Source organism: Tasmannia lanceolata, unplaced genomic scaffold (genome assembly GCF_043159265.1).
Source record: "Tasmannia lanceolata isolate RefF3 unplaced genomic scaffold, GAP_Taslan_0.1 ptg000005l, whole genome shotgun sequence".
Lineage (NCBI taxonomy): Eukaryota > Viridiplantae > Streptophyta > Magnoliopsida > Canellales > Winteraceae > Tasmannia > Tasmannia lanceolata.
In genome coordinates, this window is record NW_027518682.1 from 12,826,503 (window position 1) to 12,969,567 (window position 143,065).

Genomic DNA, 143,065 nt, shown 5'->3' on the forward strand with positions numbered 1-143,065 from the left:
TCATTCTAATGGTCCAAAATGTGTCTTGTTACTTCATAACAAAAAACAAATGACATATACGAAGGAGTCCTATGGTGCGAATGATAACTTTGACGAACCATTCCTGTAAAAGAAATCAAGAGAAGCAAATCAATATCTTATGAAGAATAGGGCTTGAGAAGAATTGGAAATAAAACTCGATGAAAGTTCACGATAACAAATTCTTACCTTTCACAACTATACTAGCTGGAAACATCATAAAGAACACCATATAACAAAAATTTAGGAGGATATCAAAAGTGTCAGAAGTCTCACTTTCCTTCTATACCAACAAAAAGTCATATCAGAAGTCTCACTTGCCACCTATACTTGCAAAAAATTATGTCAGCCACAAACAATGCACATCAGTGTTTTGCTAGCTCTACCAAAAGCTATTAGCACCATTACGATAAACATATAAGTCTGAAATGTCAATTTCATCACTAACACCAGTGGGGATGAGAGGAGAAATTTGAGATGTTGACATGGTGTCAACATCTTTTCGTGGACAAGTTCGCCTATTGTGGCCGACGCCATTGCATGTACTACACCTTCTTGTTGCTTCCACAATCTCAAATTCTGAAGGTTCTCTTGATGTGCTACTCTTTGATTTTTTATTCTTGGATGTTGGTGGACGTCCTCTAGGATTTTGAACACTAGGTTCACGAAGCATAGGCGTCGAAGTTCCCACTAGATGAGAAAGTTGATTTAAAGCAACTTCTTGTTGAGAAGGAGGCCATTTTGTATATTCCTTATGAAAGTCACCAAGTATCTCTTTCATTTTATCTTGATTGTTTTTCACAATTCCAATATCACCAATCATTCGATCATCGATCCTCCATTGTGAGTGAACATCACCTAAATGCAACACCTTGCCTTCATCCAACAAACATCTCATCTTGTGTGCACACGGAAGTCCCATAGTTGCAGTAAAGTGACTCTTGCAAGTAGTTAAATTTGGATTGCTTGTGGCCAAGTTATATTGCTTGAAAAGCTCTTTTAATGTAAAAACTGATATGCGATTAATAAGTTTATCAAATAAGGAGATACGCAAGTCGGAAGGAACCTTGATTTTTTCAGCAGAAAGCTTGGTCTTGATTTCTTCAAATTGGTTTTCAATTGCCAGGCATATTTTGTTTTTAACCAAATAAAAATCACCAGTTAAAAGTTGCAAGTATATTTTAAGATTGGAATGCGCACCTTCTGCTCTTGATGTAACACGATTCCCAAAGTGAAGATACTTCTCTGTCCATGCCTTTATGAAGCGTTCTTTAAAAGAAAGCCAAGTATTGAAGATGTAATTAAGAGCAATCCCCTTCTCTTCAAACTCATCATTGAAATCTTGCCAAGCTTTATGATATGCCATTTCAGTTGGAGATTCTATCAAAGTACTCCAAGCAGAAAAGAATCTATGCCAATCGTCCTCATCTTGAAAATGACATTTGCATTTGGATAAAATATTCTTCTCAATATGCCATACACACAAAAGATTCATGGCCCCTGGAAAGACAATCTTTATAGCTCCCATTAGGGCCAGCTCTCTGTCAGTTACGATTACTGTAGGTCTGGAAACATTGTCCAACATGTCATTGAACATTGTCAAGGCCCATACATAATCTTCTCTTTCCTCTTTTTGTAAAAAAGCAAAGCATGAATAGAAAGAAGAGTTAAAGCTTGTCACTCCAACAATATCAAGTAATGGGATCTTGTACTTATTAGTCTTATAAGTGCAATCCATCACAAAAACATTCGAATAGTTCTTGCTTAATGTGATCGACTTAGGATGAGCGAAGAATAGATGTGTCAAACGACCTTCTTCATCATTTTTAGCATTATAGTGGAATCCACCATCAGCAAGTTCATCTAATAAAGCTTGGATTGCGGTGCGACCTGCAAGGATGTCTCTACGAATCTTGGATATGCAATTGTAGACATCTCTCGATATAGCTAAAAGTTGAGGGTTGCCTTGCCTCAGAGAAGTAAGAATTTGATGTGGTTGTATACCAGCAATAGTCATTTCTTTAATCCGTAAAATGTCTTCCTTTGAAAAACGGCGACTAGAGGGATGACCAGATATGTCTTCGGAAGCTTTATGATTGTGGTCTAGATTTTTTATCTTCAATATCCATGAACCACTAACTTTCATTTTACCGTCAATTCTAAATGGACAATTTATAAGACGTGAGCATGTTTCCTTCTTACCATGACTGGTGGTGGCCTTACGAGTATCTTTGTAAACACCTCCCCTGTCACACTTAAGGATAACTTTCCTGTCTTTTTCTGATTTCCTAATATTTATTATGTATCCTTGGGACCTTGCAAAGCCACTAACCTGCTCAATAAGCTCTTCTCGACTTTGAAAATGAGTAATTGGCGGTGGAAGCATTTTCTCGTGCTCAAGGAATTCTTCTTGACTTTGGATGTCCATTAGAGGTGTAAAACTGCATGACCCATCGAAAGACACAAAAATGTCAGATTATAATTGTTAACCAAGAATCCATCAAGAAATTGTGAACACAAAGTTCAAACTAATATATTCCCTGAAAGATGTTCCTCAAAGATCCATATTAGATACATAAATGTGAATTGTTTAACAAACCAAAACAAGAAATACGATCATCATGACTAGTCAAAAGATCTACTAGAGCATTTCCTACAAATGAAATGTATTTCACTTGAAACAAAAGAACAAAAGGAATTTTAGTAACTTTCCTGCAAGAAAAATGACAGCCCATCTAGCTTCCCATCTTCCTATAGTTCTCAAATGTATAAAAACAATCAAATTTGCATACCATAAGATCCTTCCTAGAGGATTTATTGCATTTGTCTAATGTTTTCTGTAAGATAAAATTCTGCAGCACCTAATATTTTCAAAGCCAACTAACATCTTTCGGTTAAGTCTAATACACTTGGTGTGGTATAAATTATTGAAGGAAGTTACATAGGTTGATACACTTAGTGTGGCATTCATTTATTTCACCAATCTAAAGCATTTCCTATGTTTATTACAGATCTGTAAGTGAACTCACATTCTTATTATGTAATATGCTTCTTACAATTTAATTCAGTAAGTGGAGAATATAAATGTCAGCCTCCTTTTTGTGATCGATTAAATACTCATGCTTTCATGAATTGAAAAAATAGCAAAAGAATGCCAGATGAGATAAATACCATGAATGCTATATAAGAATACAAATTAGAGCTAGCAGACCTTATTAGAAATTAAGAAATCAGAAAGAAGGAAACAAACCCTAACGAGTCGGCAACAATAGCTAGCAAAGGAATATTAAGTCTTGCGGCGACCTTCTTCTAGGAGGGATTTAGATGCAAATCCAGCACAGGAACAAATCCAGAAGAGTCTCTTCACAAGGGACCAAACAATTTCTTCTCCTTTCCTTTTCCCCCTTTTTCCAGGCTCTTTCTTTTCCAAAACCCAAACAACCCTAACAAATCTCTTAAAATCCCTAAATCTGCCAGTAGGTGATAAAAGAAGAGAAAGCTGCTATCTATGGCGGGGAAAAGAGAGAGAGAGCAGGAGGGCGAGAGAGAGAGAGAGAGAGAGAGAGGCTATTTAGGGCATTAGGTAAAATAGAGAGAGAGAGAGAGAGAGAGAGGCCATTTAGGGCATTAGGTAAAATACCAAGAGAGATGCCTGTTAAAAGGAATGGAAACGTGCTATCTACTGTACTCTTTAACGTTTTACGTTAAAGCAGCGTCAAGGGGAGCGAATAGCGACTGTAGGGGGAGCGAGAATATCAGCGCCCTATAGTTAATCTAATCTAACTACTATATATAAAGGCTAAATGATGAGTTAAGTTCTTCCACCCTCTGCCGTTATTTCCGCATGATGAGTTAAGTTCTTCCACCCTTTGCCGTTATTTCCGCTTGTATCCCACTGCCATAATCCCAATTGTATCCCACATGTAAGGGCATTTGTGTCATTTGCCGTTATTTCCGCTTGTGTCCCACATTTTGATTCACACGTCAGCAGTACTCTTTTACCAGTAACGCCTTTGCTAATATCTAACATCTGTCTCTATGACAATTACGGAAACAACTACCGAGAAGAGGTAAAGAAATTATTTGAGGGTAAAATCATAATCTACATACGAAAAGTGCCGACACGGGTGCCTGTCTATGACAATTACGGCAAAAAACTACCAAGAAGAGGTAAAGACATATGACAATAACGAAAGAACTACTTTATATTACTCATGAAGGATACTTGCAAAATATTGATGGATTCCGAGCTCCCGAAGAGGAACAACAATTATGCAAACCCCTATCGATTGGAAGGCTATGATCAACTTATGAAAATGGTTTCACAGGCACAACCGATTGATGTTGTATTCCATCACATGGACAGTTCAGATCAACCTATAACCCTCTATAGATCAGAGGGTTCGGATCAACCTTTGAAAATTATTTTTGGGGCACAACCTATGTAGGAAGTGGCCCATCCAAAAGAAATTTCTTTTCTTTTTGTCTGGGTTTTACACGTTAGCATTACTCTATTACCATTAACTCATCTGTTGATATTTAACATCTATCTCTGTGAGAAATTATTACAGGGTAAAATCGTAATCTACATACGAAAAGTACAGACACAGGGTACGGGCCATACCGTACATCAAGTGAGGAGTGCGATCATCAAAATACAGTGAGTAGTGCCATTATAAAATATGGTAGTGAGAACATTAACACTATATATAATTTCAAACCGTCGTTGTTACTTGGATGTTCCCACACAGGTCGGGTTCAACTCGATTTTGGGTTGGGTCGGATTAAGCTTTTTCGCAAATCGGGTTAGGTTGGGAAAAATCAACCCCAATTGGAAATCGGGTTGGGTCGGGTCGGGTTGTTGGGCAACCGAACCGGACCGGACCCATCTAACCCGAAACCCAAATTTGGATTCCATCTGAAAAAGTTATGTATATGTGTGTTTTTCTTTTTCAACATTGAAATAGTCTCTGTAGTCCACAATGGACGGTTTGGATAATCCTATGGTGCGGGCCATACCGTACTTGAATAAAGTGAGGAGCGTGATCATCAAAATATAGTAGTGCGGATAATATTTTCCTTTGTTAATTGTTAGTCCCTGTTTGGTTTGGATTTTGAGAACCGATTATGAGTTAAAAACTGATTATTGGTGACTCACTATTGGTTCTCAGAATCCAAAACAACCCGGCTTGAGTTGAGGTGGTCAACAATTGGTACCATATCAAACCGGGTCAGCCCAACACAACCTGAATTGGGTCGGGTTGACACCCAAGTTGCACCCCTAACGACGACGAAAAAAATACTTTTCCTTATTCACTGTGTGCGGGTCAAATTACAGAAATGTTGATATTATGAATGTAGGACACCTGTAAAAATAATGACGAATTATGGGCACCTTAAGAGGAACAACAATCATGGAAACCTCTATAGATTGGAGGGCTAGGATCAGCCTATGGAAATGATTTTACGGGCACAACCTATTGATGTTGTGTTCCATCACATGAACGGTTTAGATCAACCTATGATGTAGTATGTACAATTATAAATGGATAATTTAAATGGATAGCACGTGCGCTTTTTACTAGTTTATAAGAATATCATATCATGTCCCTCTGGATTAAAAATGAATAGGGTTGGTTCATGTTATATTTTTCTTGTCCATAAAAGGTAGGAAATTTTTTAAATATTTTTCCCCTTTTCCAACCTTATTCAGAAAATTCCTGCAATCCAATCCAAACAGGGGTCAAGGGGAAAGAAAAAGTGGTGAATACATCATTTGACTTCTGAAATTCATAGCATGGGTTGTTTTATGAAATTGCTTTATTTGCTGAAAGAAAAAGAAAAAAAGAAAAAGAAAAACAGCCTTCTAGATTGACAATTTACAAATAAAGCTTCAACATTTGACTGAATTTTGCCAATCCTGTCATGCCATCAACTTGAGACCAAAATACCCATGGTAGATTTTTTTTTACTCAAAAGACCAAAATGTCCATATATGTAAAACTATGGAAATTACCTTGCAGAATATATTAAATGAAGACCGAGGAAGTCCTCCTTACAGAAACAGAAAAACATAACACTCCCACGGAACTGAAACTGCCCCGGGAGATACAATTAAGGAGGGAGAAAATCATAAAGTTCTAAATCCTGCTTCGATACTCCATCTTTTGCCAACTTATCAGCCACTTCGTTAGCAGATCAAAACATCAAAACATGAGATGTAAAATGATGGACCCCACCTTATACACGAGCTCAGGTGGAGATCATGGGACCTATCCCATTAAAAGTTAAAACTTAAGTTAAAATGATACGTCCTGCATGAGTTTGAGTTGAGTTGGTGGACCCACCCGATCATCTTCACGTATCAATGGTTATCTTTGGTCTGTTTACGAGGTAATTTTCGTCCATTTCACATGTTATGACATTTTGATCTTTCTATGAGTGAAAAAATAGAAGAAAGATGGCATGACACGAATTGCAATATTCATTCAAATTTGAATATTCGATGAGGGCCCGTTTGAACACCTCATATTTTGTATTTGGATTTGGAATTGAGTTTTGAGTCCGAATACAAAATGAATAGCTCCGCCCGCTCATGTTGAGGGAGACAGAGAGGGAAAAAGGGTACTTCCTACTGGAGGAGAGAGGTTGAGGAGCAGAGCGGGTGAAGGAAACTACAAGATCTGTGGATTTCCAATTACTTATTTCCATAGCATATTTGGAAATCTGATTTTTTTCACTGTAAGTCGCTGATTTGGAAATCAAAGGATTTGATCTGGATCCAAATCACAACACAAAAAGGGCTGCAAATGTGAGAAATCCAAATCAAAATCTTCTCATCATCCAAACATGCCTGATTGTATTTGTAAATTGTCAAACTAGAACAGTGCCTTTTTGTAAACAATGCCGAGGAAAGGACTTTATTTGCAAAAAAAAAAGAAAAAAGAAGAAGGGCCAATGATATATTCGCACCCCCTGCAGGATTATGCGCACCACTTTTAATTGACATTAAAAAGCGTAAAAGTTTGCCTGAATTCACGTTAAAAGAGGGTTGTGAATCATTCTACAGGGGGTGCGATTTTACCAATGTCCAAAAAATACTCCTTTTTTTTTTTTTTTTTGGTAACCCAGCCCCTGGCGCACTATAGCAAGAACCCTCGACGCCACCAAGAAGCAAAAGAGAAACGTGGACGGAACTCCAACGCGAAGCAGAAGAAAAAAGAACGAAGAGTAGTAATCCCATTTCCAAGGCAGGCGAGGCTGCTAAGATGCGCTGAGAAGGGAGCAATGTCCCAACCTATCCTTCATCGCCTCACCCGCTTCATCTCTACTCGCCTCCGCCACAATCAAATGCTCCTCACCACATCTGCCCTCCGACAACCTCTACCCGAAACCCTAGATGCCCTCCACATGACCGATAATTGCATTCGAGTACTCTCTCTCTCTCTCTCTTTGATTTCTTATGCTTTCTTTACCGAATTATATTTTCCTATTGTTTCTTCCGATCTCTCCTTGCATATTTTCCTAGCAATTTTACTCGATTCAGGTTTTTGATGCTTTTCCATTTTAAAACATCTTAACTTTTCTCTTCTTGTTTTATTTTTATCCAATGAAGTGAAAAATCTTGACTTTCATTTCATTCTTGCAACTTATTGGATCAATTTGGTAGAATTTCAGATAATCCGTAGCATTTTTGAACGACAAATTTGGGTAAGCCCTCCGTCCAAATTGCAGAATTCTGCAGAAAATTAGGGCCTGATTGGATTGCAAGAAAAACATTTCTGACGGAAAATAATTTGTTGGGAATTTTTTTTTCTCCCCACAATTTAGAGGGAAATGATATGAATATGGTTAGTTTAGAGGAATATTATCATAAATTGAAGGTTCCTCTAAGTAAAAATTGATTAGGGTTGGTTCAAGCTACCTTTTTCTTAAAAAAAGTAAGAAATTTTAGAAATATTTTACTTTCCCAAAATTTTACATTAAGTTCCTGCAATCCAAACATAGCCTTAGCGGAATTCTGTAAATATTCAGATGTTTAGATTTACTTCATTTTTTCTCTTCTCTTTTTTGTGTTGGTGAATGGAAGTTTTGAAATGATTGCATCGACATGAATTTGAATGGGTAATTGAAGGCGAAATGCACAATAATTGTAAATGTTAATTGAAATCTATTCTATTGCTGTATCGTTAGCATCATGGGTACCTCCTGTATATTAGAATAAATTCTGAATCTCAATGGTTTGATAAACAGTGAATCTTAAGTTCGGAGACATTTGAATGTTATGAAGGGCAAAGCAATCTGAACTGCTTTCCCTTTTTTAGTTGCTGAAAATTTTCATGTAGTTGACTCTAACGACAATTTGAGAGTGTAGAAGACTTCATCTGTTTACCCTCTCAGGAACAATACCGGTTGTATTTTACCTTAGAAAAAATAGAAGAAAAAGAAAAAAAACAAAGGGGTAAAGTGTTAGGGAAGTGCCATCCAAAAAAAAAAGGGTTATGGAAGTGGATTTGGGTGTTAGGTTCGAAGGATAATCTAGAGTTTGAATTGAATACAAAATGGAATTGAGTGGGTTTGGTGTCTAACTACTTGGGAGCTTCCAAACTAACGGAATTTTTGTAAGAAAGTGTTCGTGTTATGTATCACATGCCACAGACACTTTCTTAGATATTGCTATTTCTTGGTGATTGTTTGGCTAAGGAGCTGAATAGCTGCATATTGTTAAAGAGTTTTAGTTTTTCCTCAAGTGGTGATGACCCAAAGTATTTAGGGCAGGGGTTTAACTTCAAACGCCACTTGCCTACTTGAAAAGGAAGGTAAAAACAGGAAACAATGTCATATCTTAATTTTCTACCCTCCTCCCCTAGTTACAAATTTTGCTTTCCTCCATTCTTTGTACAAAGCAAACTGAGGATAAAAGGATGGTCAGGTTTCTGAGTTGATCTATTTTTTTCAGGTATTCTCTTTTAGTTGGTAAGGTAAAATAAGTCTAAGAATAATGGTAGGTGTTTTTTTCTCTTTCTTTGGCCTTTCATCGTTTTTTTTTAATAATTTCCCCTTCCTTTTCATGTAGAAGGAGATAGGGAGGGTGTTTGTCTTCTACCATTGGACTTACATTTTCTATTTTTTCTTCATCATTTTTATTTATGATGTAGGGCATTCCTTTCTTCTTTGGGTCTCTTAGTTAGCTAATATCAATTATAATTAGAATTCTTGTTAAGATATAAGTCCTAATTTTAGTTATATTAGGGGTGTAACCGAGAGAGATTAGAAGAGGCATTTGAGGATGTGAGGAAGTTTAGGATGAAGGGGTTGCCTATAAATACAGGATGTGTATGTGTAGAGATCATCTTGATTGAATGTTATTTCAGTTTCTGTCTTTCTTTATTCTTCTTCCATGTGGATTCAGGGTTCACTAAGGGCGAGACAGTGATCTCCCCTCCTTTTCCTTGCTTCTGCTCCGCTAATTTAGTTCTCATAAGGAATTTACAAAAATTCTCCAATTTATAACAACATTTATTTCATATTTAATTTGCAAGGAGTTATCAAATAATTTAAACAATTGAGCACTATTTAAGGGTTACTAGATCAAGGAATGATTGAGGACGAGCGTTTGGTTGCGTCTCGGGTGCTTACACATTTCCCTATGAAGTAGAGGAAGCAGCTTGCTATCTTGAAATGAGAACTTGTATACATGTCTATGGTATTTAGCCACCTCACCAAGATATGGCTGGGATACAAAATGTGAGTTGTGATCTTAGTAGAAGTGTCTTCTTCACAAGATGTTGGCCCGATGCCAGTTTTGACCTTCATCTTGCTCCCACCATTGTAATGTCCACGAAGACAATGTTTAACTTTATCAATTTATGTACCATCTATGAACTTTTTTCCTTTTGTCCTTTCCCATTCCTAGTAATCTAAGATTCTATTAAAGCAAGCCCTAAATAATTAGTTGGTTGTACTTTATTAGGTATAAATACATCTATGTTAAACGCTTCAACCATATTTTATAGAAATTCTGCTTAGGTTCTTCAACGCCTTTGATCTTTTGATAACCCATTGCTTCTCTGCTCTCATGTGGGGGTGCAACTAGGGCCAGGTTGGGTCTAGTTGAGGCTAACCCTAGCCCAACCCGAGGTAGCATTCCCTCAACCCTAACGTGACTCCAGTTTTGACCTTCCTCTTGCTGCCACCATTGCAATGTCCACTAAGACAATATTGAACTTTATCAATTCATGTACCATCTACGAACTTTGTCCTTTTGTGCTATCCCATTGCTAGTAATCTAAGTTTCTAATAAAGCAAGCCCTAAATAATTAGTTAGTTGTACTTTATTAGATATAAATACATTTATGTTAAACTCCTCAACCATATTATATAGAAATGCTGCTTAGTTTCTTCAACTTCTTTGATCTTTTGATAACCCATTGCTTCCTGCTCTCATGTAGGGGTGCAACTTGGTTCAGGTTGGGTCTGGTTGAGGCTAACCATATCCCAAGAGAAAACTCAAGAGTTGGAAATCGTCTAAGAAATTCCTGAGATTAGAAATTCCTAAGAACAATAGTTGTCACAATGTTCTTCGGGCACATAAAAATAGCAACTAGATTAGGATGATTGTACCGATCTAAAAGTTTTCTTTATTACCTTTAGAGGCCCTTCTATACAAGGCTTTTTTATGGAGCTAATTGCTTTTGAGTTTTGAATGGACAAGTGTTGGTGCTTTCTTGTCATAAACAAAAACAAAAATATTGATGCATTCATTGATAAAAATTCATTAATGGACTCTTACTCTGTCTCTTTCTGAAATCTTTAACTCATAAATCTCGGAATAGAAAAGATGTTACATGGGCCTACATTACCAATCATTTGCTATTAAATTCTTTCAGCTCTTGATTGCACAATTTACCATTATTCTTTGCATTGACTTTAGAAATGCTATGCACTTTGCAGAGAATAAAAGAGTTGCGTGACAAAGAACCTACTGCTGAAGGAAAGATGCTTCGCTTAAGTGTAGAGACTGGTGGCTGTTCTGGGTTTCAATATGTCTTTTTGCTGGATGACAAGACTAACGAAGATGACAGGTTCTTTTTATTTCAGAAGGGTTACCTCATGTGTAGTCTTCCATAAAATAGAAAATAAAAAAAATTGCTCAAAAATAAAATACAACTCTCAGCATGAATCATCACTTTTGTTATTTTCCACCATGTTCTCATCATTACACTTGAATTCTTATAGAGTTTTTGAGAAAGAAGGTGTTAAGCTGGTGGTCGATAAAATCTCATACGATTTTGTCAAAGGTGCAACTGTTGATTATGTTGAGGAGTTGATCCGCTCTGCTTTCCTGGTTAGATGCTTCCTTTGCTAGACGTGCATTCTTAATAATTGGGAATTACTTGGAAGCTTATCAATATATTGCATGTTACATTTATGTTCATTCTTGGCTACCTGTTCTTATAGAAAGTATTAGTTATCATTTTAATTGACTCTAAACTGGGCATCCATAAATATCATGCCTGAAATGACTAAGCTTATTGTATTAGCACGCCTAATAATAGTTAGGATGGGCAACCAACACATAAATGGGTGTTGTTTAAAAAATTTACTAGTTAATTGGGAGCCTGCCACAAATGATGAATCTCTTGACCACCATTGTTACTGATATTGGGTATAACTGCGAAAAGGTGGATCGGTATGAATAATTTGTTTGCATGCCATGGCTTTTAGAAGCTAAATCCATCAGCTTGACTAGCACAGTTTAGGAAAACTAACTTTGCAAGTCTTGTGACAACTGTATAGGAAGTCAGTGAGGTTATCTCTAAGCAATTCATTAAAATGGCATACAATTACTGATCTATTGCAGTCACGTCTGTCAAATCGAATTGTTTGCAGACATAAACATTTGGGGAAAGTGTTAGCTTGTTAATGGGAGTACTTCACGCAATTTTCTGTAAGATTTTGTTTTGGATGTATTGGTTCATTAGACCTCTTGTACTCACAGACTTACAATTACCGATCTATTGCAGTCACGTCTCTCAAATCCAATTGTTTGCAGACATAAACATTTGAGGAAAGTGTTAGCTTGTTAATGGGAGTACTTCACACAATTTTCCGTAAGATTTTGTTTTGGATGTATTGGTTCATTAGACCTCTTGGATACTCACAGACTTAGGGGGCGACGACAATACTCTTCATAGTTGGAAATGTTACAATGGTCATTTGCCCTTCACGTTTGTGATGAGCCTGAAAAGTGGCTACAAATCTGGAAAAAGTCGTTCCGAGTTTGAGTAGAGTTTTTTGTTTCTTGTTTTTTTGCCACTCCTCATCGGAGACACTAGTTTCCTGTTTTTTGTGTCCTGATTTTTCGCCACTTCACCATCATCTTCACCTGGAGACACCAATCTATCATGAAAAAAAAAATCATGGCAGCCAAACTTGCCCTTGAGGTATTTAATAGTTAAAGGATTCTTGCCATTCATAAAAAAACTAGTTAAAGGAAATATAAGGTTTTAACTAACCTCAGGGACCACGCAAGTTTTCCTATTATCTATATTATAGTTATAGATTTTCATTTATAAGGTTTTAAGTAACCTTGAGGGCCACCCATGTTTTCCCACTATATTTTGTCATTTCACTTCTTTGTCGTATTTTCATTTTTTCTTTAGCCTTATCATAGTTACAGTAAATTCTACCAAGCTCTGGTTTCTGGGTTTGCTAGTATGGCTTCCCTATTGGCCAAATACATGTCTGGAGACTTGTGAGAGGTGAAGTAAGCTGGAACACTGTTACAGTGGTGAAGTCTTTCATTATTCATAAAGGAATACAATTACAGCACTTTGGAGTCCGGTAAATGTTGAAGTTATATTGATTGTCCAAGAGGAGAACCTTTCTCTCCTTTTTTTGAATGGTCGATAGTTTCATTAAAAAATAAGGGGGAAAAGCCCCACAACAGAGAGGATAACCTTTCTTAGGTAAGTAATAAATATACTGAGTAAGCTTGCATTTGACTTTTCCTATACAATTTTTGCTATGTGAGGCATTCTATTTCCATATGACAGGGTATCCCATCAGAGTGGGAGGTGAAAGTGAAAACATGGCATTTTATATTACAGGGTATCCAGTGATCATGATATTCTAGATTGTGAGCATCACTAAGGAGATTACTTGACCAACTTAGTTTGCTACTTCTTAGACACAGATCTCTAACTGAGTATCAGTTGACCTTTAAGTTTTTAAACTGTGGATATTGGAATATGTTGTACATGCAAATTATTTCGATGAATTATATTAACTTTTTCTATAACTTCTCATCTATTTTACCCAAGAGGATAGCCCCTCTCTCTCCCTCATGATGATTTTTCATTTGATTAACCCAGAAATCATTAATGCCAAGCTTACTTTTATGTGTTTGGTATTATATCATTGGTTTGTTTGTGGTTATTTGTGTCTAGTTTACTCTGCAAGTGCCTCCTCTCTTGTCTTTCGCTCCACGAGGAGTGGTTATTAATTCATGCCTAATATGCAGGTAAGTACTAATCCAAGCGCAGTTGGGGGCTGCAGTTGTAAAAGCTCCTTCATGGTAAAACAATAGGTATTCTTTCGAGATGTAAACGCAGGCACCTGCCTCAATAATCTGTTTTTTTACTCTGTACAACGAGTCTTTTAGGACTCTGAATCAGTAATCATCAGTAGAATTATGATTATTATTGTTTGTATATTGAATTTAGAGCCCCCAATCCCTATCATCTATTGATTTCATTTCTGTTGTGCTGCCCATTTATGATTGGATATAGCATTTTGAGTATTGTAACGGACAAGAAAAGCTACTTAAAAAAAAATGAAACGAGTATATGGAAGTGTTGATGTCTGTTTATTTGTTATTTCATACAAACCTTTATCAAAATATTCTTAACTATATTACTTGTTATTTCATACAAACCTTGACAATGAAGTCATTTTCGTGAAATAACAAACAAAAGTGGGTGGAATTATGATTCCCATTCTCCACCGTGTTAAGGTGCGAACATGGTTTTAAGTAGGTTCTCGATGACTTGTGGAGAAACATAACAATAGAATGAAGATTTTCCTTTTTAATGGGTTTGTAAGAGCTTTTTGGGACCCTTGACAGCTCTTTAAATAATAAAAGTCAAGATGGGTTAGTGCAACTATCTAAACATTGTTGTGCCGATATCATTCCCATAAACTATTTTACTTGGGTTTTGTAAATGAGAAATATCTTCTTGCAAACCCCCTCCATTAATAGCTGAAAACTGTAACAAAGTCCTTTTCTAAGTGTTCTTATTAGATAGAATGTTCCAATGAAAAATATGAACGGATAGGAGAAGGCCCACCAGCTGTTCGTTGATGCAAACAATCTACCTATTAGGCCTTGCTATGGACGGGCACGCATAAATACCCGCTCATCTGAAAAGTTTTCTATACTAGAATGTGAATTAAGTCAATCATCTCGAATGAATGACTCATGACTCTTACAAACTCTAGCATTTTTCTCTTCTCCCTTTGGTTGCTGGGTTTTTTGTTTTCCTAGGATTTATGTGGGAGAATATTTAGTGGTCACATCAGCTTTTTCTTGGTGACATCAGCAAAATCTTGTCTTGAAAATGGTGGTCTCTCTTTATCTCTCTATCCTCTCTCTCCACTCATCATAATATCTTTCTCTAATTAATGCTTGTCTCCTCTTTTGTCTCCTACCTTTACCCACATAAATCCCAGGAAAAAAAAAAACCCGGCAACCAAACGGTAGGGGAGTGATAAATCGACTCCCCATTTGTCTTTCTCTCTCCTCTAGGTTAGAGAGAGAAAGAGGAGAGAGATAGACACATGGGGAGTCAATTTATCCATTTGGGGAGTCGATTTATCACTGCCCTTTCTCTTATCATACAGGAGAAATTATACAGTGCTCGTGCAGCCCAAAATACAGTGGGGCCCGCATTGTTTGGGTGATCCAAACCATTCATTTATTGGGCACCAATGTAGGTAGGTTGTGCCCAGAAAATCTTCTCCACAGGATGATCCTAACCTTCCAATTTATGGAGGTTTAAAATTGAGGGCAAAGGGTAGAAACCTCCACGGAAGTTATTTCCAACCCCTTTTGTTTGTCTTTAAAAATGAGGGACCCATTTCTTGCTTTGGAAAATCTACACCACTGAACCTGCATACTGCTTGAAAAACCATAATCCTTGAAGATTCAATGGCGAGTCAAAACATATAAACCACTGAACATACATACTGCTTAACACAGAGAATCCTCACATTGCAAGACATACACTGATGAATGAATGAAAGCCACAAATTGGTTGCATATATTGGCATTGGAGGCATGCATACAAGATATATGGAACTAGAAAGATATACATCATTGTCTAATATGAATTTTTTATCAGGATTTTGACAGGAGAAAAAGGGCCACTTTCTAACAAGAACATTCTCAGCATTATGGAGTTAGTATTAACTTTTTTCAGGAAAATTGAAACCAAATCTTCTACGATATATTACAAAAATGAATATCTCAAACTCTAGGATAGCGCGAGCGTCCTTTCTTCTTCAGGAACTCGGGGATCTCCACAGAACCCCCGTCAGTGAGAGAAGAGGATGAGCGCCGGTTGATTCCAAGGTTGGTGTCTCCATGTCCTAGCTTATGAGTTCCCTGCATTTACCAAGGTTGAAAAATAAAAGAATAGAATCATAGTGAAAGGAATGAGGCTCCATTGAGAATGGCAACTATAATAAAATTCCGGAAAAAAGGTACCTGGAGAGGCCTTCCTTCTGTTTCATCTTGGCGTTTGAAACCAGTAGCAATCAGAGTTATGCTCACCTGAATGCAAAGAATTGCAAGGTAATGTGTTTTACTTAACAAAGGAGGTTAAAATTTACACCAACTGAAAGTGTTCATCCGATCAAAGTCAACTAGATAAACTGATATATATTTTTTTTGAAATGCGTGGTGAAACTGATTTAAAATATAATAATATATTTGTTTTGTTGATCATCCCATTTTCCCAATTTACTGTCTTATCACTAATATGTTATAAGAAGCTTTTTAACTATTACAGACAATAGTCCATGAAGCAGGGGCACGAGAGGATTTGTGTGTAACAGCAGGGAAGTGATGATTCTATAAAATAAGGGAAATGATATCAGCACTACCATGTTTTGATATATCCACTAAATCAGCTTGTCTTTTAGTATTTAAAGAGCTGTCAAAAGGTTATTACAGTTCCCAAAAAGCTCTCACAAGCCAATTAAAAAAGAAAAGCCAAGCTGGGACCATGCAACTATTAAAAGATGGTTGCGTTGATATCATTTCCTTTAAAACAATAATCATAAGAAGAAGACACAGAAGGGGAAGTCCCCATGTGTCTAAGAAAACAATATCAAGGATTCAACTATGTGATTATATTTGATAAATATAAAAAGAACCAAATTCAGTTATTATGGTTGGTAGAAACTTTGAACATTTAATTTCAGAAATAATATATGGTACAACACTGATAGAGTTCAAGGCATTCTTTATGGAAAGCACTGTAACGCGACAGAAGGTTCAAGACGGGGGAGGAGTGAGATTTCAAAGCGGTAATAACACGTGGTAGAAGATTTCTCACCATGGATATACTAGATTCTACATTTCTCCCCTTCACAAAAGTGAGAGCAACCAAAGCACCAAAGAGGAATTAGTGAAACATGCAAGGGGAAAAGGGTGCCATTTTTTGATGAAAGAAGCTCCCAAGCCCCACGAATGTCTGTAACTCAATCCAGAAGGTTTCTGGAATCGTATTTGAAGAGAGTGGGTGGAGAAACATCAAAAAATTGCAAACCAACCAAGCTCCACATGCTTAAAAAGATTGGGAAAGAAATCTCAAGAATCATGCTGGTTGCCAGAGCTACAACTGATAGGGATTAAGTCAACTCTTTCAGAAATATTGCAATTCACATGAATGAAATTAAACAAATCCCATTTGCATCTGTATTAAATATTAATAATACATGCATACAGATGGACATTAGCCTGAGGAGAAGATTGGAATCCATATAAATTAAATAAAAAGGGTCCCTTCTGATAAATAAACAGACAATGGTATGTCATCTATGCATGCACTAAAAAGCAGTCGCTAGTTCAAAAATGTAAGGCAAGGCAGTACTTAATTATCCGCAACTTACTTGACCACTAAGTGACTGATCTACCACGGCTCCAAATATTAAGTTTGCACTTGGATCAACAAGGTCATATATAACTTCTGCCGCAGCATTTACCTGCAATCCACTTTAGGACATGAAGACTAACAACATTGAGAAATCAAAATAGGACACAGGCAATCAGAACAATCACTGTCATTGTGAGTGACGACTAAAGACACATAAAAAAAAGAAAAAGAAAAAAGAATCATTGTGGCATATGATCTGTAAAGGAAACCAAGTGCGTGCTGCATTTATGAAGGCTTTTTACAAGAGCCATGGGATCTAATTAAGAAGGTATTGAAGGTCATGCATGAGTTTCATGGGAGGGGTCATACTAATTAGGATGCGAGGGTTACATTCATCACTCTGATTCCCAAGAAGGCTGATGCTTTTGAAATCAAGGATTTCCTCCCAATCAAACTTGTGAGTTGTTTAAATGAAATTTTGGCAAAGGTACTTTCTTTAAGGTCATGGTTGTAAATTTTTGCTGAAACCGACAGGAAACGTCTGAAATGTATCCATTTCCCTCCCAACCGAAACTGTAACCCGTACTAAAACCAAAATCATAAGTGTATTAGTGGTATGCTATATTAGTATGTGTTACGTATTTATATTTATATGAAGTGCCTGTGAAATGTAATGTATGTATTATGTAAACATATTAATATGAATTACCTGTGAAATGTGGTATGTAGTTAATTATCGGGTTGTCACCCATGTGACTAGGTGTTCAATGTTGTTAAACCATTATGGATGGTTGTGTTTAGGGGTGCAACTTGGGCGGGTTCAACCCGAAAAAAATGCCGGGTTGGGTTGGATTCCAGTCGGGTTCGGGTTGAGGTGTCGGACAACCCGACCCAACCCGTAACCCGAAGTCTCACTATAAAAAAGTTGGAAATTTGAAATTAGTAATGGCGCAGTGTATTTCTCAAAGTTACTTTTTATCTTTGATATTGACAACTGTCACTCAAAAGTTGACAGCTATAGGTCTCTTTTCTCTTCTTTTTTAATTCTTTTTAATTTGATGATAATGATAACTGTCCTTTTGACAACTGCAAGCCATCACGTCTCTCTTCTCACCATCTCTGGCGTGTCTACCATTTCCTGAACCCTTCCATTTTTAAAACCTTCATGAACTCTAACCCTATTCCATTTCCTCGTTTTCATTTTCAGTAGGATTCAATGGACCTCTGCAAGCTCCATGAGTGGAATATATGACAAGACTCACTTTTGAAGAACGATTCTATGCCGAAGAAGTTTTGCACAAAAAATCCCTTTGCACCTGAAGAATCTTGCTGAAAGCCATGGCTTGCTTCTAGGCAAAATTTATTGATGAGAATGTAATGGATTTACACATTTTTTTTCCTGCAACTGACTTTGATTTTCGCTGTAATTTTTGAGATTAAGGTTTTTTTTTAGTCTTTCCCCATTTCCCTCCCCTCTTCTGTTTTTTATTCTCCTCTGTCTCTCTCTCTGCAAGCCAGTTTGGACGATGCTTTTTCTTTTTCATTTTTAATTTTAATTTTTGACAAAATTTTCCTCTGTTTTTTCCTATTTCTGGATTTCTGTGGTTGGAAACTGGGCTGGTCAGGTCGGGTTAGGGTTGAAAGAGTGCCGGTCGGGTTGGCAGTCCATGGGTTGAGTCTCAGGTCGGGTCGGGTTAGGGTTGAAACTAAGCATCTTCGGGTTGGGTTCGGGTTGAGGCCAACCCGACCCGAGTTGCACCCATAGTTGTGTTTCGGGGTGCAACTCGGGTCGGGTTGAGGCCAACACGAACCCGACCCGAGCAAGCATTTACTCAACCCGAACCCGAGTTCCAACCCGACCCGAGGAACCCGTTTTGCCGACCCGACCCGAGTTCAACCCGAACCAACCCGAGATTTAAGCTTAAATTTTTTTTAAAATGTCGGGTTGAACTCGGGTCGGGTTGCCCAAGCCCTCAACCTGGGTTGAGAAAACCCAACCCGAACCCGACTTGAACTCAACCCAACCCGACTTTTTTCTGGGTTGAACCCGTCGGGTTCGGGTTGAGCCCGCCCAAGTTGCACCCCTAGTTGTGTTGCTTATGTGATGGTTTCTAGGTGTGTAATTGTGTTTATTCTAGTATTTTGGGAGGTTACGTGGTGGGATGTCCGCCTTTAAGTCATGCTTTCCCGAATCTCTAAAGTTTGGTTTGGAGTCCGAGAAATTAGGATGGTGGATTGTTATGCGAGAGTAGGCAGAAGGGTATTTTGGTCGTGGTTTCAGGCAAAATCTCAAGAATGAGTTCGATAGTATCGAGCATTATTTAGTAGTCTTAAGGAGGATTTTGTCCCTAGCTTTCAAGAAGACAGGTGGGTATGATCATGTGAGTCCAATTGTTTCTTTTCGATCAAACCCTTTCTCAGGTAGATTGTTGTTGATGGAATTAGTCAATCACTTTGGGGCATTATTCGGGATCCAATACCCCCTAAAGTGCATGCTATTTGTTGGACAATGGCTCTTGAGAGGTCAAATCCCTTGATCTGCCCTAGAGAGAAGGATTTTGTTTGGGTAACATGTACATTTTATGTATTATAAAAAAAACACATGTACATTTTATGTGGTGCTGAGAAGGAACGCAATAATCACCTCTTCATCCTTTGTAGTGTGCAAGGAAGATTTAGAGCTCTATCCCATGCTGATTTAGTGATGCTCGAGTACCTCCTCATTCTTTTAGATTCCTTGTGGAGGGATCACAATCTTGGCACTTGGGGGAAAAGGTTGCATTCTCTAGAATATGATCTCTTTCATGACGTGTAGACCCTTTGGAGAGAGAGAGAGAGAGAGAGAGAGAGAGAGAGATTCGAAGACAAGTTTTCCACAAAGTGCCTTTAAAAAAAGTTTTCCACGAACAATAAGTTTTTTTCTGATACCTTCTCTTTGGAAATTGTGTAGGAATATAATTCTGGGATGTTCCATTCTCGGTCTCTATAGGGAATGGAGCGAAATTAACTTTGGCCATAAAATCGAAGAGAAGAAAGTTGAGACAATGGAGATTATTGTCCATTGATGCTATTAAGGCGAACTTTGATGTCAACTCAACTCAACTCAACAAAGCCTTTTTCTCAAACTAGTTGGGGTCGTCTAAATGAATCCTTTAGAAAAAATTCATGAAGAAGGTGAAAGGAATCTACCCGACTCTAATCCTAGCTCTAGTCCGGTTCATCTACGTGGATCATTTTCTTCCATTCTATCCTATCCAAGATCATGTTCTCTGTTATGTTCCTAGCTATCAAGTCTTCCCTCATTGTTTCTACCCAAGTTGTTTTCGGTCTGCCCCTACTACCTCTTTCTACTCTATCAACTTGGCACGAGCCGCCTCTTCTCACTGGAGCATCCAAAGGTCTACGTTGGATATGTCCAAACCATCTTCGATGTCATTTAGGTAATTTGGTGGCATTTTTAGAAATTACCAAGGAGTGTTAGTGGAAGTTTTTTTATGGACTGATTGCGCGGATGAGTTCAAAACGAAGCCAAGGTTCGTGCGCTCCTACTTAGATTACAAATCTTTGCTGCTGAGATGAGCGGTAATCTTTGGGCTGGAAGTGATTCGACAAGTGTGATTCCTTGGGGTCTTCGAAAGAACTTTGTTACGTCGAGATTGACACATTGGGTAGTTAAAACTTTAGGTCTATGTAGAGATCCGAATGCATCTTTTATCTTGTCTTGTGAGAGAGACACAGTATGATGAATGCATTAACCAAGGGATGTGTTCGTAGATCAATGTCAATTGTGGGGCAATATCTGCCTCTACTGTAATTTTTTTGCTTTTCATTTTCTTGTAATAAATTTTCATTATCTTTCAAGACCAAAAAGAAAGTTCCATGCCACATGAAATCGGGTATAAATAGTTTCTTGCCTCAAGTTTATCCCTGAAATGGAAAAGCATAAAAGATGTCGCAATAAGAAACTCTTAACTAATTTAAACTAATAATAAATAAAGAAAATAAAAAGCTCTACCTCTTTACTGGAAAAAAAACAAATATATACACATATTTCATATCAATATTCCACAGTTTTTTTTTTTTTTTTGAAGAAGGCAACAGAATATGTATATATATATATATATATATATATATATATATATATGAATAAGAAGAACCGAGATGGTCCTGTTGGAACAATGAGCAGAGAAAATAGCAAAACAATAACTCAAGGGGGGAGATAGTCAAAACACTCCAATTCGGCCCAAGAAACACCGCTCTTAGCCAGGGAGTCGGCTGCCACATTGGCCGATCTCCGGACATGCTGAAATACCATGGAGTAGCCCTTTGCTCTATCCTCTATCTCCTCAAAGAAAGGCACAAGTCGCCAAGGGGGAGAAGCGGCTCCCGACAACCAGCGAATAACATTTACGGAGTCGCCTTCGACTATCAGTCTGTCGTACTCCAAGCGAGGCATGGAGAGAATCCCACTGTGAACGGCTCTAACCTCCGCCTCAGTCGAGTCAGCAAATCCAAGAGGCCCCGAATAGGCCCAAATGACTTCCCCTTTGTGATTCCGACATAACCCCCCCACTCCAGCCGCTCCTGGGTTGCCGAGAGAGGAACCGTCAAAATTGAGCTTCAGAGACCCCGGCGGCGGGGGGGACCAGGAGGGCCGAGATTTCACTTTGGTAACCGATTCCATGCATATGGTGGACCACCCTTCCCAGAGGGCATATGCAGAAACAAACCGAAAAAGAGGAAGTGAACGGGCCCAGGAGATGACCGCTGCTACCACCTGTATATATATCCAATATGGGGCCCGGGCCTTCCCTTCAAAGACCCGCACATTCCGCTCTTTCCACAAGAACCACCAGGATGCTAAGAGACACATCTTCCACAAAATTCTACCTTTCCTCTTCCACGGAGCCCAGTCCCAACTCCGAATAAATTCGGCCATAGAATTGGAAGCAACCCAACTGACTCCAAATCTAGAAAAGAGATGACCCCAAATATATGAAGCAACCTGGCAATGTATAAAAAGGTGGTCAATGGATTCCCCGGCAGATAGACATAGGGGGCAGTGATCCACCAGCCACATTCCTCGCTTCCGCAAGAAATCCATCGTCTGAATTCGTCCCCAGATAACCGACCACCCAAAGAAAGCAACTCTTGGAGGGCACGCGTGGCGCCAAACCGCGGAGGACGCATGTTCCACTAGAGTGGGGGTCAGATGGATATAAAAAGATTTAACGGAGAAAATCCCCGACGGATTCCAAATCCAAATTCGACGATCTACGCCCGAAGACTTGATGTAGCAGGAGGCCAATAAGGATATGAGGGCGCTGTAATCGCTTAACTCTCGAACAAAGAAGGCTCTGCGGAACTTGGGAGGCCACTCCACTTGCCCTTGTACCCGAGTGAAACATTCTGATACCCAAGCATCTTTCTGAGAAGATACAATATATAAGGCAGGAAACAAAACTTGGAGAGAATGGGACGAACACCAAGGGTCCTGCCAAAACCGAATGCGATCCCCCCTATAGACTCGGAAGCGCACTCCAGGGGCAAATACGGATTTCAAACGCAAGATGTCCCTCCATACAGTGATTCCTTTGATTTTAAAATTATCAACGGAGTCCCAATTCCCATGAGATGAACCATACTTACTGTCAATGACCCGAACCCACAAAGAGGAGTGTTCGTCTCCATATCGCCACAACCACTTGCCCATAAGGGCCTGATTAAAGAGCTGGACTCTCCTGATACCCAAACCTCCATTTTTAATTGGTGATCAGACTAGACGCCATTTAAGAAGGGAGACCCCCTTGGAAGTCCTTAAACCACCCCATAAAAATCGTCTCTGAATTTGCTCTATGCGCTTAGCAACAGAAGCGGGACAATGAAAAAGGGAAAGAAAATAAATCGGCATATTAGAGAGAACAACCTTTATAAGCACCAATCTACCTCCTTTGGATACCAAACGGAGCTTTCATGTGGCCAACCGACGCTCAATCCGTTGTATAATAGGAGCCCATAGGTTGTGTCTCGGACGGCCCACCCCGAGGGGTAGACCCAAATATGTAGCGGGAAAGACATCTAGACCGCACCCCATAATTCCGGCGAAGGATGAAGCCTCGCTCTCAGATACATTAATCGCATACAACCGAGATTTGCCAAAATTGGATCGTTGACCTGAGACCATCTCATAACACCGAAGCATGGCTTTAAGATTGAGAAGTTGGAAGAGGACCTGAGAACAGAACAGGAGGGTGTCATCCGCAAACTGAAGTAGCGAGACTTCCACCTTACTGTTCCCAATTAGGAATCCTCTATATAGCCCCATGTCACTACCTTTCTTCAGAATACTGCATAAGGATTCGGCCACTATCAAGAAAAGAAATGGAGAGAGAGGGTCGCCCTGCCGCAATCCTCTAGAGGATTTGAAGAATCCTTTTGCTGAGCCGTTGAGGAGAACAGAAAACCATGTAGAGGATAAGCAATTCCGGATCCACCCTCTCCACCTTTCCCCAAACCCCATACGACCCATAAGATAATCTAGAGCGGCCCAATCCACACGGTCATATGCTTTCTCCATATCAAGCTTGCATAGTATGCCGCCTTCCCCTGTCCTCCGGTAATAGTCAATGGCCTCATTTGCTGTTAAGGAACAATCAAGAATTTGACGCTTGCCTAGAAAAGCACTCTGATTTACCGAGATAATGGATGGAAGAACCACTTTGATACGGTCCGCCAGCACCTTCGCAAGCACCTTGTATAGGCTGCCCACCAAGCTAATCGGACGAAAATCTGATACTTTGGATGCTCCATCAATTTTGGGAATAAGGACTAGAAAAGTTGCCCCCGTCCCCTTGTCGAGAATAGCACCCTCAAAAAATTCTTGGAAAAAACGAACAAGATCCGGTTTGACTGTGTCCCAACACGTCTGAAAGAATGCCAAGCAGAATCCGTCAGGACCAGGGGCTTTATCCTGAGCTAGAGAGAACAGAGCGATTTGGATTTCCTCCTCAGAGAAGGGGATTTCCAATCCAGCAGAAGCGTCCAGGCTCAAAGTGGAGAAACAAATGTCTTGGGGTATTGGGCGAACAAGCCCGTCAGCGGAGTACAGAGATCGGTAGAATGCAATAGTTTCCGCAATAATCTGCTCCCGGTCAGAGACAACAGCCCCTTCCACTTCTAAAGATTCAATTCGGTTCCTTCGTCTGCGAGCACTGGCTATGGCATGGAAGAAGGCTGTATTTTTATCCCCCTCCAACAACCACTTGACCCGGGATTTTTGCCGCCAAGAGATTTCTTCAAGCTTTAACAACTCTTTATGTTCTTGGATGAGCCTTCCTTATTGCTCAAAATCCCCCGCCGATGCCGATCCGCGATCCGCCAATGAATGAATCTCCAACAAGCGGTCCTCAAGAACCCGCTTCCTGCCGAGGGCAATCTCTTTCTGCTCCTTAGCCCATGTTTTTAATTTCCCTTTGATGAACCTTAATTTTTTGCCAATGACGACATCATTGTGACCCGGGAAGGTACAATCCGCCCACCATCGGACTAATTGAGCCTCCAAGAGGGGATTTTCCAGCCAAGCTAATATTCCACAGTTTTACATGCAACTAAATAGCAAAGGACTATTATTGAAGAAATACAAAAAACATAAGGATATAAAATAGAAATGGGAAAAGTGAGACTACCTCATACAAAGTTAAATCACTGCCTCCAGTGATATTCCATACAATCCCAGTAGCCCGCTCGATGCCAATATCCAGTAAAGGTGACTGTATGGCATTCAATGCAGCATCTCTTGCCCTTGTCTTGCCTACAGTGGGAAGGGTATCACAAAAAATAATTTAAAGCACGACCTGAGTAGACTTTCAGCACAACATAAGTAGCTTAATCTTCGGCACCTCATTCAACCAAGAGGTAAGATTTGGCATTTTAACCATACAAAACCAAATGAATAGTATGAGGAATATTGACAGTTTGACACTGAAAATACTTCACAGACAATATTCGTAACATGGATATTCAAACAACTTTTTTGCTTTCATATATATTTTTTGATACATAAAATAGGACCAAGGAAAACTGGTATGGATTTGCAGCAAAAGATACAGGTACCTGAACCGGTATGCTATTGACATGTAAAAATTGATCAATTATATATTTTTTTCTTCCTTGTATGGTCCCAAAAATAAAGTGATACATGTGGTTTCTAATTGGCCAATTATATAGTTTTTCTCCTCCATTGGTGCCAAAAATAAAGTGATTCATACAGTTAGACCTACTTTGAGCCTCCCATACCTCTTCGAGTTGTTATTGATGATTCAACAGAGCCCCTTGCCCCCTTCTAGTCGTTGTTGATGATTTAGCAAAAATGTCATTTTGACAAAATGTTACAGGTTCACACCAGGAGAAAGTCATGAATCCAAGAAATAAACCATCCCAACGAACATCTAGAACCATTTGATTCACCAGGTTTCCTTACATAACGCCAATTATGTCCTCTATCCATTCAACCTCCTCTTTTGACCTGCCTATTGCTCTTCGTAAAGAAAAGATGACTTGAACTCACCTGCTTCTTTCTGAGCATATCTTGTGTTTATTTCCTTTGTTTATATTCCTACCAGCCTTGCAGATGCACTCAGAAAGAGTAGAAAGTGATGAGATAGCTCCCGTTTCTGTTCCGAGTAAAAACCAAGTAGCAGACATTTTCACTAAAGGTCTCACGTGATCATCATATAACAAGATGAACATGTTCAAAGACATAATACAACATGAGGAGAGTGTTTTTTTTTTTTTTTGGAATGGTAGCCAATTAAATTCAAGAAAATGGGACCAAGATAGCCAGGCACGAGGGGAGTGTCAGAAATAACAAATAAGTCACACATTTTGAGTATGGTGCATACTAGGGGTGTAAGCTTGGCTCGGGCTCGAACCAGGCTCGGCTCGGTCAGGTTCGCGAGCGGCTCGCGAGCATTATCGAGCTCGGATGGGGTTCCAAAAAAAAAGTGACATATTTTGCCTCCCCCTTTCACTCCCTGGACAACCCTTTTAGTGTATATATTAATATATAATATATATATATTTAAATATATTAAATTCTTAACTAGCCGAGCCGAGCTTGGCCTAACTCGGGCTCGGCTCGTTAAGGATTCGAGCCGAGCTTTTTTTGAGCCGAGCTCGAGCGAGCTTCCGAGCCCGAGCCAAAATTGACACCCTTAGTGCATACACAAATGAGTTATGGTGTGTTACTTCATTATTGGCAAGCCTTTTAACTTAAGTAACTTATATCAGTATAAGCTAGGTCTTGGCCCATCACTCCCTTAGTGTTGCGCCACATCGGAGCCCGGGTGTGGTGAAAAATGAGCAAGGGTCCTCGCACTTTGCAGGACGGGTGCGAGGGGCGAGGAAGCTAGTCCAAGACTTCATGAAAATTTTCTAAAGGATTCACTAGCCGACCCAACTAGTTTGGGACAAAGGCTTAGTTGAGAGTATATCAGTTTTAATGGTAGTGTAAGCCAGTGATTAAGGTTGTACATCATTATGAATAGAATAAATTAAGCTAGGGATTTTTTTAATGGTAGTATAAGCTAGTTATTAAGGCTGTACATCATTCTACTCAACTCAACTCAACAAAGCCTTTGTCCCAAACTAGTTGGGGTCGGCTAAATGAATCCTTTAGAAAAATTTCACGAAGAAGGTGAAAGGATTCTACATGGCTCTAATCTTGGCTCTAGTTGGGTTCTTCTACGTGGATCATTTTCTTCCATTCTATCCTATCCAAGGTCATGTTCTCTGTTATGTTCCTAGCTATCAAGTCTTTCCTCACTGTTTCTACCCAAGTTGTTTTCGGTCTGCCCCTACCTCTTTTTACTCCATCAACTTGGCACGAGTCGCCTCTTCTCACTGGAGCATCCAAAGGCCTACGTTGAATAAAATACTAGCCCCACAAATTGTAACTTTGGAAGGGTTCTCTCTTGGTATCTTCTCTATGAAATTCATCTTCTTCTTCCCCTTTCTCTTACATAAGATTGCAAGAATTTTTACAATGCCACCTTGTCAATTTGTCCTAAGTGTGTGTGTGTGTGTGTGTGTGTGTATATATATATATATATATGAGAAAACTGTTGGTGCGCTTAAGCGCACCAAAAGCGCACCATTTTTTTGGTGCGCTTAAGTTGTTATAACGCCTCCCATTCGTTTAAATGTTTGGGTCCCGCTTAAGCGCACCAATGGGAGGCGTTATAACAACTTAAGCGCACCAAAAAAATGGTGCGCTTAAGCTCACCAACAGTTTTCTCTCTCTCTCTCTCTCTCTCTCTATATATATATATATATATATATATATATATATATATATATTTATTTATTTTTATTTTAAAGATGACAATATTCATTAATATTGAAAAAACATTCGGGACCAGTGGTCCCAGCCTGCTGCTACAAATATTAGTATAGCACCGGACATGTCCGATGTTTTTCAAAAGGGAGAAAGCACCCTTCTAGAGGTTAGGACAACAATATCCTCCCTTCATGGAATGCGCTCATTACAAATATGATACTATTTCAAAATCCTCCCGGTCGGCTCCCGCTTTGGCTAGAGTGTCAGCCATCTTGTTTGCCGATCGCCTGCGATATTCAAGACTCGGGTTGAGTACCCGCATTAGATCCAGTATTTCCGCTACAATCTCCTAAGTGTAAAAATATGAAAGCAACTCGGATACAACAAATGACATGGTTGAAAAAAACCTAATTTTAGGACCGAGTACCATTTCCCAGATTTAAAATCCCATAATAGTTAAGCTTCTCTGTTTTCATAATTCATGTATAAGTGAATAAGGATATGTAAATATGAGTTTCTCCGGGACAGATGTCCAAATAACAACTTAAAAACAATTTTAATCTATTTCATTGGATTGAAATAAGATTTAAGTACACCTAAATCTACACGCGCACACACGTATATGTATATACTCAACTCAACTAAGCCTTTGTCCCAAACTAGTTGGGGTCGACACACATATATGTATATGAAGTTAAAAAATTGAAAGAAAAAATGTGGCAGAAATTTCCAGATTTCATTGGATTGAAATAAGATTTAAGTACACCTAAATCTACACACGTGCATGCGCGCACATATGTAGGGGTGCAGCTTGGGTCGGGTTGAATCGGGTTGAGGCTAACCCAACCCGAGATAGCATTCCCTCAACCCTAACCCAACCCGCCTCTAAATCTCTCAACCCTAACCCAAACCACCTCTAAATCTCTCAACCCTAACCCAGCCCATCTAACCCGAAATGGGGTTGGGTTTTCGGGTTGAGTTGGGTTCACCTTGAGCCAAACAGAAAAAATACATTAATTCAAAGAAAATCAAGGCAAAATTAGAGAATGGAGGTCGGGTTCGGGTCGGGTTGCCAAGGCCTCAACCCCAACCCAACCCGAAATTAAATTGGATTGGCATTTCCCAACCCTAACCCAACCGAACCCAAGGAAATGCCAACCCAACCCGAGACAAAATCGGGTTGAACCCGACTCAAGTTGCACCCCTACGCATATGTATATAAAGTTAAAAACTAAAAGAAAAAAGTGGCAGGAATTTCCAGCATCTTTCTTGTTCCCTTATTTAAGACAGGGGCCCTTTTGATCAAATGAGCTTACTAGCTCTAACTACATTGGGTTGCACTAAATTCCAATGGCAGACAAAAAAACAGAAGAAGAAACACTAAAATAGAGCTCAACAATGTGCAGACAATAAATTTAAAATTCTTGCAAAGAAAGGTTCTTATCATTACCTGTTGCAGTTCCTATTCCCATTAGAGAAGAACCAGCATTTGCCATAATAGCTCGCACATCAGCGAAATCAACATTAACCAGACCTGGGACCTACAATCAACTCAATCCACTCATTAAACATTGAAAGGTAAATGAGTGGATTAGCAAGCAGTTCATATTCCAAACGAGTGGATTAATCCACTCATTAAAAACTTTCACTTGATCACAGGCAGTTCATCTTCTGAATGTCAAGTTACAATTACCATAGTAAATAAATATCAGAGAACAGTCTTAGAAGATATCATTTTTAGGTTTCTTAATTTGAATACAGAATACTTCTAGTTATCCTATAGTGAAAAGAAAGTCATGGATAAAAATTAGGTGCCATAACAATCGTGTCAGATATTCATACCGTAATTATATCAGAGATACCACGAACACCTTGTCGAAGTATATCATCAGCTAAGTTAAATGCTTCCGTCACCGGCGTAGACTGGGAAACAGCAGTCAACAGCTTGTCATTTGGAATGACAATCAGAGTGTCAACATTGTCTCTTAAAGCCGCAATTCCTTCCTGTGCTTGAACTGCTCGCTTTCGTCCCTCGAAAGAAAAAGGGGTTGTAACAATACCTACAGTCAAGATACCCATAGACTTTGCAACTCCAGCTATTATGGGAGCACCACCAGTGCCAGTTCCCCCGCCCATTCCGGCCTGCACGGATAATTAATGTATAAACTTCACTGCATGCACAGACAGCATCAAGAAATACTTCGGACCATCGATGACGTGTCCCTTCACAATAAAAGGTGCAAATAGTGCAAGACTTCGAAATAGACAATATAAATTTCCCAATAGTGTGTGACCTTTTATGAGAAGAAAAAGAGGAATATAGAGCCACTGGTTGGAAGGAAACAATGGCAGGGAAACGGAACAGAAAAAAAAAGGAAAAAGAAAAGAAGAAAAGCAATGAAGAACATGGAGGATGAAACGATGGCACAACCACTCGATGATAAAACCAAGAGAATAGCATATGCACCAGAAAATATGGACAATCTTCATACCCTAAGGCGATCTTACAATTTACAAATGGCACTGGATGGTCTTCAATTAGTCATGGCATGGGTGCCTAGGTATCCACCATAAGCCTTTCCTCTCATATATGCCTATGAGTTAGTTATAAATGACCACTTGACATGGCATAAATATCCTTATACTTTGATGTGATCTAGTCTGGGAATACTGCAATTATGTGGACCTGTTTTACTTTCTTTATTTGAAGCTTTGTTTAATGTTTTAATCCATGTTTTATTAGTCTAGATCTGTGGGATGCCCACATCAATCAAATGACCCACTTATTACCCATGGTCCACTATCCTAAACCCAAGCCCAAGCCCACTAAAAGAGCCTTATATCTTATCGGCCCTCTACCATGGCCCACCACTTAAACCCTCCTCCACCACTTAAACCCTCCCCCCCTGATGTTGGCCAGGGAAAAGAAAGAGGAGAAAAGAGAAGAAGAAGAGAAGAGAAGGAGAAGAATATAAGAAGAGGAATGGGAGAAGAAGATGAGGGAAAGGGAAGAAGAGGGGAAGAGAAAATTAGAGGGGAGAATCTGTAATCAATCTTACTTCATCAAAAGCTATCAAAGTCCACTACATGAGTCCTATATACATGTAATGGAAATAAAATTCCATGGAAATCAATAAAATCCCTAACTCTAAATAATATGGCAAATAAAATCCCCAAAACCAAATACCATGGAGATAAAAATCCTAAAAACTAAATAACATGAAATAAATCCCTAAAAAGTCCTAACAAGCAAATATGCCACTTATTCGGCCCCATGCGCCTACGATCAGCATCATTCTCCCCTTCTTGAAAAGAACTTATCCTCGAGTTCATATCGTCCTTGCCATCGCGGGGCCAACCAGGATTAAAGATGTAGATGATCCATGCTCTAATCATCACCGTGAGACAGTAGAGATCGTCAAGGCTAACGACATGGGTGCATCTGATGTGATTCAGTCTTAGGATTATACTAATTGTGCGGGCCTATTTTATTTTCCTTATTTGGAGCTTTAAAATGTTTTAATCCATATTTTATTAGTCCTAGATGTGAGGGACACCCACATCAATCCTATGCCCCACTTTAGTCATTACTTATTGCCCACTACTATAAACCCAAGTCCAATCCTACTTAAAGAGCCTTTTATCCTATTGGCCTCTACCATGGCCCAGAACTTACAGCCCCTAACCCACCCTAACAACCTTATCGGCCCTCCACCATGGCCCACCACTTGAAGGTTTATAGCACATCCTTATTACCTATTGGCTACTCCTTTAGCCCAACACTTAACCCCTCTTTATTTCCTACTGGCTATGCCCTGACCCAGCAGTTAACCCATGCCCCCTCATATAAAATCCTTAGAAGCACAAAGCGGGTGCGGGGGCGGGGGCAGGAGCGGGGAAGCGTGGGGTCTAGAAGAGTCTAAGTTTGGGAGCAGCATGGGAGCGTGCATGTAATATTTTCTTTATATATCTTTCAAAATTCAAGTACATCAAAAAATAATAGTTTCTAACCATTTTCTTATGTATCATTCAAAATTTAAGTATATCTAAAAGCTAGTTTCTAACCATCTTCATTTGTGTGCACTCGTTCCTCGTGCCTTCTAAAGATACACAAGCCTTTGTGCTTGCTCCAATGAAATACTTTGAAGAGTTGGAGGAGTTTGATGTAAGGAAGTTGGTGATGCCATGATGGTGGGACTTATAGAGTAATAGAAGCAGACTGGGAGCGTCATTAGAGCGTTTCCCGTCTCTCTGGGGTTGCGCTCCCTGGAAGCTCCTTCCGAAGGAGCGCCGAATCGACGTTCCGAGGTGAGAGCGGCACCTCAAGAGAAGGTTCCTGCTTCTAAGATAAAATCTAAATACCCCCTTGGTAGCCCTTTTTCATCTTTTCTCCTCCTCTACCTCCCCCCTCTCCCTGAGTTCAACACTTTATGGATGAGAGATATGCGCGTGGGTTTATACTTTTAGCAAGGAAACCCAGCTTTTAGGAGGTTTTCACCTTTTTCTATTGTCGAAAATACATGCATGTTTGTTTCACCATTTTGGTGAAAAAATATTAGCATCAACGTCCATAGTACCTCAATACCATAGCCTGCTTATACTATGGTGCAAAGGGATTGGGCACAAGGTTTTAAATTTTGGTTTTAGTCGTTAGCGAAACTGAAACATTTTCAGTGAAAATTTAGACCGAAATCTTGTAAAATCACGACCGAAATCCAAGTGAGATTCTTTACCACTGATTTTCTTTTTATGTTTTGACATTTTTTAGAAATATCTTAAAAGGATCTTGTTGTTCTTCCCTTTTTTGCAAGTGGAATCGGGATTTCTGTCAAAATGTTGAAAGAAACTTTGTTTTTTTTAATCTAAAAAGTTGCATGTTTCACATATTTCGACTAGACAATTAACGAAATCCAAAAATTTCAGGCAAAATCTGGTATTTTCCAATGGATTTAGTCTCGGTAGCGGCTGAAATCGAAATATTTGGTCCGAAATTTCAAACATGATTGGGCGTAGTTGAGCGCATGGTTTTAAATTTCCACCAAAACTAACATGAAATTACTGAAATGTTTATGTTTCCATCCCGCAGAAATGATATGAAAATATACATATCAAAACATAAAGGGAGATGATATTTTCAAACCACCCCCCCCCCCCCCCCCCGCGCAGTACGCATGCGCCCCCCTTATAATGTGTGTATACTTATTCTAGCATTTCCTGGAGTTTTGTCTTAAAATTCTATCATTTGCATGTGTTTTCAAGCATTTCTTACGATTTTACAGGATTTCCACCGAAATTTCCAACCGAAACCGAAATGTTTCAGTTTCCGTGGTGACCGAAACCGAAATATAAAACCTTTAGTTGAGCAATATTTGGGATACCGTTCTGTGCATATCTGTCAATTTGCAAGGAACAGCTAGTATAGCTATCCTAGGTTGATCAAATCAACCTAGATGCATATGTAACACATGATCTTCTACAATTTAATCTGACATCAAAATGTTGGTGAAAGAGGTATCCTAAAAAAGATCGTCTATTCTAAGACAGAATGGCCTAATCGCCTAAACAAGCAGCCAAAGGCAAATACCACAGAGCTATATAGCAAGATTCAAAACCTGCTCAAAAGAAGCATTGGACACTGATTCGTTCAAAAATATCTGGATCCAAGTTGATTTTAGATTTAGGTTATCTTTTTTTCTTAACCTCAACAAACAATATAAAGTAGCACATGCAATTAAAAGGACCGAAATCCAGCTAGAATGTGATGAAAAAATCGAAATCCAAGCTATATAATCATTTTCCGTAAAGTGGACAAAATATGATAAGCTTACCGTCACAAAAACCATGTCAGCTCCATAAACGGCCTCCTCTATCGACGCTTTGCTTTCCATGGCAGCATTCATACCGATATCCGGATTCCCACCAGCACCAAGACCTCTAGTTAACGCTTGTCCAATTTGCAGACGGTTCTCAGGATATGCAGGTGACATCCTCATTGCCTGGACATCCGTGTTAACAATCCAAAACTCCACACCCTTCATGGAACTCTCAATCATTCTATTAACAGCATTGGAACCACCTCCTCCAACTCCAATAACTTTAATCTTGGCCTCGCCGTTATTATTTGGTACAGACGAGTCTTTTAAGCTCTCGGTGGAGTTGCCACCCGAGGTTTCCTTTCTCGGACTGATAACCGTGTCGTTCCCTTCTCTCCGGAGCATTGAAACTTCAGGGTGAAGATTCAAGAAAGGGTCTTTACTGTGATACGGGCTGACGCTGTGAAAATTCGCTGAAAATCTAAAAATGTGAGAACTTGAAGTGATTTTTTGCCTGACACCCAAAACCCTATTTCGTTCTTCAACCAGTTTCAGAGAGAGAGATCTACCCATTCGATTCTCAGTCAAAACTCTTCCTCCAAGAACACCTAAAACTCCAACTGAATTTCGATTATCAGAGGACGTAAAACATGGTACGTTTGTTGCCATGGCAAATTGTTAAAACCAAAATCTCAGCAACTATAAGCAATAATATGGTTTATCAACAATAGCCTCAGAAACCCAACTGCCCAAATATTTGCAATCCCATCATAATCCTGTCTTTCAATACCTACTCATTGGAAACAAACAGCCCAACAACACCTACAAAATCACCACAAAATCATCAGAAAAAATCAAACAAAATACAAATTTGATGTCCAAGACAACAAAAATTACAAATGACCCAGAAAGCAGAACCCCAACAATAACTAAAGCAATGCAACAAAGGCAAGACAATACAAGTTTCAATGAACCTTTCTTTCAACATCTATTAATTGAAACCAAACAATCCACAGAACCCAACAATATCAAAACAAGTCCATCAAAGAGAAGTCCAACAAATAAGACACTTGAAGATCAAAACAACAAAAAAAACCAAATGACCCAGAAAGTAAAACCCCATGAAAACCGCAATCAATGTGACGAAGACAAAGAGAATACAAGTCCAAACGTCACCTAAACGAAACCCAATTCACGAACAAACAGGCAAGAGAATAACCCAGAATGTAAAGAACCCTAAATCTTTCTTACATGCCAAAACAATAAAACAAAGCAAAAATAAAAAAGGAGGAGAAGAAAATAACAAATGGGTCCCCCACAAAATGAAAGAAAATGAAGGAAAAGTACCTGCAAAAGAGTTCCAGAATTCTATGAAACATTTATCAGGGTTTCTTCTTTCCGAGCAGCATTTGGATAGAAAAGCTGATGAAGGATCGGAAGGAGATTAAATTTTGTGGTTGCAGACAATTTAATGACTAGTGTTCTGTTTTCTGTGTTGTGTTGTGTTGTGGAGACGAGAGTGAGCTTTATTATAAAATCAAAGTGTTGGATCGCTCTCCCCTTTTCTCTATAAAACAGGTCCCAGGTGGGCTCCAATGAAGCACACACCACCACCAACTTGACGAGCCCCCCTGATAAGGAGAGGACTTAGCTGATTGGTTCGCCTCTTCAACTCCTCTACTCTGCCAAACGACTATAATAACATACCAGGTTTTGGGAAATGATATCCGGAACTCCAATCTTTACTTTACATTTTTCTAATTTGCTTTAAAAGGATGTTATAATTCATAAGAGCGTAGTTTAAGTACACTGGAGGGGGCTGTCCCAAGTTTAATCATTTTCCTTCCTAAAACCCTCATTAGCATTCTCAACAGCGAATCAAAAAAATAAAAGATTAAACTTCTGGTGTCTTTATAAAAAAAAGGGTGTTTGTATCAATTTTTCATTTGTTTATTGTTTTTCCTCCTTTTTCATATGCTTAAAAATTCAGACAGACACTCGGGCTCTGTTCCTATTGGATTTTGAGAACAAAAATGATTATGGACCTTCGAAGGGAAATGATATTTGCGCCCCCCCCCCCCCCCCCCCCCCCGCGCGGGATAAAATCCCATCCCCCCCTCAAGTCCTCAACGTTATCTGTTGAGTTTTAAAGGCAAAGAAAAACATTAAAGGGGTGAATTTATCCTCAAACAGTGAACTATTCTCACAGAAACCGTTAAAGGGGGGATTTTATCCTTTTAGCATGTGGGGGTTATCATTTCCCTTTTAGAATTGTAAGACCCTTTCAGGAAGTATAGTATACCCTGCCCATTGGGGTTGTTCACAGGCGTGAACGAAGTATTGCAAGCCTATCCAAGGATAAAATAAACTCTACTTTGCTATCCCCATGAAGCATAGTTCAGTATCTATATAGTTCGATTGTAGTGTTTGAACCCGTTTGGAATAGATAAATGCCAGGGCAAGTGGGAAATTGCACCAATTGGAGATGGTGGTAGTTGGTACCAACCTTTTTGGTAGGCTGTCCAATCTCTATGGTACACATGGTATATGTCTTCATTTAGTGGGCCCGAATATCACACTGATGGGAGTATCTAACCATTTGAATAATGGCACGCAGACAGTAAGATTAGGGAAGTGATAAATCGACCCTAGACACATAGGGGCAGATTTAAGATATATGGGGGTCGATTTATCACTTCCCTAATCTTATTAGCATTCAATGCCAAGTCTACGGAGCGGATTTTCAAAACACCATCTATAAATTTAGAACCAAGTAGAATGGGAGCCATCTATTTGGATGATCTAAGCTCTTCATTTTTGGTTCTCACCATAAGTTTATCCACAGGATGATCCTAACCCTCCGATGCACTTGGCGTGAAATGTTCAAAATTCTGAAGAGCATGTAAACATCGCGAAGGGTTAAGATCATTCTACGCGCACGGCCCATCTAGAGCGGGGACCACAACATATGAATGGTTTAAATCATCCAAATACGTAGATCCTAGACCAACAAATGAATGGTTTAGATCATCCAAATAGGTAAGCACGCATATTTTTTTTATGTGCATGAATCCCCAGAGTCATACAAATTATAATTTAATAGTCTCTTCTAGTAATTGGTGCGAGTGGTGTGACTGCTGATGGGTAGAGGGAGAGAGTCAGAGATAGAGAGATGTAGAGGCAGATGCTCGTGACTGCTATCCATTTTGAAAGATTTTTTCACTTCCAAATAATCTTATTTACTTCCAAAGCATTCGCATATAACATTACATGCAAATAATTCATAGGGCCGTCCAAAGAGGCCCTAAATTGCTCAAATTGTTATTAGAGGAATGATAAACTGAAACGCGCCCTTGCAAAAACCAGCTACAAGGCGCCCCATTGGTCCATCTCAACAACGTCCCTTAAAAGACCCATAAACACATGAAACGAGTTAGACAAATATAAAATTAAAGGAACAATAAGTGCACTTTGTTGAGGTGGCCTAACGGGGGTGCCCTTGTAGACCTGTATTGTTTTGAAAGGTCGACCTTCAGCTTATCATTTATTATGCATATAAAAGTACGAAGGCGTAACACTGTTGGTCCTTAATTTGGCACATATCACACAATGAAAACCCTACCCATGTAAGCTCATATGGGATCCACACGTTATTATGTATGCGTGAATATACATGCATGTTTATGGATTTCCTGTATGTTTTTCATCATGCTATGGCTCAAACCTGTATGATTTGTAACAATGAACATTCCAAAAAAAAATCCAGATGTACATCTTCATGGCCGTGATTTGATTTTTTGACCTCTTATGATCAAAAAGTTGAGAAACTTACGAGTAGTAAAAGCATGGACGATTCAAATTCCCGACATAAAAAATGCTCACAAGATAGCCATTACACATCGGAGAAGATGAGGATGTGAAGGAAGAATTATTCGGATTTGATGGCGCGGTATATATGGCAAACAAACATGAAGGTAGCACGAAAGGCAACGGTCCCGAGTATCAGAAAGAAGGCATAGCATATACAAGCATTGTAGCCAAAAAAGAAAGATGTCTGCATCAAACCTCTCATTTGTGATTTAGAATAGAAGTAGCAGGAATAACCGTACACAAAAATGGAACTCGAGCCCCCACATAACACAGATCTGCATTAATATATCCAGTGAACAAGCAAACAAGTCAGGAAATTATCAGGATTAAAGTAATATGCAGGTCTTAAAGCAAGCTACATTACTGTCAAACAAGCCTCCTAAATATCTCAGATCCTATATTTGAGCTTGTATTTCTGTTACTGTGATTCAACTACAATTGCTTTTCTGGCACTAGAATTCCCCGACTTTAGAACGATCCCCAGAAAAAATAATTTATGAAATTAAATGCACTTATGACATTTGAATAGTATGGTAAATATTTCGGGTAAGGCAATCAACGAATGACAGTGCTTAAAAACAGAACTTATCCAGTGCAGATCACTTTTTATTAGCCACGCAATAAAACAGTGTTCCAGGAAGATTCAGTGTCTGGTTTGAAATTTTAGGAGGTCTTATTTAGGCCCTGTTGGTTTAGGATTATGACAAACGATTGCGAGTCCAAAACCAATTATTGGACTCAAAACGAAGTTTAATTTTCAGTACAATAATTTGTTTTGGACTCGCAATTGGTTGTCATAATCTTAAACCAACAGGGCCTTAGTTATATGGGTTCTAATTTAATACATTTTTTTTTTGTAGGTAAGCTGGATCGAACCTCGGACCTCAGGGTCAAACAACATAGTCTTTACCAATTGAGCTAGAGGCTCAACTCCATACAAAATGTTTGGGTGCATGACCAGGGAATAAACAGTTGTAAGCATTATTAAAGAAGAACGGGTGTTAAATAGGATGTTTGGACGCCGAACGAGATTCCAACATGGAAGCACACATTAGGTAGAAGCTTCCATAAACTAAAAAGTAGATAAAGAACATTGCTTGTTAGCATAAAGCTGACTTGATAATATGAAAGAAGCCAGAGCTCCATATTTCTTTTTATCATACAACAAGAATTAGAGCCTCTTTCAGATACAGATCTAAACAAAATGATGATAATGTTCTTACCTTAAACATGAAGGTTAAATACTAAAAAAATAGGAAAAACTGCCCCTAATACTATCTGAAAAGAAAAAGGAAAGTCTCATGAGCATACAGTCTTTCAAGTAAGATGCCATACATAAAAAATAATCATAATAATAATAAAAATAACAATTTTTCACACTTTTTCAACTTGAACACATGCTCAAAAGAATTGGAAGTGTATCTTTAGAGAAAATCTCAGCTATCCCTCTCTAATTATGGGTATTATCATTTATATCTTTTGAATAAGTTATACCATGGAATTTTAGTCAGAGAAGAGGGGCTATATGAGAGACAGAGAGAAGGGAGGGAGAAGGGAGGACTTAGGTATAGTTAAGGGAAGTGTGTTTTAGTCAACATTTATGAGAAGGGGGCTATTATGAGATAGAAGGCGGAGTTACATGAGAGAGAGGACGGGGTGGTAGCTGAGAGAGAGAGAGAGAGAGAGAAGAAGAAGAAGAAAGAAAGAAAGAGACAGAGAGAAAAAAAGAAGGGAGCAGTGTGGGCTCAGGTATTGTTAAGGGAAGCGCATTCTGGTCAGCATTTATCAAGTAAGGGGAACTGAACAAAAGCTCAAGGATATACCTTTTTTAAAGGGTAACAATGATAACTCCGATATTAAAGGGAATAGTTGAGAATTGCTCATAGCAAATTCTCCTTATTTTTTATTTCTCATGTAACTCCTCCCTCTGATGGAATAAAACTCTACCAGGATGTGTCTAGCTCTCATATGGGAGACCACCGTACCAACATATGCACACCGGTTATTGCAAAGTGACAAAACACTACTATGTGGCCTTACAAAGAACACCAACCTTACCAACTAAAGCATATTTACCTACGAAGACCATGGCTTACTACAATGCATGTACGGTAATTCTTCCAACCATAGATTGCTCCATTATGTTCCTACTTCCAAGAGGTTAGATTCTTCTTAGCAACATTGTGAAACTTGTTGTTCATGGTTACCCGTCTAATGGAGACGTTTTTTTTTTTTTGGTAACGAAGGGTGTCCCCACCCCCTTCGGGGGTAGGACTATTTCCCTACGGATGCGCGCAATCACCCGGAAACCACGCGCATCGGGTAAGCAAGGGGGGATTCGAACGCCCGTCACTAGGGAGCAAACCCATGACTTTACGCCAAAGAGCCACACCCTTCCGTCTAATGGAGACTTGTGCACCTTGTAAGGGACCTTCCAAGGTAAAGACAACCTCATAGACCAAAGCGGTAGATCATCAACTAAGAACATTGCCTTTTACTCTACATCCACAATATTGATTGCTCCATTCTCTTTCAAGTGATCGGATTCCTCTTAATGGTGATGCGGATGCCTTCTATTATTGATTATGTTTAAAGGAGATTGTGCACAATCTAATATCATAATAAATAAGTTCTTCTTCAAAGAGGTTGTTGAAGAGTCGAGTTAGTATAGGTAGATTTATATTAGTGTTTAGGTGAACCCAGTTGGTTACTCGAAGGATAGACAGAGAAAGGAGAACATGGGACCTACCAACACAGAAGAGGGAAGATGATTACCGAGGAAGCAAGCCGTAAGAATGGCATCGCTCCAATAAAGCTTGGGAACCTTCATCTGAAAGAGAAGAGTGCGAGCTATATCAAGTAAGGTCCGCGCCTTCCACTCTGCAGCCCCATTCTACTGGGGGTATATGCACAACAAGACTAATGAAGGATACCGTGGGACTCCAAAAAGGAGCAGAAATCAGAAGCAGAAGAAAAGTATTCCTTTGCATTGTCGGCCCTCAAGCTTGATGGAGGTCATCGGGACCATAAGAAGCGACATGGAAGAAGAAATGGCAGCAGCGGTAGACGAGAGAGGCGTGACCATGATGAATATTAACAACAAGCAACAATACACTACCAATAACAAATCACCAACAATGACAATGACAAAGCCACCAAGGAATCACCAATCTCTTACAAGTAACAACACACCAACAACAACAATCTCCAACAACGACCACAAAGGAGCCCCCAACAACGAAGAACTACCAACAACATAACCAACAAACCACCAACACCACAAACCACCAATCAAAACCAACAACATGGAAGACAAACCAACAACGATAACCACGATTGGCACGCTGCCCTACACACCATCATACGGCGGGAAAGGAGAAAGACCCCGACAACACACACAAGAAGACTAATGAAGGATACCGTGGGACTCCAAAAAAGAGCAGAAACCAGAAGCAGAAGAAAAGTATTCCTTTGCATTGTCGGCCCTCAAGCTTGATGGAGGTCATCGGGACCATAGGAAGCGACATGGAAGAAGAAATGGCAGCAGCGGTAGACGAGACAGGCGTGGCCATGATGAATATCAACAACAAGCAACAACACACTACCAACAACAAATCACCAACAATGACAACGACAGAGCCACCAAGGAATCACCAATCTCCACAAGTAACAACACACCAACAACAACAATCTCCAACAACGACCACAAAGGAGTCACCAACAAAGAACCACCAACAACATAACCAACAAACCACCACCACCACAAACCACCAATCAGAACCAACAACAGGGAAGACAAACCAACATCGATAACCACAATCGGCATGCTGCCCTACACGCCATTATACAGCGGGGAAGGAGAAAGACCCCGACAACACAAATAAGCACCGCCAAAAGGAAAAAATCAGCAACCATCTCCATCTGAGCCGACAAATACCGAATGAAAAGGCAAGAGAGGGTGTTTAGATCATGAAGGAGAAAATAGTTTTCGGGTTAGGAATTAGGGTTTGGAGTTTCCGGTTAGGGTTTTGGGTTTGGAAGACCATGTGTAATGGTATATGGGGAGGGGGAGGGCTCAAACCAAAATGATGATTGGGGTGGGGGTGGTGCGGCTGCAATGGAGGGAGGTGCGGCTGCGGGAGAGCGCTAGCGAAGTTAGGGTTAGGGTTGTTTGAGGTGGCGGAAGTTCTTCAATGGTGAGAGGGCCGGCGAAAGCTTCAACCGCGATGACCATCATACATTGTTAATAGTATTCATCTTCCATGAGTAAAAGAGAGAAGAAGAGAAGAGATGAGATAGTTGTATCCTCTCCCACACGAAAATGTGTGTGTGTGTGTGTGTGTGTGTGTGTGTGTGTGTTAGAGTGAAATAGGGTTACAAGAAATGACAAGAATGCCCCTACATGGGTATGTAATTACACTGCCACTCTTAACAGATAATTAGTTTCAACAAGAACTAGAGTTTCCTTCCCTATTGATTCTGCATCAGTTTTGTTATCAAAGCAACAAGAAGTATTGGAAATTAATCCTACAAGCATAAATTTCCTTCCCTGACCAAAAGTGTAATGTTATCGACAAGTTTAACAAATGAAAACTACCATGTTAGGGAGAATAAGTACAAGCAAGGAAATGTGCAAAAAAGAATAATTGGATGATATGTAAAGAAGTTTTCCTTGTTCTATGACCTGGGAATATATAAGGAAGAAAAGGAAGGATGAAACATGATTGACAAAAATGCAAGAGTGGCCATCAGAGAGGCAAATATATACATGGACCATTGCACCAAAATAAATATAAGCATATAAAGTTAAAGGAAGGATGAAGCATGATTGGCAAAAATGCAAGAGTGGCCATCAGAGGGCAAATATATACATGGACCATTGCACCAAAATAAACATGAGCATATAAAGCTATCTACCTAACAGTATCTAACCTGTTTTAAGTATTCTATTTACAATCGATTAAAGTTAGTTTTTGGTCCATCTGATCATCTTTCTTTAAAGAAGTTTTGGCTTAAATTTTGTCTTTCTAATCAGTCAGAATGTAGCAATCAACCATGCCTGATATCTACACAGCATGAGTGCCGTCTATTGCTTGGATCATAGATAAACTGTTGCAATTGCCCAGTTTAAGTCCTTCACTAGTGTATATTCAACATCAATAAGTGTCATTCAACATGGATGCGGTTAAACAACAAAGGATGAGTGGGCACAGCAACTGATACAAACCTCCACCACCATTCATGGTCTTCCCCGGCAAGCTGGAAGTATGTCAATCCAATACTTAAGAATGCAGTGACTACAATAAGAATGATGAAGACGATGAACAGAATGCTGTATATTGTGTAAATCTTATGGCCCCACAAGCTTGTGAATATGAAATGTAGCTCAAGAAAGATTGCACTGAATGGTAAAACACCGGCCATAAACATCTGAGGGAGTGGCCTCCTGTACCAAAGTAATGGTGGAATCTCTGTTGGGATTCTTTTGGTAGCACAAGGTGCATGAAATTCAGAACTATAGATTTTTCCAAATGTGCAACCCACGGTAAGCAATGGTATTGCGACAAGTAACCATATGAGAAGAATCACTACTATGGTACCAAATGGCAATGCAGCTGTAGCACTATTAGATACAGCGATCGTATTCAAGACGGAGAATGTTAAAAACAAGGGCCCAGGAAAAAGAAGCCCGGTGAGAAGCATAACTCCTGCCTGCAAGACATTAACACTGAGAGAAGTGATCAGATGAGGTGAAACAAGAAAAGGCACTTGAATAATCAATAAAAGTACATGTACTTACCCATTTTATTCCTCCCCACTGAGTGTAGAATGAAGTAGCAGTGTACCCAGCAATAACAGATGTAAGGGCGTAAATCAGAACAAGAGAAGTATGCAGTGCTCCACGATTGAAGGGATAGAAAATGCCCAAAAATGCCAGAAAAAATATGCAGAAAACCCTGAACGAAAAAGCATATAAATTGGAAATAAAAGTAAAAGTTTAATGCTCATAATGCCAACAGCTAACAGCCTCCGCTTATAGTTAGCTACAAATTTAAAGGTGTAATGATAAATTATCACACAATTCCTTTGGACATATTCAAACCATAAATGAAAAAATAGCTTTCTAGCTTACAAGGTCAGCAGCTGAGTACCAGATCCCAAGACTGCACATAGTAAAGGATTGTACCGGGGATATCTGAATACATCACCATGGAGATACTTCCAACCAACCTCCTCATTATCTTCTAGGTCATCTCCATGAGAATACCTACAAATTTAATAAACATTAACATTTAGAAAACCATAGAAATTTTCCATTTGCTTGTTCAAATATATGCTTAGAATTTACCAAAAGGTAGGCATATTACTTGTTCAAGTCATTCTTAAGAGTTCGCATAACTCCTACGGAGAGACACCCTATCAAGAGTATAATGATGACAATTGAGTTAAAAATAGAAACCCAATGAAGTTGTAGATGCTGCGGCAGTAACGAAGTTTTCAAGTATTTGTCCATCCGATTCTCAAAACTCACTGACGTTTCCTCCCAATGTACTGAATATGTGAAGACTGCTGTGGTTTCATTATCTTCAGTAATGTCGAGCACATAGTTTGGGTCATTAAAGGCAGTTATCTCTATGATTTGATTTTGATTGTAAAGAACATCAAACTGTAAATGTTCGAAAAGATAATATCTAGGCCTTGTCTCATTAAGAATCCCCATTTTTTCTTTGATTTTGCCAATAAAACCCCATACAGGAAGATCATCATAGTACATCTGAAAGTAATAATCATTCTTGACAGCATCCCTGAACTTTGCAACTTCGTCTTTTGACAACGTCTTCCAGCAAACATCTTCCGAAGTCTTGTCCTCTTTAAAATTCAAGTTGTATCGAACATTGACTAGGCGGTCTCCATTCAAGACTTCCCCAAGGGTTTCCTTCTTTTTGATTACTTGATCTGCATCCATACGAACAAAAGTATCATCACAACAGGCCTAAACTGTGTATCCTGTATAAGAGCATCCAACAGTTTAACTTATAAAAGCCAACCTGGAAGACAGAATGGCAAGTCAAAATACCTGTACGTCTCACTGCAAGGTGAAAAATGATCTTAAAATTAGAAAAACATAAACATAAAAAAAAACACATGAAATGGAAATGAAAGGTAGTCCTGAGACCACCTTAATTGGAAGTCCACTCCAATCTCGACTGTAAACATGGTACAGTCACTGGGACTGCTCATCTACTTTGGAAGCCATGGATGGGTCACTGTGCAAAAATTGCACACCAATAACACAATCCTGAGTCCTGACTACAGTAAAAAGATTTTTACGTTGTGATTTTCAACCGTTGGCCATTTTTATTTTAACCATCTATATTGCAGGCCAGTGACTGGATAATTAGGATTGTCCAATCAGTGAGATTTTTTACCCATCCAAAATGGCACCCAGAAGAAGACCAGTTCCAGTCCTCAAACACATGTCATGCATAAAGTGGAGATTAAGGTGAAGTGGTGAACAGTCAATTCAAATAGTCCAAGGACTGATAACAAGGTCTAGAAAATAATTGGTTTGTACTATCCACAACGTCTTTGTGGGTGAAAGATCTGAGCATTGCAGATCGAAAAGAAAAATTACATGATTGACGGATTATATCTGAAGGCACCAACAGTGGAAGAATCAATAAAATGATCAGGCGATGAATTTTGTCTCTTTGTTACTTCTAAATAATAATTTCATCCAACGAAATAAAAATTCAGAAATCGCTGCTCTTCATAGCAATTTACTACAATGAAATATGAAAATTCAGGAAATTAGGCATTTAATTTCCACGGCATTTGTGCACACTAACGCACACTAAACTGAGGATTCATTCAAATTCAGCACTTGATTGCCTTAGAAATTTGATGCGGGACTCTTCTTCTTTCTACCTATTTTTAATGGTTAGCTTACTTGGAGGGAAGCTACACCTGCAATCTACAGTTGAATAAACTGATACTCGCTTTATTCATGAAAAATAGTCATTTAAATACAGAGCTTGTAGCCCACTTTCTCACGTATTGCAGATACGTGGAGATAAACATTGAAAGATAGAGATAAACAGAACTAAAAACTGCAATGAGATAAATCAGGACTAATATTTATCCTACCCAAACGACTTGAACTTAAACAAATAAAAGGCCTAAATAATAGGAGATAACTATGGAAGATGTGGCAATTGCAAGCGATTGGAGGGATGCCTATGCCTGTATCAAAATTTCATACAACTTTTAGGAAATTGCTACAAATCCTTACAAGAGAAGCAAAGAAAGCTAACTTTGTCATGTCATTGAAGCATTACAATCCTACAAAGATCATTTCCAGCAATATTCTTCTCTTCTCAACCAAAAGAGTCATTAATTTCTCAGAGATCCTTACAAGAGAAAAACCTAGATTCCTAACTTTGCTATGTCATGGAATCATTACAATCCTAGAATGATCATTTTCAGCAGTATTCTTCTCTTCTCAACCAAAAGAGTTATAAATTTCTCAGGGATGATTTAGGTTTACAAACAAACCTAATTAACAGAATGATCGACAATAAAGATCTGAATTAAATTCCAGATCCAAATCAAGAAAAGAGAAGAGACTCGAAGAGAAATGAGAATTTATTTGAGGGAGGGAAGAGATTGTGTACCTCGGATTGTGGTAAGGGCCCACCTTGTTCGCGAAGAGGGGAACTGGATCTCCGGCAGCGTAGCGATGATCGTCCGGTGATGATTTCGCCGGTCCGGCGAAGATCGAGAGAGCGAGGAAGATTAGAAAGAAATTGATTCCAGAATCTCCAGCCATCAGAGCTGGAGAAAGAATCTCAGAGAGAGAGAGAGAGAGGGAGAGAGGGGGAGAGACGTAAGAGAGTTGAAGATCTTGAAATGGAGGGAAAGGGAGAAAGGTTTTAAAACAGAATTAGAAATTGGGGAATTGCTTTCTTGTTGCATTTGGACGGGCTTTTAAGTACATATCTCAAAGTACAACGTGGGATTTTATATGTGGGTGGAGCTATTACAGCTATTATCAAGGGGTTGGAGGAAAGTTGAGTCTTTTTACATAAAACTTAACAACCATGAAGGGCAGTGATAAATTCACCGCATTTTAGGATGAATTCACGCCCTTTTTTCAAAATGAACTGTACTGCCGATACCATAGGATGATCAAAACCGCCCATTTGATGGGCCATAACAAAAATAGGTTAACTCAACTCAACTAAGCCTTTGTCCCAATCTAGTTGAGGTCGGCTAACGAATCCTTTAGAAAACTTTCATGAAGAAGGTGAAAGGATCTACTAAGTTCGTCTACATGGATCATTTTCTTCAATTTTATCCTGTCAAAGGTCATGTTCTCTGTTATGTTACTAGCCCTCAAGTCTTTCCTTACTGTTTCTACCCAAGTTGTTTTCTGTATGCCCCTACTTCTTTTTACTTCATCAACTTGGCACGAGTCTTTTCTTCTCAACCGAGCATCCAAAGGCCACCTTGGATGTGCCCAAATCATGCTATCTCATCTTCTCCTCAATTAGCGTTACTTAGGGGTCCATTACTCTTCTACTTTTTAACAGTAGCATGATACCGAGGTTCCCAACAACCTACCTAAATAGGGCGAGTGGCTTTTCTCTCTGTCACTAACAAGAAGCAGATCTTCAATCGAAGGAAAAGGGCAGGGCTGGGCTTTTTTCGGGGATTGAAACGAAGCTACCAGGCTAGTGTCGACAATAGGAGCGCTCGAATTTGCGACAAGACTTCGTTCCAATCAATGGATTTCTTTGGGCAGAGTGCGATAATAGACTTGAAAACACAAAACCACTAAGCTTGGTCGGTCAAATAGCAAAACCATTAGAAGGTCTTTCTTTTTCACATATGCAACCAGTGAGGGCCCACGGACTGAACGGAACGATTATGGCGTTTCCGGAGTACAAAGAAAACCTCTTCCTAAGCCCGGAGCAGTGAAGTGAGATTCCTCGGGTGAGTGTTTCCTGAATTATATGAAGCCAGTAAGTGCAAATCTTTTTTGGGTACTCATTTGCGCGGGCAACTGCATACCCTGCGACCCAAAAAGCTCTTCGAGCTTATTGGAGATGAGCTCTTTTAACGAGTCAAAGGCGAAATCGGAGTGACATAACATAAATAGGTTGTGCCCCAAAAATCATTTCCATAAGATTACCCTTACATGTGGTGTAGGCTGTACAGTCCATTTTGAAAAGTACTAAGTGAATTCATCTTTGAAGGGGGTGAATTTATCACTGCCCCACATAAAACTCAAATAGTCATTGACCCCACAAGATACATAACAAATTAACTTGTAGTCATCTCATCAATCCGTAGCTATCGGATCCCTAAATTCGACCCCTTATTAACGTAAAACGTTAGGGCATTGAATAAGGTTCCCAAGTGCCGTTAAATTTATCACTCCCCTTCTTCTTCTTTTTTCTCATATCTTTGCACTCGCCTGATATCCATCTCCCTATCTAAGAGGTACGGCACAAAAAACCATTTATTCTCTCTTACATCTTCTAGACAGTTGGAGTTTGAATTCTGTTTGTTTGATTGATTGTTTCCAAGTTCTGGATAAAATCTAAAATCTAATGAGCCCCCTGGTGGGAAACAGTTGGTATTTTTATTTTATTTTTATTGGAAAATTTACTTGGGTCTGTGGACTATTGTTATTTTTTAGAGGAATTGATTTTGTGAGAACTGGGATGCTTGATTTCTTGATGATTAGATTGAAATTTCATGGAACCCAGAGGAAATTTAGATGCCCCTAATCTTTGGTGTATTGAATAATGTGAGTTGGTTTTCTAGTGTTTCCCTTGTGAGTTGATAGATTGACTTATTTCTAGTCTTAAAGGATGGGAAACAAGTTATACTGAGTTTGAAATGAGTATTTTGATTCCCAAATGGCTTTGCAGTTCTTGAAACCTGATAAAATTTGGAACCTTCTTTAACTCCTTTTGAAAATTAGAGATAGTGTGTTTCACACATCATGGTTTTTGATAAGATAGAGAAGAATAAAACCATTATTTAGCTATTTCAAAAAAAAATAAAATAAAATTAAAGCCTTTATTGATTTTGGTCCAGTTATTATCTTCTAGGAATGGAGTATCTTCCAGTGGAAGTCATTGGAAACATATTATCTCAACTCGGAGCTGCTCGAGATGTAGTGATTGCCTCAGCAACATGCCGGAAATGGCGAGAAGCATGCTGCGATCACCTTCATACCCTTTCTTTCAATTGCAATGACTGGCCTGTTTATCGCGATCTTACTACTAGTCAATTGGAGATTCTTATAACCCAGACTATATTTCAAACCGCAGGTCTACAATGTCTGTCAATTTATATGGATGACGTTGACGAATTCTCGGCAGCTCCGGTTATTGCTTGGCTTATGCATACCAGAGAAACCTTGCACCGTCTGTTCTATAATGTTCCCACAAGTTCCGATTTTAATATTTTGGAGAAATGTGGTACACAGAAGCTAGAAATGTTAGCATTGGCTTACAATTCTATCACTGGGGTTGAACCCAATTACCAGAAATTCCCTTGTCTGAAATCCCTTTCGTTGAGTTATGTTAGCATTTCAGCCTTGGATCTTAGCCTGTTGCTTACTGCGTGCCCAAAGATTGAGGCTTTGACACTAGTGAATCCAGAGATTGTAATGTCAGATGCACAAACAACTATGGAACTGAGCAGTCCTACTTTGAAGAGCATTTATATCGAAGGGATTTGCTTGGACAAGTTTATATTGGAAGCAGATAGTCTGGAAATTTTACATTTAAAAGATTTAACACTTGAGCTTTTCGAGCTTATCGGCAAGGGTTCTTTAAAGTGTCTCAAAATTGATGACGTCAATGTCATTCACCTAGATATTGGGGAGAGTAGTGAGCATCTGGAGGTTGTAGATGTCAGCAACTTTCCGATTATGTGGCCGAAATTCTACCAGATGATATCGACATCATCTAAACTAAGAAGGCTTCGGCTTTGGGATGTTGTATTTGATGCCGAAGATGAGATTGTGGATCTGGAAACGATTGCCATTTCCTTCCCTCAGCTAAGTCATCTTGCATTATGTTATGATTTAAGACATGGATTGCTTCACTATGGCTTGCAAGGGTCATCTGAGTTGGAAAATGTAGTGGTATTGGAATTGGGATGGATGGTAATTAGTGAGCTCTTCGCACCATGGGTTGAAGGATTGCTTAAAAGATGCCCCAATGTTAAGAAGTTAGTCATCCACGGTATCGTCTCTGAGGAAAAATCTCACAAAGAATTTCATGTGTTGGCAAATTTTACTTCATCCATTGTGCGGCTAATGAGAAGATATACGCATGTTGACGTGCAATTTGAGTATGAGTAAGATTCCATGAATCCCTTGATGGGCATTCAGCTTTTGATCCTGTAAGAGTTTTGTAAGTAGGTAAACCATACTGCACTTTGAATCTGAGCATTCCTTTCTGTTCTATATCCCAAGTATTGTCCTTCTTTATCGGATTACATGGTAGCTAAAGCACTTGTAAATTCCGATATTCTTTTTTTTTGCAGAAGGAACACGTTCTACACTCAATTCCTTTTCTCTTCCTTTGCTTCTTAGTCATGTCTTTGGCTCATGTTTCTAATTTTCTCTTTTTTTTTCCTTCTAGAATTGTTTGCTACTTCTGAACGGGTTTTGCCTTCTTTGCCCATATATGTTATTCCTTGTGATCCATGTGCCATCTCACGTGGAAAATTGTTGAGTTTGCATGCTTAACTGGATGAGATGGGTGAATCTGGTGAGAGTATCAAGTTTAGTTATTAATTCTATTCTGGTGGGTCTTTAATTCTGATGTTTGTCAGTTCTGGTATTCCTTCTCAGAAAAAGAATGCTACAACTGATGGATTTTACTTAAAAAAGAAGAAGATAGGGGCGGCCCAGTACACGAGGCTCCCACCATTGCAGGGGGGTTTTTTTGGGGGTTTTTTTTCACCCAAAAGAAGTAGGTTTCAGAAGAGAGAGAGAGAGAGAGAGAGAGAGAGAGAGAGAGAGAGAGAGAGAGAAAGAGAGAGCGTACCTGTGCGATTTGGGGTTTTTTTTTCACCCAAAAAAATGTTGCGGCCTGAAGGACTCCGATCGGAGAGAGATCGGAGAGAGAACAGAGAGAGAGAGAGTGCGAAGAAATCCAGATTTGGGTTTTTTTTTTTTCGCCTAAACAGAACTCCGTGACAGAGACAGATGAGAGAGATGAAGATGGAGATGAACTTGGAATGAAGCCTACCTTTCTCGCAGATCGCTTCACAGAGAGAGAGAGAGAAGGGGTGAGAGAGATGATTTCCTTTTTGGGTTTAAAAACACAGTGAGAGAGAGAGAGAGAACTCCGTGAGAGAGATGAAGATGGAGAGCCGATGGGTTTGGGTTTGGGTGATCCAAACCGTGAAGATGGAGAACTCCGTGAGCCGATGGGTTTTTTTTTTCTTTCGAGGGTTTGGGTTTAACGATGGGTTTTTTTTTTCTTTCAAGGGTTTGGGTATAATTTTTGGGTTTAAAAACACAGTGAGAGAGAGAGAGAACTCCGTGAGAGAGAACGACGTTATTTTTGTTTTAATTTTTTTTCGAGGGTACGTCGAAGACGCACCCTCCGTAACGCCGCAACATTTGTTTTCGAAAAGCGCATTTGGGCCCACCATTTCAACCAATGAGAAAACTTCTCTTTCCTCAAGCGTACCTAACGAAATGCGCTTCAAGCGTATAATCTTTTTCCTCATATATATATATATATATATATATATATATATATATATATATATATATATATATATATATATATATATAGGAATAAGATTGTGCGGTCGAGGGCCCCAAACTCATGTGGGCTCACTTTGTTAGGATGATCCAAAGCATTCATTTGAAAGGCCCTTACATAGATGGGGTATGTACAAAAAATCAGCTCCATAAGATCATCCTAACCCATCCATTTGTGGAGGTCAAAATGGACAGACACCGTTTGCCACAAATTTGCGCATTTTTGCCCTCCACTTTTGGAGGGGTTAGGATGATCCAATGGAGCTGATTTTTTGTACACACCCTATCTATGATGGGGCCTTGCAAGCGAATGGTTTTGATCAACACAAAAAATGTGGGACCCATGTGTTTGGGCCCTCGACCGCACCTAAGCTTAGGTGCGGTCGACCGCACCTAAGCTTAGGTGCGCTCGACCGCACACTCCTTTTCCTCATATATATATATATATATATATATAAAGGTTGAAATTGTTCATAATGTTCTTTCATCTCTCATCTCATCTCCTACGAGATTTCGTAAGCCAAATCATCATACTGAATCAACTACTAATCGTCATCATCATCACCACAGGCATTTCCTACAAGATTTTGATATCTTCCTTAGTAAATCCCTAGTACAAAATATTAGAATTATAGTTAGTTTATTTTAACTTTAAAGCGTGAGTCTTGAATTGATAAGTAAGAGCATTAATTAACATCTTAAGTATTATACTTTTCTTGGCGGGAGCCTTGTGCACTGGGCCGACCTAGTATACTTTTCTTGAGATTCCAAGTTGTAGTGGACTAGCACCAAATCATCCGATCTCTGTTGCTCCAACTTGTTCCTCTTTGCAGAGTAGATGAGCTTGAAAGTATTCCAGTTCATTTCTCATCCTGTTGCACTATAAATTTGGCTAGTTATCCGAGTTGTAAAGCTTTGCAATTTTGGGTCATCGTTACCAAACTGCGACCGCCATACAACTGTAATGACAAAGTTCTCACAATCAGTTGTGCATACAACCAATAGTGCATCATTAAATTTTCAAATGAAATTAACTTCAAGAAACAAAACATAAAGATATAAACAAATTACTTTACCTGGTCCCAGCTTGCTTCAATTGCGGATTGCCATAACTATGCTGAAGTGATCAAGGCTTTGCAATACTCTTCAGCCGGACAATGATTATAGTCTGAGTACCTTCATTAGGTATCAATCTGGTAAGCTATTCATCAAGCCTTTGGTGACCTCATTATTTTGGAGGAAGTGTTTGAAAAATAAAGCCGTGTTATGCAAGAAACCTGGCTGCATAAAAGGGACTATGAAGTTGGTTATCCCATCTTCGATCAACAACTCTTTGGATTGGCTTATGCTCTGACTTCTAATTCTTTAACTGCTCCCAAATGCTTACCTTGGTCTTATTCTTTAACTGCTCCCAAATTCTTCAACGAGTTTCTTATTTCTGAATGGGTTGGAAATATAAACGGGGGCTAGGCTTCTTCAATTTTAAAGTTGCTAAACCTTTAAAGGTATAAAGTGGGTAAATGGAATTTGATAATCCAGTTTATTATGTTATCAGTTTTCTTCTTTCTCTATTACGCTCAGTGATATTGTCTCCAATCCACGATTTTCATGAGTAAACATAGCATAGAGGTTGATTATCATTCCATTTGCATGAAAGAACCTAACTGTATCATTCAACGGATGTTAATAAACGACAACCTTTATGTTTTCAACCTATTCACCAAGGCAAGAATACTGTATTCAAACATGGACTTCCATGGTTTAACTATACTTGTAAGCTTATAATGGCAACCCCCTGATCAGTTAATCCTAATGTCTATTGTTATCAGAAACAAAAGCAGCATGGTCTTGTAGTGGATTTCAATTATCTCTTGTAAAACAACTGCTGCCCAATAGTATGAGGAGCCACTTTGTTGGTCCATCATATAATTTAATTTGAAACTTGACTGGTCTGGAAGAATCTAGGAGCACCAATACATTTCTGTGTAATTCTATCTCGTTTCTTGGTTGTAAATGCCAAATTCTATTCTTTTCTTTCTCTTTTTTTGGAACAAGTAACTCTTCCAACAGCATATTTGGGTTTGTACACCTTATGTCTCTAAGAGAGTTTTCTCATCCTCATCTTCATGATGCACCTTGACAGAAGCAAGGCCTTTTTTTTGGTAGGTAAGCTAGCTTGATCCCGCAATCTCGTGGCTGCAGCACTAAGTCATATAAGATAAATTGACGTTCGTTTTTTTTTTTTTTTAAGTAACAAAATTCATTAATATGCCATCAACGGATATACATGATGGGGGACGAGGCGTCACGTCCGTTGTTTTTAATAACTAGAAAGTGTGATTCACTGTTATGTCTCTTCCTAAGTTTATCCATCCTTTGTCTATCGATGGATTTCCTGCTGGTGTCTCCGCTGCTTCCTTCTTTGTATTTGAAGAGGAACTGATATCTCCATTTCCTTGTTCTGACAAGGACACCTCCTTCTCTCATAATGTTACCTACCTTGATGTGTCCCCCTTGGGTGTAATAAATTAGTTTAGATTTATGTAGCTTGTGAGTTTGCTATGTAGTTGTTTGGTATGCGTAGGAGTCTTGGAGACACGGGTTACGGTATCTAGATTGGTTTTAGTAGGAGTTTTAGAGGAAGTGGTAAGTGGCTGCAAAGTGAGTTTTCTATTTAACATGTAATTAGTCTTTTTTCAAAGGCTGATGTGGACGGAAGCTACCAACAACGTACGGTATGGAACAAATCTCATATTTATCAGTTTCTATTTTTGTCATTTTATTTGTAGCCTACATTTTAGGCATCAATTCTTGTCCGCTTTGCTTGATTTTGGTATTATTAGAAAGGTTTTTCAATTACCTATCCGATGAGCCTAAAATCACACCATTTGGACACGATTTGAGGAAGTTATGGCCGATTTATGGGCCTGGTACATGTCTATTACAAGATTTTTATGTTAGGATTATTTTAGGTTTTTAGGTTTTAAGAAGTTCTAATTTGAAGCAATCTTTGTCATGATTTCACAATTTTGCAATTCAAAGACCACTATGTTTATTTAAAGTGTTTTTTTTCCCATCTAATATCATGTCTTTCTACATTTTTCAAAAAACGGGCATTAAGGGGCCTGATTTGTCTCTTTGGTATAATCGATACCTTCTCAAATGGGGAGATGTTTGGACTTGTCGGTTTTGGAAGCGATTGAAGTCAGGTTTGAGATGCAAATAAAGCCCCGCTCGTTATGATATGGGCACAGCTTTTCAATGATCCAAATGTAATGATCTGCCAGCAAAATGTCAGTATCAGTTAACTTTTGAAGTGATTGTGTTTGCGCTGTGATAATATTTCTAATAAATATATGTTACCAACCAGATCATATGGATTTTTTATCCAAAACATAAAACTGGATGTAGTATAGCAGTAAGATAAAGCCTGCATTAATATGATAATATTTCTAATAAATATATGTGATCCTGGCCATGATCTGAGAGATGATAGGCACCACGAGGATGTTTCATCAATGAAATGCTCCCATTATTTCAAGTTTCAGTGGCTATTTATTTGGGTTTACTTTTTATTGATAAAGTAGTCCACATAATTGTAGTAGTGTTTTTCTGATTGGAATTCTAACTTCCATAGCCTGAGTAGGACATCAAATGACTGAAGGGTTCTCTTGTACGTTTCCAATGCATTTCTTCACAACCATTACGTTTTTTGGGCTTTATCATTGAAGATATTTCTCAATCTCAGCTATTCAATTTTCTTTTCCATGCGAAAAGATTTTCAAACTGCTTGTTTCGATGTTGTGTGTTCAAGATTTGTTTTTGTGTCATGACCATTTGCATTCTTAGATTATATTGTGAAAGGTTTTTGTGTCACTACCCCAATGTAGTTTGGTGGTGTTAATAGAAGCATAATCTACTGTCCTGACTATTCAAAACTGACACTTTCCAAACCCTTCCCTAAAATTTCTGAATGTCACTCAGTGATACCACGTTGGACACTAAATTGTAACAGAATTGGATTTTTTTGGGTCACTGCATACTGGGTTTTATTAAGAACTTCAATTCTAATTTCAGTTGTTGTTTTTTCTTTGGAATTCAATCATCAGACACTGAAATCTATACGGATCTCCACGAACAGTCTGCAGTACATTGTGAAAAGGTTATTTGTCCGAAAAAGAAAGGCCAACATTGTGAAAGGTTAGTGCCTTGACACAATTGATATAGCTGTAGGAACGGATTATGGTTTAGAACCCAGACACAAATCAATAAAAGGGCCCAAAGTTGAGGCTTCTTGTCGGTCTAAACGCAAACTGCTTCATATGCTGATATTGTTAAACCATATATTTAAAGAAGAAACATAAGCATGATATAACAGATTTTTTTAAAGGTAAAATTCGTGTTTTTGAATCCAAGAGAAACTACCATGGATTTTTGGATATTATGGTAACTTATTGTAGTTATTGATGATCTGGTATTGGTCTAACCAGATTTTCTCAGATACTAATGACCTATCACAGACCTTTGAAGCACGGATCACTGATAATTTTTACTAGACTAATTCAGTCCTGTTTAGGAACTAAAAACTGCTGTTGTTTGTAGGTCCGAGATAGTACATGCATGTGGTTTTCAAAAAAAAAAAAAAAACTAAGGGGCTTCCATTAAAAAAGCACCTTAGGTCTATCTCTGGGAAGAGGAGAGTGTTTGAGAAAAGGATTGAGCAACGTTCTATATTCAAAGTTAGATTGTGTAATGACTAGACATCTCCTGATGGGGCCCACGTGGATCGATGGTCCAAAATGAGTTGTTTGGCTGTTATTTTCAAGAATCTTTAGAAGTTCTTATTTATCAGCAATTAATAGGGAGACATGGATGCTTTCTAACTCTCAGATAGAAGGTCAACTTTCAGAATAGAGGTTGTGTACCACCTCAAGGTTAAAGTATACTTGTTCCTGTCATGCCAATGGTAAGCTGAATGCCATCCTCATTTCCTTGTTTTGATAAGGACAACTCTCTCTATCTCTCCATTTTTTCACTTCTCCTAGCGGTTAAATGCTGTCACAATTCCTACAGAGCTATCAACAACCAATCAAAAGTGATTAATAATGTGATGAGTGTCATTGTCAAGAAAAGAGAGTGGGGATATGTATCTCTCTACATTCAATTAAGAGATAATAACCCACCAATATATGATTGATTAGCCAATAAGTATATTCAGGGAAATCTGAACTTTCTATAGCTCGATGAAGTTTTTATCCTATAGTCCAATATTTCTCTAGGTCCCACACCATAGGATGATCCAAATCGTCCATTTAATGGGCCACGATGTAAGTAGGTTGTGTCCCAAAAATCATTTCCATAGGATGATCCTAACCCTCCAATCCATAGAGGTTCCCATAATGTGCAGTCCCTCTATAGATTAGAGGGTTAGGATCATCCTATGGGAATGATTTTGGGGGCACAACTTATTCACCTTGTGGCCCAACAAACAAGTAATGGACTGTTTGGATCATCCTATCGAGTGGGCCGTACAGTACTTTTTGAAAAATAGTGGACTATTTTAATGTAAAATCTCTGCTCTTTTAATGTAAAAAAAATGTTTCAGGGATCTATTAATAGAGGAAGATGATGAATGACATTAAGAGAGAACAAAATGAGGCGTAACCCATATTGAGTTAGATCATGAAAAGTTGTTAACGTGTGTTTAATCACCTGTTTGGATTGCAGGAAAAACATTTATGGAGGAAAAAATTTTCTTAGAAAATATTTCTCTTTCCACGATTTATAGGGAAATGAATATGGTTATGGCTGATTTAGAGGCATATCATCATAAATTGAAGGGCTATCTAAATAAAACTTGTAGTCAAGAAATTTTGAAAAAGTTTTTCCTTTCCAACTTTTCTAGACTATCCCTGCAATCCAAACGGGGCAACTTTTTTGTCTTAATAAAAGCTTAAGGTCCAAGATTTACATTTGTGTTCTTTGTTGTTAGTGAATCTGTTTGTTCTGAACATTTTTCTGGTGTTGATGGACCTCATTGAGGAGGTTATTGGGCTCTTAGCTCATTGTAAAACTGTAGGGAATTTAACCGAGTAGAACTCACCCCTAATAGCTAGCTGTTAGAGGGAGGGTGCCCATCCCTTATAACCCATCCCCATCCATTTCACTTATCCGATGTGGGACTATTTGCTTTTGCGTGGAACCCCAACAATCTCTCACCCTCCACGCGCAAGTAATGTGGACAATCTCGCCCCTCCACCCGGCGGCAACATGGGAACCACGGGATACTATACCGGGGTTTCCTAGATCTTTCCAGAGGGACATTCCCACCCTCGGAAGCAACCAGGGTTACCACGCCCTGAGCTCTGATACCATTTGTAGGGACCCAGGAATTTAACCGGGTACAATTCACCCCTAAAAGCTAGCCGTTAGAGGGAGGGTGCCCATTCCCTTATCCCCATCCATTTCACTTATCCGATGTGTGACTATATGGTTTTGCATGGAACCCCAACAAAAACAATCTTGCCACTTGAATCAAAACTAGAATTACAAAACAAGATATCACACTTACAACCCATGGATTTTATAATCCTGGATTATAAAATCCATGTATTTAAAAGGGCCCTTGTAGTTCATAATATTTCAACCACTAACATGCAATTTTAGTGATTACATGCTAGTAATTAGGTTTCTTTGAATGTGGAAGGTCGACCTGAGAATCCATGGGATGAAGTTGTAAATTGCATTAGCCAGTTGAGTAATAGGCTCAAATAAGCTGCACCTAATCCATGGAACTTCTCTATGATAACCTAATCTTTTTGGGCCAATCATTGGCTTAAGGGAATAATTGGTATAGGCTAACTACAAATGTAGTAGATGGGATGCAACATAAAATATTTGTATCCACCTCCTATGGAAACAACCATGGGTCCCTCCCTAAAAGTAGCATGTCTCTATATCCCTCCCTACGTCTCAAGGATGTGTTTTCTCTTCTCATAGGGGAAAGGGAAGGTAGCCCTCAAGACAAGCAATTCAGGTAGCCTACCCTGATCTCCTCTGTGAATGTCGCATGTCTATGGTTAATTGGAACAATGAACAATGGGGTTTCACAATATAATCCATCACCCGAATGTTGTACAAATCAGGCAATCCTAACCGTCTGATCAAATAGACTTTTGTCGATTGGACATGAATTGGTAAACGAATCGCATCGGTTTTGACAAATGAATCAGATCGATGTGAATTTCACCAGCTTCCCGTGACAAATATATGACAATCTTCCGATAAAAATATATATAACAATCTTGAGATCTTGGTTGGCCAGTAGGGGTGCAATTTGGCGGTGCAATTTGGGCCGGTTCTGGTTGAGCTTTTGCTAAAAAATGAATTGGAATGAATCGGAACCCGAACCCAATTTTATGGTAAAAGCTCAACCTGAATTCCCAAAAATGGGCCCGAGCCGCATCCTTATTGGCCAGTAATATCCCTATGAAATGAATATTTAGCCAGCCCACTATATGCACTGTGGTATACTTGAATTAATAGTCTGAGGACTACTAAACCAATCATCCATATCATTCTTTTTTAAAAATCTTATTAGAGGAGGCCGAATTCACAACTCATACCTACAATAAAGTAGAACTCTCTAGGATGTAGAATGAGTGATTAGAATCATTTTATTTTCTTTGGCTTTTGGATGTCTTTATTAGTCATGGGTCAATCCAGACCCCATGCCAAATATGGATTACTACCCTAAGGCTAAGAAATCAGTACTGCCAAGGGCCTCTGCAAGGACAGGCCCTCTAACCAAATTTCTATTTGTGGAAAGGAATCTGGGTGTGGCATGGTCTTAGGTATTGACAAGGCATGGATGTAGACCCATCAACAAAAGGGATAAGCAGGATTTAAAACACAAGTGGGTTTGCTTGTGGGTCATTATTGTATTGTTTTGGGTTTTTTATACTAGGACTGTTTTGGTTGAAAAAGGTAATGAACCAAATGTATATTTGTGACTCATTTCAAGTCCAAAACTGATTATTGGACTCAAAATTGGGTGTAATTTTTGAGTCCAATAATCAGTTTTGGACTCAAAATCAAATCTCTAAGTAAACTCACCCCTTGTGGAGTATAAAAAGAGAACAAGACAAAGCCTTTCAATCTTTTTAATTGAAAGAAACCTTGTCTATTCCCTATTGAATGCAGGTTTTGTTTAGTATTTATATCCCTGAGGACCCCAAAGAGGAGCCAATCAGATATCACAGACGGTTAGGGAGTGGAGTAAGAGTCAGGGATTCTAGTGGGTTCCTGCCAAAGACCCCTCCTTTTTTATCTTTCCAAATAATCCACACCATAAATGTTTACAAGGACAAGATCTCCTGTACCATGGGTGGATTTCAGAGCTGATAATATTACTACAGAGGGTGATAAAAACCCAACAGAATAATCATGTTATTGAAGGATCAAGGGCAAGATCAATAAAGAGAAGACACACTTGAACAAAGCTTTGATCTTTCCATTCTTTCTCCCTTGGCTGGGCTTTTTTCTCTTGAAATGGCCTTGCTCTCTGAGGTTTTCAACAGAGCTGAGGTTCACATGGTAGGAATAAGTGATATTTGAATAGGTTTCCTCTGTTTCTCAAAAGTAGTTTTTTTTTTTTCTCTTATTTTCTTCATCCTGTTCATTTTTTTTTTCTGGATAGGTTTTGCTTTAAAGATGGTATGAATGAAGAGTTTTTGTTGCATGGAGGGTAATAGAATTGGGGAGACTGGTTTGTCAGATTCAGGACCCTCAAATCAACATATTGCCTATGGAGTCCTTCATGAGATCACACCTTCTGCCACCAATTTCTTGTAATGTTTCTCAAATCCCCTCAGTGACCCTTTGCTTGTTTTCCATTAATCTATTCTTCTTTTGCTCTGCTTTTTGTTCTTCCTTATTCAAATTACACCCTTTACTTGTTTTCCATCATCTTTTAATCCATATATATTTTCTTCTTTTGCTCCTGCCTTTTATTCTTCCTTATTCAAATTATCCTCTTATTCCCTTCTCTACAAACCACGCAATGTTTTATCATTGGGATTAAACCTCTTCCCTCCAATGTTTTATTCATTCATATATCACCATTCCTTCATTCCCTTTTTTGTTGTTTATGCTTTTCTTTTTTAAGTAATTTGCTGACTAATATGGATTTTTGGTTGTTGAGCAGAGATCAACAAGGATCTGCTTTTGAATTTGGGGAGTTGGAGGAAGCTTTAGTGCCTAAACTTCTTCAAGGAGTTGGGATTAGAAATGATGAGAACAAAAAATGTATGACTCTTCTTTGTGCTCCCATGGTGACTTTTTCTTATCATAAGTTCATAACCAACTGAGAGAGAGAGAGAGAGAGAGAGAGAGAGAGAGAGAGAGAGAGAGAGAGAGAGAGAGAGAGAGAGAGAGAGACACCTGTAACAGCTTTGAAATTCTCTACACAAAGAGCTTCCCTTTTCCATAACAGCAATCATTCTCATAGTGGAAACTTGAATGGTATGAGGCATCAAACAAAGAGATTTGTCCTCTCAGCAGGTTTTTCTTTGCAACTGTAGAAAAGGGAGCAAGTTGTGCCCCAAAATCATTTCCATAGGATGATCCTAGCCCTTCATCTATAGGAACTGCATATTATGAAAACATCTATAAATCAAGAGATTGGGGTCATCCTTTGGAAATGATTTTTGGGGCACAGCCCATTTACATTTTGGGCCATCAAATGGACGGTTTGGATCATAGTATGCATGCTTATGCCATATAAAATCTAGTCATTGTTTCTTGAATTAGTATTTGATTTTCTGAATTGCTTTAATAACCCTTGTATTTTTTCCCCTTAGCTCTTTTCACAAGCAGACCTCCTACTCTGGAAATCTTTCCTTCATGGCCAATGAGATTTCAACTCACTCCTGGGGTAATTACTTCCTTTGACTATATTCTGACATGGGTTTGTATCAGATTATTGAATGAACACTAGTTTATCAATTTTGAAAAGACCCATTTCAAAAGTTCTGATTTTTTTTCACCAGGGTAAATCTCAGTCAGCAGAGAGCACTGATTCGGGATCTGCTCAGAACACTGAATCTCCAATCAGTAGAAGGACATCAGATCAGTCTACTGAGCAACATCAGGAAAAACTAGAACAGATGGCAAGTGATTCGTCTAGAAAAGGACCACAAAATCATCAACCCAAAACCCTAGAAAAGGTAGAATCTTTACAAAACTAGTACTATTCTGTCCTTCATTATCATCATTATATTCTTAAACCCAAATCTCCAAAATACAAGAAAAGGTTGTGTCTGTTAGAATTATTATGGACAGCTATCATTGCAGCAGTCATCATTTTCTGAATTGAAGTCCCAAGTTTTCTTATACCCAAAATCTCAACATTTCCTATTAGTCATCATTTCCTGAATTTATTTCTATGGTCTCTTAAACCCCAAATCTCAAATCTTGAGGAACTCGACTTGAGGAAAAGCTGAGTTTTTTTTAGCATTCCAATCGGAAAGCCAACTATTCTGTCCTTTATTTCCAAAATCCTCTTCAACTCAAATCCCCAAAACTCAAGAAATGGTATTGTTTATGGCGTTAGAAGAAACAGTATCATTACATTTCCCACCTAAAACCCAGAACCCAAAAAAAGCAGATTTTTTAAAAAAAAAAATTTACCACCATTGGAGCTAAAAATTCTGGTCTTGAAAACCCAAATCTCAAAACCAGCCTATAAATGTAAAACTTGTTTGAGTTCCAACACGTCTTGCTATGAATCATGTATCACAGTCACAGGCGATGGTTTTTGCACCACCTATGGCTGACTGGCTGTCAATATCAAAACAAGGGTTTAGCAGTAATTTTTACTTACCAAACCCAGTATCACAAGGCCAAGATAGGATTTTTTTTGGGGAGTGATAAATCGACCCCCTCTGTGTCTATCTCTCCTCTTTTTCTCTCTCTAACTCAGAGGAGAGAGAAAGACACATAGGGGGTCGATTTATCATTGCCCTTTTTATTTTTTTGAGTATGTATATATATATTAGAAGGAAGAGATGGATTAGCCCCTTTTTCTTACTTGGGACAGCTCCCTCTAGTGTATTTATGATAACCGTTTTACACTAGAGGGGGCTGTCCCAAGTAAAAAAGGCAAATATTTCATGTCCTTAAATTAAAGGACTTTATAGCTTATCATCATGTTGTACATACTCGTCCGAATTGGGAAATAAAACTCATTTCTAGAAAGTCATGGCTTAATCACATTTATCAACTACATTGAAATACACATGAAACATACACATCAAGCTCATTAACTCTTTTATCTTTCTTTATTGATGTTCCAGAGGAAAGGAGCTGATTCTGGATCCAAGATATTAGATGCAAAGGTTAGGAAAACAAGAAAAACTTTATTTTATTCCTTTTGTCTATCTTATCTTCTCATTTATTTTTTTTATTTTCGTTTTTAGTTCCATGACTATTTCAAATTTCTAACTCCCAAGCTGAAATTAAATTTTATGTTTGAGCTCCCTTCTTTTGGATTATAGACACTGAGACGTTTAGCTCAAAACAGAGAGGCTGCCAGGAAGAGTAGACTTAGAAAAAAGGTGGGCCAGATTCTAAAATATCAATGGAAAATTTTCAAATTTCTGGAAAATGGAAAATCTCATATACCCATTTTATTTTTATTTCACAGGCTTACGTACAACAGCTTGAAAGTAGTAGAATAAAGCTTACTCAGTTACAACAAGAACTTCAAAGAGCGAGATCACAGGTTCCAACAATCAACAGAGAAAATACACATACAAAATATCTAGATATGTTACATATTTATGTTTATAATATTCTCTATGCGAAATGATATTCCCCGCGTCCTCATTGACTCCTCCGAGTCGACTCCCTTTCACCTTGGCCGTGCATCCGCATTCTTCATTTTGCCCTACATATTCAATAGAAACTCCTTTGACTCTCCCGAGTTACGACCGCATCAACCGGAGTACTCAGCCGTGTCAACCGCATTCTTGGCCGCATCCGCGCCGAGTCGACAAAGATTTTTTTGGCCAGCGTCGCATCCGCACTTTTAAACACCGGATATTCCACCACCCCCTTTTATGTGTCTTTTCTTGAAAATGAATGCATTTTGGCACCTTTTTGTTTGACTTTTCCTAAAAATAAATAAAGTAGTTTTCAAGAAAAGATTAGGTGATGGGAATATATATATTTTTAATGTTTTTATAATGAGATATTTATATAAATTTGTTCTGAATTTGGTGGGTTTCAGGGTCTGTTTCTAGCAGGAGGAGGTGGGGGTGCAGGTGGAAATATCAGCAATGGTAATTTTAGATGATTTCTAGAATAGGAATTCCCCAATATACCCTCCATTTTCTAAAGAATACACTATGGTGCCATGGTTTTCTTAAATGACCAAAATGCCCTGCATTATAAACTGTGATCGCATCGAAAAATAAAAAGTTTAAAAAATAGAAATTAATGACCCATCCTTGAGCAAATAAGATTATGTTGCCCATCGAGGTGTTGGCTCTTCGGCATAAAGTCACGGATTTGCTCCCTATTGACGAGTGTTCGAATCCCGCCTCCGACTTACCTGATACACGTGGTGAGTGGGTCATTGCGTGTATCCGTAGAGACTAGTCCTACTCCCCAAGGGGGTGGGGACATCCTACGTCATCCAAAAAAAAAAAAAATAGAAGATTATGTTGCCCATGCAATTTTCATGGATACAATGACACTCAGTGTATGCATATCCACGAACACAATTGGATGTTGGACTAGTTTTGGATAACCTGGCTCATTACCACCAACCATATTATAGTGAATAGCGTATACACTAACTATTCAGTGTATACACTATCCACCTGACCATCCTTCTTTTAACAACTATAGTCGATGGTCTTGCCGACACCTACATTTTATTGAAGTATAAATGATTAAATAACACCAACTCTAACAGCTTAAGCTTTTGGAGTACAGGTGGCGCCCTTATATTTTATATTCCTGATGGTATCTTTTTATAGAACATATTAGAACATATTAAGTAGTAGAAAATAAGTTTCACCTGGATTTTCTTGCAATCTCACTGCCTCTTATCACTACCCTTAAATTTTATTTCATTTTCAACATCTAATACAGAGAGAGTGGGGAGAGATGAATAGTCTTATACTTCTCGTCATCTGAGAGAGATGAGTTGACCGTCTTACACTCTTTTTGTTAGAAAGATATTGTCTCTAATCATTTGAGAATGCTAGTGGTATGAAATGCAATTAGGATCTGAGAATTTTGACACCCGTTTTCTTTTCTTTTTTTTCTTTAAAAAAAATAAAAAAAATCTTTCCTATGAAATACCTACATATGTTATTATAATGTATTGTACTTTGAACAACATTTTCTAAGAAGGTATTCTTATATCTTACATCACTAGATTTTTCTATTTTTTCTTTCTTAAGTATTAAAAATAAGAGATTATAAATTACCAACCTAGGAACAATATCGGCCTAGCAATAGGATATAAGGCATTATAAATTTATGGAGCATTAATTATGAGAGCCCCAACTATAATTGCTTATTTCACATGGTACCAGAGCTATTGCCTCTATGGCAGGTTCTGGGTTCAAAACCCAACAACTCTTTGATATTAAAAATCCAAGTGTACTGCCAACCCAAAAGACGCCAAAAAAAGAGGGGTCACAGGTGAGGTGAGTGTTGAAGTATAAATGATTGCATAACATCAACTCTAAGTATAGTCATAAAAGCACTAGAGGGAGATGACCCATAGAAGAAAAGAGAGCGAATGTATCACTTCCGTTATTATTGTTATATTTTTATTATTATCATGTAGGAGCGGCGATCTTCGACATGGAATACTCGAGATGGGTGGAAGAGAACCAGAGACATATGTCGGAGCTTCGAGGAGGCTTCCATGCTCACTTGTCCGATGCAAATCTTCGAGTTATAGTAGATGGGTGTCTTGCACATTATGATGAGATTTTCCGCCTTAAAAACATGGCCGCCAAGTCCGATGTCTTCCACCTCATCACCGGAATATGGGCGACTCCGGCCGAGCGGTGTTTCCTCTGGATGGGTGGTTTTCGACCCTCTGAACTCGTCAAGGTTTGCAACTACCAACAATAGAAAATAACACTTCTCTTATGTTCTCTTAGCTCAATTTTCACCAAGACCATTATAGATTATCTTTGTGGCATTCAAGTCATGGAAAAATTGAACTTTGCCCACTATGGTAGTTTCCTTAGAAGATAAATTACCCATTGCCATCTATCTAAATTGCCATACTGCCCTCAACTCATGTAAAATGTCAAGGTTTTTAGGAGTTTTCTTGAAAAGTTTGGAAAGGAAAAGTATTTATAAAGAGGAATGGTTTGTGAGTAGCTGCTGAGATAAGCTTATCTGAGCAGAGCTCACAAACCATGGGGGGGGGGTCACATATTTTGGGGGATCCAAAGCATTCATTTGGAAGGCCCTTCCATGGATAGGGTGTGTACCAAAAATCAGATCCATAGGATTATCCTAACCCAATCAAAGGTGGAGGGGAAAATGGACAGACACGGTGTTCATGTTTCTGCCCATTTTTTCCCTCCACAAATGGCAGGGTTAGGATGATCCTATAGGACAGATTTTTGGTACACACCCTATCCATGGAAGGGCCTTCCAAATGAATGCTTTGGACCCCCCAAAAAATGTGGCCCCTATGGTTTGTGAGCTCTGCTGATAAGCTTATCTGAGCAACTACTCACAAACCATTTCCTCATTTATAAAATATCCTACTTTTTTTACATACGAAAAAAAAAAAAAAAACCTTTTCAATTTTTACTAGAAGAGGGGGGAGTCCCACCACCTTGTTCAATAGCTTTTTTCTTTTCTAATCTTTGTGGATTTGAATTTGATCAGGTACTGATGCCACAGCTAGACCCACTTACGGAGCATCAATTAATGGGCATTTGCAATCTCCAACATTCCTCGCAAGAAGCGGAAGAGGCACTCTCTCAGGGCTATGAAGCACTCCAGCAATCTCTCGCAGAAACCATAGCCCGCGGACCTGTGAGTGATGCGACCCACATCGGGGATTACATGGGTCAGATGGTCATCGCATTAGGAAAGCTCACTAACCTCGAAGGATTTGTTTGCCAGGTTTTGTATCTCTCTTCCTTGTAACATGATTATAAAGAATAAACTAGGATTAAAATTGTGACCTCTTTTTCCTGATTTTTAGCCACTTCTCACCCTCATTCAATCGTGCCGTCTCAAATCTCTCTCCTTCTCCACTAGCCCTACCCTTCTCTCACTACTTGGAGACTATGGGTGCAACTCGGGTCGATTTTTCAGAATTCGGGTTGAACATTTACCTTAAAATCAGGTCGGGTTGATTCCAATTCATTTTTCAGCAAAAGCTCAACCGACCAGAGCCAAGTTGCACTCCTATCGGAGACACTAATTTATCATGAAAAAAAAAAATTCCTAGCTGCCAGACATGACCTAAATGTTACAACTTTTGTTCATCATCACAAGGTCGATCAGATGTTGTAAACATGAAGGGCATTATGGTCACCCCCGTACATAAATTCTAACATAACTCATCATGGTAATATGCTGTAAACCTAAGAGCATTATGGTCTTTAACCTTTCGTGGGTCTCACTGCCAAGATCAAGTCAAAAGGTTACATGAAGTCTGTTTTGAATTTCTTTCCCAAGGAAAGCAGTGGCAGAATCGTAATTTACGCTACTAACAGTTTCCATGTACTCAAGGAGGAATTATTTTCATACACCTGCCACTTTGACAGGGTCAGGGACGAATATTTCATTTTCCTTAACAAGCCCAGCACTTATTTTTTTCCCTGTCATTTTCTTTCACAGTCTGAATAAATTTCTGCCATCTTTTTGTACTTAACAAACACTCTCCTGAACTTCAAAAGCCACAGTTGAAAACATGAAAATTAAATTAAAAAATAATCTGCAAGTGAAATCAAAGGATAGAGACCCAACTGCATTTAAAATTTCAGCTATACCCATCAATATAATTAAATAAATTATTTGTTTATTTAACAAATAAATGAGATTATTTCTTCTGATCTATGATTAGAAGAGTCCAAACCCTATAAATAAGACAAGTTGATGGGTTTCAACTCTTTCCCAAATTCATTGTTTATTGTTTATGCCTATCTCTCTCACTCAGACTGGACCCATCTCAATACATACATTTAACAAATAAACATGTCTCTGTCTCTCTAGATTTCTTTATATCACCTTCTTTCTTTATGATTATGTTCTAAAATATTACTATTTTTCTTTGTTCTCTTCTGTAGGCTGATAATTTGAGACAGCAGACCCTTCACCAGATGCGTCAAATCCTGACCGTCCGTCAAGCTGCGAGATGTTTTCTGGCGATCGGAGAGTACTACAGCAGATTGCGGGCACTCAGTTCCCTCTGGGTATCTCGCCCGCGAGAGTAAGCTTTAATGATATTGTATTATTTATGAGTTAGGTCAATAATTTTATTTTTAATGATATCCAACACTTTTAAGCATCGTATTGTTGTGTCTATTTACAGTATTTTGTGTTGCCAAAATCAATAATTTAATACTTTTCTTGGTCAGGTTGACCGGATCATCCACCATAACAACTGATATGTAAGATAACTTCAATTTTTACCTGTATTTTAAGTAAATTGCTACTTAAATTCCATATCTATTGTTTCATTCAAGGGTATGGAATTTAGTGTTTAGGGTTTAAGCCTTTAAGATTTGCATTTGTGATGTAACTATGTGTATGTATGTATCTTCCTATGCATCCATAAGCTTATATGCAAATAGTTTTGAAGTTAAGTACTATTATTTTCAAACAATGGTTACAATAGGTGTTTAAAAACAATATAGTTAGTTAATGGCTTCCAAAGAGGACTTAATGTCCCATTTGTAAATAAAATTAAACTTTTTTTTTTTTCGCATCAGAGGAGTTCCTTATACTCCATGAAAAAGTTAGAAAATTTGCTTTAATGTTAATATTAGCTACCTGATTTTAAAATCTTTTGTGTATTTGAATTGTTCATGTCTAACAGGAACTTGATCAGCGACGATAACAACGCATGTCAAACATCGACAGATTTACATATGGTCCAATCCACACACAATCATTTCTCAACCTTCTGATCAAAATTAAACCTCTTGAGAAAATGCTGCATGAAATCTTATTGGTGCACCGGGATGTCTTCAAGCTACAAAAAGAAGAGGGAGAAAGAGAGGAGCAAGTCGATATGTTTCATGTAATCAAGTTTTATCTGGCTTGAGAAGCTTAACTCTCCAAAAGGACAAAAAAAGAAGCAAAGAGTGAAAGAAAGAAAGAAAAAGATAAGGGGTCAATACGTAGGAGGGTATGGCTTTCCAATGGGTGTTTGATTGAAATAAAAAAGGCTATAAACAAAAGAAAGAGAAGAAAAAAAACAGGTGGGGTTGTTGCTCTTCATTAATGAGTTGTTGTATTATAATGTAGAAAGGACAATGAAAATCCGGAAAAGGAGGGATGGGATTTTTCTGTTTCTTTTTCTTGTTTTATCCCTTCGAAAACATGCTTGGTACACGACGAGAGAGAGCGATTATCCCTTCATGCAGTAGGGATGGCTAAAACCAACTCCTCTACTTTCGTACTAAAGCAGAAAATATTTCATGATGTGGGGAGAGACGGTTTTGGCATCTGGTGGTAGATATCTCCTATCAAAAGGAAAACCATTTTAAAATCATGGCATTTGAAGATTATTGAGTGTTAAGATTAAGCTCAGAATAATTTTATGGAACGCGTTAGATTAAGTCCTTTAATCTTGTCCCATACCAGGTTGGGTCCTACTTAGTCTCATACCTAGGAAGGCTCCCACTTCGGACCATAACATTCCACTACACTTCCAGATAAGGATAAACATAAGGAGGAAGATAGACCTAATCTAACCTAACTACCTAATCACCAAATCTAAAACTCTAATCCAATGGCTAGATCATACTAACAAGGTTCATCACAGCAATGAAAATTCTTAAATTAGCCTTTTTTCCGATTGGCTGTCCTATTTGAATAAGTTTATCTCAAATTAAAATTATCTTGTCCAATGTTGATCACTAATTCATTCTGGTAATATTTTATCCCAGGAAAAAGCTTATCATGAACATAGTATAACATATCCAAGGATAAAACAAGAAAAGTTCTAGTAGGCACCATGGCGGGGCAACCAAGTCAGATTTTGGTGGTATCCAAAGATGTTCTTAATTATTGTTGATTTTTTCAAGAGGGATACTAAACTCACAGGCGCCCTTTTAGAAACCGGTCACAAGGCGCCACCATTGGTTCCACGTAACTCACAAGGCGCTTGCAGAAACAAATCACAAGGGCACCACCATTAGATCCATGTCATCGTGAACGCATTTATAAAGGCAATGAAATTGTTAGAAGCAAATGAGTGGATCCAATGATGGCGCCCTTGTGACGTGTTTCTACGAGGGCGCCTTTGAGTTTAGAATCCCTCTATTTTCAAAAGTATTTTTTTTTTGAAAGGTATTTTCAAAAGTATTAGTATCATGAATAATGACAAAGTTTGTTGAAAAGTGAGCCTATGTGTCTGCTCTCCCATGCAACAGACGGTTCGGCGAAATGCCTGATGCGATGGACCCTAGCAAATCTCTTATATAGTATTTATATTGGCGTGCACCAATGGGGTTGTTCTCTGTGTTTAGTTTATCCTCAGATGGCTTGCTATCCTCCCTTTACGTCGAGAACAGTATACTATACCAGTTTCAAGGGTTTATTCAAGATAAGATTATCCAAGAAGGTCAGCCCTCTGTTCCCCGTAGAGAACAGCCCCTATAGCAGTTTCATTATTGAAATTAAATACATACATCACCATCTAAATTGTAGACCATACAGACAGAATTATTTTTCTTAGACAAAACAAAACCTATTTTGCTATTCCTTCTTTTTCTTTGTGGGCTCGTCGTTTATTTGTTCAGTGAATCTCATATTCCTTCTGCTCATTGTCTCCATCCTAGTGTTATATTTGTTAGGATAATTAAATAGTAGCTGCTTTGGCATTTTATGTGTAGAGAGTTGTAGCCTCGTCTTTTCTCTCCTACCCATTCTTTCTTTTAGATTGATGATTTTACAATGTCGAAATCCAAATTGCATCCAAGAAAAGGAGGCAAAAATGCAGTCGTTTTTAGAAAAAGAAGAGCAAGAATGTAGAAATGCTGGAAAAGGGGGTGGAAATTTATTATAAAAAAAAAAAAAAAATGGCGGCCAGTGCACGAGGCTCCCGCCATTACGGGGTCTACCATTTCCCCCAAAAAATGAAGAGAGTGTCTTATTGCAAGTGGAAGTGCATAATGGTAGTCGAATTGGACCCTCTTGCTATAAGGAGTTTTTATATAAACCATAGGCTCACTTTTATTAGGTGATCTAAACATAGGAATTCCTTAGGGGTGCAACTTGCCAATTTGCGTAGGGTCGGGTTGAGCTTTTGCTAAAAAATGAATTGGAATCAACCTGAACCCAACCCGATTTTAAGGAAAAAAACTCAACCCGAATTCCAAAAAATCGACTCGCCTTGTATAAAAGTGGCTTCAAGACCCTGATTTTGACTAAAAAAACAAATCAAACATCATGATCAAGTCCCATAGGCGGGTCCCACAATTCCTATCGTGCAATTGTTACTATTTCAAGGGCTAATCCTACATGTTGGCCCACCATATCTGCAGGTCCAATCGTCCACACTATTTTCCACAACCAAACCGTCAAAATGATAGAAAATGATATCCACACTCCCTAGTTTTAATCATGGCACTCTTCTCTATTCATTTTACACCTTTTTAATTAGCTGTTAAAGGCTATTTCAATTCCAAAAATAAATAAATAAAATAGAATAAGTGGCAGCTGTGTGGGTATCATTTACCTACGTGAAAGTGTATGGTGAAATGTGAAGGAAAATGACAAAAAAATCCCCAAAACAGAAGTAAAAGAGACCTGGGCAGCCTCAAGTAGAGTAGAAAAACATGCATCCATATATGAGGACCATAACACACATTATCTTGATAAGGAAAGGTGTGATTGCAACTTCTAGCATCCATATATAGTCATGGATGATTGAATTGCTTTTAAGAATTTAGCTGGTGTAACTGAAGCTCACCTAATCCCTTACAAAATGAAAGGGGTAGTGGGAAACAAAGAGGCAGAACAAAATGCTATGTTTTGGGGTGGTTGATAAGTTTAGAACCTTATCAATTTGAAAAAGATCTATGTGTTGGAAACTTTTGCCATCTAGATGGCCCACATTGAAAATCTAGCTTAATTAGGTAGACACATGACCGTACAAGCCTCGAGTGTATGCAAATGTTGATTTTCCGAATCCATATAGAATACCCATAACATGTTCAAGGTAGACATGGGCCGGGGTAACTGGGTCATTGGATCCGATCACGTCCTCATGGTACCCATCGGCCCAAAAGTAGTAAGGCCACGTTCGGATACCTCATGTTATTTGTATTTGGATTTGGATTTGAGTTTTGGATACAAAATGCATCAATCATCCCTATGGTGATGTTGTACGAGATTTGGACTTGGGAATCTAAGGATCGGATCCAGTTCCAAATCTCAATAGCAAATGTGAGAAATCCAAATCTAAATCTTGTGGTCCAAACCTTGCCTGAGTGATTTCCAATATACAGAAAACGGAAAAGAAACCGATTCGGAGATTTTTACAACGATTTCCTATTAATGTTTTTTCTTTTCTTTTTCGTAGAGAATAAAAAAGTAAGAAGAGGTGGTTATTTTCTTTTCCTTTTCATAAACAACTAAACATCATTCTTTTTCTTCTTCTTTTTTTTCCTTTACTATTTCTTTTCTTTTTCTTTCAAACACCTCATTTCCTCCCATTTTCAGACCGAGGAATGCAACTGTACAGACCCTTAATTACAAGAAAAAAAAAGCAAGCATCATAATAACTAATGACCATTTAAGACAAGGATAGTATTTTACAAAGCCCAACTGGGCTAACTCTAAGCCCTGTTGAGCTTCCCTTCCCCCTCTCCTCCCCTAAACATCGTCCCACTGGTTTTCCGGCGGAACCAGCCAACCCCAAAACCACTTTCCCCGTTGCCGGGAAACCGCTTTTCGACAGTCTTTATCCCTCCTGCATCATCAACCACTTGCTTATCCCTCATGACCAAGACCCTCTGCATGGCGGCCCACAACTTCCCAATCTTCACAGCTTCCTCTCCGGTTTTCCGCTCGCCGGAAAACCACTCCCCATCTTTGTTTCCCGTCAATAAACAGGTTTCCTCATCCTCCTTGATCATGCTCTTGTGGAGCCTTACGTATTTATTCATCCTAACTTGTGATCTTTTTTTAGTTTCCTCGTCTCTCTTCATTTTGAGGTCTCACTTAAGCAAATTAAAAGATATAGAGCGGGAATAAAAACAAAAGAAAAGACGAGAAATCGGCAGAACTTTTGAAAGTATAACGTTTTATTTTTTTAAAAAATTGTTACCGTTGCCGTGACGGGAACGAAGCCTATAAAACGTTTCTGTCTCAGCACGGTGTCTATGATTAGAAGTGGTTAAAATATTGGAAAATGATATGGAGACCTGGAGTAGGACCTAAATCGGGACCTGCAGTGAAAATAAGCCATGTGTTAAAGAAAAATTTACTTTTTGATTATTTCCCTAATCGCTCACATCACTATCACTGGTGATGTTGTGGCGTGAAACAATTTGTTCGGTTCCCTTTTAGGTCTTACTCTCTGTCTCCCTAGCATTACTCTAAAATATATTTTGGAGGCTTATCAGATGGATAATTTCACGTCTAGACGATCCTAACCGTTCAGTGAGAGGGCATGTAAATCAGTGGTTAAAGTAGAGTATCAGAGGTGAACTTTACTATACGTATTGGGTCCACAAATCTTGTACTTTCACATAGCTGGGGCCCACAAATGAATAATTGGAACCGTTGATTCGTGGGCAACAACATCATGGATGCGCTATACGCCAAAAATCACAACAATGGGTGGCTGGATTTCAATGACAGCAAGAGAACAACCCTGATTACTTGGAAAATTTTGATCCAATTAGCTTAATCTACTGGAAGTGGAGGTAATATGGTCATTTAATATGTAGATGAAGAGAGTCAATTAATGATATAACACTCTTTTTTTTAAAAAAACTTTCCAAGCCATCCATTTTACCAAACATTTCAACCAGTTAAGATCATCCTATGGAGATGATTTTTGGGGCTTTGATACGTGCCTAGATGGTCCTGTTTAGAATGGAATAAATTACTTTCTTATTTTAGAGAATAAGATCAGATCTTACTAGATCTGATATATTTAGTAGCTTGATTCTAGTAACATCTTATATATTTAGTAGCTTGATAGATTATAATACTAATTTAGATTAGTATAATCTTTATTTAGTTATTTTTATATTTATCATAAGATCTTTCTGGATCTTTCTATGTTTATCTTGGAGTGCTTTATATAAGCACATGTTACTGTAATGAATGAAGAAATCGTATTAGAAATTGCGTCTTTCTGCACAAAGGAGGATTGATCCTTCCCTCGAAGTGGATCGCGAGGCTGATTTTCCCTCTAAGAAGATCAATCACATTACGAACCGATTCGGGTTCGTAACAGGCTTAGATGCAAGACTAACGAACGACTGGTTTAAATTTATCCAAATATTTAGGCCCCACTGTACTTTTTGGTGCCCATGTATTACCGTGAAAGTATAAAATCCTCCAAAGGTTGATATTTCCATGCTAAAATAAAAATGAAAATGCTAAAAAGACTTTAGATTGTTGCATTCCTTCCTAAAAGGCACTTGCTGGGGTAGGGGTGCAACTAGGGGTGAAGCTAACCTTAGCCCAAGCCAAAATAGCATCACCTCAACCCTAACACGACTCAACCTGGGCCTCAGGTTGAGGATTGTCGACCCTAACCCAACCCACCACTAAATCTCTCAACCCTAACCCGACCTGTCTAATCTGATTTTTCAAATCAAGCCATGTTGGGTTCGGGTTACCCAGGGGAAAAACAGAAAAAATACAAAAGAGAAACATGACCCTAAGATTTTGAAAATTACGATAAACTAAGAGGACCGAAGCCAGGTTGTAGTCGGGTCTACCAAAATCTCACCTCTACCCAAAAATTAAGGAGATGGAGGCACAAGTGGGCCCACTTGCTCAACAATCTAAAATATTCATCTATTAGGCCTTGCTATGGATGGGTCATGAATCGAAATCTACTCCCATCAACCAACTCTAATTCTGAGAAACCAAAGAAGCAAGGGTCTGCATACAACCACAAATTCTCTCCTATTGGGGCTGTTCTCCATGGGGATAGCAAATTAGCATGCCAGGGTATATTTTATCTTTGGATAGGCTTTCTATCCACCGTTCAACAAGAGAACATCCCCAAAAGCAAAGCTAATGGCCATCAATATGGAAAAGATTAAACTTGGGAGGAGAAGATACACACCAAGATGAGACAAATATAAAATGTCACCGCCCCCACCTTTTGGCTTCTATGAATCTCAATCCTAATCAAAATCCCTTTCACTTTAACCACACTACATTTTCACCCTACAAAATTGATCTTAAGCTTTTACTCCCTGGAAAACCATCTCCCTCAAATTGTTTCCTACAAACTAGCCATCTTCTTCTACTTCTCTAGCTGTAATTTTGCAATCAATAACATTTAGTATGGTTACATGCTATACAACAAGCTTCCAACCTCATAGTGCCATCCATTGAATAAGTATCTTTGTACATCTACAAGAGCAGGTGTGTACAAGTAATTGGGAATTGAAAGTAATCACTAGATCACAATATGGCACCGATTTTATTGTAATATGATGCCAGTTTCTGTACATGAGCAGCCTGTGAAGGCACACAGTGACTATAGTACTGAACATCTCAATCCTCATAGTGTTGCACAAGGGCCAAATCCTGAAACCGAGGAAGTGGAAAAGAATGACAAACCAAAGTTAAAAGGACAACAGCAGCAAAGCTTTTAGTTAAACATCGAAATCACTTTGGATCTCATGGCCAACTAATTATGGGAATCCATAAGATAGGAACATGATCAAAGAATATGGCAATTAATACCATGTGAAATAAAGAATCTGAAACCAAGTTCTTTTTTTTGAAACCAAGAATGTCTGGGTCAAGATTCATGTCTCTAGAATAAATGCGGCAAGAACAACTAAGAACAAAATTTAGTACACAAAATACATTCTGCAACAAGAGAAATAAAAAGATTTAAGGCCATGTTTTGCAACAACGAAAAAAATATTTCATGGAATATTTGTGGGGCCAGTTACTTATAGTTTCATTTTCTATTGGACCAAAGCACAATGAGGAAGCATAGTGAAATGTAGTCCTGATGGATACATATCACGTATTGCTTGTAAGACCATAGCAATATGGTCAAGATGCAACCTATAGGAGAGAGAGACCATAGCAATATGGTCAAGATGCAACTTATAGGAGAGAAAGAACACATTAATTTGTGTATATTGAAGGAAAATAACACCTCTGCTTATGAAGGAAGATTTTAAACCTAATCCTTGTAAAGAGGTGGTTTTTATCTTAATTTACAAAAGATCATATAAGGTAGCAAACTAAATTGAGAATTGAGATGTGTTTGAAAGAAAGAATGATGTTCAACCAATATTCATTCCTAAGCCTCATGTTATCCGAGAAGATAATTTCATGCCTTCTAGGAATTTGATCTTCTTTTCAAAATTGACAGAAGACAGTCTCAACTCAACTCAATAAAGCCATTGTCCCAAACTAGTTGGGGTCGGCTAAATGAATCCTTTAGAAAAAAAAATCATGAAGAACGTAAAAGGAATCTACCCAGCTCTAATCCTGGTTCCAGTTGGGTTCTTCTACGAGGATCATTTTCTTCCATTCTATCCTATCCAAGGTCAAGTTCTCTGTTATGTTCCTAGCTATCAAGTCTTTCCTCGATGTCTCTACCCAAGTTGTTTACGGTCTGCCCCTATCTCTTTTTACTCCATCAATTTGGCATGAGCCGCCTCTTCACACCGGAGTATCTAAAGGCCTACATTGGATATGTCCAAACCATCTTAAGCGGTGCTCTCTCATCTTCTCTTCAATTGGAGCCACCCACCATTTTACGAATGTCTTCATTTTTAATTCTATCTAGCCTTGTGTGGCCGCACATCCATCTAAGCATTCGCATCTCCGCTACACTCATCTTATGCACATGCTGCTTCTTGGTGGCCCAACATTCTGAGTCGTACAACATGGCTAGCCTCACAGCTGTCTTATAAAACTTTCCCTTCAACTTGGTAGGTATTTTATAATCGCACAGAACTCCTGAAGCATGCTTCCACTTCAAACAACCTGCTCTTATTCTGTGGCTAACATCCTCTTCAATCCCTCCTTATTTATGTAGAATTGAACCAAGATAGCAAAAGATATCCCTCTTAGGTACCTCTTGTCCAGTCATATTTACTACATCCTCGTCCCGCCTCCTTACATTACTAAAGTTGCATATATTCTGTCTTAGTCCTACTCAGTCTAAAACCTTTAGATTCCAAAGTAGTTCTCCATAACTCTAATTCAGCATTTACTCCTGCTTTGGTTTCGTTGATTAATACTATGTCATCTACAAATAACATACACCACGGCACTTCATCCTGGATACCCTCTGTAAGCTCATCCATAACTAGCGTAAAAAGATAAGGGCTTAGAGCTGATCCTTGGTGCAGTCCTATTGTAATTGGAAACTCACTAGACGTGCTATCCGTGGTTCTGACACTAGTTACTGCTCCATCGTACATATCCTTAATCACATCAACATATTTAGCAGACACTTTTTTCCTTTAAAGGACCCACCACATAACACTCCTGGAAACCCTATCGTACGCTTTCTCCAAATCAATGAAAACCATAAGAAGGTCCTTTTTATTTTCTCTAAATCTCTCCACTAACAGCCTAATCAAGAAGATAGATTCCATAGTCGATCGTCTGGGCATGAAGCCAAACTGGTTCTCTGACACCTTAGTCTCTTTTCTTAGTCTATGCTCAATTACCTTCTCCCAAAGCTTCATGGTGTGACTCATCAGCTTAATTCCCTCGTAATTTGTGCAACTCTGAACATCCCCATTATTCTTATAAATAGGTACTAATGTACTCTTCCTCCACTCATCAGGCATCTTCTTAGTCTTCAAAATATTGTTAAATAATCTACTGAACCAAACCAAACCCACCTCACCCAAGCATCTCCAAGTCTCAATAGGAATATCGTCAGGCCCCCTAGCCTTACCTAATTTCATATTTTTTATAGCTACTCTTATCTCTGATGTTCGGATTCTACGAACAAACCTCTGATTTGTATCATCAAAAGCGTTATCAAGTTCTCCCAAATTCGCTACAGGTTCTCCATTAAATAACTTATCGAAGTAACTTCTCCACCTCTCTTTAACCTCGTTTTCTTTTACTAAGAATCTATGATTCTCGTCTTTGATGCATTTTATATGATTCAAGTTCCTGCTCTTCCTTTCTCTCATCTTAGCAAGCTTGTAGACATCTTTTTCACCCTCTTTCGTCCCTAACCTGTGGTACAAATCCTCATATGCCTTGCCTCTAGCTTCCCTTACTGCCTTCTTAGCTTCTTTTCTAGCCAAGTTATACTTCTCAATGTTCTCCTCATTTCTACACCTATACAAACATTTATAACACTCTTTTAGACCTAATCGCCTTTTGGACCTCTTCATTCCACCACCATGTATCTTTAGACGGCGGCCCACTTCCTCTAGATTCTCCAAGTACCTCCCTAGCTACTTTCCTGATATAACTAGACATCCCATTCCACATAATATTAGTCCCCTCATCAAGACTCCAAGGTCCTTCTTTAAGCAGTCTATCCTTAAACATCTTTAGTTTTTCCCCTTTGAGATCCCACCACCTAGTCCTTGGATGTCTAACATCTCTATCTTTTCTCCTCCAACGTTTGATGCATATATCCAACACCACTAGCCTATGTTGTGTGACTAAAAACTCTCCGCGTATGACTTTACAATCTTTACATGCAACTCTGTCCTCTTTCCTAGTAAGGATAAAATTTATCTGGCTACAGTTGTTGCCACTGCTAAAGGTTATCAAGTGTGAATCTCTTTTCTTAAGAAAGGTATTTGTGAACATCAAATCATATGCCACTGCAAACCCTAAAATATCTTCTCTTGACTCATTCCTATTGCCAAAACCCAATCCTCCATCAACCCTCTCAAAACCTCCACTAGTTCTTCCCACGTGACAATTTCAATCTCCTATAAATAACTTTTCTCCATGTGGTATTCCTTGGACTACTTCATCCATATCGTCCCAAAATTGCCTCTTGACAGAATCATTTAATCCTATTTGAGGGGCATACGCACTAATAACGTTAATCGTCTCTTCACCTAATACTAATTTAATTAGAATAATTCTATCACCTTTCCTTTTAACATCTACAACTTCATCTCTTAGGCTCTTATCTATTATGATCCCTACACCATTTCTATTCCTCTCCTTCCCTGTAGACCATAACTTGAAACCCGTATTTTCTATTTCCATAGCCTTTTCTCCTACCCATTTAGTCTCCTGAAGACAAGCTATATTAACTCTCATTCTACTCAGTGTATCAACTAATTCCCTCAGCTTACCTGTTAGTGAACCTATGTCCCAACTGGCTAAATGAATCCTACTCTCTTCCATTCTATCCTATCCAAGGTCAAGTTCTCTGCTATGTTCCTAGCTATCATAGACAGAAGACAGTCTATGATTGGAAAAAATAATTGAAAAACATAATTGATTTTTTATTAGGAAAGTAATGCTTGAAAAAAAAAGATCGATGACTTCCTAGTTATGGTTAGTCGACGCGACTAACGATAACTAATATGATTGTTCAACCAACAATCCTTCCTAAGCCTAAGGTTCTTAGGTTATCTGAGAAAGGTAATTTCATGAATTTCGGTTTTTTGGCAGAGGGAATCGAACAAATCTCCCAAATCGAGGTCACGTTAAAAACATTTGAGACCTTGATGAAAAATTCAAAATAAAGCTTGACGAAAAATTTAAGAACACGCCCTATTTTTATTTGAGCTGTACTACAATAGAAATTAGGCTTTATATGGGTTGATCCTATGGCTGAAATTAATCATATACCTAAGGTTAGGATTAAAATAGGGCTATAAATGAAGTTTTGATACATTCTTCAAGAGTTTAATGAATAGTTATTAGTTTTCCTAATTAGATTATGAATCTTAACCTACTCTGATAATGTTTTGATCGAACATATTGTCATTTTATCTCCCTCTAACCTTGTTTGTGAAAACCTATTGGATTTCCTGTGCGATTGTTCAATTCTCTAAAAAGTTTTCAACATTTGGTAGATTCCTAGTAATTTACTTGTATCCACTCAGTGCCTGCTGTGTAGTGGCATGTTCTTGATTTGTTTTCACTTTTTTGTTTTTCCTCTTCTAATGCCTTTCCTTTCTGTTTTTTCTTGGGGCTCCCTTCTCAGCTTTCGTGGTTTTTTCTTTTGGCAGTTCCTGAAGCCTTAATAAATTACTGTTATTGTTCAAAAGCTAAAAACAAAAGAAAAAAGAAAAAGCTAAAAGGAAAAAGAAATCCATGACATTGAGAGAGAACTCAAACCAAACATAAGGGATATCAGCCCCAATATAAGCAAGAGGCCACAACCTAAAAGAACTCCAACTATATTCGACTACATGAGTGTGGGAGAGTTTTGCCTATTGATATCTACTTTCCAATCAGCAAGAAAGGGAAACAGGGAATTTAAAAGAGATTGTATATAATTGATGACATAGGAAACAAACCTCAGAACAAATTTAAAGGTAGATAGTAAAATCACGAACAAAGTGAAGTAACTAAATACCTTGTCATTTCAAACATGATAATGCTTCAACAGACAATGTGGCATCCAATTGGAGGTTGATTTTGATGAGAATTCCCTGGTCAAGCACCATCCTGCCCATGCAGTCATTTCAACTTAATTTAACTCAGAATCAGTAGGACATAGATTAATTAAAAATGTAACTTGAGGTCATTTTAGAAAAGATGACCTTGTTAAATGACCTTGTTATGAGAAAAACAAATTGTAAAAGAGGAAAGGAAAGAGAGAAACCAGAGCCTTGTAAGTGTTCATCACCCACCATTAGCTCAAAGAAGTAAACTTCCCTGCCATCCCCTTAGGCTCATCTGTTTCACTTCGACTGCAGAAAGTAAGGACCACCCCCTGTCTTCATCACCCACATCCCTTGCCAATATAAAAGGATGGTTCAGATGTCCCTTCTTGCAAACCACCAATAGCAAGAGGAAAACTTCCCTGCCAACCCCTTAGCCTCATTTGTTTCATTTCGACTGAAGAAAGTAAGGACCACCCCACATGAGATGTAACCTCCAAGATCTGCTTTTAACAAGGTGTATCCCAAAAAAACCTTTCTCCTTGTTGAACCCACATGACTATATTTAGCAAGCCTCTCAAATCCAAGGAAGCCCAATTGTAGGCCTAGCAAGTACTGTTGCCTAGAAAAGATCCAACATCCGGGCACTAGCTACATCCCAAAGATCATGACCTCAACGAAGCACAAGAGAAAAAGAAAAGATGTGACTTAAAAGACTCCCTGAAACTCCACCAGCACCTGCTAAATCAGGGTTGCCTTAATAATCATAAGACAAAGAAACTCAAGGTGCCTTCGCTGTGAAAGTGAAGCCTATCAAACCAGGAGAAAATTAACACTCAAAGGGCAACCCTACAGAAATTCGAACTCTACAATCAGACATTAAAAGAAGCACAGTTAATCTTAGATCAATAAAATAGCTTCAACAACTGTCCTAAGACACTTCTGCGGAAAAGAAATGGGTTTTGGCCCATAGGAACACGAGTTTCATAAGTCCACCACATAATATAGGAAAGCGGGACGATGAAATTGCATTGCTTCATTTAATGTAAAATAATGATCAAATAACCACAATCAATTAATTGCAGTTTACATCATGTCAGTGCCACGCGGGTATATCACACATACAGAACCCAAGACGCATTGAGAAATGAAATGGAAGCACAAGTCTAGGTATACTAGCTTGGAATGAAGAGGACTCTAGTTCCCGGACAAGCGACTTTGCACAACAAAGGAAATTGAGGGAATGATGTAAAAAAGAATGGACTACTCTAATTACAGGTTCTAACCCGCACGAGATAGATAATTGGACCAGTTAGTCGTATCTTCACAACAGCTCTAGCATTCTTATCTAGGCTCTGAATCATGAACAGGATTTTAAGTGGGCTGTTCTCAAAGGATCATATTCAGGTCATCCATAGGAATTTCTAAGCCCCCCATCAAATCATGGTCTTGCAACCCATCATCATCAAAGTTCAACCATGAACTAAAATCTTGACCTTGACCATCAAGGTCATCAACTACACCTAGTCCTATCACGTCCATTACAGGTAGCGGCAAGCTTGTTAAGTCAATGGGCACCTCTGATTCTTTAGGTAAATCCTGAGTAATGCCACCAGGGGATACTAATCCCACTTGTCCATTTACTTTACCGACGCTATCACGAGATTCCCTCGCTGAAGAAAACACGTCATTGGTTGCTTCTGCAAACCTGCCAAGAAGACCGTTGCCTGAAGTTGACAACTGAGCTGTCTTTTGCTTAGGCTTTGTTTTAGTTTTACGCTCACCCCTGAGATTGCCTATTGATGGACGGCCAGATTTAGCACCAGAACCTCTTGTCGGTACATCTTTGTTCTGATCCGTGTCTCTGTCACTCCTCTTTCCTTTTGCTCCACCAGAGAGTGTGTTGCAAAGAGTTGACGTGGCTCTTGAGGCAGATATGCCACCAACATCATCAAGTAGAACTTCCTTTTTCTTCCCTCTGTTTGACATTGGTTCATGTTGAACAAAAGTTTGGTCTGATGTGTGACTGACAGCTTTAAATGCATCTGATGAACTCCTCTCAATCTTATCATTGATAGATCCATGTCTCTCAACTGCACTTAAAACAATACCTGCCACTGCAGATGGAAAAAATCATGCATTTACATGGTTAAACTGTGTAAAAACAGAGATCAACACCATTCTAGATCCATGTCACAAATATCTTCGATAAAAAAAGGGCGGCCCAGTGCACGAGGCTCCCGTCACAAATATCTCCGATATTTTCAAAATATCATGTTTTTATCGTGACATTTAGATAAAACGACAATCCCGAAATAATCCCGAGATTTTAAAAATATAGCGATACTTTCATTTTTATCATAAAATATAGTGATAATATCACAATATTATCCCGCTATTTTTAAGTTATTTTATATTTTTTCATAAATTTTATATATTTTTAAAATAATTCTATATATTTTTTAAATAATTTTATTTTTATCATTTTTCCTGATATAAACCTGAAAAAATCAATATATCCCAGGATTTTCCATTGCTGAGAAATTCCCGAGAACGATACTTGTGACAGAGTTCTAGATAAGGAATGGAAGGAAAATGCTCAAGAAGCAAATGTGAGAAATCATGGATACATGTAAAAAAAATGGGACTGAGTGAGCATTAAAAGTAGCATACCTGATGCCCTTGACTCCGGATGAAAATTATTAGTTTCAGAAAAAAGAAATGCGGCAGTCCCAGCACCCATACTATCAACAAGTTTTGAATCATTGAGATACAGAGGTGCAGAGAAAATCACATCCCGCAATGCAGGCTCACTGAAACAGCTTTTACTGGTATCCTCAAATTTATGGCATCTGGCAAGGGCCCGCTTAGCAAAAGCCAAGGCAGCTTGTTTCGATATTTTACTGACTCCACTCTTATTACATAAAGCATTGCTTCCTCGACAAGCCTGTCAAAATAGATGCTTTCATTACATTCTCTATTTCATGTGAAACATTTAAAATCATAATCGAACAAAAACATTCAACTGAAATAGTATTATAGCTATCCAATACGAGTCCATAGGTCGAAATGCATCCGAACATTTAAATTATTTAGCTCTTAAAGGGGGAGAGTGATTCCAATTCACGAGGTGTGGTACACGGCCAATTTGTTAAATTCATGGCACTCATTCGTTAAGTTCACAGGCTTGATTTTTTCATTTCATGAATCAATTTGTTTAGTTCATGGATACAATGCTTAGGTTTTAGTCCCAGATCAGTTTGGTCAAAAGACTTTGCTGGAATATATGGAGTTTGCTTTTAGCAACTAAAAAATTGCATTAGTCGGGTGACCCCAACTAATTAATGAATTTAGCAACCTAATAAAAAATCTAGAACTAAGTAACTTGTAAAATTAACACGTAACCATCTCAGCTTTGATACCAAATTATAATGTAACTGAAATATGACTCAAGAGTCAATGGGTAGCTCTTGATTATTGCTATGGTGCTATCATCAACAATATGGGATTTGCTAGCATCCATCGCAGAAAGCATTTCACGGATGGTCTGTTGCATCTGACAGCAGCCACCTCGTGAATGAAGACAAAATCTGCTGAAAAGTGAGCCTGTGTGGCTGCTGTCAGATGCAACAGACCATCCGCGAAATGCCTTCTGCGATGGATGGACGCTAGCAAATCCCCAACAATATACTTCATATCTGAAAGAAACTAGAAGATAAATTATTGAAGAAAATTGCAGCAGCAACTAACCCTCAATTGATAACCAATCCAAAAGTATGAAAATTGCAAGAGAAAATAGATCTAATCCAAGTTTAATACAATCGTAGATCAAGCCCATGAAAATCCTGTAGAAATTGTTGTAGAAATCTTTGCGTTCTTGGGTTGCATTTGGACACTTTCCTGGAAAACAAATGTTTTCCAGTTTTAAAAATAAAAAAATTGGGAAACATGTTTGGCATATAGAATCAGGCAAAATCGAGAATCTTTTTCTCCTCTAGAAACACAAAAAATGAAACAAAAAAAACTGTTAGATTTTAATGTGGAACTAACCAAAATACCCTTATCTCATGCAAAATCGAGAAAAATACCAATAACCCAAATATCCTAACCTAAAATTTGTGTATTCACGACAAATTTAAGAACAAATACAAAAAAGAAAAAAAACCCAAAACACAATTATTTATAATAAATAACAAAATACCCATATCTCATAGAAAATGACCAAAGTACCCCTACTTCATAGTAAATAACCAAAATACCCTTGTCTCATACAAAATGATCAAAATATCCATATTTCATCAAAAATGTCCAAAGAAACCCCTATCTCATATAAAAAAAAAATTACCAAATACCCTTATCTCATAGAAAATTGATCAAAATATCTCTACCTCATATATAATGACCAAAATACCCTTATACAGAGTTTGTATCCATGGTAAATTTGAGCAAATGCAAAAAGTGGGAAAATAGAAAAAAGAAATTGTTAAAGTATAAAAGATAAATAACGCCTTTCTCCAACAGCTTAAGCTATTGGAGAAGTTGGTTAGTTAACAGAAATAAAATAAAAATCTTAAACAGAGAAAAAATAATAGCACAACCATATTTCATAAGAAAGAACAAGAATACCCATATCTTATAGAAAATGACAAAAGGATTCATATCTCATACCAAATTATCAAAATAACCGTATCTCATGAAAAATAACCAAAATATCCCTACCTCAATAAAAATGACCAAAATACCATTCTCATAGAAAGTGACAAATAAAAAATAAAAAAATACTTGCTCTGACCTCATTTAATGTCATACTCTTACAAGCCATGTATTACTTCTGATTCTCTACTAATAGTTCATATTTCATAATCAATTCTATCATCCAAACATGATATTATTCTCAAAACAATTAATTTTTTATGCCAATTACCAAAAATGGCTCTGATTCTAAAGAATTAGACCCAAAATAAAAAATAGACTCAAAAATCAAAAATAAAATCAAGAAATGGAATTAGAATCATAGACAAACGCACCCTCGAAGTTTTCTCTCCAAGAAAATCTCATGAACAAGAAAAATAGGAATTGAAACTCTAACTTCTTCTTTCTTCTTCCAAAAGATGCAAAAACTATCTGAAAACTAAACTTCAGTTACATATATACTCTCCCCCACATGGTCGACCATTTTTATGTTCTATCTAGCATAGACTTCAAAGGAAGACTTCAATAAAACAAAACCTTGAGGCTCTCTAAAACTAAGGACTTCTGAAACCTAACAGTTCAAATAACTTAAAACTTCCAAAATTTGACTATCAAAACTCCAAACATAACAGCTAGAAAAATAAAATAAAATAAAACTAAAGTTGTGTCGCATTGGTATTGGCACCATTTGCGATTTTGCGTCAAATATCCTTCTCATAAACAAATCCAATGTATCTCTTCTTTGGTTCAAGCAGCTGTCCTATTTATGGGTCACAAAGAGTCCCCATTTTGGCTGTCCTTGCAAAGGTTTTAACAACCTTTGGATGCTCCAAGATTCACATATGCTGATTCACTTCATCTTTAACTTCAATGAGATTGTACTACATCATAGCCCTAGCCAACATTTCTCTCAACACCTCCACCACAAATGGTGAACAAGAAACGAGGCAAAAGATCACCCTACTACAAGCCCCTAAAGCACCTAAAGAAGCCTTTTGACGAGTCACTGACAAGAATGGAGAAACAAACAGACGTTAGGCCGCTCCTCTTCCACCTCCATCAGAACTGAATCCTATTCTCACAGGCAAATAGTCCAAAAATTATGAGTCAACTCTGTTGTATTCCTTCTCCATATCTTATAGAGGAGACCTCTACCGCTCTTATGGTGAGATTTGATGCAATCATGGGCAATGGCGACCCTATCAAGGATCTGCCTACCTGCTATGAAAGCGCTCAGAGGGATAGAAATAATAAACCCCAAGACTTTCTTAAGTCTTGATCCTAGCATTTTAGCTAAAGATCTTATGCATGCTCCCTAATAGGTGGATGCTTCTGAAGTCTCTACGGGAGAGCCCCATTCCTCTTGGGGATGATCGTGATGTGATGTGTCAATGCTTTTGTTAAAATATATAACTCTCTGGAACTCGTGAAAACAGTAAAGACATCCTCAGTATTAAAGTCCCAACATTACCGGAAGATACCATTAAAAAAAAAACATTACTGGAAGAAGGAAAACTCAGAAACTACTTGGTTTTCGCACCCCATCACCTCTCACAAGTCATAACAAAGAAAATCCCTTCCACCTCTTCCATATAACTGCACATCCAGACTATAAATATGGAGAGTTTACCATTTCATGATAAAAATGTCCTCCAGAGTATACATAAAAACCGTTTTTTTATTATTTTTTTCATTTAAAAAATATGCCATTGTAAAAGCAGATGTCAAATGAAACTAGAGCAGCATAAAATTCAAAAATTACAATCTGAAGCAGCACAATGAGTATATACATATATGTATACATGTATTAGAAGGCTCTAACACTTAATGGATGGATGGCTGAAATGATTTGAATTAAAAAGGTTTTTAATTTCATTTAAAATTAAAATGGAGTGGGACACCTTAACAAGGCTTCTATAATTTCCAGTTTCATGACAAAAAAAGCAGACCAACATTATCGATTGGCTAATCATTGCACCCAAATGGGTAAATGCCCTCCATGATCTCTGTATTCCAGCTTATTTTTGTGGCATATATACCATTGCTTAGTTACCAAATAATTAAGTCGATCATGTTGGAATTTCATAAACGCAGTTACAAAATAAGCTAACAACATTATCAATATCTAGATCCAAAAACATCAATTCTCTGCTTATTCAGCATTCAACTTTTAAAACTGTAAATACTGTATGGTGAAAGAAATATTTACCATATATTTTTTGTAAGCCAACTCAACCACTTTGTTAATGGCAAGCTGCTCAAGATCCCTGCAAATTAAACAGCTCTAAGTTACATCTATTATGTCCACATTTTCAAGCATCTAACTTGAGAAATACGTAGAAAATTCAACCTTTCTTCTATCTCTCTCCCTTTTTGTATAGCTTCCTCTAATTTGCATAACTTCCATTTCTTTTTCCTCACCTATCAAATTAATAGAGGATCAAAAAACTAGAAAGTAGAAACGTTTGTCCAAGAAAATAAAACAAAGAATAACAAATATTATGTCAAATTACTGCAGGCACTCAAAAGAAATAAGCAAAGATATCCTTAAATCTCTGATATAATAGTTGGAAGATATCAAATGCACGGATGGGAAGATCCTGTTCAATCCTGATGAAGGATTAAATTCCTTGAAAACAGATAATGCCAAAAGGAAGCATTTTATTTTGCCATCTACATCATCTAATCCGGATAGTAAAGTAGTGTTTGCAGAGTATAGCAAAGATGTAAAAAATGAATAGAAGTTTGAATGGATTGGAGGGCAGCTTAAAAGATCTGATATTGGAAGCAAATTTTGCTGGGAAAGCATATTCCTTCTAAGCACTATTTTTTTCTTAAAGATTTTACACAATAAACTATGCAGACAGAAATATTAGAACACAACCTGTTGGTAGAGCCCCTTCTTAAGTTCTGAGATGTCTTTATTTATCTCTCCATCTTCTCCTTCTGTTAGATCAGGCTGGAAAAGGACAAAAAACAGACACATGAGAGTGTCATTAACTGCTAAAGATCCAACAATATGGATACCAAAAACTTTGCATGAAAATTCTAAAGTTCAATAGAGATAGATGCATTCACAATCACATCCACAGGTGTGCTAACAAGAAAAAGTCTGATATGTTCATCACACATGCAAGGAGTATGAAGAAAGATATCTGAATAATGTATGTGAAATATAAACATACCAAAGAGAGAAACAAAGGTCAAATGCAGATTATGAAGCTATTTAAAGAGTTACAGATGTAAAATATCACCAAAAACTAATGGTACATCCCTGATAGGGGTGCAACTCAAGTCGATTTTTGGGAATTCAGGCTGAGCTTTTACCTTAAAATTGGGTCGGGTTCGGGTTGATTCCAATTCAGTTTTTTAGCAAAAGCTGAACCAGACCCGACCCAAGTTGGCACCTCTAATCCCTGACCACTATTTCAATGAAAAAAAAATCTAAATTCAATTCAAGCTTCTTGTTTTTTTTTTTTAATTTTTAATTTTGAATGGTACAACATTGAATTCAACCTGTAAACGTAATTTAAAGTAAACAAAAGGCATGGCTTATGTAAAAGGAAAATAAGCACAGGCGTGATAATATGAATGATTGTCTTAAATAGATCTTACCACAGCCTCCGGCAATATCCCAATACTTTGCAGCTCCAGTAAGATCCTGTCTTCCAGACACATCTGCTCATAATGGCATGTGGAAGATGAAATGCTAGAAAAAATGCTATGCAGCAGTTGTGGTTGATCTACATTGTTCTGGCCAAACTCAGTAACAACCCCAACCTCTGAGTGTCCCCAAGAATCCCCTTCTTGAAACAGTTCATCACTATACAAAAGATTGCGGGTGTTGGATGCAGTACTTCCATCACAAGAGAAACTTTCAAAGGAAAAACGCTTCTGGGTCTTAAAATCCACTTCTGACTCGATCTCAGATTCCATCCTGTCGCCATCTTTAGGTTCATTGTCGATACAACTACCTGTCCCACAAGGAGAGTCATCACTTGTATAATGAAAAAAGGCATCTCTTTGTTCACTGCTGAGGTCAAATTCTTCGATCTCATCTTCTACAATGAAAGCCGCTAAAAGTCTTTGGGACAGAGGAATAATCTTCTCAAACCAACTTTCTGTTTCGAGTTTTCCACATAACTTGTCAGCATCACGTGACTCATCAACTACACTCACAGTTTTATCAAATTGGTTTAGTCCAATTCCATTTGGCTGACTTCCCTGTCTTTCACTGAAAACAAGAGCTTGAGTTGATGACACTGCTTTGTGCACAACCTCACCCTGAGAAAAGTGAACATTCAAAACTGCTAAGACAACGAATCCCATGGACCATATTACAATTAAAACAAACAACTGCGTGGTATTTAAAGCTTGTTTCCTGAGATTTAATCAGAAGTGACGCTGTTATCATTAATGTGGAGTAAACTAATGGATAATGCAATAGTTGCTTGCAGTGTAATGCCTGTCAATACCACGAGAAATCTGAATGCCAGTGACAGTGATGAAATCCTACAATGGCCCAGAAAAGAGAAACTAATGGTTCCAAATATCCAACAGGTATTGCTAAATCAGTAAAAAGTCAACGGTCAATACCATGTCATTGTCACCAGCATCATACATGTGGCACAAACTTTCATCAAGCTCCTCTGCAAAACTTATCTGATCCAAAAAAACAAAAAATTTAAAGCATCTGTCAGAAATATTTTAGAAGAAAAATTGAGATTGAACAGAAGTTTTGAGCAGCTCAGAAAAATCATATATGCGGTAAAGTAAATCACGATCATTACCTGTTGCTTCAAATGGGCAAGGTCGTCCGAATTGAGAAAAGCAAATATTGGTTCCATTTTCTTCCAGAACGACCCAGAACAGGCATGATCTGCAGTCACAGGCAAAACTATCACTCCAATCATAAATAAAGACATTCAGAATCACAATGAAGAAAATATGACATTGTTGAACCAATCAAAATCTCTCTCTCTCTCTCTCTCTCTCTCTCTCTCTCTCTCTCTCTCTCTCTCTCTCTCGCGTCCATCGCAAAAGGCATTCCGCGGCTGGTCTGTCGCACGTCAGACCAGCCACCTCGTGAATGGAGACAAAAGGTGTTGTCTTTATTCACGAGGTGGCTGGTCTGACATGCAACAGACCAGCTGTGAAATGCCTTTTGCGATGGACCCTAGCAAATCCCATATATATATATATATATATATATATATATATATATATATATATGAGAATAGAGTTCCTAAGGTGTCACCTCATATAGCTTATATGAGGTGGCGCTTAAAAACATAAGGGGCCCACTTTGTTTGGATGATCCAAAGCATTCATTTGATAGGCCCTCACATAGATAGGGTGTGCCCAAAAAATTAACTTCACAGGATTATCCTAACCCTTCCATTTGTGAAGGTTGAAATGGATGGGTATAAACCTCCATAAATCTGCCCATTTTTAACCTCCATAAATGGAAGGGTTAGGATGATCCTATGGACCTGATTTTTTGTAGGCACCATATCCATCTAAGGACCTTTCAAATGAGTGGTTTGGATCACCCCAAAAATGTGGGCCCCTTATGTTTTGTGAGCGCCACCTCATATAAGCTATATGAGGTGACACCTTAGGAACTCTATTCTCTCTCTCTCTCTCTCTCTCTCTCTCTCTCTCTCTCTCTCTCTATATATATATATATATATATATATATATATATATATATATATATATAGAGAGAGAGAGAGAGAGAGAGAAGAAAAGGATTGTACGCTCGAGCGTACCAATCACATGGGTCCCACATTTTTTGTGATGATCCAAAGCATTCAGTTGCAAGGCTCTATCATAGATAGGGTGTGTACCGAAAATCAGCTCCATTGAATCATCCTAACCCCTCCAAAAGTGAAAGAAAAAAATGGGCAGATTTGTGGACAAACAATGTCTGTCCATTTTGACCTCCACAAATGGATGGGTTATGATGATCCTATGGAGCTGATTTTTGGTACACATCCCATCTATGTAAAGGCCTTTCAAATGAATGCTTTGGATCATCCTAACAAAGTGGGCTCATATGTGATTGGGCACTCGAGTGTACCATAAGCTTGGTACGCTCGAGCGTACAATCCTTTTCCTCATATATATATATATATATATATATATATATATATATGAGAAAACGGTTCCTACACATATGTGTAGATAAGTTATCTACACACTAGCTTAAAATACAGTGGGGGCCGCATTATTTGAGTGATCCAAACCATTCATTTTTAAGGCCCTCACATAGATAGGGTGTCCACAAAAAATCAGATCCATAGGATCATCCTAACCATTCGAACTGTGGAGGCAAAAAATGGACTAATTTGTGTAGGTTTAAAGACATCCATTTTACCTCCACAAATCGTAGGGTTGGGATGATCCTATGGATCTGATTTTTGTAGACACCCTATCTATGTGAGGGCCTTTAAAATGGATGGCTTGGATCACCCAAACAATGTGGGCCTCCACTGTATTTTAAGCTAGTGTGTAGAGAACTCTCTACACATATGTGTAGGAACCGTTTTCTCTCTCTCTCTCTCTCTCTCTCTCTCTCTCTCTCTCTCTCTATATATATATATATATATATATATATATATATATATATATATATATATATATATGAGAGAACATTTCCTATACACTTGTGTAGGTAAGTTACCTACACACTACCTTAAAATACAGTGGGGGCCCACATTGTTTGGGTGATCCAAACAATTCATTTGAATGGTCCTCACATCGATAGGGTGTCCACAAAAAATCAGATCCATAGGATCATCCCAACCCTACGATTTGTGGAGGTAAAATGGACGTGTATAAACCTTCACAAATTAGTCCATTTTTTGCCTTCATAGTTTGAATGGTTAGGATGATCCTATGGATCTGATTTTTTGTGGACACCCTATCTATGTGAGGACCATTCAAATGAATGGTTTGGATCACCCAAACAATGTGGGCCCCCACTGTATTTTAAGGTAGTGTGTAGGTAACTTACCTACACAAGTGTGTAGGAAATGTTCTCTCTCTCTCTCTCTCTCTATATATATATATATAGAGAGAGAGAGAGAGAGAGAAAACGGTTCCTACACATATGTGTAGATAAGTTATCTACACACTAGCTTAAAATACAGTGGGGGCCACATTATTTGGGTGATCCAAACCATTCATTTTTAAGGCCCTCACATAGATAGGGTGTCCACAAAAAATCAGATCCATAGGATCATCCTAACCATTCGAACTGTGGAGACAAAAAATGGACTAATTTGTGAAGGTTTAAAGACATCCATTTTACCTCCACAAATCGTAGGGTTGGGATGATCCTATGGATCTGATTTTTTGTAGACACCCTATCTATGTGAGGGCCTTTAAAATGGATGGCTTGGATCACCCAAACAATGTGGGCCCCCACTGTATTTTAAGCTAGTGTGTAGAGAACTCTCTACACATATGTGTAGGAACCGTTTTCTCATATATATATATATATATATATATATATATATATATATATATATATGAAATTGTTGACGGTAAAACAAACTCAAGGTCAGATGCACACAGCTGGAATTATGAGCAGAATTAGCAGCAGCTAATAGTTCTTCATGATCATCATCCGATTCACCTGAAAAGATATATTAATAAAAAGTCCATATTTTCAAGCTCAGAAAGTGAAAGAACGTCACCAAATGTATTTAGTCCAAAGTTGATAAGTTATCTAAACAGATACCTGTGAATTCTGAGGAACCACTATTTACACCATGCCCAGGTCGAGTAAAAGCCTTGCGATCCGACAGCTTTTTTGCAGGTGGCCTACCTGACTTACTGAATCAAATAAACAAAATATGGAATAGCATTAGTGGAGTTTGTGCCAGGAAGGTACAGCCATATATTCAATTTCGTATTTAGGAGAACATTTTAGAATGAACACCTTTCGCTCTTATCAGAACCAGGCTTTGTGCTCCGAAGTGGCTTTAGTGTAGCAGAGTTTTCCAACTTTTCTCGAATTAAAGGCATAACTCTTGACTGTGCCGAAACTCTTCCACTCCTTCCTTGCCTCCTCACGCCATCTCCAATTTCAACTTTAATAGGAGTATTATTCTTCTTGTTAGGTAACATAAAAGTTGCAACTTTTTGGAATGCAGCCCTATCTGCGATCTCTCTAATATCTGCCCCCTTCTCCTTGGACTTGTTTTCGCAAGCTCCGGATTCCTCACTTTCTGACAATCCAGCTGGAGATGGGACGTTCTCAAGTTTCAGTTTAAACTGCTGTGTATTATTAGAGATACCCCTCGAAAGTAGATGTCCACTGCCCTCAGTAGAGATTAATCTAGCTCCAATATCAGAAGCCGGTGAGCCTTCAGATAATATCTGTGCTTCGTCGTGGTTTGAAACAGGAGAAACTAGATTTGTTCGCCTCGTGCGTGAGATTTTTTGAGGCCGTTGACCACCCCACTGAGCTACTGGAGGTGAAGATGATCCTGTAGGAATTGGACGTTTGCGATTGTTTGCCCCACTCACTGGCTGGACTTTATTTGAGCATGGAGCCTGTTCCCATCCATCAGGAACTCCTGGTGTACGAGGGAAGTTAGATGATGAGTTCGCCGGCACACCTGAACCAGTTCGGGGCGCCCTAGAAGCCTTTCCCTTCGTGACTGGAGTAGGATTTCCTACCTGGTTGTCCTCCCGGGGATTTAGCCTGGGCATCAGGGTGACAGATATATCAGTATGGGTTGATGGAACTTTTGGCCTTCGTGGTTAGTAGATGTAATAGAAAGTTTTATTTCACCACATAAGTTGCAATAACACTACATATCTAACATGGAATTGCCAGTACCAACAAAAAACAAGAAAAAATATCAAAAGGCCATAAGTGTAGACATACTTATTGTTTATCTTAGTTGTAACTTTTTCTTTATCTAATCCAGCAGCACGATCCCTCCGGTCAATAGGAAGAGAGACATTGTCTAAGTCATTCCTCGGTGTAGCTCGGGCACTTGAACTACTAGGTTGAGAACTACTATCCAACTTGTTAATTCCAACAGTTCCATTGGAAGATCCTGATCTGCAAGAGTTGCAAAGTCATGAACAGCACCAAAATCAGGGTTTACTTTCACGGCCAGGAAAAAAAAGTACATGAAAAAGATCTACTCAATTACTCATTAGATACGTGATTCAGCTGCAGAGAGCCAAATAACTAAATATTTTGAACAAGTGAAACTGATAGAATATGTGTGTGCACCTATATATTTATATATAGCTTTTTTGGGAAATGTAATAAGCTTTGATAGCGGTTTAAATAATAAAAGACAAGCTCAGTTAGTGTGATCAACAAAACATGCTAGTGCCAACATCAGTAGCCTATATTTTAATTTCAGTGTTACACAAAATATCATAAGATAAAAATTGCTAATCTATTTTTAAAAGCTATAAAATGACAGCTTATGAATACAGAAAAGAACATGCAAGTGAGTAGCACGAACAGACAAGCTAATCTGGCATCAATCAGTATTCAGCATACTTTGATTCGCTAAACTTACAATCAGAAATGGCAGGATAAGGAACTGTGTGTTAAAATAAATAAATAAGTACAAAAATATACAAATAAATGAAAAGAAAAGAAAACGAAATTACCTGAATCCATGGCCTTCAGTAGATCGTGATCGAGATTCATTAGTAAGTCTCTGTTGCATTCCACATTTGAGCTCGTGATCACCATCCATGGTTCTAGTAACTACTGCACCCACAGAACGCTTTTTTCTTTTCAATTTTTTCTCCCACCCATCCCCTCCAGCAGGCAGTCCGTGAATCTTGTCTTCAACCTGCAGTGAACCCCCATTGCTGGCCCTGAGCATATCTTTATCCTTGTCTATGAACACACCTTGCCTCGACAAAGCAGCATTACGCCCTTCTGACTGAAATATAACAGAAAAAAGGGATTCATTATATGTGAAAAAAATGCTTAGAAATTCAAAGACAGCTTCATTGAACTATCAATAAATGCTTTTTTAAGGTAACTATCAATAAATGCTAGAGATGAGAACCAAAACAGAAAGGGAAAAGGTTCCCTGCTATTCTGAACTAGCAGAGAATCTCCCAATTTTGATCCCCAAAATTAGACAAGGTTGGTGTTCTTGCACGAAATTAAAAAAAAAAAAAAAAGGGAAAATCAGAAGACTTCCAAAAAATAAAATCCTTTCGTAATAGCAAAAAAATGGAAATCCATCTTGGAAAAACTAAAGAACACCAGCAAAATAGAAGATAAAGGTTCGATACAAAATTTCAAATACACTTATTGGGAAAAAAAAATTTAAAGATCAAACCTCGAGAAAATTTCAAATACAAACCCGTACTTCCGCCATTGATGATCGAACACGCTTATTTGGAACAGCATTCTTAGTCCTGTCCTCCAGTCTTTGAGCTACAAGGTCTGAAGGGTTTTGATGAATCTGACTTCCCATCTTCAACAAGTTTGCCCCAGTTAACCTTTCGCTTGACGAGATCTCATTTCGCAGCCGCTTCCTTGTTAAAAGGGTCTGGCGGTACTTATCCAATTTGACTATGGACTCATTCAACATTTTTGCTCTATCCCTGATGAAAGAGATTTATAATTTCAGTACTAAAAATTGGTGACTGGCTAGTGTTTAGGTGAGTCCATAAGAAACTAATTCCAACATTTGGGAATCTAGGAGTAGGAGTATAGATTCATTCAATATGCTTGAGCTCAGGCAACGATTGTATTTGCCTGGCAATATTTACACATTTAATTACTATATTGTTGCCAGTATTTATATTTTATAAGCAAATAAATGAACCAGAGCATGAAAAGAAGTTTTCTTTCTTTCTTTTTGAATGGTAATGAAAAGATATATTTAGAAGTGTAAACAATTAATATCTGCCCTATGTTACAAAAATATGGAACAGGTATGGCATGGGCATTGATGGAATGAATTATTAAACAAATAAAAGAAAATGATATGTACATGGGGCTTCCACAACATAATTAGATATAATACATCTAACAACTGAGAATCACATTCATTGAGCTATTCTAAGAGAAAGGAAAAAAGAAAGAAAGAAAGAAAATTACTTGGCCCTGATAGAGGAGTCTATGACACTCGCTTTGAAACGTTTGAGTTCCTCTGATGCCACCGGAGGAAGAGGCTTAGAAGGAGCAGCCCCTAAAGAACGGTCATCTGATGTGAACCCAAGAGAAACACCTAAAACCCTCCTTAGCTCTCCGGAGCGGGTAAACTTTTGATCACCCATTGATAACTGCTCCAACATCAGGCACTGGGACAAGAGCGGTATTTCCGCTGACAGGGTACCACCTCTAGATGTGACGGGACCAGAAGCTAGAATCCGATTCTCAAAGCTCTCACGGAAGCTTCCAGTCCTGTCCAATTTGGCACCGGCATAGGTTCCCCGCTGCCCATTCGGATTTGTGGAAGTAAAAGCTGATCCATCTGGACTGTTCGAAGCCAACTCAAACCTTGTGCTTCCTGCCATTTCTCAAACCTATTCATAACAAGACATCCATGTCTGACTGGTATGCTGCAGCCCAGATCAGTCTAGATTGCTCAAGCATGTATTTTTGATGCGGTGACCTTTTCATAAAAACCCCATAAAGAAGAGATGAGCTACAAAACATGTGTACATAAATTATGCTCAAGTAGGATATATAAGACATGACAGTATACAAGCACCTGAAGTACAAGAAACATGCGAAAAATATCAAGATTCCACCCCCTTACATAAGAGTAAGAACATCCAACAATTAAAATGATAATTAATCCCCATTTCATCTGCTAATAGAATCTTTTTTTTTCCTTGGAACTGATATGATAAATAAGCATATCACTGATTGTAGTGCTAAATAGAACTCACAAGCCCACAACCCACTGGATACCTTTGAAAATAAACTAATGCTGAGTGTAAAAGTACCTAATAAGCTAGAATTATCAACTCATAACAGACAGCTTCCCACAGGAAGAAAATAATTGAAAAAAAAAAATTGTGCAAAGAAAATGAAAGATACAAGAGTTAATATTACACATCCCAAATATTTGCAATGGTTTTTGGAGATCAAACATAGTAAATGAGACATCAACGGTGATTAAAAAAAAAATTCAGTTAAACGTCTAAAGCAGAATCAGACCAAAGTAACTGAAAACAAATTACCAAAAAGAGTAAAACAAGAAAACAACAGACAGCACTGAAATTTCTTCAAATTAAGCAAGAAAAGAGTTCAAAGATTAGAAACCCATGCGAAAAAATATCTAATCTTAGTCAATTTGAATAATCATCGCACAATATAAGACTTTTACCAGAAGGATCGAAACAAGCAAACAACAGAAAGCACTAAACTTTCCTAAATTTAAACGGGAAAAAAAAAGGAGCTCAGATGAAAAGAAAAAAAACCTAAACGAAGTAAAATTCGAGAAATTACAGCGTGATTCGAAGAAATAGGGCCTACAAGCTTCAAGAATTCCCAAACCCTAGTTCGTTCGAGATTCTAGGGTTTCTAACACGGAATTCCGACAAAACAAGCAAAACTAACGAATTCAAGAAGGAAAAACTTCTAGAAGCAGAGAACGTACCGGCATTTACACGATCAGATCAGATCGGATCGGAAATTAAACGGGAATTCGAAGATGAAAAGCTGAAATTTCTACCTTTTTTTTCTGTTTTTCTGTTTTTCCCTCTCGCTCTCTCAAATGTCTCTTGTTGTGGACAAAAAGGAGGTCGGCCAAATGTCCACATGTCGAAATGGCTTATAAAGAGGGGATATAATAAATTCGCACTCCCTTTGGGATAATTCGCACCCTTGTACAATGGATTGATGTCAAAAAGCGTCAAAAAAGAAGCTAAATGTGGCAAACTTTAACGCTTTTTGACGCCAGTTGCACTTTCGAGGCGTGCGAATTATCCTACAGGGGGTGCGAATTTATCATCTCCCCTAAAGAGAAATAAAGTCGGTATATATTTGGGGTAATATTTACCCCTTGCCACTGGAATAGCGTGTCCATTTTGGGGGCCTTTTTTTCCTTGTACTAGCCGTGAATATTCCCTCTTTTACATGGAATTATTTGGGGCACACTTGAGCTTTATTATTGTTATAGAAGTAGGAAGTTGGATAGAGGGACTTAAAGAGAGGTCACATATGGGGCTTTGCTAGGGTCACACTTGTTTGTGGTCCAATCCAATTCTCTCACTAGAAATTTTAAAAAAAAAAAGTGTATAAAAGCAACAAGAAGGTGGTCTATTTTGACCAACTTCAACTAATTTTGACCATGTTTTGACTTCTAGTTGTTCATTGAAAAGTTGTTGGCTTGAGCTTTTTTGACAAGTTTTGACTATATTATAACTTCAATTTCTTTTATTTCACACTTGTTCTAGTAAAGTAGCACCACAATAGAATTTTGTGTTGTGTTTGAACTAGATAACATTCTACATTAAGGAAGTTGAAAATGGAATCACTGATGTTTTTCATGCTCATTTTGTTCTCATTCTTGTATAAAAATTCCAAGTGCCTTCAAGCAAGTATTGTGTTCGATCGTATAAAATCTTTGCTTTATTTTTTAAGGCACACTGGTGCAAAAAAAAATGATTGCCTTGGGCAAAAGTGGACAACATGGTAAGATAAGAGATCCAACCTCCACATATTATCCTCCCTTGTGAGAACAAGGGGATCATAGAATAAGTAAAAGAGGAGCCTCTACTCTTGCTTGTCTCGCACTCGTTCTCTCTATCTCTCAAAGTCAATATCTAGAATTGAATGTTGGAATTTAAAGCCAGAGAATACAAGGTAGAGATGTTGGGTATATGATATAACCCATGTATATTCTAATATAAGCCCAATAAGATAATTGACCGTTGTAGTGGGCATACATGGGCTAGAGTCCATTAATCAGTTAATAACCCTAGTGTATCTATATATATAGGGGCCGGAGGCAACAAATTTGGTATTCCAAACTAGATACCTAGGATGTAATGCTTCAAGCAACCTTGCTTAACTCTAATAATCTTGAAGCATTATTCTCTCTCCTCTCTCAAGAAGGACGTATGCCTCTTTCTCTCTTGTGTGGTTTTCTATCTTCCCCACTACGATTTTCCGCAGAAACATGTGCCTCTCCTCTTTAAAAAATTTGAGTTTCGATTTTAAGCCGGGGCTCTCTCAAACAATCTCTTTTGCCTTCTCTTTCGGCAACTTTGGAGCTGAATATATGATGGCTGTAACATTCCAAATGAAAACATGGAATGGTTCTTTGTAGAAGAAACTATTTAGGTCTTGTTCATGTATTGAAACTTGACGTTGATGCTTATTGATATTGATATTTGATTTTCAGCCATTATGAAATTGTATTGAGTTCTATTGGTAGAACTAGATACTTTTAGTAATTTACACAAATGATTGGATTCATTTTAATGAAATTCATATTTGGTAATTTACAAGAATTTGCGAAAATGGAGGAGCTTGCCTCGATTTGAATTTTGATGAGGATGACTTACTTGATGATGAGTGAATCCTTATAGAGTCATGAGGGAACTATTATTTTCTTTTCAGTTGATTAAATAGTTCACTTACATGAGAAACTGCTTTTGTTTGAGTTTAGATTATTTCTAAAACTCTTGATTATTCTTAAAAGTATTCTTGTTTTCAGTTGGATTACAGATCTTTTTTGATATGGCGATATAGATGATTCAATATTTTGTTTGGACATTACATTATCTATTTATTGGATTGTGCTATATTTAGAACATAGGAGGAGATTGTTGGGTATATGATATAACCCATGTATGTTCTAATATAAGCCCAATAAGATAATGGATCGGTGTACATGGGCTATAGTCCATTAACTAGTCAATAACCCTAGTGTATCCATGGTTTTAAATTTCGATCGAAATCGGAAATTGACCGACACCGAAATCACACTTATCCGAAACGGTATTTTATTTCGGTCGAAATTTCACCCAAAAAGCCTGTTTTTTTAAAAAATATTTTTACCGAAATTTCGACTGTTAAAATATTGTTTTCTTTGTTTCGTCGAATTTCAGCCGAAATTTCAAATTTTCGATTTCCAGGGGCTGTGAAATCGGTGTCGAAACCGAAATTTAAAACCTTGAGTGTATCTATATATATATAGGGGTTGGAGGCAACAAACTTGGTATTCCAAACTAGATACCTAGGGTGTAATGCTTCGAGCAACCTTGCTTGACTCTAACAAGAGAACCAAGCAGACATCCCATGAGAGTTTGATCTTTGATTACGAGATTTGGAAGGTTTTGGGAACCAAACCTGCCTAGTAAAACTAGTCTCTACTCATATACATGGTCTTAATTTAGGTGATCGATCAAAATAAGTATGATATAATCATGATGCAACTATTTCTTATTATGATATAAGCATAGAATGAAAAGGATGAGTTAAAAACATGGCTAAGCTCGAAGTGAGAGTCCCAAAGGGGGCATACTTCTCAGGTTGACCGATCAGTTGAGAGTCCCAAGGGTCTAACCTTTGCACAAAGACTAAAGAAAATATGGGATGGTGAAGAGAACAAGAGGATTCGTTGTGAGCCGCCGCGAAACCTAATGTCTGCTCAAGCCTTATCACTATTTGACTAGCTCTTCAGGTTGAATAGCCATACCCAAGCTTGAATCCACTTTTGGACACTCAGAGTTCTCCAAACTCCTTTTTTAGGGCTTCCTTGGAGGGAACTTGAGTGCTTTGTACTGGGAATGGGGACCTATTCATAGATTTAGGTAGGACGGTTTGAGTTGGATTTTTCTAAAGTCACTAAAATTAAGTTTTTTTTTATCTTAGGGACTAGGTTTAGTTTGGCATTTTTTGGAGGGCTAGGATCACTCACAAAGGGTTATAGACATGATTTTAGTGAATGGGAGCAATAAGGATGAATGGAGCTAACTAGAGTTCAAAATTTAATTTTGATCTCATCCATCTCTAACTGGTCGATCAAAAGGTTCAAGTCCAAACTTATAAGTAAAGACCTAATGGATCGACCATCAGGCCTATCGATCTATGTTTTTTGGGTGTTTAAGGGTATTTTGATATTTTTCAACTACTCTCTAGGGTTCCTAATGTTTCCCAAGACTTCCTAGGTCATCTTTAGAGTTCTTAGGTTAACTGGTGGCGGTTTTAGGGTTATTGGGTCAGGTGACTTTGAAAGATGGGCTGAAATGTAAGTGGCATAAAGATTTGTAGATCTAAGGACGATTAGTTTCAAGTTAGGCGAAGACAGAATAAGGTGTCTACAGGCACCACACTACGGTCTAGATTACTTTTCGTAGGACGAAAATATGAAATAACGTTATTTTGTGTTTGGTCGACCGACTAGCATTCCTCATGTAAATATTATATCATTTTCATTCACAAAAAATTACCATAGATTGAAATAAAAAAAATCCGCATTCAATAAAGTGAGGAGTGCCATTAAAGAAACGAGGGAAGGCAAATATTATTTCCCTGTACACACGCATTTCCTCTCTTTCTATAATCAGATAACAAATTCAACAAATAAGGAGTTTGCTAATTTTAGTCTTTTGCATACCATGCTTTCTCCCAACTTTGTATAGTCATCGATCATACAATCAAAACAGGATTAGAATTATTGGGGATATTTCGCTCATTTATCTCTACCTCAAAGGTATTAGGGGTACTTCGCTTATAGTATTTTCTATGAGTTAGGAGTACTTTAGTTATTTTCTATAAGATAGGGATATTTTTCTAATTTGAAAGGGTATTTTGGGTTATTATGAGGCAAGGGCATTTTCACCATTTTCTGTGAGGTAGGGGTATTTTGGTCATTTCACCTCAGGTATGGTTGCCCCGTTACAGTGAGTGAGGCACCATTGTCGTTGAGCTCTTGCGAGGGCACTTCGCATTATCATTCCTTTTGTCCAAAATCAACCAAACAGTAGAATTTAAAATTCCAAAAAATTGAAGAATTTGTGCCAAACACTGGAAAAAAATTTCCAAGAAAAAGACATATTTGAGGAAATGATTTGTTGCACATCCAAACATGTCCGGAAATATTTTCACATATCTTTCTTGATTTTCTTATCCCAAGTTCCGCGCGCATTTCCCCACGTGTTATAATGTAATTGATTTATATCGACGACACAATCTTTTAGATTTAGGAGTTAGCTTTTCCTTTACATGTATCTTATCTGCCATTCTTAATTAATTTTAAAGTTTACCTATAAATAAAAGGGTAGGGATCCTGCTCCATGTCAAAGAAGTAAAACCTCTATTTCCGAACTTGTCAAGAAATTCTCACCTCTCAAACATTGTCCCCAATTAGCCTTTGTTCAACAAATCTTGTCCTAAGCACACCAAGCTGAAATCAAAGTCCATTTCGTTTTGTCCTCTAATTCTAGGATTTTTAGCTTTCTATAGCTATGTGTTGGTTTGTTTTGTCCTATGCACACCAAGCTCAACGATACGCTAAGGAAGGGCCAAGGTTGACGATGTCGACGATGAGTTGAGATAAGTAATCATCTCTCGCTAAGGAAGGGCCAAGGTCGATGGTGTCTATGATGAGCTGAGATAGGTAATCATATCTCTCTCTCTCTCTCCCCCCGTTTAGTTTCTTCTCTCTTTCCAACCTCTTCCATATTTTTTGCCTCATTTTTGAGATGTCGATATGCATAAGTATCTTATGATTTAGAATTCTACAATTAATTACTTGTTTGATCTAGCATGCATATGTATCTTATGATTTAGAATTTTACAATTACTTGTTAGATTTAACTCTAGAACCTTGGAGGAAGTCCTCTTGATTGCTCATAAATATGGAAACTTAAAAGAAGATTTTTTTTTAGGGAAATGATAAATGCCCTCTTTTTCATTACCTGGGACACCCACCTATAGTTTATCTATGACTGCAAAGGGGCTGATGTACTTCACATTTGAAGGAGTGAAGTGACATGATTGCCACTTACAATGCAGCCGGGTGTCCCAAGTGATGAAAAGGGGTGCATTTATCATTTCTCTATTTTATTTATATATATATATATATATATATATATATATATATATATATATATATATATATGGGGAAAGTGATGGTGAGCGGCCCCTCATATAAGCTTATATGAGGTGATCGCTAAAAACATGGTGGGCCCACATTTTTGGGGTGATTCGAACCGGTCATTTGATAGGCCCTGACATAGATACCATAGATAGGGTGTGTACCAAAAATCAACTCCATTGAATCATCCTAACCCCTCCAAAAGTGGAGGGCAAAAAATGGGCAGATTTGTGGACAAACAGTGTCTGTCCATTTTGACCTCCACAAGTGGATGGGTTAGGATGATCCTATGGAGCTGATTTTTTGTACACATCCCATCTATGTAAGGGCCTTTCAAATGAATGCTTTGGATCATCCTAACAAAGTGGGCCCACATGTGAGTGTGCACTCGAGCGTACCATAAGCTTGGTACACTCAAGCGTATAATCCTTTTCCTATATATATATATATATATATATATATATATATATATATATATATATATATATATATATGTGTGTGTGTGTGTGTGTGTGTGTGTGTGTGTGTGTGTGTGTGTGTGTGTGTGTGTAAAGTGTTTCTGCGCATGTGCGCAGGGAGCTCCATGCGCACAAGTGGCTTAAAAAGCCACCGATTGGTTCGTATGGCAGGTCCACCTCTGGTAGCTCCCTGCACAAGTGGCTTAAAAAGCTACCAATTGGTTCGTATGGCGGGTCCACCTTTGGTGGCTTTTTAAGTTCGTAGAGGTGGACCCGCCATACGAACTAATCGGTGGCTTTTTAAGCCACTTGTGCGGATGAAGCTCCCTGCGCACGTGCGCAGAAAACGGAATCTAAAAGTTTGCATATGGTACTTACCTATGCAAACTCCCCAAAAAATACAGTACAACCAACGCCATAGGATGATCCAAACCGTTTATTTGGATCACCACAGCAGTAATTAGGTTGTGCCCCAAAAATCATTTCCGTATGATGATCCTGATCAGTTCTATCTATTTTTTATGACTACTCTTTTTGAGATTTTATATGATGTGTGGCTGTGTAAATCTGTATTTTTAGAACAGTAAAGCACCGTCCACACCATAGGACGATCCAAACCGTCCATTTGATGGGCCACATAGTAATTAGGTTGTGCCCCAAAAATTATTTCCATAGGATGATCCCAACCCCTTGATCAATAGAAGTTTCCATAATGTGCAGTTCCTCTGTAGATTTCTATAGATCAGAGGGTTAGGATCTTTACACGTATTTTTCTTAAAGTGGAGGACTAAGACTTTGTCCTAATTTAGACCTTCAATACGTAGGATACAGGACACATGTGGTCCCTCGAAAAGCGTGGCGGTGTGAAAAAGACACCTCTCCGTCACGTGATTTAAAAGACTCCGATCCTCTCATTGGGTGCCTTTTCATATTTTGACACGTGGATTCCGGCACGTGACACGGTAAGTGAGCCCAATCCGTGTAATGTCTCTCTTTAAGCGAGAAGGCCGTAATTTTTATCTGACGAGCCTGCCCCTGAATCCCTGTTTCAAATGGGCGTAATGCGTAAAACTTGTTTTACACTTATTTTATGGGAGTTGATTTTTTCGCCCCCTCTGTAAGATAATGCGCCCCATTTTAACTTGAGTTGTGGGCAGACTTTAACGCTTTTTGACGTCAAATCACATTACAACGGGGCGCGTTATCTTACAGGGGGGCGAAAAAACTTCATCGCCCTTACACAGAAAGAAACGTGAAGTTACGAATCTGATATTTTCGTCATTTCGTAAACTTTAGTGCCCTTCGAGTCCCAGGCCCTACATTTCGTCCACTTACGGTACATTGAAAAGGAAAAGACCAGGGTACCCTCAACAATTCTACCAAAATTTTCTAGGAATCAACGATGATAGAAACAAGAAAAGCGAAAAGACCAGAGTACCCTTACATCTATACCCAAACTTTTCGTAGGAATCAACGATTTCCTTCAACTGGTCCAACAGTACCCTTGATATTATTACGGCAAAGTTTGGGGCATTTATGTAGCAGGGGCTACCTCGTCCGACAAGTGTCGAACGTGTCGCCCCTTCCCTCTGCTTTCCTGTGGACTCGAAGTTTTTTTAATCCTTTGCTAGCAGACAAGAAAAAAAGTGGTTTCTTCTTCTTCTTCTCCCTCTCTTTTCTTTTCTGCAGTCGAAACCCTAAGCTCGAGAAGCTTCTCTTGATGGCTTTTAAAGAGGATAGTTTAGCAGAGGATTCTAGTAATGTTTGTGTTTTTGAGGTTCTCAGATTGAGACTGAAATTAGGATTACTTTTGAGGATCTCGTCGATCTTTTTCGGAGATTTCTTGAGTTTATGGGAGGGGAAGCTTTGGAGAATGTATTGATCATCTGATTCAGGTATGCTTGGAGATCTTCTGCTTTTGTTTGTTTTAGTTGATTGCTTTGACTGATTTCCCTTTTTCTTTTAATTATCTGCTAACTCTGTGGATTTTTGTGGAAAATGTTCTTTTTTGTTTGGCATTTTTTTTGCTATTTTCCGATGTTTATCGTCAAACAGATCTCTTCAGTTTTTAATTTTTATTTCTGTACTTTTGACTATAAAGTGGTTTCAGTCTTTTTGTTGCGGTTTGAATAGGCAGATTTTAGAATCCAGGTTTTTGTTTGAAAACAGTGTAAAAGAGGGTTCATGATCAAGCTGTTGGATGCTGTCCTGACAGCATTTCTTGGATTTTAAGTGAGAAATTTAGGTTTTAAAAATCTCTCCTGCATCTTAGGATTTCTAAAACCTAGAAATTCAGGATCTGCTACTCTCTTGCTAACAAAAAGAAGGGCGAGAAGTAAAAAACGAGTAAAAAACAACGGCTGGTCCGCTTCTTCTCTTGTCTCTTAGCTGCAATTTTGAAGAAGCGTATCCAAACAGCCCCTTTGTTTTCGAACTTTTCCCTAGATTTCCTAGTAAAATCTTATATGTTTCTGGTCTTGTTTTCCATCTAATTCAGCTGAGAATGATTAATTCCACTATTTAAATATCTTAAAGGTAAAAATACAGTTACACTTCCTCAACTGTTTGACATTTTCAACTCTAACCCTTTACTTTTAAAAGTCACAAACTACACTTCTAGGTTTCAATTTGTATAAGGTAGACCCCGTCTTTTGAAACACTGTCAATGCTAATGAAGACCCATACCACCCTCTCCAAACCCCATACCCAAATCCAAACACTACAAAAAACAGAGTAGACCTACATTGTTTGGGAGATCCAAAGCGTTCATTTGATGGGCCTTGACATAGATTAAGTGTGCCTAAAAAATCAGCCCCATAGGATCATCCTAACCCTTCGGATCCGTGGACGAACCGCCTACTAAGGGGTCTACCTTTGTCGGGTTTGTATTTGAAAATGTCATAAAGTTGAGTGACTGTATCTGTATTTCTCCCTATCTTAAATTTCTAGAATGCACAAAAAACAAAAATAAATAAATCTATACACAGAACTACAGAAGTGAGAAGTCTCTTGCTGAAATTTTCATAACGGTTATGAATCTCGCGTTTGGATGGCTTTTTGTGTAGTAAAAACAAGCCGTTTTGTCTTATCGCGGCGGTGGATTCGAGAAAGTATGATAGTTCTTTAACTAAAAAGGAGATGCACTTGTGCTTTTCAGTCACCAAACATCACCAAATTTAGAATGTTGATGTGATAGATGGAACTTTTTAAGATCTTGAACGGAAATATTACTCAGTGGGCAGACATTATTGAATGATCCAAACCGTTCATATTTTTGGGCCACACTTAAAGTACGCCATTCTTGACCTCCCAGGGGCCACAATCATCTTTATAGAGTGATCTTAACCCTCAAATTCATAGAGATGATCCTAGCCCTTCGATCGATAGAGGATTTATACCGTCTCGTCCTTTTTGCTCCTCTATATATCAGTGTTAGGATCATCAAATGTAAATGATTTTCATTTGGTACCATTGCCTATTTAAGTTGGGGCCCAACAAATGATAACTCATTGTTATGGTGGCGGTTCCTAATTTCATTGGTGGAATTACTAAATCCCAAATAAAATATATTTTGGGAAATGTTATCAGCACTACTGTATTTTGATGATCACACTCCTCACTTTATTAAAAGTACGGTATGGCCTTCACCATAAGATGATAAGATGGGCCACAACCTAAATCGGTTGTCCCCAAAAATTATTTCCATAGGTTGATCCTAACCCTCAGATCTATAGAGGATTAGGATCAACCCTCTAACATTCAGTCCCTTTACAGATCAGAAGGTTAGGTTGGGGCACTGGATCATCCTATGGTGCTGGCCGTACCGTACTTTTAATGGAGTGAGAGTGCGATCATCAAAATGCAGTAGTGCTGATAACATTTCCCTATATTTTTCCTTCATTCATTTGTATAGAAGTTGATCTCAATGTTATGGTTGGCTACAAAGGCCTTGGGAATTGATATTTACATCCCTCTTTTGGTAGAGGCATTGGTGATCGCCTCTTTCATTGGCTCAGTTAGAAGGAGCTGTAAAAGCAAGGTTTAATGGGCTGATTTAGTGGCCAACACGGATAAATCTTTACTCTTGGCTTACTAGTTTTCACGATATGCATTTTGCAATAGTGGGAAAAAGGCCCCTTGTAGGCCTTGACCGAGTCTAATTTTGTTGGTAAGCACTCATTCATCTTTGACTGAAAATTTAATTTCTTCCGTGTGGCTGTTTGGATTTAGTGCAAAACCCTAATTTATGGTTTCGTCGGGGGTTGAAAAATAGTATGTTTTCAGGGAAATTTTAAAGGGCCGTTTGGACACGCAGATTTTAGACTCTTAAATTTCCTCAAAATCCTAGATGGTAGACAAGAGAAGAAGGAGACCGTTCGTTTCACTTCTCTTTAGAATCTTGAATTTTAAAGAAGGAATCTAGGTTTTCAAAATCTCTCCCCAATCCTGAGATTTATAAAACCTGGAAACATGGGATGATCTCCTACTCTCTTGCTAACAGAAAGAAGGGTGAGAAATCATAAAACGACGATGGCTGGTCTCCTTCTTCTCTCGTCTCTCTACGATTTTAAGGAAATCCAGGATTCTAAAATCCGCACATCCAAATGACCCCCAACTGGCCCTGATTTTAATTTTTTTTTTTGGCAAAAAAATCTATTATTATTTCAATAATTCCTTAAAAAAGATCCTTAAAATAAATAGCCATTATGTTTTGATGTTATATGCATTTGCCATGGGACATTAATTTCATTTATATAAATATAAGGACTTATGAGGAATTCTATTTTTACCAATGCTCATCCAAATGTCTTGCCTGTAAATCATCATTCTCGCTGTGTTTTTATGCGGCACGCCGAAATGTCTGTTTCTTCTGCTAGAGAAATTAAACTAATTTCCCATCCCTTTTCTTCCTCTCCAGAAACAAAACTGAGCTCCGAATAACACAACAACAACAACAACTACTGCAACAAAAACAGCATCAACAAGACTACGAGAGAGAGAGAGAGAGAGAGAGAGAGAGAGAGAGAGAGAGAGAGAGAGAGAGAAAACCCCAAAAAATCAATCTCAAAACCCCCTCTGCAGGACAACTATGGGTACTCAGTCAGAAGGCAAATCTCAGGACTTCTCTCTGATGAGACATTCTTCTATCTACTCCCTCACCTTAGACGAAGTCCAACACACCCTCTGCGAGCGTGGAAAAAACTTCGGATCAATGAACATGGATGAATTTCTGTCCAACATATGGACTGCCGAAGAGAGCCAGGCACTGGCTGTAGCCATTGATTCTGGTCAATCGAAAAAGCAAGTTGTAGAATCAGAGGGACAAACCGTAACGAACCAATCCAGTACATTGAACAAACAAGTCCCATCCCCTCTCTGTAGGAAAACCGTAGAGGAGGTCTGGTCGGAAATCCACAGAGACCAACAAATCAATCCATATCCCAATAACATGGCCAACGAAGGAAGTTCCGAAAATGCCCCTCGCCAGCCCACTTTAGGGGAAATGACTCTAGAGGATTTTCTCATAAAGGCAGGGGTAGTTCGTGGTGTTGTTCCTTCTTCCTCTTCTCAGCAACAACAAGATTACCAGCTTTTTCAGCAGACTAATACTGTGGAACAAGATTTCGTGATACCAGGTGAAAGGGCAGGATTTGGGCAGGGCATGGATTTAGGATTCTCAGACCCTCATCAGAATACCGCCAATGGTGTCCACGGTGGTATTCCGGGATACCCAGGTTTCAATCAGAATGGGTTAGTAGGGGAGGGGTCTACCTTTGGTGGTAATGATATAAGGAATGGTGGTTTTCCGGTGAGTCCGATGTCGTCTGACGGGATGGGTCCGAGTCAGGTGGATAACTCGGCGAGTCAATACAGGTTAGAAATGGGAGGGATGATGAGAGTGGATGGGAGGAATAAGATTATAATGGATGGGCCTGTTGAGAAGGTGGTGGAAAAAAGGCAGCGTAGGATGATCAAGAACCGAGAGTCTGCGGCCAGATCTCGTGCCAGGAAACAGGTACGTATTTACTTTCTCTGTCCTTATCTTATTGATATTGGCACTCCCTTCCGTACTTCTGAACTTTTTTTGAATGACTAATTTCGGGAGATGATTTTTTAGCCCCCAGTAGGATTATGCGCACCCCTAGATCCAAAAATATTTTTCATTATTATTTTTTAGGAAAATTACATTTACACCCCCTCTAGTTAGCAAAACCCTAAAAAATGCAGTAAAAGCAAGAACTTGGATGATCCGAGTCCCTTGATTGGATGATCCTAGCCCTTGATACATTGGGCCTGATTTACCACCAGTAGAAGCTAAAGTGTTAATTTTTGTACACCTTATTCTTACTGATAGAGTGTTTGTTGGGCAAGTGGGGTACGTAAGACCATGCTTGTCGCCTCATCATGGCCTACAAGATGAATACATGATCTACGGTCTTGATTGTACATACATACCCCCGTCTGAGACCATCCTATGGTAATGTGCTTAGTTTGTAACATCTCTTAGCCTAGAAATTTTAACCAAGCCCTTGAATTTTACATAATTCTGAAAAATGCCCTTATCTATAAAGAAATGATTCAGATGAATACAGAAATGGCAGATTGAAGGGCATTATGATTACTTATTAATCATTCAATAACAATAACTAAATTCCCTAAATAAAGTGAGATGATTTTTTCGCCCCCTCAAAAACAAAAAATCTTCTGAAAAAGTACATCCCTTTTGGATCTAGAGGGTTAGGATCAACACTCTAACATTCAAATCTGTTGAAAAGTAAGCCTATGTGGCTGCATTCTCATGCAACAGCCGGCCTGTGAAATACCTTCTGCGATTGTCCGTAGCAAATCCTTTATTTTATACTTTTCCGTTTTAGTTAATTTTTTTTTTTTCCATGGAAACGCATACAGGCCTATACAGTTGAGTTGGAGGCTGAACTGAATCAGCTCAAAGAGGAGAACGCACGTATCAGGAAGGAAATGGTAATATAAAAAAATCAAGTAGAAGTTTTATTTCTTTTCTTGTAAGGTTTCCTTTTAGTTATTGTAGCTTACTGCTTATGTTGCTTTCTTTGATGTTTAAAATTTCTAACAGGAAGAGGAAGAGAAAAAAAGAAAGTGGAAGGTAATATGGTTTGAAACCTACATGAATTTATGCAATTTTCCACCTTGGCCATTTGTCTTATTCGATTTACTTAATACTTTTTTGCTTATTGGAGTGTCATGAGTAATTTTTAGGATACCCATTCTAGCTCACATTTCCTAGTTCATGTGACACATTTGAGGGATTGGATGAGTGATGTCAATGGTTTTTACACAAAAATAATTTGGCTCTGATTTGAAGCTTTTTTCTACAACTACCCTATTTTGATAATGGCATCACTCAATTAGTTTTAAGTATAAACGATGCTTAATGGGTTCTTATATTTGCATTGTGATTGATGTATCCAGTTTATAGAAGAGTTCAGGCAGAAGACAGTGGTGGCTGCGAGGGAGGGCAAGAAGTTGAGGAGATCAAGGAGCTGTCCGAGATGATGCAGATGGAGCTTTTGGTATAATCAATGAAGATAAAGCAAATGTTTTAAACTTCAACAGACTATTTTATGAGAGTTGCTTTAAATTATTCTTTTTTTCATGTTGAAAGTAGATAGATCAATAAATAAACAAGTAGATCATTAGTAAAAGAATAGTGCTATCAATTTTTTTATTGAAGTCCTTTTTATTACTTTGCTTTCAATGTATATGAGAGACTCAACAATTTCAAATAGTTATACAAAAGCACATAAGTAAAAAAAAAATCAACAAAATGACTTCTCTTTCTCTCAATAAAATGAGTTTCCTTCTTTTGCAATTCATCATCTACGTTTACGCTTGGATTATGAACTAATCTCAAACTCCATCTTTGCTTTCGTTGTAGTCTTTGGCTGCCAGGAATCGTTGTAGTCTTTTGGCTACAACGAAAACCAAAAAGTCTTTAGACATAAAATTTTCATAGTAGAGATTGAAAGACTAGGCAAGGTGAAACTTAGCTTTGATAAGTCGAGCATCGGTGGTTCTGGCCCATCCAAGATTGGAGACCTCTTCCGGGATGAGATTGGATCGACTTTGTAGGCAGGAATAAGGACTGAAATGATTTGAGGAGAAAGCTAGGACAGTTTTACAAGGTATTAGGCAGAGAGGATTTAAGCCCGCTAATTGTGGAAAGGGCTCCCTTATTGTTACTAGTTGGCTGGCGGAGAAAAGTTCACACCCTTGGAGAGGGGAAAAGTTCACACTCGTGAAAATTCAGACTTATTAAAGAGATCCACAATCGAATTGAAGGCTTCTATGTTCTTACATAAGTGAGTTGAGAATTCATTCGATGTGTCTCGCCGTCATTATCAGTGCTTAAACACTCGATCTTGCAATCAAAATCACTCTCCATATGTTCTTGGAACTTTATGAACTTTCCAAGAACTTCTTATTAATCTTTTAGAAAATAAACCCACACGTTACAAGAGAAATCATCGATAAATATCAACATATCATTCATACCACCGAAATGAATGAAGAAATAGGATTTTAGCATTAAGAAATAAGTCATGGATAAATCCAAGCGACCCTTTCGTAAATCCTAGCGATCTCCAATGATGGATGATACTCTTACTTTACCAAAGACGTCAGAGTGTACTAGCTCGAATGGCTTATTTGCTTTAAACGTTGAGTCAGACTCGAGTGGCTTCTTTGCTTTAAATGTTGAGTCGGTGTAGGAAAGTTGATGCACATTTCCATATCGACACCCAGCACACATTATGTTATGCCAAGAATTCTTTATACACACACATCGTGAGTTGGCATCAAGTAGACCAATTCTACTCCTTCCCTCCATAAGAATGTACCCGTAACTTCTTGCATATCTTCACATCATCTGCACTAATTTCCTTCTCTCGTCAACTGAGATACAAAAATTATGTTCCTCTTCATGTCTGGAACATAGTAGACGCCCTTGAGTAAATCGTGCTCTCCACTCGATCGTGAAACATCATATTTGTTGGTATTCAACAATTTTGCATTATTCACTAAATCTACCCCAAAACCAAGTTGGGGAAGGGGATAGGGAAGGATAACAACAACCGTACCTCCCTTGTTTTTTTCGGTAGGTTAACTGGGATCGAACCTGCAACCTCAAGGTTTAGAAACCAAGCCTCAACACTGAGCTAAAAGCCCAACCCCCGTGCCTTCCTTGTTCTTCTCTCTTCCGCTTCTTCTTGGTTCAAATCCAGAAAGGAATCAGTATCATTCTTCATGAAAATGTTGGGGGTTCCACGCAAAAGCAAAAGATATATATCCCACATTAGATAAGTTAAGAGATGTGGATGGGCTTATAATGGCTTGGGCACCCTCCCCTTAACGGCTAGCTTTTGTTGTTAATTTGATACCTTCTCTTTCTTGAGCTCGGTGTTCTCCTACATTGCATACACCTACATAATAAAACAAATATGTCTGTATAGCGATGGCCAATCAAAAGAGGCAGTGGAGGAGTGCCGGCATCGAAACAGTAGAGCGGCATCCTAAGTTAATTATAAGACAACATATCATTTAAAAAACAAGGGAAGTGATATATTCGCCCATTCTTTTTACTTGGGAGTGTATTTATCGCTACTCTTTGACATCAGTGAGGGCTGTCCCGAGTAATAGAAGGGGGCGAATATATCATTTCCCAAAAACAGAATTCCAAGGAAAAAAATCCGAATTTTCCCCTACATCCAAAAATTGGCCCTTAGGAGTTCTGTACATCTGTTTACACAGGATCACCCATTTTTTATTGGGGGGGCCTCAGGTTACATGACATTGATTAGAACTATTATACACCCTTATATAGCGGTAAATACAAGCTGAGTTTGTACAATGATTAAAACATGGTAGTGCCAGTATCAGTAACCAAAAGCAATGATTTATGTTCTCTACTTCTCTCGAAGACTTCAGATCTACGCATGTAAAGCACTCAATATGTTTATAATCCTTCTTCTGGTTCTTAGCTCAAAAACCTATATATGGATTGATCCCACAACGTAATCTCGTTCCCTTGTCTCTCAAGCAAACCCAAAAGTAGATCCAGAAAAAGAAAAGAAAATAAGTTTTAAAATGACAGAAATAACCCTTTGAATTACGATTATATCCTTTCATTTTTTTCCCATCTAGAAAAATAGAAGCATAACCCTTCACTTGGCTCCGTTCACTTGTTTTCCCGGGAAAAGAAAAGAAAAGGTTTCCCGGGAATCTGACGTGGCATTAGGAAAAGAAATCCAAGGAAACTGTGTAGGAAAAGGTTACCTGCGCCTGTTCACGTGCCCAGGAACTATGCAGGAAAAGGTTTCCCGGGAAACTGCTTGTCCACTTTTTTTCACTAGTTTTCCCGGGAAAGCAAATCCGACCAAAATAGTGGGATTTGGTTTCCCACCCCTGTGAGAAAAGAGACATTTTCACATTATTTTTGGCAATTTCCATGTCATTATTTGACATTTTCCACCTAGACTTGTTACTTTCTCAGGAAAGCAAGTGAACACCAAAATTCTGCCTTGCCAAGGTCTTGTCAAGGAAAAAAGAGACTGTTTTCCAGGGATTTGTTTGCCCGAGAACGCAAGTGAACAGAGCTTGAGCTTACCAAAAAAAAATGGCTCCCCTTAGACACGTTGTGTTCTGCTAATAAGACCATTGGTTTGATGACTCACCAAATGGTCCCACAGGTCCAATTGGTGCAAACTTTGTCTGATTGTAGAGTGTAATTCACTTGGTTTGCTCAAATTAATATTTTTTGAACGATGTCAAATTATTTCCATCCGTCCACATGTATACATGGCATCAAATATTGGATGATTAAGATAGTCTGATCAGCTTGATTTTGATGCATGGACCCTATATGTGGGTCCTACTAGATCAGCAATAATCTACAGATTGTGGGGCTTGCCAACTATTTAATCGATGTCGCTCCCCTCATTTCCCAACCGTTGATTTAGATCAAAAGATTATACATAAACTTGTTTAGCTTGGTTCTCCATTTAAGGATGTTTGGCAATCATGAAAAATTATTCCGTAAATATTCGTGGGCCCAACCATATACAAGGTGCTGAGAAGGAGAGGGAGAGAATTTGAGGCGGTGGAAGAGTGCAGAAAGGCAGGTCATCTTCTCTTTGATGAAGAAATTAATATGAAGCCTTGTCTGGTTGCCGGGTTTTTTTGGGTTCCTGGGATTTATGTGGGAGAAAAGAAATCCCAGGAGATAGGTGGGAAAAAAAGAAGTCCTAGAAGTATCCCGGTAAAATAAAAATCCCATGTTTAGTTGACCGCACGATCTAATTCAAAAATTTCACCCAATTGGGCACGTCTAGCATATTTTTTCACAGTAGCAGGATCGCCCCCGATGTGGCTGATCACCCGGGAAGACCGGCTAAACAGTGATTCGATTAATGATGGAAAAAAAAAAAAAAAAAAACTTTGTTTGATTGCTTGAACTGGTGGGAAGAAAAAAAATTCTTCTCAAACTTATTTTTGGTTCCTGGGATTATTTTGGGATGGGATGAAAAGGCAATTATTACAAGTCTCTCCATTTCCCACCCACCTCTCTCAACTGGCCCCACAAATATTCCATGGACAATTATTTCATAGTGTCCAAACATGGCCTGATTATGACTAAGAATGAAATTCTGTTACCATATGGTCTGAATAAGGGTCAGTTTTGTCATTTCCCTATAAAGTACATGCAATTTTTTAAAATTCCAGACAATTGAATTGACATCTATAAAACCCCCCATAGGCCATAGCCCCCCCCTACACAAATGAGAAGAACAAAGATGTCTTCAAAACTACTCGTTTTATTCATTATTTTGCTCCTCAATCTCCACCCACTAGCCTCATCCGATCCAGACCCGGTTCAAGATTTCTGTATCCCTGACACAAAACCCGGTTCAATCCGAACCGGCCGGTTCACACTCTTCCCTTGCAAGAACTCATCCGAAGCAACCCCGGACGACTTCACCTTCGCCGGAGTAAAATATCCGGGCAATTTCACGGCCAACGGATTCTCAGCAATTTCAGTGGGCCCCACCATCTTCCCAGGACTTAACACGCTCGGCATGTCGTTCGTGCGAGCAGATCTAGCCGTTGGTGGGGTCAACGTGCCACATTTTCATCCGAGGGCTACCGAGATCGCACACGTGCTAGAAGGGACAGTTTATTCGGGTTTTGTGGATTCTACGAATAGGGTTTTTGCCAAAGTGATTGGGAAAGGGGAGGTGATGGTGTTTCCAAAGGGTTTATTGCATTTCCAGATGAATGTTGGGGATTCAAAGGCCACGATTTTCGGGAGCTTTAATAGTCAGAATCCGGGAATGGAGAAAATTCCCTTTGCCATTTTTGGGTCTGGGATAAAAGGAGAGCTTTTGGAGAAGGCTTTTGGGTTGAGTGCTGAGGAGGTTTTAATGTTGAAGAAGAAGTTCAGTCCTAAAGGGTTGTAGATTAAAAAAAAGGTGGTATGTTCTTAAAAAAAGGTGGTAAATTTTTATAAAATGTCTTATTTATTAAGGAATTGATCCACCACTTGAAATCATCCCATCACCATCGAACAGTAGCCATTTGTCATTTACAAAATATAGTTGGAAAACTCGGAATCACTTGGGTCAACTCGACTTGTTAATAATTGAGTGATGGGTTAAGAAAATCGGGCCAAATTTCTGGAGTTGGGCGTTTGCTGAGTGGACTCGAGATTTTTTTTCCCGATTTTTTTGTTGAATTTCTATTAACTATTGAATTTTTAATGTTTATGTAGTAGAAGTAATTTATTAATATTTTACTTGAGCCACTACTTGACCCACCGAGTCATTTGGCCAACTCTGTCTCTACCCAGTGAGTGATTAACCGAATTTCTGGACTACTTTTCATATGTAGAATGAACGTCCGGGAAAGCCAAACGTAGAGAAGGGGTGTAATAAGGATCTTGTGTGTGCCGTGCTCGATTTGGTGAATGATGATATGTGTAATTAAATAGTTAATGGATTAGGTTAAAAGTGGGAAAAGTTAATACCATCACACTCCATCATTTTGCTTTAGATTAACTCTATGAAGGCACAGCAAAATTGATTGCAGAGGATATTGCCAACCTAAGGCCTTGTTTGGATTGTAGGATTTTTTTTGGAAAAGTTTGGTAAGGAAAAATATTTATAAAATTTTCATCCTTTTTATGAAAAATGGCTGCTGATATTTGCACTAACCGTGTTTTAATATATAATTGCTCAAACTCAGCTTGTCTTTTTTAACGGGAAGTGATATATCCGCCCCTTTTTCATTACTTGGGACACCCACCTGCAGCTCATGTATGACTGCAAAGGGGCTGTTGTACAGGATTCAACGGATTTGATTGGGTGTCCCAACAAATGAAAAGGGGCGGATATATTCACCTCCCTTTTTAATCGGTGCCCAATAAAAGACAATATGAGTTAGTGCGATTATCCAAACATGGTAGTGCCAGCATCAGTAGCCAAAAAATTGGCCATTGATACTGGCATTACCATGCACGTTTAGAGAAATGCATGCACCTCTCGTCTTTTCATTTTTAATTGGCCTACGAGAGTTTTTTCTGAGAATCGTGACAAGCTTTGACAGCTGAGTAAACAGTAAACAGCAAGGTGAGTAGTCCAATTTATATGATCTCCCTCTATATTAACCATAATCAGATGAATTCCCTCTAAGAGGGTACCTTATGGCGAACAGAGATATCATGCACAAGATTAAGGCATGAAAAGAATCAATGGCTTAGAAACATCCGAAGATGGGTACCTTCAATTAAACCGTCGATCTAAGAGTTAAGAGCATGTGATAGTGTTTACGCAAGCGCAGCGCGTGCCAAACTTTTGAAGGCTGACAAGATTCATGCACCCAATCACCATTACGACGGGACCATAGTGATTATAGTTATAAAATTCTCTGAATAATTGAAATTTCCTTGAAAAAATCCGAAAATTCTGGTGCAATGTTTTGAACTTTGGAATTATTTGCAATTTTCTTAATTAAATCCTTTTTTGCGAATTAAATGCAAATTTTATGAATAATTTGTCAATTTCTCAGATATTGTTTGAAAACCTCATGAAAATCGTTATTAATGAAAGTGACATTGTAGTGTAGATGGAAAAAAATATATATATACTTTCGTGTTTTTTTTTTCAAAATTTCCCTCCATTATTTTCCGAACATTTTGCTTGCCAATTTTTTCTCAAATCCGAACTTCTTAAATATGATTTTCCTTTCTTTAGGGAGGTATGCTAAACTAAAAGGCGTCCGTGCAAAAATGTGCTGAAAGGGCACCTCCCAATATGTGCATTCAAATGCACACTGGTGACATGTAGCCAATGGGGGGCGCCCTTTCAGCACATTTTTGCAAGGGTGCCCCTGAGTTTAGCATTCCCTGTATAAATAATCACATGTTGGAGGTTATCAAGAGGTGGGGCTAGCCCTAAAAATTCTAGTCTAAAACCAGAAATGGATGGAGCGGACCACCAACGTAGATGGTGCGGCCACCATTGGAATCCAATGGACCACCAACCATTGCATTCCAAATGCCAAAAGAACTTTTGGGCCACAAAGAAATAGTGTGGGTCTCTCTCTCTCTCTCTCTCTCTCTCTCTCTCTCTCTCTCTCTCTATTATTGATGTCTCCTAAAAGGTTAAACAACTCTCTCGCACCCTCTCAAGTCTCAATGCTTCACCCATGCTCATCCTCACTCCACCATGGTTTCAATGATGCAAGGAAGACCAATCTTAGCTCTCCCCATGATCACCTCCAATGGCTAAGAATGATCTTGCTAAATTGGTCAAATTATCCTTGTACTTAGCCAATCAAAATTTGCCAAGTCGTCTCTTCCAAGTTGCCACAAAAATGATTGTTTCTCAACAAGTTGCTCATTTCAAACTTAAGGTCCCTCTTTTTTCATAGCAAAATAATTCCATAAATTCTTTTATAATTCTAAAAAAATATTTAATCACCATTAGTGTCCTAATTACCCAATTGCTATAGCCATGAGCCTAATCTAACCAACCAATCCATAACCCCCTTAGCATAATCCATCACCCTTATTCACCTCATACAAGCTAAAAGAAGACTACCCTTTAAGATCAACAGAGGATGCAGTATATATAACTTGTGAGGGACCTCAGTTTCTCTCCTAACCTCTTTCCACTTTCTCCTCTTCTCTGAGCCTAAGTAAAGCTTGAGTAATTGTCCCTACTCCAACGGATGGTGAGAGAAAGGACCCAAACTAGATTGGATCAAGCAAAATTACTGCATTACATTACATTTTCTTTTCTTTTCTCTCCATCCCATTTTTTAATTTGGAACTCTATGAAAATTTTGGTAGATTTTTAATTTTATTTCACTCCATTCCATCTATAACGAGCAGATGCAACCAAACCCAACCACCAGGCTCTGGTCTTCTAGCCGTAAAATTCAGCTGGAGGACCACCTTTTGTCGGCCTTACTTTGATGTAGTATAGTGCTGGAAGAGAAATTGCATACTTGCATCCAAACACCAGAGATTGCTCGGCATTTGTTTTAAATTTCACCCTTGAAATAAGGATTTTTTTTACATTTTGATCCAAACTAGATTGGCGCATGTGTTACAAACTTACAACAATGTGAAGTCTTTTTTCTTAACCAAAACTAGTTCGGTTTTGCTAGAAGCCCTCCTTCTTTTATTTCTTTATGATAATGAAATCTGTAACCTTGAAAAGGAATCCTTGAATTCACATGGAGCAAAGGTCCAAAATTCCCTAAAATTGAAATTTCACAAACAATGATCCAAAGTAAGTCTCGCAATACTCTTCATAAGGCTTAAATAGCTATAAAGACTCCTAATCCAACCAAAACTCTTAACCCAACCTTACTGGCATAATTACTAAAAAAGTTTCCTAAAACACTGAAATTTTAATTTAATGGGTAACTCAGATATGCGAAAACGACTTAAAATGTGAAAGATCAAACTCAAATCAACTCAACTCAACTGAGCCTTTATCCCAAAACTAGTTGGGGTCAGCTAATGAATCCTTTGGAAAATGTGAAAGATTAATTTGGACATTAAAACTGAAATTTGACCCTTATAACGAGTTCTTTTTGTGAGTTTCATCAAAACTGAAATCTGAACTACCAATGAACCTTGTTTCATTGACCAAAGTCACGATTTTTGAAAGGTAGGGTGCTCGTATGTGTTAGTGATTTTGCATTTTCAAAATCATGTATATTACATGTTTTAGTGTTTTGGAAAATGTTTTATCAAAAGCGTTTGGGAAAAAGAAAATGTTTTCTTGGAAATATTTGCTTTTATAAAAGGATGTAGAAGTGCAGTTGAAAAGATAGTCCCGTACCGGATGAGAGAAAAGAAAGAGAAGGGCTTATAAAGCACTACCTTTTCTAACTCTTGTTGATTGCACATTGGGTTGAACCCATGGTTGGACCCGCGGGACAGTGCAACGCACCGTTCGCATACGCGCACGCGCATGCGTGCGCGGCGTGGGCAATGGGCTATAGGGCGCATAGTGGCGCTTTTTTAGGCGCACTTTGCACGTACGCAACGTCGCGAGGAGCGATTGGAGCATTTAATTTTTCCAGATTTGATCTGCACCGTTGGATCAAGATGAAGGTGGACCGGTCGGATGGGTGGGTCAAATGGTTCGCAGGCCCATCAAGCCGAATGGTTCAGTTGGGTTGGGCTTCGGTTCGAGCCTAACGGTCGGCCCAACGGGCCCATGACTCCAACGGTCAAAGGGTGTGATCAAATGGGTTGTGTCCCTTCCCCCAACGGTCATGTGCCAAGGGGGTGCGATCCACACCATAGATGGTTGATCTAACGATGACTGGGTTGGAGAGAGGTTTTACTCAAACCAACAGTCACCTCTAGAATTGATCAGGACCATTCAATATCAATGGGTGCGATCTAACGGTCAGATTTCAAACATTCTGGAAAGGTGCCCTGTAGAGGTGTTTTTCACACTGAAAAGACACCAGATGGCCTATAAAAATGTGCAAACTTAGTTATTTCACATAGAAAACGAATTGGCAATTCTGACAGACTTTACACTCTCTTCTACACTCCTACAAAATCCCCAAGTATTTCTATATACTGTTTTTCTTTTGTTTACTGTTCTAGATACTGTTTTTCTGCAGAAACATTATCTAGAAATTTCTCTAAGGCTTGAAATTTCGGAAGGGCATTTCGGGTTTGATTCCGCTAGTGCTACGCGTCATCAAACATTAGTAGGGCTTCCCTACTAGGCTTCATTGTATCTTGGAGGCAATTCGCGGATCCCCTTTGCACACTACTAGTGGGGGCGAATCTTGTCTTAAGGAAAGTGATATCACGCCTTGAAGCAACAAGTTTCTGTTTTTATCAACAACAGTACCCTCAAAATTTACAACAGTATGTGGCTTGACAAGGGGACCCACACATCTCCCATCCCTTATGTTAAGAATGTGAAAGCCCCCTTCTTCTCTACCCCTTGCCTTGCTTAATTACAGGAAGACTGCAAGCATTTCATAATGGGGTGGCCATCATAAGGCACGAATTTTCATCCATTCATGCCCAATATCAACCTTTCAAATGAAAGAAAGACTACAAAACAAAGAAACTTTCTACAACTCTCTCACATTACAGACATGAGCAGTCTGTTGCTCTCTTAGGAAATCATAACATAGAAACTTACAGAAGTTCAGTCTTACAATACCTGATCAGATTCCATTAGCTACATAAACCTCTGCATGCCACACTAAACAAAACCAAAGCTTGGAAAAGGAGCTTTTCCTAACCATTCAATAAGCATTTTACCATACTAGAGAAGGGCACTCAACATCTCATTCCAAATATCAGGTACCCCTGGTAGGCACCAATGGCTGCAGTCAAGGGTATGTTCTTCTGGGTGCACCCTCTCTTCCTCATCTAGAACTCCGGCATACACCGACGGATGCCCGTCTTTCCTAAGGGCCGACATAGCCGTGATGTCTTCCAAGTAAACTGGAAACCTCATCTTTCTCAGTACTCCTTGTAGCACTAGATATTGTCCAGGAACATGAGTTTGGTGCCTGAAGTATCCTAGTGGCTCTCTCTGGTTATAGCATTTCAAGCCATTTTCCCTGTGTAGTGAACAAGGTCGTGATCAAATCATGTCCTTTGATGGAAAAAAAAAGAGCTGATCAACGGCTATGATTTACTGGACATTACAAGCTTGTACACTCTTTCATTAAGGGTTGATTACCTGGTATGCTGGGGCGAGACACTTCGGAAAATGACCCTAGTTTTTTGAGGGTTTAAATTTAAATCCACCCATGTAGCCCATGTAGTAAGTCCCTTTTCATAGGCAACCATTGGGTTTAAATTTGTGAATAGCCTCTCTCCTTCTTTGTAATAATCCCACCTGAAATAAACCCAATGATTTAGTGAAGATGATGAAGCATATTCTACTAACAAGGATGGTGTTTGCACCAATTCATATCATGTCAAACTGTCCAAAACTCATAAAACAACTCAATTTGTTTATCTTGAACAGTTTTTTTCATGCTCCATTAGTACTCAATTGAGGTCAAGATGAAACAGTAATAACTTGTGGCCTCATTTACAGTAAGGCTTTGTTTCTTTCGATGTAAAATGGATGTAAAACAAAATTTGCACCTATTTTTTCACTTATAATGTATGCCCAATTTAAAGAAACAGAGCCTAAATGAATGATTTCACTAGTCTTGAATGTTTTACAAAGAACCCTAATGAGTGTATATATAGAACACTCAAGGGATAGACAGAATGATCAATTTAGAATAAGATAAAAATAAAAACATCCTAATCGAACGTACCTCATCCAGCTTAATTGCCTAATCTATCACGAAGATGATCCAACAATCAGAACGATCTAATTAAATCTGATGTATTTTGACATGTACTAAACAATATTGATGCCCACTTACATTTTCCTAATAGTACTAATTGATTTTAAATGAATTACATTTTTAATGAAAACATATATTGACAAAAGGAAATTAAACTAGAATTAAAAGAAAACAAAAGAAGAAGAAGAAGAAGAAGAATAAGAAATTTGTCAAGTGGTCTCTTACGAGCTCCATTTGCCAGAATGGGTCCACCAGTGAGCCGAATCGAACACCAGGATATCGACTCCTCTCCAGAATTTGGCATTCTCTTCAATGGCATCCAGTTGTAAAATCCTTTTGTTATGTAATCCCACATTTAGTTCCACCAGGAATGGAGCCCAGCAGAACTCAACCGATGCCTCAAAGTCCTGTATTCATTAGTTCTTAGTAAGGTTTCCAGAAAATGATTAATAAGAAGAATATAAGGTTCCCAATGTCAAAGACTAGTCCAATTCCACAATGGTTACAACAACAACAAAAGAAGAAACACAATCTCTCTCTCTCTCTCTCTCTCTCTCTCTCTCTCTCTCTCTCTCTCTCAACTTACCAAAGCATGGAAAGCCATGGATGGACCGTTGTAAGAAACAGACTTTCTCTCAGGAGGGACGACTGATTGAATGAGGCAAACTAGTGATTCCCATTGGTTCCTCATTATTGAATCACCTACAAGCATTATCCGTTTCTTTCTCATCCTTCCAAGAAAACCCAATGCATCAAACCTGAAATGCCAAACATTTGTTATTGGATTTTCATCTTCGGAAGATCTCTAAGGGCCTAGTTTGTTTAATTTTGAGTCCAATAATCCGTTTTGGACTCACAATAGGCTCTCGAAATGCAAAACAAACACAATTTTGAAAATCGATTTCGAGTCCTAAACTGATTATTGGACTCAAAATTAAACACATTGAGTCCAATAATCAGTTTTGGACTTGACTCAAAATCCAGAACAAAAGCAGCCTATGTACATATATGCATTCATACATCAGGCATGCACATGCGCATACAATAACTTGTGACCTTAAAAAATTGGGGTACAAGACACTCGAGGTTTTTTTATGTGCACCCGTCTCGCCATCTTTTTTGAAAACTGAGGTCTACCATGAGGGTGCAAAGCAACTAGATTCCAAGGTGAGTCGAGCCGAGTTAACTCAAAAGATTTGCATGTCACTCGATAAAAACTCAAGCACACTTTTCTGTAAGCATAGGCCTATTTTGCACAATTTTCTATATGGGTTTCGATATCACTGTCGAGTCAACTTATTCCCCTAGCGAGTCGTGTCAACTCGAACAATTTTGAGTTGACTCAACAAATGTCAGCACTAAGGCTACAATGACTCACATGATAATGACAACATATATTGTTCAATTACCTTGGAATTGAGCAACCATGTGGCTTCCACCTCCATTTCTCGTAGTCAGAATCCGGCCGTCCGTTCCTCTGGCAATTAACTCGGCTACTGAGATATGGGCAACTCGAATCGTAAAGAGGGTACGATTCATCATAAACCCATTTTCCTACTGATAAGTTACATTTTCTCCAAGGGGTTTGCTGACTCTGAACCACATTCACTTCATCATCTTTCTCTTCCACCCATTCCAGGTCCTCTAGGCCAAGATAAGAATTTGCAAATCCATGTTGAATTAAGTTGCTAGAGAGCGTCAAGATGATGAAGAAGCATAAGAACATGAAGGAGAATTTAGTCATGTGTTTAGCCATTGGAGGCAAAGAAGGGGTTTGAGGAAGGAGATCATATTATAAGGGAGAAAAAGAGTCTTGGATTCTCCTATGTCTGTCTAACTGCTAAACTTTTGGGCTTCAGTCACGGAGTGTGGGCCCTGCTCTTTTGTTCATGTCATTATGTCTAGCCTTTGATATGTCTGGTTTTTTCTCATTGTTATGTTGGCCACTAAGCTAAGTAGCCTGGAAGAAGAACAAAAAGGTTGTGTATAGATCATTTCCATTCTCCGATTAATCTGGATCGTCCGATCATGGGCCCCTCTTCGATGGGCCATAGCCGAAGAGAACAGAGTACCAATAGCAATGTTCCTATCCGATCAATAGGATGTTGTGAGCAACAGTCCTATCAAGAGAAAAAATAAGTGATTTGACGGCTAGGATTGGCTACTCCAAACCCGAGATGATGGTATGCATGCATGTTGATTTGGCATTCAAGATCATGGTCACTTCCATTGGTTGTATATACTGAGTTTTGGTGTATAGATTATGGGCACGACCGTATATTTGAGTCCCGTGATTTTCGCTCCTCAACAGTGCCTATGATTTTCTACTTTCCAGAGTCAAAAATCAAAATCAATGATTTTGTTCTTAAAAGGGTGTCTTAATCCGTTCCACTCTTTTCGCGCCATTGACTGAAGTAATTTAGCAAGCACTTATCTTTAAAAGAAGATAAAATGCTAAGACTGGGGTTTGGCTCTTTCCTAATAAAGTGGCTCACACATGGGCATGATCTTCTCCGTTGATCTGACTAGGGAGCACAAATCCGGTCATTTACCATTGACCTCACCTTGATCCAAGCAAAAAATATTCATTCATATGGCCAGAGGGTCAAGGATATTAGGATGTGAACACAGTGGCTTTGGTATATATTCAAGAGTTTATATTAATGTAAATATTGTGATGAGAAAAGAGTACTACAGCGCATGGAGCTTAACTGCACTTTAGTTGTTTATAAAGCTTCCCATTGGTTCCTTTCTTGTGGACCCACTATAAGTTTCAAAAGGGGACCCACTATACAAACCAATGGGAGGCTTTATAAACAACTAAAGCGCAGTTAAGCTCCCTAGATCGCTTTTCTCTATCGGAATACCCATAAACAAAATATAGAAAATATTATCCAATCATCAAATAACCCTATTAAAGTCCTTTTTGAATACAGCAAAATCAATCTTTATTTGCAGATAAAATTAGAGGGCGTGGTTTCTGAGCTAGAGCTTAGGATAGACCATCTCCCATAGTAGTTTGACTCATCCAACCCATTCATTTTATACTACCTCACATAGATAGGGTGTTCCTAACAAACCAGCTCCACATCATAATCCTAACCATCCGATCTATAGGTCCATAATTTCTAACCATCCATTTTAAACATCCACAAATCATAACCCTAACCCTAACCATAATCATAATCCTAACTATAACCTATAGAACTAATGGGTTGGATGACTCAAACAACAATGGGAGTAGTGGTTTCTGAGCTCTAGCTCAGGCTGACCTCAAGCCCAAAAACCTTTTCCTAATAAAATTATGCTGGGTTAATCTTATTTGCAAATGGCATATTATGACTCCCTTGAAACCCATTGTCTAAGAGACATGGAAGGAAACCAATTTTAACTGTGATATTTTTCCTTGTTTCCCAACCCAATCACATGCTATCCACACTCACCAGACCTTCAAACCTTTCCCACCAGTCCTTTCTATCCCACACCTTGGGTGAACAAATATTCCATGATTTTTTTCATGGTTGCCAAACTTGCCTAAAGCACAAATAATCTCATTGCATCAAATTACAGTTTCACTGCTTTTCAAACTCAAGGAATATATGCTAGTGATTACATATGGGGTGAATCAATGGAAGCCCCTTCCATTTCACACACAGCGAAAGATACCAGCACCCAAATAATCCTCGAGCAAACAAAACAAGAGGCTGCTTTATAAACCTCAACCAATGCACAACATACACAATCTCCCTCGAAAAAGAAAAAAGAATAAAAAATAATTATGTAATAATAAATGATTGGAAAAGGAAGCACTTGAAAAACATTGGATGACGCAACTCTCCACACAGGAAAAACGGAGATGGCGGATGATAAAACCTGAAAGGATCAAATAAAATGCGCCATCATAAGTTGGGCTGTAGAAATATCAAAGTACAATAGGTGTTTAGATATGAAAGACCCACACACACTAACCTTGGCAAGGATGATCTTGTTTCAAGTTAGCAATCTCTACTCTATGTAGTGATTTTCTCAGCAGTAAAACCAATATCAGCTTTTACTTGCAAATGCAGCCAAAGCATTAGCATGGGCAGGTGAAAGAGCGCTCAAGACAGGTTGCATTTGATGACCGTAGAGGGAAATCAAGTGAGAAAAAGCCATGCCCACTTGAGCTTTAACTTCAGGTCTCTCAACAGGGGATACCACGACTTGAGCAAAAAGGTGTACAAGCTCCGGGACTTGAGATAAGATCTTTTTGAGTTCAAGCATAACAAACATTAGTTCACCCCATGTAAAACCGATTACACCCAGAAGGCCTTTTATGTAAAAATTAGGAAAATTGCACTTACCTGGGGGTTAGATGCCACTACCAAATTACATATACAGCCGTAAACAGCCATAGACTCCTCGTGATCTTCTTTAAGTGGCAAAACTCTCAGAAAGACAGGTAAGACCTAAGAAAAGGAGGCAGATAAGAAAGCAAGTCATGAAGTGAGATTATCAGCGATCTTGAGAATGCAGACCCAACAAGAAATAGTTTTTTTTTATTATGACATAGGTTATCCCCACCTCAATTTTTAAGGCGGGAATATAGTTGGCATTAACACAAGTAGTAGGATAAATGGAAGAGATAGACACAAACCTGGTTCAGTGGAATAGACTGAGGGTTCACCATAATCATCCTTGCAATTGCACCGGCTGCATTGTCTCTAACAGCGTCATCTGGCTCTGATTCTCCAAACAATGGGTAAAGTCCACGAAGTACATCGCCATAGTATCTATAGAAGATGAAAAGTCCCAACAAAGTGAAACAAGGTTTGAGATGGAAATTAAGGGCATAATAATAGCACAAAAAAAAAATTCTAAGATTTGAGCAAAAACAACACAACCCATACCGTCCCATGACATTCTATTCTATGCACAAATAGGGCTGCCACCACACCATATTATTTAAAAGGATAAAAGAAATACAAAAACTCCATATTATTTTAAAAGGATACCTTAGGGCTGTGACTCCACCATTTTTGCATAACTCGCCAATGCAAAATGCGGCATTTCTCCTATTAGTTGCATCCGATGATGCGAGTTCTTTCAGTGCTAAGGGCATCACTTTCTGAAAAATGGCATATTTCTCTGAAATTGAATCTAAACAATCCATGAAGAAAGAAAAAACTCAAGCTTATGACAAGAAGGATCTCATGCCAGATTCTTACATCAACATAGCCTGCAATTGGGGCACCCATTTCCTGAGCAACTTCTGCAAGACAAGCAACCACCATAGTTCGATCTTGGGGAGGACGAGAACCTTTCTGCACTTACACAGAGCAAATGGGTAAAAAGTTACCATATAAAGATAGAGACTCAAATGAGGGATATTGAATCTCATAAGAACGAGTAAACCCACTGCAAATTTCATTAAGGGTTCAAACATCTTGGCAAAGATGGGTTCAAAATGAGAACCCATAGACTTTGCAAAAGCGGGAAGGAGGTCAGATACTGCATCCATAAGTACTTCATCATGTTCGGCATCATCCTCAATGTCACTGTCAGACTCTGTTTGCTGACAAGCAGAATTCTCACGCAACAATTCCAAAGTTGCCTCAACAAGCCTAGGCATGTCTGAAATTCAATTATATAAAGTCGCAAATTATTCTAACTGGTCAATCAACATAAAGTTTATTTTAATACATCAAAGACAAGTAGGTGCAAAGCTATACTTACATGGCTCAATGGCCATGTATCCACAATCCTTGATGATATCTGCCGTGTCCATGCATGCTTGAGCAACAACTTCCTTATCATCATCCTCAGTCATCGTCTTGATGTAGATATTCAAAACAGTATCTGCAGATCATGAAGGACAGAATTAGAAACTTTTAGAGGTATCCAGATCATGAAGAACGAAACTAGAAACTTTTAGAGGTATCCATAACTACAAAATATAATGTAGAAGTGTACAAACACTGAAAAAATCAATCATATTATTACTATTAGGTTTTATGATTTTTTTTTTCTTTTTTTTAAGAACGGAATTAGATAGCAGGAAGAAAAGCACGCTTGACAAATAAAAGTATAAAACCAAGCAAAGGTGTTTGAATGATAAAAATGTCCAAGTGGGATTTATTACCAAGAACTTCCTTCTTTTTAGCTACCACTTCTTCCTGCACAAAAAGGTCACAAATAACATGATTAAATTAGCAATACTGCCACCTGGTGGTCCCAGACATCATAAAATTAAGGATCTGTTTGGGTGTGCAACCCAATTGCATTTTGGAGCAATTTGTGTGTAAAGTTGCTATAATTTCTTTTTAGAATGCTAGTTCACACACAAGTTGCAACTAAACTGCAATTGGGATGCAGACCAAAGGGACCCTAAACTTAGTATGATAAAATTGTAACTGGCTGAGTGCCTGAACCACATTGCATGCGACAAAATACAACAAATCTCATGAGGGTATTTACTTTCTACTACCAAAAGAAAAAGAAAAAGAAAATGGAATATAGCTCACATTGACACCTGTGGCAATCACCAGTGTGGCTGTCAAAATATCTGCAACAGATATATTTATTCAGCATCAAGATTCAATCCAGGATACAAGAATAAAAGAATGCTCACTATATGACTTGACAGCATTATTGTCACTGATAAGACCCGATTCAAGTATATTGCCAATTTGGCATTGAGAAGACCCAATACAAGCATAGAAACTCAAAAACCATTGATTTGAAACCTCCCTCTGTAAAATTAAGAGGTCAAACATATATCACCAAATCCAAGAACTTAGAAACAGAGAAGGCAGAATTTAATCTATCTATGAATAACTACAGCAAGGGGGTTATAGAAGCTTCAAAACAGGAAAAAGTGGTGCAAATATGTGTGTGCTGCTACATGTGTAGTATGTACAAATGTGTGTTAAAAAATACTTATGTACTAGCCATATGGTATGTCATTGCCCTTCGTTAACGTTATTACATTTTATTACACTCGCTTATATAATACAGTTCTCTCAGTACTTGATGACCCTACCTCCTGCACAAGTTATTTGTTCTCTCTTCTCTGCTCTCTTCTCAAGTGAAGCACCATTCATTTCGGTAAATTTATATGGTATCAGGGCCAACAAGATCAAGACATCCAACAAAGGTATTCCTACATCCTCACAAATCTAACTTATTCTACCCTTTCTTGAATCCCTCGATCATCCCTTTTGTCCTCTTCTCCTCCATAACCCAAACCTTCCCATGCAAACCCTAACATCCCTAATTCTTCCCTCCAAAGCCTCGGAACCTAATCCTTCCCCTCTTTACCTGACCTCCAAAACCCTAACCTTCCGATTCCAAATCCTCATATCCCTAATCCCTTCCTTAAAACCCCTCACAAACCCTAATCCCTTGCTTTAAGATCTGAAACCCTAAGACCCTGCCTCAAAACTTCCAAAAACCCTAATGCCTTCCTTTGAAATCCTCACCCTAATCCTTCCATTGCAACCATCAAAACCCTAACCCTGCCATTCGAAAATCCCCCTATCCACTTCTATCCCTTCGAGTACCTTTAAACCCCAATCCTTGCATTTGAATCCCCTAACACTCATACTCCATCATTTCGAATTTAAAAAAAAGGACCGAAGCACCCCTCAATCCATCCAAAACTTAACCAGCCCTATTTCCCCCGTTTGAATCACTTTCATGCCCATCCCATTCATCCAAACACCTTCAAACCTTATTTCATCCCTCCCACCTATTCAAAACCCAATCCCTCTCTTTCAAACTCCCAACTCTTAAGAATATATCCCCATATGGCTTCCTCATCTTGCTCTCTCATTTCTGCTCCTCCTCCTTCCCCTTTCCTAATTAGTTACTATTAAGATATCACATGTCAATTTTCTCCTTTCGAAGGGTCAAATTGTTCCTATTGCATGTGCTCAAACCATCCTTGACCATCTTAATGGTTTAGCTCTTGCTCTCACTGAGTATGTTCAAAAGGGAGGTGGTGATTTCAACGTTGGAGATGATAAAGTTATCTTCTGGAAGAACTCAGCATAAGATATTTTCCATCGCCATGCCTTCTGATGCTTCATGGGTGACAAAATCGAGTGCCGTGTCACCCATCATACTTCCTATGATTCAGGAAACATATCTTCCTTAGTTTCGTACTTGGGTTCATCTAGAATTGTCATGGGCCATGGATCTTTTCCCATCACCAACGCCAATTCTGATTTTGGTTGCTCTTCATCTTGTCGAATTCATGTTCTTGATGTTTATTTAGTTCCTGATATTAAAAAAATTATTATTGACAGCTTACTTCTCAGTTTCGTTGTCCATTTGTTTTGAAGGACCTAAAAGCAGGGAAGCTACTCACTAGCAGTGTTCATAGAGGGACCTTTATCTCTTACATGCATCATCAGCTTTGCCACATCTATAGCACAATTCATCGTCTCATGCATATGAACCATCATGTTCTTTGTCATTTAGGGACTCGTGCTTTTGTTTCCTCTACTTCTAACAATGCTCGAGTATAAACTATGTAGTAGTTGACAACTCATAAAGTCCATTGAACTTATTACTTCTTTGTCTAGTTCCTGTTTATGCTTTGTGGATGATTTCTCATGTTACACATGGATTTATTTTCATAAACATAAATGAGGGTGCTCATTGTCTTCTTCGTAAACATAAATGAGGGTGCTCATTGTCTTCTCATTTCTCACGCATTCATACTCCAGATAACGAGAATTACGTCACGCAAATCAAGCATCTCCGAAGTGACCAGGTGGCGAATACACCTACGTATCCTTTTTGTCAGTCTCATGACATTGTGAAGCAGTTCTCATGCCCTCACACTCATTTCAGAGTGGATTTGCGGAGAGGAAACAAAGGCATATCGCCAAGTCATGTCTTTTCATGTTATTTCACTCTAGCACACCACAACATTTAAGGACCAAAGCCTTCCACACAGTGACTAATACATTGATCCATGCTCAACAGTCACCTTTCAGCTTCTGACAGGCAGAGAATCAGATTATCATGCGCTTCAATAGTGGGGATGTATCCGCTATATCCATGTCCCCTCATCTACGAGCAAGAAATTCACCCCCAAGACTACCCAAACAGACAAAAAAATTCTCCCCTAGGCAACAAACTGCATATTTGTCATCTACAGGGACAAGCATAAGGATAAAGATGCTAATCCTTATCATCATGCAAAAGTCTTAATATCACGCCATGTTTCATCTGATGAATCTCAATTTTATGATCCTCCCAAAATTGAACGTGAGATTGAGGAGACCACACCAGTTCATGTTCTTACAACCTCTACACTTGCATCCAATGACTACCGGACTTTAATCAAGCCAGCACTAGTGACATCATGCAGCCACATGAGAGAAACTACACATGACAGGGCAAAGATAGGGGAGGCCCTATTCACTAAAGAAAGTAAGACAATGGAGCCATCAACATTTGTCGAAGCAGCTGTAAGTGACAAGCGGGTTGAAAAACTGAACTTATAAGAGAGACACCAAGCCTTTATAGAAATGACACTTGGGACATTGTCACTATGCCTACGGATACTTCTCTTGTTCCAAATGTGAGAATCGTCGATAAAACTCTAGGCAGTATTCACCTTTAGCCCCGATACCTCCTCAAATCACCATAAAATACTTCTCGTGTTCCAAATGTGACTGGGAGAATCGTCACAAAAGATCAACAAGTCGTCCGCAAGCTGAAGATGAGAGAGGCCAGTTCCACACCTGCTGGTGAGAAAACCATGAAACAAGCCCTCATGCACTCCCGTCCTCGGTAATCTAGTCAAAGCCTACCATATCAAATGAGCATTCAACACAAGCTGTGGTTTCTGTTCTTGTAAGGCACCAAATTCAAGGACCAAACAGAAATATTTCAGTTATCTGCAACAGAGCACCTACTATCTGATCATAATGCAAAAAGCCAACATGGGACCAGGAACATATTTGGATACGGGAATGGCAAAGAAATGGTTCACAAAAAAAAATAAAGGAAATTTGAGTGCTTGGGAAGCATCTATAAAGCATTTATAAGATGAACTTATGTTGCATATACAAAGTAACTTGTACTTAGATTCTAAAATGGAGAAACAAAACTATGAAGAGTACAAAACTGAACTAGTTAAAAGTAATTTTTTATCGAATCACAGTACCAGTAATTGATTGTAGACAGAACAGGAAGTTGGACCACAGGAGCAGGAATAAAACTGTGGCAAAAATTTGTGCTACTAAAAATTTGAAACAAACTGATTAAAAGAGTCGCGTTTCAAACCTCTACTACTCACGTTTCAAACCAATAATTGCCTGAAGGCGAACATCTTCATGAAAATATCCAGCATGTCTTACCAAAACCTTCAAAGACTCCTCCAAATAGCTTATATCAATCAAAGAAACCACAACCACGTACATGACTTATATATACTCAATTTGAAAAAATGGAAGGATACGGTGCATAAGAACCCTTTGTATGTAATGCAAACATGCCAATAGCCTGAGTTGCTGCTGCTTTTTCATCCAAAACTCCTGTTCTTATACTAATATTGCGAACTCTTGGTTCATCATGTGTATCTTCATCAGAAGAGACGCCCCCAAATCCATTAATATTGTCATCCCCGTCAGACTCATCAATGTCCACTGCAGAGCCATCATCAAGATTGCACGAAGAAAATGCCAGAGGAACAACATGAGGAAGGTACTGCTTACCAAAACGGCATTTTTCATAGATCAGTACCGGGAATTGGATGCATTAAAGAGCAACACATAAAAGACTAGCTTGATGTATTTGATGTACTATGCAACTATGTCACAAATATCATTCTCGGAAATTTCTCGGCAAGGGAAAATCTCGGGATATATTCATTTTTTTTTTTTAGGGTTTATATCGGGAGAAAATGATAAAATAAAATTATTTAAAAAAAAACATATAAATATATAAATTTAAGAAAAAATAAAATAAAACATTGTAAAAATATCAGGATAATATCATGATATTTTCTGATAAAAATGAAAATATCGCTATATTTTAAAAATCTCGGTATTATTTCAGGATTTTGTCGTTTTATTAAAATGTTGCATAAAAACACGATATTTTGAACATATCGAAGATATTTGTTGCATAGCTAGTCAAGTGCACCTGTGCAAAACCATCATCCATAATTTCGGCTACGTTGCTGAAGAATCCATGGGTGTATTCTCGAAGCTCACTGAAGTCCAATGCAAAACCCTGAGAAAATATTACGCATAAACACATCATATGAAAAATATATCATGCCTCCCAAATAAAAAAAGTCTTTAAAGTCAATTACAGATATTGCGGCTTCAATGAATGGAGGTAATATTGGCTCCATCCTCATCCGTCCGATTGCCATTGCAATTATTCCAACTAGCTCAGTAGCCCTTGCACGGGAACGGAGGTCCTCATCCTTGGTAACCACCATGAAGGCTTTCATTAATTCCAAAACCTTCTCCGCATAGGGGATAAAAGCTTGCTCTGCCGCAGCTGCTACTGAACCAATTGCGGACTGAAATAATAATACAATGTGTAAGGGAATTAAAAGAGTAAAGAACAATGTCATAAATAACATATGTGCCTTTGGAGAGAAAGTTGATCACACGATACCATGCAAGTCTCCTGCATATTACGTGGACTGTTTTGGAGAGCTCCAAGTAATCTCCCCATCAAGGGATCAATATAAGGAAGAATTTCTTCACCCATGTTCTCACAAAATGCCGCCAAAGCATAGTATGATTTTTCCTGATAAAAATAGAGCCGCAAGCATGTAAACATATGCATGGTTTGAAATTTCAGCTGAAGTCTGAAATTTCACCGAAATTTACAAGATTTCCAACGAAATTGCCGAAATTTCCACCGAAATCTTGTAAAATACCGAAATTGTTTTCCGAAAAATTTCAGTTTCAGCCACAACAGAAACCAACATTTAAAACCTTGAACAGATGTACAGAAATATCACGATCTGGAATTCAATCTCATTTCCTAGTTTTACCTTCACTTCTTCAGAAGCATCCTCCAAGGCATTCAAAATGCAGGGAAGAACACTTTCATAGTGAGATACAATATCTGGCTGCAAATGTTCTGCAAATTGACCCAATGCAAAGGAGGCAGCCCCTCTAATCATTTGTTCTGGATCTTTCAAAGCCCCCAAAACCATATGCAAGATGGGTTCTAACTTATCTTTCATCAATTCAAAACAACCCTCAGAAATAACCCCCAAGGCCGTCACAGAAGCCTCCCGATATTTTGGATTTATGCTATGAATGCTCAGTGAAGCAAATTCAAAAACAGGTAGGAAAACATGCTTGGAAAGGTTCACGGCCATCGTATCAATAACTTCTGCGGCAGCTCGATCGATTGCAAGATCATCATCTTCATCTCCATGAGATTCCGCGAGTGAAGGGCACATGACTTGTAGGATAGGTACGACCAGCTTGTGTTTTTTAAGAGAATTTGACTTGTACTTTGCAAGCCATGAAATTATCTGAATAGCCTGATGCAGCAGACAGAATAAACTCAGACGACCATTCAATAATATAAAAAAAAAAAACTCAGACAGATGGCCAAGGGATCAAAGATGACAAGAAGAAGCACAAGAAGGATGCATGCATAGATTTTGGCCGAAACTGAAATGTTTCAGACAAAATTTTGGATTTCGATCGGGACCGACACCACCGAAATTACATGAAATTAATTCCCTACAAGATTTGGGCGATTGAGAAATTTCGCCGAAATTTTGGAAGTTCGCCGAAATTTTGGAATTTCGCCGAAATTTTGCTTAAAATTTGTTTTTTTTTAATTTCCAAGGAAATTTCCGAAATTTCGGCCAAAACCAACATTTCAATCCATGGGCGCATACATATTATACTCAAGGCTTCTATCCAACCTGGTGACGTGTATTTAGTTCCAAATTCTGACTCGAGCAAACTTCAAGAGAAAACTGCACAATTGATCTAACAGATTCCCCAAGAAGAGGTGCAGGCGATTCAATTAACTCATCAAAAATTTCAAAAGCAATCGCAGCAACGTCCTCCTCACCATTCGCAAGACATTGTTTTGATACATTTAAAATGCTTGGAATAAACTCACGAAACTTCACCTGAATGAAAAACATAAATGGTAGAACAATTAGAAAATAATAGCGTTAATGCTTACTATATATCACAGTCACAATATGAAGTATGGGATTAGATGCTATGAAACAGAATCCAATAAGGCCAGTATATCCGCTATCACAGAAACCATTAAATACTTTCATCACTGCAAGACTTAAATGGTAATAAGTGGGTATAAAGATCCTGTTCTGAAGATAATCCTTACAAGCACATGGAGATGCCAAGAATATCTACCTAAGAAATCTGCACACGTGTATATAACTATACATGCCCTTGTGTCGACACGGCACTTGGAGAACTTTCTGGTATACTACACTACTACAGTGCCCCAATTCATAAAGGCATAAAATTAAATTATAATAAATAGAGCAGTTTCTTTTTCCTTTTGCTGTTCTGTTTTGATGCTATATAGGGATATATCAACACTCTTTTCTTTGTATTTCTCCATCTATTCAATGTATTCTTTACATCTCAACAAAAAATATGTGTAAAAAATGGGATTTGCTGTGGACCATCGCAGAAGGCATTTCGCGGACCAGTTGTTGCATGAGAGAGCAGCCACATAGGCTCACTTTTCAACAGATTTTGTCTTATTCATTTAATTCATCTGAGGTGGCTGCTCTCTCATGCAACAGCCGGTCCGCGAAATGCCTTCTGCGATGGTCCCTAGCAAATCCCGTAAAAAATATATTAAATAAGCATTATTGTAAAACATACAATTATATACTTTATGATAGCAAAAGCTCAAAAATCACACTTGCTTGGTACTGTCCAGAACATAGTTATCGGAAGCTCCATAGTGGAGAGGAAAGCTCACTTTGGAAGCTAAATTCTTTTCACTTCCAATTTTAGCAGAAACTCGCTTCCAGCATGCTTCTTGTTTAGATGATTATTTTTTCCTAAAAGTGTGTTTTCCCCTATTGTTAAATTTCTAACTTGAAATCTCATCTTAAGTTCATATAACATAAGCGATTCATTTTTTTTTCAAAAAATTAGACATTAAATCTAAAAGAATAATACATCAAACTCCGTAAATTTTGCTATTCCTAAGAACCACCCTTCCTCCATAAACTGCAATAACCCATCTCTTCCCATGTACTTTTTTTTTAATGGGTCTCACTATATACTTCTCGTTCACCTTTAACGGGGTTATTACATGCTTCATGTTCACTTCCCGTGATGCTTTCCACTTGTTATCCTGTTTACTCCCTCCATTACTTCCTCGGTGCTTTATGCTTCTAGAATTTTCTCTTCTTTAGACCCCTCGGCCCTCGCGTCCTATATCCACTTCCCACATCGTTCCTTGCAGTCGCTTCTCACGTGATGCAGGACGATCGAAGGTTGAACTAATATTTCTCTCTAATACCAAATCGGATGCAGAAAGATCAAATGTTGAATTGATCGGAGCAATAGGAAGCAAGCCTCTAGCAGAATCATGTGGGAAGCCTCTAGCAGAATCATGGCCTGCTCTTCTTTAATTCATTGGGAGAATACGTCTCATTTATAAGAAGCGACTGCTCTTCCTTTTGGCCTTTTGACCATTGCATCACAGAGACGGCTTCCTATTCCTTTAAGAATCTTTTATTACCACAGATTTAAAAAACAAATACCATGTCCCTGAATGTTTGACACGTGGAACGTCTAAGTAATAAGATCATAAAAATAAGTTAGCCTGCCATTTGTGAAAAGCATCCTGCTTAGGTAGTGATCGATAAATTAATGATCGTATCAAAGGAAAGAGAATTCAAGGATTTCTTTCAAGGTCCTACAACAAGTTATAATGTGAAGTACTTTTGGACACACATCAGATTGCCTAATCAGTGTGCAGTTTCTGGAGTACAAAAATATGAAATTAAACAAAAAAGAGGAGCATTACAAAAGCATTATAATGTATGCCAAAATTGAAAGCGTACCACTTCAGCCCCATCCTGGACAAATTCCAGGAAAGACCCAACAGCCCTGATGACAAGAAAAGAAGTATGAATGTCTTTCCAAAGGAAACTTAAAAAATCAGTCTTTACCATTTACCATTAAAAAACACTCTTAACAACTAGCGACCTTGTATTTTAATTATAGTAACTTCAACGCTGTGAATCTGTTTCCTTTTCAAAAATTAATATCACATAGCACATCAAAGAAAATAAGATTGAGTGATTACTTCAGAGCAGCAACTCTGACGCGGGTGCTGGTCTCATCTTGCAAACACTTGAGCAAAAGAGATTGTAAATCCATGAAATGTGGTTGAAATGTATTCCCAATTGTTTCAGTTAAAGAGCTAAAAAGGATCAATGCCACCTAAAATAAAGCCAGGAGACAACATAAGAATACATGTCAAGTCCATTAACATTTAAATGATAAATCACATAAAAAAACTCAAATAGAACAGTCCAGATGCACGTGTATCCAACTATATATCATATACAATGAACAGAGATCTCAAACAGTAAAAGTCACAGACGACATAAAATTAACAGTGTCCTTTAGTTACAACACAATGCCATTACCACTACAAAATAGATAGAAGATGGTACATAATCACATGGCGGAAGATCTTTCCCTTAATCGGGAAGCTGAAAAAACTTATAACCAAGAGTTATAACAATATGTGGCAATAAAAAACCATCAAGAGCAGGGAGCACTCTGCCTGCCCACTCTGTGGGATGAATTTATTGGATTTAATGGCATTGTGAAGTCCTATCTACCTCCACACCAAGGTATAATAAAACTACATAAACCATGGGGTTTTAGTCCACTGGGTACTGCATCTGACAATGGAAGTGCTTGGGGTGTACACTGCATGCAGATCATATATGAAGCTCTAAGATACACTACAAGTCACTGAACACTAAAATAGCTGAATGATAAAAATGTTTATTTATATCAGCACCCTCTAGCATTATTTTGTTTGCCATTCAAATAACAACTGTGACAAGATGAAACAGGCACTGAATATCCTAAAAGAGAAAGACAACAATATAAATACAAATTTAGAAGTCCACACTTGAAAAATATTGGAAAACACAGTCACGATATAAAAGTATTTTATGTTGCAGATCCAGAATATTTATCAAAGTCTATGAGCAAGTGGTCTATATATAACCATACTAGTAAAGTAGATAACTAAATCATCATGAAGCTTGTTTTTGCTAAAATGGAAACTTGTTTCAAAGTTAATAAAAGGCTTTTATGTGAAGAAAACGTGGGTCAGATTTTGGAGACATCATTCCTGATTTTTCCAAGGATATGATATTACATTTTGAGAAGGTTTTGTGCAGACAACAGTAAGGTTCTCAGAAAAATAGGTAAAACTTCATAAACAAAGCTGGGAGAAATTCCCTGGTCATGGCATTAGTGTTTATAAGTCATCCCTCTGTGTGATTGAGAGATTTAAATTCTTTCAAGTAAAAACAAAAGCAGCGAAATCAAATGATACAAAGCACCTTCGGATAATTAGTTTGGCCCTAAAAACTCCCAATTTGCTAGGCTTCAAAAGAAATGTCCATATAGATAGCGTACACCCACCAGTGGAAATAGAAACAGCAGAAATCCAAAATAATGTTGCTAAAAAATTCTGAATCAAAATAGAAGAACAGAGGATAGAGATTGAAATCAGTCCATTCAAAGAATAGTTGCAATAGCTTCAATTTCTAAGATAACCATTCAAGGAAAGAAAATTCCAGCTAGAAGCATACATGTACTGTAATGTGCTTCTCCATTGGTATCTGGTAACCATGTATGTAGGGTTATAATCAGTGATTTGACAGAGTAGGCTATAAAGAAGCCAAAATATAATACTATTTCCAATGCCGCCGGATATGATTGATTAGGTCTCACAATTGAAAAATAGATGACAAAGAATAGAAATTGTTCATATCAATTGCGGACCAAGGACTGAAGAAAGAATTTCATGAATAATATACTCACCTCCCTGTGATCTTCTTGGACACTCTGACTACATTGAAACAAAAAAGGCAACAAATCAGGCCATTCTCCAGCGGGGACAGCATACTTAGCAATGATACTCACGACATTTGCACATGCTCGCCTCACAAGAGAACTGCAAAAGCATCAAACTAACTTATGCCAACTCACTAACACCACAGTTTTTGTCGCATTTATTAGAATAGAAACCGAAACAGAAACCAACCAAAATTCGGCTGCAAAAGGACAGATATGAACAGCAATCATTCAGCATCTTTCTTATAAAGCAGTATCTTTATCAATTTTGTATCAGTAATGATGACAATAAATTTTGACTACAAGACCAATAAAGTGTCCATAAGCCTATGAACAAAATAAAAAGATTATGAGATGAAAAATGTCGGTTGTGGATCAAGTTTTCTAACTAGAAGCCGATCTGTTAGCAATATGGTTTTGCTTCTGGCTTTATGTAAACAAACTCAGATAGCAAAATGGATTTGCTACTCATTTTATGTAAACAAACTCAGAGGTAAGTAATTCTCTCTTTTTTTCCTTTGAGGCTCCGTTTCTTTCGACGTAAAAATGGATGTAAAATTTGTTTTATGTTGTAAAATGAACATAAAACAAATTTTACGTCCATTTTTATGTTGAAAGAAACAGAGCCTGAATGGAAAACTCAGACGCAAGTAATTCAATGTCAAGAAGCTGATGATATACTGAAAGGCAACCTGTGCTCTAAGGTGATGGAGTCAATGAGAGCAGACTTGACGGATTGCCTGAGTTGTGGGGAGAGCTTGGCCCAATGGCCAGTGATCTTCTTGCGGAGGAGGACGGCCGAGAGCTGCCTCACATTGGGAGTCTTAGCAGTGCGCATGTGATGGACCAGAGCAGGTATCACCTGTGGATCTTTAGCCAGACGCTTTATCTGCTCTTCTGCTTGTCGTCGCGCATCGTTATCCGGCATCAAAAACTGTATCAGCAACAGCTCCAACGATTGTGCCATCTCTCTCTCTCTCTCTCTCTCTCTCTCTCTCTCTCTCTCTCTCTCTCTCTCTCTCTCTCTCTCTCTCTCTCTCTCTCTCTCTCTCTCTCTCTCTCTCTCTCTCTCTCTCTCTCTCTCTCTCTCTCTCTCTCTCTCACACACACACACACACACACACCCCCGCAAACCCTGCTAAAGCACACTGCCTATTCTTTTAAATATCTTGACTGTACCCAACATATGATGCCAATTTGAATGGAGATTACGTCCTCTCGATCAAATCCTGCAAATATGAAGCCAGAGTTTTCTGAGAAAAGAACTTGAAAATCACATTTTTAACGAGGGATTTGGATCGTTTATTCATAGTAGAACCACTGACATGGAATGATCTGGTGGTGGCCTACAAGAACAATGCCCCAAATTAAGGTGTACATGTGCCAAGTGTATGGTCATCTCGCAAGCAACAATAACAATGCCACCGCGGAATTCATCTATTAGGCCACTTTTGGATTGCAAGAAAAACATTTCAGACAGAAATTTTTTCCTTTTCATGATTTATAGGGAAATGATATAATAATGGTTAATTTAGAGCGACAGTATCATAAATTGAAGGTCCCTCTAAGTAAAAATTGAATAGGATTGAATCAAGTTATCTATTTTCATATGCAAAATAAAGGGAAGAAAATTTAGAAATATTTTCATTTCCAAAATTTTCTGGAAAATTACTGCAATCCAAACAGAGCATTATGAAATCAATCAAATCATCCCTAATTGAGAATCCAATTTTAAAGCGAAAGGATTATCCTAAAATGATTAAGAGTGGTGGTATATTCTAGAGAAAGCATAACAAACAACAGTTCAATGCTCTGGAAACACATCTGAATCTAAAGATAGAAAAACTTATATTACAGGAAAAGTAACCAAGAAAGAATACAGAACAACATATCATCATTCAAACTAGTGTTATTAACTTATTACTAACACTGAAAATACCAGTAGAAGTAGTACTAGTTAGGCTGCTACTTAAGATAAACCAAGTCTATCTCAATTTATCTTCGATGAAATCGAATTAAAGGAGATGTTTTTGTGGCGCAGATTTTCAGTGAATTCCCCAAACATTCCAAATCAGAACAAAAAAAAAAAAAATGGTTGATGTACCTTTGCCTTCGTGAAATCGTCGAACGAGACCTATATGATGACAGAAAGTTGAGATCCTGACTCTGAATTTGTTCAGACAATCGTCAATTGAGAGGTAGATGACTACAGAGCGGCCGAAAATCTAAATTCTCTCTCAACCCAAATACAAACCCTAGATTGCCCGAACAACATACACAGATGTGTTTATATATGAATAGGGTTGGAGCTTTTGTTTTTATATGGTAAGTGCTTTTGCATTTGATTACTTGGGGGAGGGACGCTTCAGTAATGCGCGACCTCATTGTAATACAATGCCGCCCAACCCCATGGGCACTTGAGAGGCCTACTTCAGGGTGCAACTCAGGTCGGGTTCAACCCGAAAAAAAAAAAAAAAAGTCAGGTCGGGTTGAGTTTGGATTGGGATCGGGATCGGGATCGGGATCGGGTTCGGGTTGAGGGCTTGGGCAACCCGACCCAGGTGAAACGCGACATTTTTTATCAATTTTTTTCTGTAAGCTTAAAAACTCGGGTTGGGTCAACTTGGGTCGGGCTGAACTCGGGTCGGGTCGGATTCGGGTTGGAAAAAAGAGTTCTATCGGGTTGAACCTCAACAGGTTGGAACTCTGGTCGGGTCGGTTAGGTTCAGGTTGAGTAATTGGTTCCTCTAGTCGAGTTCGGGTGTGCTTCAAACCCACCCAACACATGCTCTGTCTGGTTGCCAGTAAAAAATTTATTCTAGGAGCTTTTTAATCCCAACAGTGAAGTCAACGGTATTTGCTAGGTTTTTTTTTTCCTTACAATTCTTAAAATTCCCGCCAAAATTTAGAGGTGTCATTACCAAATATGGGAAGGGAGGAGAGAGAGGGAAGAGAGAGAAAGAGAGAGGACATCACTCCCTAGGAAAGAAAAAGAAGGGACAAGGAGTCCATGTCATACTCATAAGCAATCATTACAATAGTGGGATTAAAAAAATTCTAAGGCTAAAAGGCAACTAAACATGGGATGGGACGAAAATTTTACTAAAAACTTCCTAGGTTTTAAATTTTACTGGCAACCAAATAGACCAAAGTTCCAGGGCTTCCTTTTAATCTGTCAATGGCTCAAAAACGACGCGAATCATTAGATGTAACAACTCGTTTGAATATGGACGGCTAAAAACTACTAGGAAACAATAAGACGAGACGCTTCTGTCTTTGTTGTCTTAAACAGCCCTTTTAGTATTGCCACGTGTACTGAAATAGGGATATATTTGTCCTTTTGTCAAAGATATGGCAATATTTTGAGGGAAAAATACACTTAGACCCCCTGTGGTTTCTAACACATTCAACTTAACCCCAAAAGTTTAAAATGTTACAAGTAGACCTTTGTGGTTTCAAAACGTGTCAAGTACACCCCCTCCGTCGACTGTCCATCAGTTTAACCTGACGGAAAGACTAAAACTAACCATGGTTAATATTTTGAGGAAAAAAAATACCTTCATTTGCAGAGGGATTAGGGTTACGCCATTTCCCGCCGCCGCCCCTCTACCACGGCCTTCGTCGCCACCTTCGGCCACCGCCGTCGTCGCCATCTCCTGCAACCGCCGTCACCTCCACTACAGACAATCAAACCCCACCCCATGGCTACATCAAGCCCACATTTCAAGAAAAAAACTTTGATAAAAAACAAAAAAATAAAGACCTAAAACATTAGGGTTTTTGTGCAAATCATTATAATGATGTGAATGAAGACAAATAAAACTCCCAGATGGAGGGTTTATATTGATAAATCAACA

At 38.4% G+C, this 143,065-nt stretch overlaps 9 protein-coding genes and 1 pseudogene across 19 annotated transcripts; 5 read left to right on the plus strand and 5 right to left on the minus strand.

Moving 5' to 3' along the window:
• Window positions 1–7,172: 7,172 nt before the first annotated feature.
• LOC143877544 (Iron-sulfur cluster biosynthesis family protein) lies at window positions 7,173–13,885 on the plus strand. Its single transcript, XM_077379661.1, has 4 exons — window positions 7,173–7,449; window positions 10,972–11,102; window positions 11,257–11,365; window positions 13,544–13,885. Exons 1-4 carry the CDS (start codon window positions 7,306–7,308, stop codon window positions 13,607–13,609), a joined length of 450 nt encoding a protein of 149 aa, XP_077235776.1. The 5' UTR covers window positions 7,173–7,305; the 3' UTR covers window positions 13,610–13,885.
• Window positions 13,886–15,314: 1,429 nt separating this feature from the next.
• On the minus strand, window positions 15,315–35,090 carry LOC143877545 (cell division protein FtsZ homolog 2-1, chloroplastic-like). Its single transcript, XM_077379662.1, has 8 exons — window positions 34,677–35,090; window positions 33,345–34,151; window positions 29,359–29,658; window positions 28,967–29,057; window positions 24,866–24,990; window positions 17,197–17,289; window positions 15,788–15,853; window positions 15,315–15,685 (listed from the first exon to the last, which is right to left on the minus strand). The coding sequence occupies exons 2-8, from the start codon at window positions 33,996–33,998 to the stop codon at window positions 15,548–15,550; spliced, it is 1,467 nt and encodes a 488-aa protein (XP_077235777.1). The 5' UTR covers window positions 33,999–34,151; window positions 34,677–35,090; the 3' UTR covers window positions 15,315–15,547.
• A 1,968-nt stretch (window positions 35,091–37,058) lies between these two features.
• LOC143877546 (transmembrane 9 superfamily member 3-like) lies at window positions 37,059–46,232 on the minus strand. The gene is made up of 7 exons (XM_077379664.1): window positions 45,875–46,232; window positions 44,249–44,289; window positions 43,568–44,156; window positions 43,333–43,467; window positions 43,000–43,156; window positions 42,427–42,911; window positions 37,059–37,474 (listed from the first exon to the last, which is right to left on the minus strand). Exons 1-7 carry the CDS (start codon window positions 46,027–46,029, stop codon window positions 37,258–37,260), a joined length of 1,779 nt encoding a protein of 592 aa, XP_077235779.1. The 5' UTR covers window positions 46,030–46,232; the 3' UTR covers window positions 37,059–37,257.
• A 1,320-nt stretch (window positions 46,233–47,552) lies between these two features.
• On the plus strand, window positions 47,553–49,817 carry LOC143876666 (F-box/LRR-repeat protein At1g67190 pseudogene; annotated as a pseudogene). 3 transcript variants are annotated; one of them, XR_013250450.1, is made up of 2 exons: window positions 47,553–47,705; window positions 48,309–49,817. The product of XR_013250450.1 is annotated as an F-box/LRR-repeat protein At1g67190 pseudogene, transcript variant X2 (transcript). The 3 variants fall into 3 exon arrangements; XR_013250449.1 differs by having other exon boundaries at window positions 47,555–47,705; window positions 48,323–49,817; XR_013250451.1 differs by having other exon boundaries at window positions 47,556–47,705; window positions 48,545–49,817.
• A 9,412-nt stretch (window positions 49,818–59,229) lies between these two features.
• On the plus strand, window positions 59,230–68,577 carry LOC143877547 (transcription factor TGA2.1-like). 2 transcript variants are annotated; one of them, XM_077379665.1, is made up of 14 exons: window positions 59,232–59,598; window positions 59,702–59,852; window positions 60,209–60,309; window positions 60,864–60,937; window positions 61,053–61,229; window positions 62,358–62,399; window positions 62,559–62,618; window positions 62,708–62,785; window positions 63,293–63,344; window positions 64,868–65,139; window positions 65,935–66,174; window positions 67,347–67,489; window positions 67,638–67,670; window positions 68,099–68,577. In XM_077379665.1, the coding sequence occupies exons 2-14, from the start codon at window positions 59,725–59,727 to the stop codon at window positions 68,187–68,189; spliced, it is 1,491 nt and encodes a 496-aa protein (XP_077235780.1). In that variant the 5' UTR covers window positions 59,232–59,598; window positions 59,702–59,724; the 3' UTR covers window positions 68,190–68,577. The 2 variants fall into 2 exon arrangements, with proteins under 2 accessions (XP_077235781.1, XP_077235780.1); XM_077379666.1 differs by lacking the exon at window positions 67,638–67,670 and having other exon boundaries at window positions 59,230–59,598.
• Window positions 68,578–74,780: 6,203 nt separating this feature from the next.
• LOC143877548 (uncharacterized) lies at window positions 74,781–97,455 on the minus strand. Of its 4 annotated transcripts, none has more exons than XM_077379670.1 (18): window positions 97,313–97,455; window positions 95,803–96,319; window positions 95,066–95,303; window positions 94,347–94,627; window positions 93,598–93,777; window positions 92,644–93,411; window positions 92,443–92,537; window positions 92,275–92,337; window positions 89,486–89,574; window positions 89,292–89,357; window positions 88,311–88,979; window positions 87,580–87,654; window positions 87,046–87,116; window positions 86,905–86,962; window positions 82,677–82,950; window positions 80,253–82,120; window positions 79,976–80,067; window positions 74,781–75,012 (listed from the first exon to the last, which is right to left on the minus strand). In XM_077379670.1, exons 2-16 carry the CDS (start codon window positions 96,219–96,221, stop codon window positions 81,393–81,395), a joined length of 4,074 nt encoding a protein of 1,357 aa, XP_077235785.1. In that variant the 5' UTR covers window positions 96,222–96,319; window positions 97,313–97,455; the 3' UTR covers window positions 74,781–75,012; window positions 79,976–80,067; window positions 80,253–81,392. The 4 variants fall into 4 exon arrangements, with proteins under 4 accessions (XP_077235785.1, XP_077235782.1, XP_077235784.1 ...); XM_077379667.1 differs by having other exon boundaries at window positions 95,060–95,303; XM_077379669.1 differs by having other exon boundaries at window positions 80,225–82,120; window positions 95,060–95,303.
• A 7,415-nt stretch (window positions 97,456–104,870) lies between these two features.
• LOC143876667 (protein ABSCISIC ACID-INSENSITIVE 5-like) lies at window positions 104,871–110,944 on the plus strand. The gene is made up of 5 exons (XM_077378354.1): window positions 104,871–105,116; window positions 108,140–109,237; window positions 110,131–110,202; window positions 110,315–110,344; window positions 110,671–110,944. The coding sequence occupies exons 2-5, from the start codon at window positions 108,311–108,313 to the stop codon at window positions 110,752–110,754; spliced, it is 1,113 nt and encodes a 370-aa protein (XP_077234469.1). The 5' UTR covers window positions 104,871–105,116; window positions 108,140–108,310; the 3' UTR covers window positions 110,755–110,944.
• Window positions 110,945–115,027: 4,083 nt separating this feature from the next.
• On the plus strand, window positions 115,028–116,056 carry LOC143876668 (RmlC-like cupins superfamily protein). Its single transcript, XM_077378356.1, has one exon. It carries the CDS (start codon window positions 115,035–115,037, stop codon window positions 115,710–115,712), a length of 678 nt encoding a protein of 225 aa, XP_077234471.1. The 5' UTR covers window positions 115,028–115,034; the 3' UTR covers window positions 115,713–116,056.
• Window positions 116,057–120,770: 4,714 nt separating this feature from the next.
• Window positions 120,771–123,932, minus strand: TBL36 (TRICHOME BIREFRINGENCE-LIKE 36). Its single transcript, XM_077378357.1, has 5 exons — window positions 123,525–123,932; window positions 122,702–122,873; window positions 122,341–122,522; window positions 121,491–121,649; window positions 120,771–121,368 (listed from the first exon to the last, which is right to left on the minus strand). The coding sequence occupies exons 1-5, from the start codon at window positions 123,869–123,871 to the stop codon at window positions 121,068–121,070; spliced, it is 1,161 nt and encodes a 386-aa protein (XP_077234472.1). The 5' UTR covers window positions 123,872–123,932; the 3' UTR covers window positions 120,771–121,067.
• Window positions 123,933–125,650: 1,718 nt separating this feature from the next.
• Window positions 125,651–141,501, minus strand: LOC143877549 (ARM repeat superfamily protein). 4 transcript variants are annotated; one of them, XM_077379672.1, is made up of 23 exons: window positions 141,313–141,500; window positions 140,267–140,437; window positions 139,901–140,174; window positions 139,176–139,308; window positions 137,410–137,546; window positions 137,165–137,210; window positions 135,023–135,235; window positions 134,129–134,629; window positions 133,744–133,878; window positions 133,430–133,645; window positions 133,258–133,347; window positions 132,572–132,819; window positions 132,410–132,498; window positions 128,619–128,659; window positions 128,237–128,270; window positions 127,831–127,953; window positions 127,514–127,728; window positions 127,323–127,418; window positions 127,110–127,222; window positions 126,752–126,887; window positions 126,459–126,563; window positions 126,085–126,360; window positions 125,651–125,988 (listed from the first exon to the last, which is right to left on the minus strand). In XM_077379672.1, coding segments are annotated over exons 2-22 (3,147 nt in total). In that variant the 5' UTR covers window positions 140,268–140,437; window positions 141,313–141,500; the 3' UTR covers window positions 125,651–125,988; window positions 126,085–126,159. The 4 variants fall into 4 exon arrangements, with proteins under 4 accessions (XP_077235787.1, XP_077235786.1, XP_077235788.1 ...); XM_077379671.1 differs by having other exon boundaries at window positions 140,263–140,437; XM_077379673.1 differs by lacking the exons at window positions 140,267–140,437; window positions 141,313–141,500 and having other exon boundaries at window positions 139,901–140,252.
• Window positions 141,502–143,065: the final 1,564 nt, after the last annotated feature.

What these genes read in the sequence shown, in the direction of transcription:
- LOC143877545 (XM_077379662.1), bottom strand. Translation starts at nt 33,998, where the DNA reads ATGGCAACAAACGTACCATGTTTTACGTCCTCTGATAATCGAAATTCA. An exon ending in CTGACATGGTTTTTGTGACG is followed by an intron (nt 29,659 to 33,344) that starts GTAAGCTTATCA and finishes TTATCCGTGCAG; the next exon opens with GCCGGAATGGGCGGGGGAAC. An exon ending in ATCAGTCACTTAGTGGTCAA is followed by an intron (nt 15,854 to 17,196) that starts GTAAGTTGCGGA and finishes CTTTGCATTCAG; the next exon opens with GTGAGCATAACTCTGATTGC.
- LOC143877547 (XM_077379665.1), top strand. Translation starts at nt 59,725, where the DNA reads ATGAAGAGTTTTTGTTGCATGGAGGGTAATAGAATTGGGGAGACTGGT. An exon ending in GACCCTCTGAACTCGTCAAG is followed by an intron (nt 65,140 to 65,934) that starts GTTTGCAACTAC and finishes GAATTTGATCAG; the next exon opens with GTACTGATGCCACAGCTAGA. An exon ending in TGGGTATCTCGCCCGCGAGA is followed by an intron (nt 67,490 to 67,637) that starts GTAAGCTTTAAT and finishes TTTCTTGGTCAG; the next exon opens with GTTGACCGGATCATCCACCA.
- LOC143877549 (XM_077379672.1), bottom strand. An exon ending in TCCAGGATGGGGCTGAAGTG is followed by an intron (nt 135,236 to 137,164) that starts GTACGCTTTCAA and finishes TTTTTCATTCAG; the next exon opens with GTGAAGTTTCGTGAGTTTAT. An exon ending in TAGTGGCATCTAACCCCCAG is followed by an intron (nt 126,361 to 126,458) that starts GTAAGTGCAATT and finishes GAACTCAAAAAG; the next exon opens with ATCTTATCTCAAGTCCCGGA.
- LOC143877544 (XM_077379661.1), top strand. Translation starts at nt 7,306, where the DNA reads ATGTCCCAACCTATCCTTCATCGCCTCACCCGCTTCATCTCTACTCGC. An exon ending in TGACCGATAATTGCATTCGA is followed by an intron (nt 7,450 to 10,971) that starts GTACTCTCTCTC and finishes TGCACTTTGCAG; the next exon opens with AGAATAAAAGAGTTGCGTGA. An exon ending in AAGACTAACGAAGATGACAG is followed by an intron (nt 11,103 to 11,256) that starts GTTCTTTTTATT and finishes GAATTCTTATAG; the next exon opens with AGTTTTTGAGAAAGAAGGTG.
- LOC143876668 (XM_077378356.1), top strand. Translation starts at nt 115,035, where the DNA reads ATGAGAAGAACAAAGATGTCTTCAAAACTACTCGTTTTATTCATTATT.
- TBL36 (XM_077378357.1), bottom strand. Translation starts at nt 123,871, where the DNA reads ATGGCTAAACACATGACTAAATTCTCCTTCATGTTCTTATGCTTCTTC. An exon ending in CATGGTTGCTCAATTCCAAG is followed by an intron (nt 122,874 to 123,524) that starts GTAATTGAACAA and finishes TTGGCATTTCAG; the next exon opens with GTTTGATGCATTGGGTTTTC. An exon ending in CCATGGCTTTCCATGCTTTG is followed by an intron (nt 122,523 to 122,701) that starts GTAAGTTGAGAG and finishes TAATGAATACAG; the next exon opens with GACTTTGAGGCATCGGTTGA.
- LOC143877548 (XM_077379667.1), bottom strand. Translation starts at nt 96,221, where the DNA reads ATGGCAGGAAGCACAAGGTTTGAGTTGGCTTCGAACAGTCCAGATGGA. An exon ending in CATCAATGGCGGAAGTACGG is followed by an intron (nt 94,628 to 95,059) that starts GTTTGTATTTGA and finishes GTTATATTTCAG; the next exon opens with TCAGAAGGGCGTAATGCTGC. An exon ending in ATGCTGGTGACAATGACATG is followed by an intron (nt 88,980 to 89,291) that starts GTATTGACCGTT and finishes CACTTTTCTCAG; the next exon opens with GGTGAGGTTGTGCACAAAGC.
- LOC143877546 (XM_077379664.1), bottom strand. Translation starts at nt 46,029, where the DNA reads ATGGCTGGAGATTCTGGAATCAATTTCTTTCTAATCTTCCTCGCTCTC. An exon ending in GGCCCTTACCACAATCCGAG is followed by an intron (nt 44,290 to 45,874) that starts GTACACAATCTC and finishes TTCACCTTGCAG; the next exon opens with TGAGACGTACAGGTATTTTG. An exon ending in CTTAAGAATGACTTGAACAA is followed by an intron (nt 43,468 to 43,567) that starts GTAATATGCCTA and finishes TTAAATTTGTAG; the next exon opens with GTATTCTCATGGAGATGACC.
- LOC143876667 (XM_077378354.1), top strand. Translation starts at nt 108,311, where the DNA reads ATGGGTACTCAGTCAGAAGGCAAATCTCAGGACTTCTCTCTGATGAGA. An exon ending in GATCTCGTGCCAGGAAACAG is followed by an intron (nt 109,238 to 110,130) that starts GTACGTATTTAC and finishes AAACGCATACAG; the next exon opens with GCCTATACAGTTGAGTTGGA. An exon ending in AGAAAAAAAGAAAGTGGAAG is followed by an intron (nt 110,345 to 110,670) that starts GTAATATGGTTT and finishes TGATGTATCCAG; the next exon opens with TTTATAGAAGAGTTCAGGCA.